The 144,179-nt window shown below is 43.8% G+C and overlaps 3 protein-coding genes across 5 annotated transcripts in view; 2 read left to right on the plus strand and 1 right to left on the minus strand.

The window, feature by feature from the left end:
• Window positions 1–3,303: 3,303 nt before the first annotated feature.
• On the plus strand, window positions 3,304–76,332 carry LOC141100703 (acetylcholine receptor subunit gamma-like). Its single transcript, XM_073589340.1, has 11 exons — window positions 3,304–3,364; window positions 48,813–48,857; window positions 49,075–49,184; window positions 52,243–52,398; window positions 55,071–55,168; window positions 55,482–55,682; window positions 55,925–56,039; window positions 57,038–57,152; window positions 69,831–70,044; window positions 70,144–70,277; window positions 73,477–76,332. Exons 2-11 carry the CDS (start codon window positions 48,855–48,857, stop codon window positions 73,657–73,659), a joined length of 1,329 nt encoding a protein of 442 aa, XP_073445441.1. The 5' UTR covers window positions 3,304–3,364; window positions 48,813–48,854; the 3' UTR covers window positions 73,660–76,332.
• Window positions 76,333–82,655: 6,323 nt separating this feature from the next.
• On the plus strand, window positions 82,656–136,060 carry LOC141100704 (phospholipid scramblase family member 5-like). Its single transcript, XM_073589342.1, has 7 exons — window positions 82,656–83,289; window positions 105,617–105,691; window positions 128,465–128,657; window positions 128,846–128,957; window positions 131,195–131,294; window positions 134,773–134,831; window positions 135,371–136,060. The coding sequence occupies exons 1-7, from the start codon at window positions 82,860–82,862 to the stop codon at window positions 135,395–135,397; spliced, it is 996 nt and encodes a 331-aa protein (XP_073445443.1). The 5' UTR covers window positions 82,656–82,859; the 3' UTR covers window positions 135,398–136,060.
• A 169-nt stretch (window positions 136,061–136,229) lies between these two features.
• Window positions 136,230–144,179, minus strand: part of EIF4E2 (eukaryotic translation initiation factor 4E family member 2) — a 19,731-nt gene continuing 11,781 nt past the window's right edge. For all 3 annotated transcript variants that reach the window (XM_073589343.1, XM_073589344.1, XM_073589345.1), the window contains exon 7: window positions 136,230–136,886. In XM_073589343.1, the coding sequence (XP_073445444.1) occupies window positions 136,847–136,886 (40 nt within the window). In that variant the 3' untranslated portion in view covers window positions 136,230–136,846. The remainder of the gene's footprint in view (window positions 136,887–144,179) is intronic.

Genomic DNA, 144,179 nt, shown 5'->3' on the forward strand with positions numbered 1-144,179 from the left:
TGTAATCAGTGTTAGAAGTTTTCAGTTAATGAGATTCTTGTGCTTCGGGGCAGGAATGTAGGCAGAGTCTTATCTTGTTGCGCTAAGCAAGAGAAACCAAGGAAGAACTGACCACAGGCCGCCCCGAAGCACAAACAGTCTGCCTCTGTCTCTACGATGAGGAACATGTTAGTGCTTCAGGGTGGCCTGTGGGCAGGTCTTTCCTTGGTTTCTCTGGCTTAGAGCAACAAGACAAGACTCTGCCTACAGCCCCGCCCTGGAGCACGGGCATATCATTAGCTGGAAACTTCTAACACTGATTACAATAACACTGATCACAATATTGGGACTTGCTCAACGATTTAAGAAAAAATTCTCCTATTAGGCTGCTACTTAAAGGGAACCTGTCACCACAAAAAATGCTACAATTGTGGCCAAAAGTATTGACACCCCTGCAATTCTGTCAGATAATACTCAGTTTCTTCCTGATAATGATTGCAAACACAAATTCTTTGGTATTATTATCTTCATTTAATTTGTCTTAAATGAAAAAACATAAAAGGAATTGTCCTAAAGCCAAATTGGATATAATTCCACACCAAACATAAAAAAGAGGGTGGACAAAAGTATTGGCACTGTTCGAAAAATCATGTGATGCTTCTCTAATTTGTGTAATTAACAGCACCTGTAACTTACCTGTGGCACCTAACAGGTGTTGGCAATAGCTAAATCACACTTGCAGCCAGTTGACATGGATTAAAGTTGACTCAACCTCTGTCCTGTGTCCTTGTGTGTAACACATTGAGCATGGAGCAAAGAAAGAAGACCGTGCGCAGTGTCATCAAGAAGTTTAAAGCCCATGGCACTGTGGCTAACCTCCCTAGATGTGGACGGAAAAGAAAAATTGACAAGAGATTTCAACAAAAGATTGTGCAGATGTTGGATAAAGAACCTCGACTAACATCCAAACAAGTTCAAGCTGCTCTGCAGTCTGAGGGTACAACAGTGTCAACCTGTACTATCCGTCGGCGTCTGAATGAAAAGGGACTGTATGGTAGGAGACCCAGGAAGACCCCACTTCTTACCCCGAGACATAAAAAAGCCAGGCTGGAGTTTGCCAAAACTTACCTGAAAATGCCTAAAACGTTTTGGAAGAATGTTCTCTGGTCAGATGAGACAAAAGTAGAGCTTTTCGGGCAAAGGCATCAACATAGAGTTTACAGGAGAAAAAAAGAGGCATTCAAAGAAAAGAACACGGTCCCTACAGTCAAACATGGCGTAGGTTCCCTGATGTTTTGGGGTTGCTTTGCTGCCTCTGGCACTGGACTGCTTGACCGTGTGCATGGCATTATGATGTCAGAAGACTACCAACAAATTTTGCAGCATAATGTAGGGCCCAGTGTGAGAAAGCTGGGTCTCCCTCAGAGGTCATGGGTCTTCCAGCAGGACAATGACCCAAAAAACACTTCAAAAAGCACTAGAAAATGGTTTGAGAGAAAGCACTGGAGGAGACTTCTAAGGTGGCCAGCATTGAGTCCAGACCTGAATCCCATAGAACACCTGTGGAGAGATCTAAAAATGGCAGTTTGGAGAAGGCACCCTTCAAATATCAGGGACCTGGAGCAGTTTGCCAAAGAAGAATGGTCTAAAATTCCAGCAGAGCATTGTAAGAAACTCATTGATGGTTACCGGAAGCGGTTGGTCGCAGTTATTTTGGCTAAAGGTTGTGCAGCCAAGTATTAGGCTGAGGGTGCCAATACTTTTGTCTGGCCCATTTTTGGAGTTTTGTGTGAAAAGATCAATGTTTTACTTTTTGCTTCATTCTCTTTTGTGTTTTTTCGTTTAAGGCCGGGGTCACACTGGCGAGGAATACGGCCGAGTGAGAGGCGCTAAAAGCACACATTAGACACGGACAAATGATTCTCTATGGGGTCACTCGCACCAGGCGTATATTTCTTATCCGTATCCTACGCTCCGTGGTACGTCTATGGGAGCGTACATGCTGGTTTCCAAGGTAAGCGTCGGGTATCCAGGAGTCGTGCGGCTCCTGGATACCCGACGTTTACATTAGAAACCAGCGTCCAGCGTCGCTGGTCTTGATCACTGGGGCTGTCTAACGATGTCCCAGCGATCCCATCATGTCGGATGGTTGGTGGGATCGCTGGGACATCGTTTACTGTGACGGGGCCTTAACTGCTTCCCTTGTTTTGTGGAGCGCTGGTTACTAAGGAAATATATATAACATACATGAATGTGTAATCTTCATTTTAATCTTAGCATTCTGTAGCTCAAGAGCGAGATTTGATTTTGTTTTATATATATATATATATATAAGTGTTGACTTGTGTATTTACTTGAATAAAAAATATTTTAAGACAAATAAAATGATTAAAAAACTTTTCCTGGACTATTTACCTACATCAGATTCCAATTGGCGCTTTATGTATATAGATAATGTGCTTTTTCCGTGTGGAGACTGTAATACAAGGTGTGTGAACGAGGTCTAACACCGATGTGATCCTAGATGGTTGTAACTGTGTGAGCCTCATCAGAGGCATAGTGGCCATAAGTCTACAGATTTGCTACTGATTTTGTGGCATGACAAAAAATGTACTGTAATTGATGGCAAGTTGTTTAAAACCCACAACAATCACTTTATGATTGTATTACTCTGCACTGAGATCGTCACTTCATTGTAACGTGTTGTCATCTTCTTTGTTTCCCCAGTTTGTTTTTTTGTTTCAGTGGAAATCCTATAACTTCATACTTATAGAAAGCCGTGAGTTCCTGTGTGACCACCCATGTACAGATACGAGGTACGTGACCGAGGTGAGCTGTGGAACTAGGTAGATACCACATACCTATGTATCTTCTGTGTTTTACTAGAATCTAGGATGTGTCTCATGTTTCTCAAAGAATTTGTTTGATCTTTAAAGTTTTTTGTGTTTTTTAAACCATCCCGGAGACTGATAAACCTGTGTTTTAGATTACTCACCCTCTAATAATGAGATGACTCTGCCCCTTGTTTCCCAATCTGTATAGCAAAGTTTAGCAGATTGTTTTCTGAACCTGTCTCTGCTCATTGTCGGCGCAAAAGTGTGAAAAGGCTTAATTCTGAGGATAATCACATAGGAACATTATGATTTGGAATATAAATGAGATTTTAATGGTATTTTCTGAAGTTACTTTTCCTTTAAAAAGACTCTGCTAGAAATAGAAGTCAATTCCTTGAAGTTTTAGTGTTGAGCCGGTTGACTGGAAATGGATGTCTAAGACCATCATAAAGCAAGTTAACGCTGTGAATATTTGTGTCACTCTAGGAAACCGTCTCCTCTGGCAATTATCCTCCGGGCTGAAAACTTTACACGTGTATATTAAGTTTCAGGTAGGTGTGGAAAAAATGCTGCAAAGAAAGGAGCTTTCAAGAATAAGAGTGTTAAAAGTAAACTATTATCAAGTGAATGAACAAAAGGGAAATCTAAATCAAATCAATATTTGGGGTGACCGACCTTTTGCCTTCAAACAGCATCAATTCCAGAGACAGTTGTTGACTATATTTGTGCAGTAAAAATGCATCTTTAGACAAGACCATTTTAAAATGTGCCCAATTTATCGCAGTGGTTCATCCTGTTTGGTAAATTTGTCAAATTTTGACAATCAGTCTGGGATGGTCTAAAGTCTATATCTGGGCATAGTCAGACTGTCTCCAGGATGGTTGTAGATAAAGAGGGGCTTAATGAACTTAATCTATTCTTTAACAGATTTAATCACACACTGGCTGCTCCTGCCCCTGCATACCATTCTGTTCAATATGAGCCTGAGAATAGGTATAGTACCACAACTATGGAAATTATCGTGTGTGGTACCAGTTCCAAAAAAACCTTATCCGAAAGACCTTAATGACTATAGACCTGTAGCATTGACATCACATCTGATGAAGGTACTAGAGAGATTGGTTCTCACACGTCTCCATCCTCTAGTGAGCTCGGATATGGACCCTCTTCAGTTTGCCTACAGGCCGGGCATTGGTGTGGATGATGCCATTATCCACCTTCTAGATAGGACTCTCTCTCACCTGGAGAAACCTGGGAACACTGTGAGAATAATGTTCTTCGATTTCTCTAGTGCTTTTAATACCATACAGCCAGGTCTACTGAGAGACAAGCTGGGCCTTGTTGGCGTGGACCTCCAACTCTCCACCTGGATCCTTAACTACCTCACGAACCGACCTCAGTTTGTAAAGGTTCGGGACAGTGTGTCAGACACGGTGATCTGCAATACAGGGGCACCTCAAGGTACAGTTCTTGCCCCTTTTCTCTTAACACTGTACACTGCGGATTTTAAGTGCAACTCATCTAGCTGCTACTTGCAGAAGTATTCTGATGACTCTGCTATAGTAGGCCTCATCACAGGAGAAGATGAAAGAGAGTACAGAGATACTAACCAAGCTTTTGTGGAGTGGTGTCAGAGGAACCACCTTAGGATTAATTCCAGGAAGACCAAGGAATTGGTGGTGGACTTTCGCAAGGGAAAAAATCCACCAGTAGTGGTGAACATTCAGGGAAATGACATTGAGATAGTCGACACTTAGAAGTACCTTGGTGTGATCCTCAATAATAAGCTTGACTGGGCCCATCACTTGGATGCAGTGTACAGGAAGGGCCACAGTAGGCTTTATCTGCTCAGAAGGCTGAGAGCCTTCGGAGTTAGGGGGGCACTCCTTGCATCCTTCTTCAACTCTGTTGTGGCATCAGTCATCTTCTTTGGTGTGGCGTGCTGGGGTAGTGGCATATCAACCAGGGACAGGAATAGGCTGGACAAACTGATTAGAAGGGCCAGCTCTGTCCTGGGATACCCCCTTGATCCAGATCAGGAAGTAGGTGACAGGAGGATACTGGCCAAGGTGAGCTACATAGTGCAGAATGATTCCCATCCCATGCATGAGACCGTGACAAAGATGTGCAGTACTGTCAGTGACTGGCTACTTCATCCTAAATGTGAGAGGGAGCGCTATCGAAAGTCCTTCCTTCCTGCTGCAGTTAGGCTGTATAACAAGCACTGTCCAAAACTTGAGAACGACCCAAACAGTGAACTGATAGATCCCAAGTTGTGATAGTCCGGTTATATCTTTTTTTTTTTTTTTGTATATGTACCTACCTACTGTCAATGTAATGCCTTTATGCATCTGTATCTGTACTTATTCCTGCCTTGCTGCTGTAATGCTCTGAATTTCCCCATGGTGGGATGATTAAAGGATTATCTTATCTTAAATACCCTGTGGTAAGCATATAAGTATTAGTACATGCAAATAACATAGGGGACTTAATTAACATTGTTTTGATTAAAAAGCATAAAAGCCATCCCACCATGACAAGGTGTACACAATCGGGATGGTACCTGGCTATTGTAATTCACCTCACTATGTGTCAGCAGACTTAAAAATTAGATAAGGGCAGAGTAGGACCTGGGTCCAGATTGTTCAGACACCTGCCTATGGAAATCTATTTAAACAAATTGAACAGCCCTAAAAAGGGGATCCACGCCTCTTGTTTGTACAAAGTACAAAAAACAACTTATACCAATATATCCTCTGGCTCAATTTTGTTGATTTAATTTTTTGTAAAAACAAGAGGCATGGCTCCCCCTTTTTTGGGCGGGGCTGTTCATTTTGTTTATATAGATTTCCACAGACAGGTGTCTGAACAGCCTTGTACCCAGCTCCTACTCTTCCCGCAACTTTTTTTGCGTCTTCGGACACAATGCGTTGAACTATTAGGTACCGTCCTCCTTGGGGCACAAACTGTCGTGAAGGGATGGCTTTTACTTTTTTTTGTTGACTAAGTACCCTATATTATTTATATGTACTTTTTTTTTTTTACCTACTACAGGGTATTTGCTCATTTTGTTTTTATCTTGGGTTCTGTTTCTTAAATTACCACAGTGTGAATGCGCACTTATGCATTGCACTTGCACCAACATATGCTCTAGCTCAATTTTTTTGGCTTTGATAAAGATCTAATCTGTTTACCACCTATTATAGTTGACTTACTTTATGCCAGAAATCTGCGCCACAATTCTGGAACATTGTGTTGCATGTTAAGCCATCCACCTTTTTTTAGTACAAATTATCTTGATAAATCTTCCTCAAATGGATTATTGGGCCACTGAGCTCATTGTACAGCGCTGGTGTGATTCATTGAGATGAGGTTAAAGGTCCTGTGCTATAGTACATTCATCATTACTATAAGGCCAGGTTCACATTGCGTTTAACCAGCCCGTTCAACGCATAGTGTTGATGGGCTAGTTAAACGGTTTAGTATAATGCGATCGCGTTATGCTATACCTGCTAGCGCAGATGTGTCATCTGCACTAGCGGTGACGGAGCCTCAGATGCTGCAGCCCGCATCCGAGGCTCCATCACTGAATGAGGGCACATCGCGAACGCGTGCCACTTTACGGCATGGGTCGTGATGCGCCCGACAGTGGAGGGCAATGGCAGCGTTAACGGACTGTGTTACACCGCATTATGCCGCGGTGTATTGCAGTCCGTCTAACGGACTGTCTAAACGTAATGAGAGCCCAGCCTAAGGCCGGAGTCACACTACCGTTTAATACGAAGGGGTGGTATGCGAGAAAACATTGCATAGCACTCGGACCAGTGTTAATCTATGGCGCTGCTCACATCAACGTATTTTTTCTCGGGCGTATTCTGCGGGCATGTAAAATCACAGTATGCTGTAATTTTATGCGTATGTCGGTCGAGTCTCGCCAATGCAAGCCTATGGATGCGAGAAAAAATTGGACACCACACAGACCATGCGAGTGCTGTACGATGTTTACACACCGGTGTCCTTTGAAAAGCTGGCAATTCATCTGCGGTGTACGGAAAAATCACAGACCGGTTAGAATAGAATAGATATATGCATATAGAATACATAGATGTCAGTGACACACACAAATATATATATATATATATATATATATATATATATATATATATATGTGTATGTATTTATATTGCATAGATACAAGAAAAGCCGGCAAATCATCTGTTGCGTACAGTATAACATATAGCATATAGAATACATAGATATATAGATGTCAGTGACACACACAAATATATATATGTATTTATATTGCATAGATACAAGAAAAGCCGGCAAATCATCTGTTGTGTACATTATAATAATAGTGTGACAAATTAGAATAGATATATACACATAGAATAGATGTATACATAATATGTGTATTTATATGGCATAGAGAGATAGAAGAAAAGTCGATAATTCATCTGCTGTGTTCTGTAAAATCACTGCAGGAGCCGACAGGATAGATGAAATGGATTACATACAGTAAATACAAATAGAATAGATAGATATATAGATGTCAGTGAAAAATACAATTAGTACAGTGTGTGTGCAAATTACTGTATGTGTTTATTTAATAAGATTATTTTTTGGAAAAAAATGGCGTGAGCTCCCGCGCAATTTTCATAACCAACAGACGGAAAGCTGACGACTGGGGGCAGATGTTTATAGCCTGGGAAGGGGGTAATACCCATGGAGCTTCCCAGGCTATTAATATCAGCTCACAATTGTATACTTAGCCTTTAAGGGCTATTAAAATGGGGGACCCCCCAAGAAAATGACGTGGGGTCCCCCTATAATAACCAGCAAAGGCTATGCAGAAAGCTGCAGGCTGATATTAATAGCCTAGGAAGGGACCATGGATACTGGCCCCCCTGGTTAAAAACATCAGCTCTCAGCCGCCCCAGAAATGCTTCATTCATCATGCATCCGGCATCTCTGATATCGCTATTGTGTATTGGTATTTTACCATTTTCTTCATTGGGTAGGTGATTTTTAATATTGGATTATTAAAGTCTAATTTTAAGGAAATATAAGTTCACTTCTTGAGCTAATATTAATAGCCTGGGAAGCTCCATGGGTATTGCCCCCTTCCCAGGCTATAAACATCTGGCCCCAGTCGTCGGCTTTCCCTCTGCTGGTTACGAAAATTGCACGGGAGCCCACACCATGTTTTTCTGAAAAATAATTTTTTACTAAATACATGTGCAGTAATTTGCACTGTACTAATTGTATTTGTCACTGACATCCAACAAATTTTACCACTATCATGATGTACAATATGTCATGAAAAAAAGTCTTAGTGGGATCCGTTGAAGCGTTCCAGAGTTATTACCACATAAAGTGACATTGGTCAGAATTGTAATATTTTGCCTGACCAGAAAGGTGGAAACGGTCTTGGGGGTTTGAATGGGTTAAAGGAATTATGCCACAAATCAATCAGTAGTGTAGCCAGAATATTGCATTTCTGCCATAAAAGAATTATAAAGGGATGAAATTCAGCCCAGGAAGTGTTTTTTTTTTATTTTTTATTTCCAACTTGGCCAGAGCAAAACTGCTAAAAAATTAAATGAAAAGCAAAAGAATGAGATGCAATGAATTTTATGTAGGCTAGCGCTGGATGAACTGCCCTTCATATTAACACTAGCCTGATTAATGGGAATGAAGCCTGATAAATGTTTTTGAATCAGTTAAGATAAAGAACTTGAACTAAAGGTGCTGTCACACTTAGCGATGTACCAGCGATCCCGACCAGCGATATGACGCGGTCAGGATCGCTGGTGCATCGCTAAGTGGTCGCTAGTGAGCTGCCACACAGGCAGATCTCACTAGCGACATCGCTGGGGACGGGGGTCGCTACTTACCTGTCACACCAGGCGATCCTGCGTCCTCCCGCCCGGCTCCACGCGTCGCTCGTCTTCACAGCAGGAAGCGCCACAGGAAGCTGACGACGAGGAACGGTCCTGAACGTTCTCGCGCGATCAGCGATAACCAGCGGGGGAGCCGGTCGGAGGTAAGTATCAGACATAGCGATATCGCTAGCAATATCGCTATAACGTCACTAGTTATAGCGATATTGCTAGCGATATCTCTTAGTGTGACATGCCCTTAAGATTTTAGCTAGAAGCTTTATATCTATATTAAGGAAGAAAATTGGACTGTAGTTGTTATTCCTAAACCCAACAAGAAACCTCTTCATGTCCATAACTATGTAGCTAATAGAGATGATGTAAGGCTTTGGGAGCCTGATCTTGTAACTTTATACAAGTTGGCGATGTGAGAAGGCAAAATATCAGATTTTTTTTGAATAGCATATGCAAAAGCCTTTCAGTTGTGGAGTTGTTGACATTTTGCGAGAAATAATAGCCCAGGCAACTTCCATTAGAAGCATGTCTTCTTCTGTAAGGGTCCCGTTTCACATAGCAACGCACCAGCGATCCCGACAACGATACGACCAGGTAAGGATCGCTGGTGCGTCGCTACATGTTCGCTACATGGCCGTCAAACAGGTAGACTTACCCAATGACGCAGCAACAATCCAGCGATCCTTATAATGACCTCAGCGGTCGTTGGGACCTTGTTACACAGCAGCGATTCTGACGACTCCCGCCTGCGTCCATGATTTCTGAGTCGCTAACGAGGTCGCTCGTCGGTGTCAAACACAGCGGTGCATGCTGGCCAGCGGGACATCAGCGATCAAAAAATGGCCCAGGACTTTCGAGCACGATCAGCGACATCGCAGCCGGGGCCTGGTCACTGCTACGTGTCACACGTAGCGAGATCGCTGGCGAGTTCGCTGTTGCGTCAAAAAATCAGTGACGCTTCAGCAATCTCGCTATGTGAGATGGGGCCTTTAAGACTTATGTTTGATTGTTGTCTTTGGGAGGGAGAGACTATCTGCGAGAGAGTTGGCGTGATTAGGAGAAAAGCTATTAGACTTGGCGTAAAGTGACACTAGTTAAGACAGAAAGAAGTGCTCTATATTTTTAGGCTTAAGCCCCCGTCACACTAAGCGAGATCGCTAGCGAGATCGCTGCTGAGTCACAAGTTTTGTGAGGCAACAGCGACCTCAGCAGCGATCTCGCTACGTTTGCCAGGTAGCAGCAACCAGGCCCCTGCTGTGAGATCGCTGGTCGAGTTGGAATCAGCTGGACATTTTTTGGATTATTGAGGTCCCGCTGGGTAGCATGCATCGGTATATTTGACACCTTACCAACGACCTCGTTAGCGACTCAGAAGCGAGACACATAGGCGTGGATTTGCGTTGATTCGAGGTCTGAATCGTCAGAGTAGCTGCTATGTGACAGGGTCCCAACGACCAATGACATCGTTCGAAAGGTCGCTACGGTTCGCCGTTTCGTTGCTGCGTCGTTGGGAAGATCTGACTGTTTGGCATCTCACCAGCGACCACATAGCGAGTTTATGGGCTAAGAGTGAACCAGATTTTTTTTATCCCAAGCACAGAATTTTCTTTTACATCAACAAGTCAGTTTTATCCATTTGGTCTGTTAACTATAATTATTTAAGTCCGCTCTTTCATAACTTAGTGCTGTGTGTTGGTTATTGTTGCTGTGAGACAGTCTCTGGGGGGTGGTGTGGACCATAGGTTTGTGGGCTTTGCCCAGCAGCGGTGGGGCTGTGGGTTACTTTAGTCGATCTCCATGCTGGTGCAGTATCATGGCATGAATGGTTGCTGCCTCTACACGTCACCTAATGGGTTAAATATCCTCAAAGAGGTTCATGATGACATAGCAGAGGGCTTGTACATTTTGATCAAAACTATACCTAAGAACCTTGAATGAAGTTTGGAAAATGTACTTGTTTACAGTAGATTAATGTATAATATTTGGATGGGTAGACTGTCTTTTTCAATACAACTTCAGCATAATTTGAGATTCATTTACAATAGCGGGGTCTATTTTCCAAGTCTCCTCTAAAGGTACTGTCATACTTAGCGAAGTACCAGCGATCCCGACAAGCGATATCACGCGGTCAGGATCGCTGGTACATCGCTAAGTGGTCGCTAGTGAGCTGCCACACAGGCAGATCTCACCAGCGACATCGCTGGGGACAGGGGTCGCTACTTACCTGTCAGATGGGGCGATCCTGCGTCCTCCCGCCCGGCTCCACGCGTCGCTCGTCGTCACAGCAGGAAGCGCCGCAGGAAGCTGACGACGAGAAACAGTCCTGGACGTTCTTGCGCGATCAGCGATAACCAGCGGGGGAGCCGGTCGTAGGTAAGTATCAGACACAGCGATATCGCTAGCAATATCGCTATAACGTCACAAGTTATAGCGATATTGCTAGCGATATCTCTTAGTGTGACAGGCCCTTTAGGCACCTAAATTTGCAGTTAGGTTTGAAAATATTCAAAAGTCACTGTGGACATCCCAGAGGGTAACCTGAGTAGTGGAGAGACAGAGGAAAAAATTTAAATCAAGATAATATTGTAATTCAGCCTGAATTTGTGTGAAAGTGTCTGAAGAAGTGAAAAAAGAATCATTCAAGCAGCAATTCTTTTGTGTTTTGCTTGGGATTAGTGAATGGCAGATAAGAATGACTATGATCAGACCAAGAGCAACAACCAATATTTAGAGAGGTTTTCAATGGGAGATAAGATTTAGAGGTAAATGTATGATTGATCCTGCAGAATGAATCATTTAGGGACACCTCGGGCATATGTTCGAACCACCCACCCCTCAAAACTGGATTTGGATGTATGTGCCAACGAAGCCACAGACTGTAATGGTGCAGGCAGAGAAAACTTGCTTTCTAGCATGCATCATTTTCTGGCATGTACGCTGGAGGCGGACACCCAGATGCAGTCTACTAGGCATGAGTGTTCGCCTCCAGTAGGTGTACACTCACGCAAATGGTCCATGTCAGAGTGCACATTCGCTCTGCCAGCTCATACGTCCAAATCCCAATTTGCGGGGGGTTAGGACCTATGCCCCGATGGGACCACAGAGCGTGTCCCTAAGCGCAATATAAAAGCACCCTAAAAGAAGTCTTGTACCTTCCAGGTATCCACCAGGTCAAAGACCTGCAAGAGAGATCTGAAATTTACTTAAATGGAAACTGTCGCCCCCCCAGGCATTTTTAAGTAAGAGCCACCTTGTGCAGCACTAATGCTGCATTCTGTCAAGGTGGCTAATTTACTTAGCGTCCCTTCCACCGCAGAAATAATAGTTTTTAAAATTGTTCAAAAATACCTGAATTTTCACAGGGGGCAGGTCTTTCCCCCTCTGACAGACTGGGAATCTTGGGCATGAGAGCTGCAGAGAACTACTGCGCATGCCCAAGATTCCCAGCCCCGCAGTGTGACTAAATCATAAGCGACTGCGGGGCGGGATCTATGACCGTGCGATATGAAGGCCAGGATGTGATCTGAGAGCATGGGCACGTCGGGCAGCGCTAACTGCGCATGCCCACGAAACTATAGTACAGCGCAGGCGCCAGCATTTCAAAAGAACACTGAGGAGGCGGCGCCAAATGTAAAATGACTGATGGATCCGAGACGTCTGTCAGAGGGGGAAAGACCTGCCCCCCTGTCAAAAATCAGGTATTTTTGAACAATTTTAAAAACGATTATTTCTGCGGTGGAAGGGACGCTAAGTAAAAGAGCCACCTAGACAGAATGCAGTATTAGTGCTGCACAAGGTGGCTCTTTTACTTAAAAACTTCTGGGGGGGTGACTGGTTTCCTTTAAATACACGAGAATTTAGCCCACAAAATAAAAAAGCCACACAAACATTGTAGTGATACCTGCGTGCCAGCTCATATCTGTGTGCTCAAACTCTTGCCAGTTTACGGCTGTTTTATTTTTAGGGGCTGCCTGTCACTTTGCTTTAAATACACGAGAATTTAGCCCAGAAAATAAAAAAGGCCACACATTCATTGTAGTGGTCTCTCCGTGCCAGCTACTATCTGTGCGTGCTCAAACTTTGGGCAGTTTATGGCTGTTTGATTTTTCGCCTGCCTGTCACTGTTGTTATATCCAGCAGTCTTTTGTATCCAAAAAAAAGATGAATAAGGAATACAGTCTGTTATCTCAGGCAGAGGCCTGGTGTATCTGTGGTGGAAAAATCTTAACTTTCCAGGCCTACAGTACTTACCACATCCAATTGTTCTCTAAAGACATCCATTTGTAGGCAGCTTTTTACCTCTTTCATTACTCAATTTAAAATGGGCAAGGCAAGGGACGGGGAAGAGGACATGATGCTAATGGTGCATGCAGAGGACGAGGCCGTGGCAAAGCTTACAGTGGGCCAAAGCAAAGACCCACATCTTCGCGATCGAAATTCCTGTCTCAGTTTCTAGGGGACCGCACCACAACACTATTGAAGCCAGAGCAGTGTGAAACGGTTGTTGGTTGGATAGCGGATAATGCTTCAAGTCACTTAGCCACCAACACCACCATGTCTTCCACACGGTTAAGTCTGAGTAGCCATGAGTGTGGACTGGATATTACTCACCCTGCTCCTCCTTCCTCCCACCATGCCGAGTGCCCTGAGACAACTGATGCCACACTCGGACACTCAGAAGAGCTGTTCAGTCATCCATTTGTAGATTCGTGCCTCTAGCCCGCTCCACTTGAAGCGGGGCAAGATGATATTCCATGTAGCAATTCACAAATCTTTGAGCAGCCACGGTCACCTGAGGTGGATGATGAAACACAATTGCCAGAAACTCAGGAGGAGGAGCAGGGTGCGGATGTGGAAGACGAGGTGGTGGATGACATAGTGACTGACCCAACCTGGCAGGAGGACATGCAGAGCGAGCAAGGCAGCACACATGGGGAAGGAGGCATATCACCCCAACAGGCAGGAAGATGCAGTGTGGTGGCCGCAGACAGAAGGCGTGCATCCGTTCCCCGTCACACCAACAGGCCGGAAGTTGCCATTCAAAGTGTTAGATCTTCCAGAATCCGGTTATTTTTTAAGGGCTCTGCCGATAACCCCGAACAGGCCATTTGCAGCAATTGCCATGCCCGCATCAGCAGGGGTAGTAAAACTACTAGCCTGACCACTACTAGCATGATTAAGCACATGGTAGCAAAGCACCCGACTTTGTGGGCAGATCCACAGTCTCCAGGAACACTGTCTGCAGGTGACAACACTTCTTCTTTCACTGTTTTGCATACATGCCAATCCCCAGTTCCACTTGCCTGTGAAGATGCCTCGAGCCCTGCACCTGTTCTTGCCCACAGTCAAGCAGCACCGTCATCAAGCCTGTCCATGTCCTTGTCCCAGCCCAGCCTTCAGTTGTCTATAACCCAGTCATTGAACGCAAGCGGAAATACCCAGCCAATGCACCACAGGCCACAGTACTTAATTCGCACATCTCTCGTCTGCTTGTGCTCAAAATGTTGCCTTTTAGATGGAAGCTTTCCGCAACTTAATGGCAGCGGCTGTCCCAAGGTACTCGGTCCTCAGTCGCCACTATTTCTCCCGTTGTGCCATACCGGCCTTACACCAGCATGTGTCCCACAACATTACCCGTGCCCTCAACAATGCTGTTACTGGTAAAGTCCACCCAATCACGGACACGTGGACAAGTGCCAGTGGGCAGGGACGGTACATCTCACTGACGGCACACTGGGTTAATATAGTAGAAGCCGGCACCCTGTCGGACCTTGGGATGGAACACCTCCTTCCCACGCCGAGGATTGCTGGCCCTACGTCAGTCAGGGTTGCTCCCACAGTCTCCTGCTCCTGCACCTCCTCCTCCTTCTGCTCTTCAGCCTCCATCTCTGAAATGAACACATCAGTCAGAAGCTGGAAGCACTGCAGCACTGCCTCAGCCAAGCGGCAACAGGCTGTGCTGAAGCTAATCTGCATAGATGACAAACCACACAATGCAGAAGAGTTGTGGACAGTGCTGAAGGAGCAGTCAGATATTTGGCTGATACCGCTGAACCTACAGCCAGGCATCGTCGTGTGTAACAATGGCCGGAACCTGGTGGCGGCTCTAAGGCAAGGTTAGCTCACACACGTACCTTGCCCGGCCCTCTCCACATCTCCTAGTGTACTGGTCTGTCTCCGGGTAGCACCTCCAGTCTCTGAACACTACGCTGACAGACACAGCAAACCTTGCCACAGTTCACATTGATCTGCCATCCTGGGTGAGCTGCGCTACCTGAGCCATTTGTGTGGCTTGTAGAGTCCGTCTCATGCTACCACGAGTGTGAAAACAAAACCAACATTCAAAAGTGACCAAAACATCAGCCAGAAAGCATTGGCACTGAGATGTGGTCTGTGGTCCCCACCTGCAGAACCACTCCTTTACTGAGGGTGTCTTGATAATTGCCAATAATTTCCATCTGTTTTCTATTCCATTTGCACAACAGCATGTGAAATTTATTGTCAAACAGTGTTGCTTCCTAAGTGGACAGATTAATTTCACAGAAGTTTGATTTACTTGGCGTTATATTGTGGTGTTTAAGTGTTCCCTTTATTTTTTTGAGCAGTGTATATTCTAATGTCTGCAAATTTGGGATTCAGTATCATTATAACTGGGAACATGTGGGTGAGGGAATATATTTCAAAACAGAAATGGAGGTCACAGTTGAATTCTTGCTAGCCATGCGGTTGGAAGGTGCACCAGGCATAGTCACCCAGCATTAGTTGTTATTTCCCAAATGCCCAGTTCGCACCATAGAACATTTCATAGCAATAGGTGCATTAGAGTTGTCCACTCTCCCTCCCTATGTTGTTATTAATCTATATTCTGGATATAAGGTATTGCATTAAAAAATAGTGGTAATAATGAAGAGATTTAGTGCAATATGTTGTTATCCGTTTTGTATGGTCATGTTATTCATTCGTTTGCGTTGTATATTTTGGTAGTGTTGTCAAAAGTCATGGCTGACGATATGTGAGCAATGTTTTCTTTGTAAAGTGGCAAATCTATCCACAGTTTAGAGGGGGATGATGGTGCCAGTCTAACGGTCTAGTTAGGACGACTATGTGAGGGTATAATGCCATAGACAAAAGGCTCACAGTAAACGATCCCTGAGTATCGGGAACATCCATAGCCTTATTTCTGGCCGGGCACATCCATAGCCTTATTACTGCCCCTTGACACATAATAACTCTCTATGGAGAATCGTTGAAAAAAAAATTAAGAAAAAATGGACTAAAAACATTTTAATTGATCAATGTCCTCAAATATAAATATAAAACTATTAGGTATTTTATATAATAATAATAATAACATCATAATGTAACTATTGCATGGTATTTCACAATTCAGAGGCTACAGGTACAATGTCAGACATCACAAAGTAACCCATAGTTCAATTCCTACAAGAGGAGGTGATGACTCTGCTCAAACATTTACAACCCATAAGTAAAATGTTGGACACAAAAGGTAATAAGTGTTTTTAGTATAAGGTGCGGCCACCTTTACAATAAATTAGGATATACATATAAGGCTGCATGAACCGGCCACCGGCCTGTATCTGTATGTACTGAATTTTATCAGATAACAAAATACATAGCTAAGTTTGATAAATGTGAAAAAAAATTTCAATAAACCAAAGGTTTTTTTTTTTTATTTTAGTTAATAATGAGTGATTGCGCGCCCTTCGGGAGTGCGCTGAGATTACGAACCATGCAATGGGGTGTAACCACGCATCAGACTGACCTCGCAATGGGGTGTAACCACGCACCAGACTGGCGTATGTGCAGACTAACAGCAAAAATAACTACCTGGTGTACCTCTCCTTGTGTATGAAAAAGCTGTGTCGTTAATACTGTTCAGGTAGAGCTATTCGATAGCGCTATCCATTTAGAAAGTGCACGGGTAGAGCTATCCCATAGCTCTGTTCCTAAAGGAAATGAACGGGTAGAGCTATCCGATAGCGCTAGCCCTCAATGTTCCTGAGCGTAAGCTATTTCACATGGTTGAGCGCACTTGGGATCTGCCCCCAAGGCCCTGCCCATGCCCAATGTTTGGTCCGTAGACCGCGGCTAGGAGTTAGTCCCGCTTCTAAACAGGTCCAGCAAGGATGGTCCAGCAGTGATGGTGGATCTGCTGGACTTCAGGGCGCTGGATGCTTAGGTTTTTCAGATGGTTCTAGGGCAGCAGTAACAACAAGCAAATACTTGCGCTGCCCTGGATAATCCCCGCCGGAAAGATGATGAGATCCGGCGGAAGATGGAACCTATGAGAAGAGAAGTACATATAATGTGAGTGATTGGGGCTCCATATGACATTATATCACTGTGCGGTCACTGTGGCCGGACGGCAGAGGAATACTATCACACAGAGGGCAGGATCATTGTCAGCCATCATATATGTGATAATCCCATCACTGACATATGACATCTGCTCCCCACGAATGATTCTTACTGACATCACACAACATGGAGCTGATTCTCACACTTACCTAGTCTCTTTTTCCCCTTTTCTCTAGTTTCTGATTTTTCTTCTTTAAACAAATTTATTGCTGATATTCTTTCCATCTGAGCTGGAAATTCTGATTAGAAAGTAAAAAAAAAAAAACCCCTCAGTAATGACATATCCTAATGGGATCTGCTTTGTCTCCTGTATATAGTAGGATTGTTCTAGTCCTGTCTCCTATAGTCCTGATAATCTGGTATTATATCATAATAGGACAGAATAAGTCCTATATAATATACATAATCCCATCTGAGGGGCATTAGATGTGTCACTGATATAGAGCAGTAAGCGCCCTGTGTGCCACCATGTGGTGCATCACTGATGAGCAATATTCTATTATAGGAGATAATGTCTTCTTACGATGATGTAGGTCATTGGACGCTGCAACGTATCTCACAGAATCCATGAAAACAATTGTACAAAATTAGTGAAATAGGGATTCAGTATGGGCCCATGGGCAACATAATTGTGATCCATGAATCATGAATAACATAGGAGACCTATTACAGAAAAACCATGTGGAAATATTTGAGCCTTGAAGTCAACATTCCCATTGTTGGTGCTGCAGACATGAACATACCTGATGATAGTGAGGACGAGGATGGTAGGATGCTAATAGCGTCGTCTCTATCAGGTACGGGGACAGATTCTTTCTGCCTGTTTGGAAGAAGAAAAACACGTAAATCACAAGGCATCAGTATAAAAGGGGTTGTCAAACTATAAGAACACTAATTATGCTATAAGGCCTAATATGACTTATGACTTCCATAGTGGAGAAGGTTTAATGCTCTAAACTAACTTTTATAGAGCAGAGAGGAAAACAACTACCAATTATGTCAGGTATGTAATACTACATCTCTCCTACAGTGTGGGGGCAGCACTATAGATGCATGACTGGCCTCGATCATGGGCTGCTATCACCAGCACTTTCTAAGGACAAAAGTACAATGACCGCTAACCATGGGGCGGTGGATGTTGCATTTGATATTATGGTATTCCTGTCCTTTATTTGGTGTTGTGCACATATATCAGCCTGGAGCTCCCAGTAATGACCCCATAATCTACTCACATTTCTGAGATATTTGTGCTGGATTTTGGTGCACACTCTGGAGATGACTTGCGATCCTCCTCATCCTCTGAGACCAGATGTGTGTCTATATCAGAGTGATCTACAAGACATAGGTAATGAAGTGTTATTACAGGTTGTCAATATAACACAGTCAACATTTATACATGAAACATGGAAAACATAAAAACCACGTGGATATATTTGAGCCTTGAAGTCAACATTCCCATTGTTGGTTCTGCAGACAAGGACATACCTGACATTTGGGACAAGGATGGCAAGATAATAGCGTTGTCTCTATCAGATACGGGGACAGATTCTATCTGCCTGTTTGGAAGAAGAAAAACATGTAAATCACAAGGAAACACAGTATAAAAGGGGTTGTCTCACTATAAGAATACCGACTATAAGGTTTAATAGGACATATGACTGCCATAGTGGGGAAGGTCTAATGCTCAAAACTAACTTTTAAGGGCCTGTCACACTAAGCGATATTGCTAGCAATATCGCTATAACGTCACTGATTTTGTGACGTTATAGCGATATTGCTAGTGATATCGCTATGTCTGATACTTACCTCCGACCGGCTCCCCCGCTGATAATCGCTGATCGCGCGAGAACATCCTGGGCCGTTTCTCGTCGTCAGCTTCCTGTGGTGCCGATGAGCAACGCGTGGACGCGGGCGGGAGGACGTCAGGATCGCCTCGTCTGACAGGTAAGTAGCGACCCCCGACCCCTGCTATGTCGCTGGTGAGATCTGCCTGTGTGGCAGCTCACTAGCGACCACTTAGCGATGCACCAGCGATCCTGACTGCGTCATTTCGCTGGTGCATTGCTAAGTGTGACAGTGCCTTTATAGAGCGGAGTGGAAAACAACTACCAAGAATTTCTGGCATGTAATACTACATCTTTCCTACAGTGTGGACATTACTAAAAATGCATGACTGGCCACAATCATGGGCTGTTATCACCAGCGGTTTCTGAAGCCAAAATGACATTCAAATAAGATGACGGTCATCCTGGTCAGTGGAGAGTCGTTTTCGCCCTCTGGCGGTCTGTAGCATTGTTGTCCCCAATGTCTGCTGCTTGGCCTTGCTGTAATGGACTGCCGTCTTAGAAATTTTAAGGATGGAGGCCATTTGTCCTCAAAAGAGATGACTGAATATTTCAAAGTTCGGTTCGGATTATGATCGCCAAATTTGCAATATTCGCCGATTTATTCATCGAATATTCATCAAACGCCATTCAAGTCAATGGGAGGCAAAAAGAAACACATACACAACACCTTCAAACGGGCCCAAAAGCTGCCAAAACACATCAAAATAGGGGCAGACACCAGGAAATTGGCCTCAATTCAACCACAGTACAAATTTTATAATAGCACAGCAGCAAGCAGCCATGCATGAGGTATCAGGGTCTGGGCCAGCATTTACAGGTTAAAATTGAATTTCAAATTAAGTACAAAAAAATACTGGCAGACACCAGAAAAGTGGCATTAATTGCACCACAGTAGAAATAGTATAACAGGGACTGACACCCCTTACACTACAGCCAACCCGACAGATGGACACCAAACCAGGAGTGTTCACATTTCCAAATATTAATGGCAGACACCACCAAAGTGGCATGAATTTCACAAGAGTAGAAATAGTATAATAGAGACAGACACATCTTCCACTACAGCCAACCCAGGAGATGGACACTCATCCAGGAGTGTATACATTTCCAAAAATTAATGGCAGACGCCACCAAAGTGGCATCAATTTCACCACAGTAGAAGTAGTATAATAAGGAGCGACATCTCTTACACTACAGCCAATGCAGCAGATGGACACCCAACCAGGAGAGTTCATATTTCCAAATATTAGTGGCAGACACCACCAAAGTGGCATGAATTTCACGAGAGTAGAAATAGTGTAATAGGGACCGACACATCTTCCACTACACCCAACCCAGCAGATGAATACCCAATCACTAGTATTCAAATTTCAAAAAATGAATAAAGTTAAATTTGCACCCTGGAGTAGGCTCCCATTATCTGTGGCTGGACGCATTAACCTGATTATAATAATACTACTCCCTAAATTTAGCTACTCCCTTCAGCACAGTGCGGTACCGGTGCCCAGGTCCTTTTTTGTAAGTCTCAATTCCCTGGTCACGTCCTTTATATGGGGGAAAACTAGGCCCAAACTTAAATTGTCCACTTTACAAAGACCAAAGAAAGGAGGTGGGGCGACGTTGCCAGATTTTTTCCTATACTACTTAACTGGGCAGGCTAAAGCTTTAAGTAAATGGATGCCGGGTAATTGCCTCCCCAATTCTGAAAGTCACTTGCTTCACGCTGCACAAGCGGATTGCCCGTTAGTGTTCCTTGAGTTGGAGAAAACTAATGTCCCACGTCTGCTACCCATGCTCCGGCTGGCACGATTAATATGGAGACAAATCAAGAACGTAATTGGGTTTAAAGATTTTATAGCTTCAATGCCCCTGTGGAATAATAACTATTTTCCGGGGTTGTTGAATCGCCCATCCACTGTTTTTTGGATTCAGTGTGGCGTCTCTTCACTGGGAGACTTGTATGACTGAGGGATCTTAAAGTCTTTTGAACAATTACAGGTCACACATGATTTTCCGAGATCTCAGTTTTTTCGTTATTTGCAGCTGAGATCGGCTCTTCAATCACATATGAGGGGTAGGGGTGTGGGCCGTACTATTTCATCTTTACCTCTGATAGGAATCCTCAATTCGCAGGGTCCCCAGGGTCTCATATCCTCTTTGTATACATACGTGCTGTCAGTAGGGGCAGAATCGACCATAAGCTCCATTAAGAGGAGGTGGGAAAGACTCATCCCTAATGCGCAAAGAGAGGAGTGGGAGGAGATTCTGGAATCTCCGATTGGAGTATCACCATCTACTAACAATAGAATGATACAATTATATATAATTAATCAATGATATTTGACTCCGATGCAACTTTTTAGGATGGGTCGGCTCCAATCATCAGAATGTTTGCGATGTCACTTGCCAGATGCGGATTTTATTCATATGGTGTGGCAATGTCCCACTATCCTACATTACTGGAAATAGGTGACTACACTACTGACATCACTGGTACAAACCCCTGTCCCTCTAGAGCCATTGGTCTGCTTGTCTGGGGTATGGGAGGAGGAGATTTGGGATAGCTATACTGGGGTCTTCCTGCGAGAGATGCTGTTTATGGCACGGAAAGGTGCTGGCATTGCGGTGGATGGGGGGTTCATGTCCTTCCCTTAGATTTTGGATCGAGTTGGTAAATTCGATTATTCCATATGAGCGCACGTTATACCAAAATAGGGGATGCCCGGGCAAATTTGAAAAGATTTGGGAGAGGTGGAATTCCTCTCATCTTACTTTGCAAGGCTGAGACATCACATGCGACATAATTTGATATAGGAGACCAGGCTGCGGAAATAGGAGATACTAGTTGATGTAGTGGTAGTTTGTAGTTTAGGAATTTTCTGAATGATACGACAAGGCTTGTGGAATTGGATTGATACACATGCTGGAAAATGTATAGCCAATTATCCTTTAGGTATGTTTGGAAGGATATGTACATTTGGCCTTGTTTATCTATAAGAGTGTGCAATCTCTTTGCATTGTATTTTACATTGGACGGAAACATGTGTGCTATGTATAATGCTTGTTATCATAAGCTATTATGTATGTTGTACATTATTTGTGTCCTGAGGTTCAATAAACGAATTAAAAAAAAAAAAAAATTTCAAAAAATGAGGGCCTGACACCACTGAAGTGGCATCAATTTCACGAGAGTAGAAATAGTATAATAGGGACCAACACAACTTCTACTACAGCCAACCCAGCAGATGGAGACCAACCATGACTGTTCATATTTCCACAAATTTGTGTTAACATCTGCAGCAGGCACAGAAGCCACACTAAAGACATCACAGAGGGCAATTACGCAAGATCAAAGCAGCACACTAAAAACTTCAACATAGCCTAGTCTGTACTGTCTGCCATTGGGATGCAAAGTCCTTGGATCTTGTTCATCTTAATGAAAGTTAGGCGGGCTACACTTTCAGGGGACAACCGGCTGTGCTTATCGTCAGGACACCACCAGCAGCGCTGAAAACATGTTCTGAGAGAATGCTGGATGCCGGGCATGATAAAACCTCCAAGGTGTAAGGGGTGAGTTCAGGCCACTCATCCATTTTGGAAGACCAAAATGTGAAAGGGTCCAAACCCTCCCTGATGCTATTGATATTCAGTTCTAGATACCCCTGCACCATCCTTTCCATTTGTTCACCACGAGTCAGATTTGGACTGGTGCACGAACTGGTCTAAAACAAAGTGTCAAAGGACTCATAGAAATTGCTTCTGCAACTTACACTACAACTGCTGCTGCTAATGTTTTGGCATTGACGATTTGACGTGCCGGAGTTTGGAAGTCTAGAGCTGCGATGCACACTGTGTGCCTCACTGCTGTCATTGGGAAAACCTCTCTTAAGGTTGTTTAAATGCATGTTTTCAAACTGCAGCATTCGCGGGTCCCTTTCTAGGGCGGGAATCATCTGGCAAAATTTTGTCTTATAATGTGGATCTAACAGAGTGGCAACCGAGTAGTCCCAACTGTTTCGAATCATAACTATACGGGGATCATGTTGGAGATAGTGCAGCAAGAAGGCACTCATATGTCAGGCTCTTCCATGAGGTCCAAGCCCATGTTGTGTTGGTGGCTGGGTAACACTGATATTTGTTTCCCCACTTCCGCCAACCACGAACAACAGAGAGGGGATGGTTATCAGAGTGGAATTTCAAAGTGTCAGCACATCACATATCAACTTGTTAACTGGCATGGACAAAGATTTCTGTGTTGATGCAAGTCGATGACCTGATGGGTGTGAACGGAGGAAGGGAGCACCCAACTTCCATGCTTTCTGCAGCAACTCACCCAGGCCAGGATACTGTCAGAGAAAACACTGTGCCACCAGGTTGAGGATATGAACCATGCAAGGCACGTGTGTGGGCTTGCCTTGGCATAGGGCATCCACTAAGTTCACACTGTTTTCGGATATGGCCTTCCATGGATGCCGATTCAGCGGAGACAGCCATTGATTAAACTCAGCCTGGAGAGCTGTCCACAACTCTTCAGCTGTATGACTGCGATCTCAATTTTAACACTACCTGATTGCTGTGAGCTGCGCAGTATGGAGGTGGTGGCGATTCGTTCTCCACTGTTGGAACGCATGTCCCATTAAGGCAGAGGTTGAGGGTGCAGTTGAAGGCCCTAGACGAGGTAGAGGAGGAGTCAGTTGCATTGGAGGAAGTGTGAAATATAGAGGTTTGTCCTGCAAGGCGTGGGGATTCCAAGACTTGTGGAGCAGCACCTTCCCTGCCTGTCCCCCACAACCACCAGAGTCACCCAGTGCCCAGTCAGTGAGATGTAACACTCTCTTGGTCATGCTTACTCGTCCAAGTGTCTGTGGTGAAATGCAGACATAGATTTCGTCAAGGAGTGGGTGATGTCTGCAACATGCTTGTGTAGCACAGGCACAGCTTTCTAATAAAAGTAATGGTGGCTGAGCAACTGGTACTGGGAGACTGCGATGGCCATCAGCTTTCGGAAACCATGTGTATCTACCAGGCGGAAAGACAGCATTTCCATGGCCAACAGATTGGAGATGGTGGAGTTCAACCTCTTAGCTTTATCACGTGAAGGAGGAAACAATCTTTTACGTGACCACAACTGCGGTAACGTCGGCTGGCTGAGAGAGGGAGGTGTACGGTGAACTGGACAAACTGCTGGACCATGAGGGAAGTGCAGGAGGAGATGTGGATTGAAAAAGCTGTGAGCAAGCTGACAGGCTCTCACTCAGCCTGACTGGAGCAGGTAAAGAAGCCGAGGTTCTGCGGTCGGAGACCTGCATCACAATGCTTAGCACAGTAACAGAGGAGGAAGAAGCAGCAGATGCGATTGATGGGGTGGCTGTTGGTTTTTGAGGTCTGCTGGTCCGCATTTTAGAGCAGTGGGATTCCCAGAGTAACGAATGTTGACTGTGAAGGTGCATACCTGTAGCAGTCAAATAATTGCACTTTTTCCCTCTACTCAGTTTTTTCAAAGTTGGCAGATTACGTGGGGGGCGTGGCCAGCCTGTGACCTGAGTGGATGCAGCAGCTCTGAGCTCCTGTTCCAGGGCAACCTACCAAGCGATAACGTAAGCGAGTTGGAGGCCAGGATTGACACAGATCGCATAGGAATACCCCTAGAACATACCGCTGGGGTCAAAGGATGGATTCCCGCAGTAAAGCAGCTGAAAAGCTAAAGAAAAACAAGGGCTCTCCCTCAGCACTGAAAATCCAAGATGGCGCCCGGCTCTCTCCATGCAGCCCCAGGCCGGTGAGTGTAAAACCAGTGCAAGCATCCCAGCGCCTAAAACATACAGCCTTTAAGGCTGGAAGCAAGTCTGGCCCCAGCGCTGCAAAAACCACCGCTTTAGAGAGCCCAGGGAGTGCTTTAAAAGACTCCATTAGCACTACACAGCAAAAGCGCTTGAAATCTCGCGATAGCGGCCATGACACTTGTGAGACTTCTCAGCAGATACGCAATTTGCGCAACTTACGCCAAATTCCTAACTACAAAGGATCTCAGCGCTTATCTACTATGCAGACTGCTCTAAATTTAGAAATGAGTACTTTAAAAGAATCCTCATCCTGCCCAGATATCTCCAACATATCAGACCTGCCACTCACCCCCATAGTAAAAAAAAGGGCACACACAATACAAGAAAAAGACGATATGAGCAGCACTTCATCAGAAATTCAACAAGACTCCCCAATACAGGAATTTATTTCCTCATCACCAAAAAGCCCAGCTGCAGACCATACGTTACAAACGATGTTACAAGTTGAAGCCTCAGAAAATAATGCATCTGAACTTTTTATTAAAAGCATGATCTGCTTACTCGCAAAAAATGTGCAGACACAATTTGATAAATATAATGCAACTCTTCAAAATAACATTGACAGCCTGGGTCAAAGAGTGAATTTCCTAGAGAACAAAATGGAGGAAATGGTAGTGTCCCATAACCAATTAATCGATGAACATTATTCACTAGAGGAGGAGGTGGCCTTTTTAAAAGCTAAACTAACCGAGCAGGAGGACAGAAGTAGGAGGAATAACCTTAAATTTAGAGGCATCCTTGAGAATATCAAGGATAGAGACTTAGACTCCTATACCCAAAGGATGCTTCACACACTACTTCCTGAGGCCCCTAAGGGCAACTTACTCATTGAACGCATTCACAGATTGCCCAAATCCAAATATGCTCCAGAAAAGGCCCCTCGGGATGTGATTGCATTTTTTCACTATTACCTAACTAAAGAGGATGTTCTCAGAATCAGCAAACAAAAAGCTCGACTCCCAAAGCCATATGAAGATATAAAGATCTTCGCTGACTTCTCCAAGGCCACACTTCAAAGAAGAAGAGAATACCTTCCCATTACAGAACATCTGAGGAAGAACAAAGTGTTATACAGATGGGATTTCCCCACAAAATTGTTGGTGATAAACAACAATGTTACGTATGCTTTGTCTAACTTAGATAATTCTGTTAGAGTTTTTCAAGATTTAGGTCTCCCGCAGATGGAGGATCCGAGCAGCATACAGAATAACAACGTTTCCTCACGCCATCCGAATCATCTTCCAACTACCTGGTCCATCCAAAAGAAAAGATGAGAACGCGGGTAGGTTACAGCCCGAGTCTATGGCCTAATCTTTACCCCCAAATACTAACTGAGTAGACCTCATTTAGTAACTTCTTTTTAGAAGTTGGACTCGAGTTTTCTCAAGTTTTTGTAATCCTTTTTTTTCCTTATGTTCAGGTATCAGTTGATCATTAAGTGTCTTTTTACAGGTGTTACAAATGAAAGTCATCTATTGTTTTTGCAATGTTGGGTTTACACACATTAAAATATATATGATCCTTGTTGTATGGTGAGGTTGAGGGTCTCATGGGGGACCTTGAGCCTCCAGATAACAATATGTCAACTTTCTTTTAGTTTGTTATGGATTTAAAAATCTTGTCTTTTAACGTAAATGGACTAAACAGCCCATTCAAGAGGTTTGCTCTCTGGGGAGAGGCAGTTAATTCAAAGGCAGATATAGTCTTAATTCAAGAGACTCATCTGCTAGAGATTGATAATCAGAGATTTAAACACAAAAATATCCCCAAATTTTTTTCTCGAATGAGAAAAAAAAGCAGGAGTGGCTATTGCCTTTCATAAAGATCTGTCATTTGTGCTCATTGATACACTTAAAGACAAAGGTGGGAGACAACTGGCGGTCAATTGCACCTTAGAGGGTGTGGCATACACAATAGTCAATGCATATACCCCAAATACTAGACAGTTTAGGTTCCTCAACAATCTTAGGAAAAAATTGTGCAATTTTAGCAACGGACATATTATCTGGGGGGGAGACTTTAATTGCATTACAGATCCATCTATTGATTGCTCCTCTCCCTCAGTATACTATAGAAATGTCAATCTGACTAATTGGTTACATTCCTCCAATTTGCATGATAGTTGTAGGATTTTAAATTCAACATCGAGAGAATACACTCATTACTGCCCACACAATAAAACATTCACCAGGATAGATCATATTTTGACCAGCTTCTCTATGCTGGATTCATATGAAAAGTTTTGCACTGGCCCTATAACTTGGTCAGATCATGCCCCCATTTTATTGACCCTGCGTACCTCTCAATTAAATAATAAATACCACAATTGGAGATATAATAAATTCATTGTGGAGAATCCAGAAAACCTTGAATTGGTGGGTCAGTCTCTGTCTAATTATTTTAAAGAGAATAATTCTTCTGAAGTTACTCCAGAGATATTGTGGCAAGCTCATAAATGTGTAATAAGAGGTCAGTTAATTCAACTGGCCTCCAGATTGAAAAAAGTAAGAGAAGCTAAACTCAAGGATTTAACAGAAAAAATTGCTGAGCTAGAGAGACTGGCTCAGAATGATAGAGCCTTTAATAGACATAGTGAACTCAATACATGCCGTATAGAGTTAAGAAAAATGTTAATCCAAACACACGAGAAGAGATCGCTTTTTTACAGGGCAGGTTTCTATACAAACAACAACAAAACTTCAAAAATAATGGCCAACAAACATAAACCTATCAATAAAAAAAAAACCATAAAAAAAATCACTACACAATCTCAAAACCTAGAGAAACCCAAAGATATAGCTACCGCCTTTAAAGAGTATTACACTAAATTGTATAATCTCAGACAAGAAGAAAACTTCAAACCTCCCTCAAAGAAAGATATAGAAAAATTCTTGAATAAAGTTAGATTGAATAACCTCACAACAGAACAAAGTGAATTTCTAGACTTACCTTTTAGTAAGGGAGAAGTCTCTTTCACTATCAAAAACCTTAAAGACAACAAAGCCCCTGGCCCAGATGGCTTCTCCATAGAATACTATAAACAATTTCAAGAGTTTTTACTACCCCATTTGACAGAAACCCTAAATTTTATTAAAACTAAGGGGAGCTGCAGTACAGACCTATTAAATGCAACTATAGTGGTCATTCCAAAACCAGATAAAGACCCTACTAAAATAGAAAACTATAGGCCAATTTCATTATTAAGTGTAGATGCCAAAATATATGCAAAAATCCTGGCTGACAGACTACAGGAAATTTTACCCCATCTTGTCCACCCTAATCAAATCGGGTTTGTGAGGAATCGGCAGACATGTGACAGCACTAGATATGTGCTGCACCTAATGTCTCTATGCAAAGAAAAACAGATTCCCAGTACCTTTGTAGCATTGGATGCTGAGAAGGCGTTTGACCGATTAAATTGGGACTTCGCCTTCCTAGTTCTAGAAAAAATGGGCTTTGGTAGAGATCTCATTAATAGTATCAAGACCTTGTATTCTAACCCTTCTGCCTCAGTGCTGGTTAATAACACTATGTCTGATAAATTCATTATCACAAACGGTACGAGACAGGGTTGTCCTCTGTCTCCGATTATCTTTATCCTGAGCCTAGAACCTTTGGCTCAGATGATCAGAGGAGCGGAGGAAGTGAAGGGAATTAAGCTGAGGAATGTAGAACACAAAATCAGCATGTATGCAGACGACTCATTCTTACTCTGACTGATCCAGTCGGTTCACTAGAGCAAATCTGGGACTTCATTGAATCATTCGGTTCTGTTTCCTTTTATAAGTTAAATATAAAAAAAACCAACGTCCTATCATTCTTTATCCCACTCCCAACTAGACAATACTTAAAAAACAAATATCCCTTTAATTGGGATTGTAAAGAAATGCCCTACCTTGGGATATGGTTGACCACCAGGCTACATGAGATCAGTGAAGTAAATTCAAACCACCTTCTCCAAGATTTAGAGAAGAGACTCAAAGACTTATCAAAGACCCCTGCCACATGGTTAGGCAGAATACTTCTATACAAGATGTTCTGCCTTCCTAAAATATTATTTTTATATAGAAATGTCCCCATGCCTCTATCTCTACAGCTCATAAAAAAATTCACCATCCAAATGAATAAATTCATATGGCATGGAGGTAAACCCAGGGTGAAAAAATATATATTGCTTAAATCAGGTGACAATGGAGGTGTGTCATTGCCAGATCTTGAAGCCTATTACTTCGCTACCATAGTGGAACTCACAAAATTATGGTTCAATAATCAGGAAAACCTGGAGTGGCCTAGAATGGAATTAGACCTGATGCCCGATAGGGAAACATTACTCTACATTTGTTACTTTCTCAGAAACAAACAAAGGATAAAAGATATTACAAATCCAATAATTCGTACCTCTATCACCTGCTGGTCCCATTTTCATAAAAAGAAATGTAATAAGTTTGCATACTCAACCAGTTTTCTAAAAATCCCATATTTGCTACCGATCAGACCCTCACTACGACCTTACTTTGATAATTGGTCTAAAACAACAATCACTCACACGGAGGACCTCTTTGTGGGTAATAAATTAATGTCTTTTCAAATGGTTAAGACCAAATTTAATATTCCGAACACTGAATATATGGCATATCTCCTCCTCAAAGAGGAATATAATAAGAAAAAAAAAGCACTTTCTTCAAATATTTTGTTTAATAATACCATATGTAATTTTTTTAGGAATCCCCCACCCAGACACAAAAGCTACCTACAAGCTCTATATTCTATTTTAACAAATAAATATGTATTCTCGAACAGAGACTGTTTCGAAAGGTGGGAGAATAATCTACAAACACAAATCTATGACACAATGGACTGCTTCCTTTAAAGTAGCTCACAAAGCTACTTAAGTGTATGAACATTTTGGAAACTCATTTTAAAATTATACACAGATATTATCTTACTCCAGCTAGACTCAGACATTTTACAAGTGACAACCTGGGTCTGTGCTGGAGAAATTGTGGTAACTTAGCTGATATTAAGCACATTTTTTGGGATTGCCCCTGTCTGAAAACATACTGGGTTTTCGGGTTAATTTCATTACTGTGCAGACGCTCTATTCGCCCCTGTCCAGTATTGGCTCTACTGCTGATTGACCTTAAACAATATAAAAAAAACAGATTCCTATTGGCTCATGTTTTGATGTCAGCATCATATCTTATAGCGAAGGGTTGGAACAGTATACGACCCCCTGACGTCAAGACATTGATAATGCTAGTGGAACAACATTGTACATATGAAAACATTTTTTTACATGAACAATCTTACACTGGAGCTATACAAAGACAGGTGGGGCACATGGATAGAGCAAAAATCTAAAATCGATGACTTTTTCTCATTATAGAATGTCAACTCTTTAGAACTATATTGATGACTACTTCTGATACCTACATTACTTGATCTAATGTATTATAAATATGTTATATTTGTTATTATGCACAAGTTGTGTTGTGCTAAACCTGTTCTGTTATAAAAATGACTGTTTATAGAGACATATGTTGTCTCACTTACTGTATGAAATATAATTTTCAATTATGGAAAAACTTCAATAAAAACATTGTTTAAGAAAAAGTTGGCAGATTACGTGAGATGACTCATCCTTTGCGGTGTCAAAAAAGGCCCAGGCTAGGCAGACCTTGCCACCCATGCAAGCTGCAGACCCATAAACTCTGCTGGCCAAGTTGTGGCTGTGGAAATTGCTTGTCATGGCTACATCACTATGTGCGCCGTACTGCGCAACGTAAACGCATCGTCTTCATCCTCCTCCACCGTCTCAGATGACCTACTCAGCTGTGTGCCTTTGTGTTTACGTCAACTGGGATTTATCCCCTATTCCACGTCCTTAGTTACCTTCCTCCACTTCCTGCCCTGACAGCACAGTACAGTCCAAGTGAGCCTAGATATCTGAGTCTCATCAGGATCACCCCTTCCCCCTGGGGGTTAACGTCTGGTAACGAGGTTCAGGGTGCTGCTCGGACCCTACTTCATCCTCCCCCCAGATCCAAGGTAAAAAATTTTGGACATTTTCAATTGGAATGTGTAAATAATCCACAAACAATGAATGATTCTGCATATAACTTTGAAATTGTGCTCCCTGGTAAGCCTCACCCATAATACATGATAGTTTTTTTACTTTTGCTAGTATTTTTTTTTTTTTTAAAAAGTAATAATTGTAGCAGAAGTGGTCATCAGAGGTTGTTACCTGACCAATCAGAGAGGGGAGGTACTACGTTAGGGGTCCTGTTACCATAGTCTGCTGGGGGGCACCATTGGCTCTATCTGCCTAAGGCACCAAAATAACTTGTTCTGACCCTAATCATGATACCTATAAAAATACTGAAAAACATGTCTGTATATGAGAAGAATCTAACCAAAAGCAATATAGATGTTTTATCATTTTTTAATGCAATAAAGTTGTTAATAATTTGCAATAATGATAAAAGACAGTGTATAAGTACTGTCACTTTTTGTAGAAAGGAGCAGATGATGATGATTCTGCTCCACGGGCCTTGGTTTGCACTTGTGCCGTTTTTGGACATCCATGTCTGGATCACACATGACAGAGAGGAGAAGAGCTGGAATGTGTGATGTGATCTGAGTAGTTGGAGTTTTCCTGGATTCCTGCAGCATCGCGATTAACCATATGGCCTTCTGTCTGACCATGGGCAGGAAGGTGAAGGAGCAGCCGCTTCCTTCCATCTGTCCATGGCCTTGTAGGTGAAGGAACAGCCGCTTCCTTCTGTCTGTACATGGCCAAGTAGGAGAAGGAGCAGCCGCTTCCTTCTGTCTGTACATGGCCAAGTAGGAGAAGGAGCATCCGCTTCCTTCTTTCCGTAAATATCTGGTAGGTGAAGGAGCAGCCGCTGCCTTCTGTCTGTCCATATCTGGTAGTCTTCTCCTTACCACCACATTGTAGATGAGTCATCCAGATGGTGACATAGCAAGCATAGCTAAAAGAAGGCCTTCAATTTCAGCCTTTAATTACTTGCTATGTTGATCCAGAGGAAGGCGAAAAATAACCCTGAGGACTTGTTGTTGGATTATCCTCATATCACGGGAAAAAAATTCCTTCCTGAACCCAAGTATGGCGATCGGAATAAATCCCTGGATGTTTGGTGCTCAAATCTACGTGGATGTTCTGTGGTGGAAGCTCGGTAGGTTTGTCACAGTCCGGTAAATTAGAAAGTCCAGTTTCGTTGTCTCATCTGATTAATTGTAAATCTTCATTCCTGGATGTTACTGGAATGGGGCTGATTGTTATCAGCCTAATAGTCCTGCTGTTAGAAGAGAAATATACACGTCTGAGAATCAGCTCCTCACATTCAGTATATACAGTGTACTGAGAGATATAACAATAAGGGATATAGTGGGTAAGTGCGTTTCTGGGTAGTGATAACATTATGGATGTCTGTATGTGTTATACTTACATAGCAATATGGGAATGGTGGGTCGGATCTGCCGCACTCCACATCGCTCCAGTCTATGGAGTGGAAGAACGGGTGGGACCTGATGGATGACTTTATGGCCAATCGGGCAGATGGAGTTTTGCAGAGAAGCTAAAAAACTAAAGAGACCATTAGTCATTAGATTATATATTATTACTGATAAGTTATTACACAATGTCTATGGACTGTCCACATCTTATCTTCTATCTATTCTTGTAATCCACTGCCATCTTTATCCATCTGATACTACTCACCTTTTTTATGATGTCAATGGTATTAGTGCACATCCCTGGTGGAAAATAAGGGATGTGCTCACGTAGAGACTGGTGGTATTCATCCGTTGAGCCTTTGCTGTAAAATGGCCAGTCCCCTACGCTCATCATATATAGGATGACTCCAAAGGAAAAGGAGTCTGCCAGATGGTTGTATCCTTCTTCATCCATTATCTGTGGGAACATGAGATTGGAGAGAAGCTGAATATACCGGGATGGGGAATTGCACACATACTATGAGGACCGGTCTGTGATTTGATGTGAGTAGGATGCATTGGGATCAGATTATCCCTCAATCCTACTATCGGGACCAGTCACATGTTCCTTACCTCAGGCGCCATGTAACCCTTAGTGCCAACAACGTACTCCATTATGTCACCCTCAGACACATTTGTGACTGATACGCCAAAGTCGCAGATTTTGATGTGTCCGGTGTCTTGGATGAGGATGTTATCTGGCTTCAGGTCACTGCAGGGAGAAGGAGCAGACAGTGATTGTGAGGATAATTCATGATAGAACTTTCTACAATAGATATGTAAGGAGAGAACAGAGAGTCACAGGTGACAGATTTATGGAGGTGAAATGATTACCTATGTATGACGCCGTGTTCATGCAGGAATTGGAGTCCGCACACCATCTCTGCCGCAAAGAGTCTGTGGAGTAGAAAGTAAAGGGTGGATCAGTGGTTACATACACAATCATACGGAGGACATGAGGAGATCACACACGTGTGTCCTTTTCACCGCATTATTTGCTCTTGTTGTCATTCTCCATTGCTCTAGGACTACAATGTGCGGGCAGCAGATTATCTAGATTCAGTATAAGACATTTTACCTTATTGTCTTTGTGTTAAACAGCATTGAATCTTTCATGTGGTGCATCAGGTCTCCTCCGGCCATATAGTCCATGGCTATTGCACACTCCGTAGGTGTCTCCATAAACGCCCTCATAGACATTAGGTAGGGGCACCCGGCAGCCATTCTCATGACTTCTACCTCTGTAGAGATTATGTATGTTATGTCCTCACAAGATCTCTTGTCCATGATCTTAATGGCCAGAAGTCCTTCATTGACTGGATCTGATGCCAAGCTGACCTGGAGAAAAATCACAACAGATCACACCAAACTCCCATCTGTTACTGGGTAATATGTCACTAGTTTATCCCAAGTATCATTACATATGAACATCCTGTAATGAATAAGTCCATCCCTCCTGTGTATCTGTGCAGGATACATTGAGGAACACGGACAAATATAAATTGACACTTACTTTTCCATAGTTTCCTTTTCCAAGATCTTTCAGGAGCTCAAGACTGAAAAGGTCCATAGGTTGGTCTGTGTGGACCAGTCCTCTTTGTGGAGAAATCTGTACACTGGCATCTCCAAGGTCTTGTGCCGGCATGTCTATTGTGTCGTGGGACATCTTATCCATTCCATCTGCTGGGATGATACAAGATTTATTAACCCTTTAGCGAATTCATAATGTAAATGGTTGTCATGTTGTGCAGCAAATGTATGGAGCGGACTCAGGAACTGAGCATGCGTCATACCAATGCCTGCTGTATTACATAGCATCCACCTGCCTATAACTGCAGCCACCAGAGCGTTCTCCGATTACTGCTGTTTAACCATTTCAAAGCTGACAGTGGTATTTAAATGAAGTCAGTGCTGATTTGTGTGCCACCAGCAGCCATTACCCCTCCCCCCAGGACACAGCTGCAGGGGGTCAATTGTTTGAAATGACTACATGGGCCTGCTGAAAGCCCCTGTCTTTCATATTCCTCCTTCTGATAAGACCAGCCTGGCTTAATTTCATATGAGAACATTAATTTAGCTATATACAGTTCTATCACAGTATATAGTACAAGCGATCAAGAAATCACAGGTTCAAGTCCCCTAAGGAGACTAAAGAAAAGAATTAAAAAAATATATTAGCCGCCTCATTAATAACAATAATAAAAATAATATTAATTGGCATATCTAGTATCACCCCATCTGTATAAATCCGATGTACAAAAATATAACATTAATTAACCCAAACAGTAAACACTGAAGTGAGAAAAAGAAAATTGAAACATCAGGATTGTGGGGTTTTTTTAGGGCGCTGTGTTCACCTAAAAAAATGCAATTTAAAGATATCACAATGTCCGGTCTACCCAGGAAAGGTATCAATAATAGCTAGAACTCGACACGCAAAACTCAAGTCCTCGCACAGCACCATCGAGCTATCAAAAACATACAATGTCTCGCCATATGGGGACACTATACATTTTTGTTCTAAAATTCCTTTCACCACTTAATTAAAAAAAAAAAAAAGCGATACATGTTCATTATTGCCATAGTTGTGACTGACTTCGAGAAACATTTTGGAAGGCCATTTTTACCACTCAATAAACCAAAAACAATGGCTGAATAACTTTTTCCACAATTTTACCGCATTTTGAATCATTTTCCAGAACATTGAATAGTGTACAAAACTACAGCTCTGTCCACTAAAAAACACAAGTCCACATACAGCTAAATTGGCCGAATAGTTAAGCAATAAATAGTTATGGGTTTTCAAAGGAGGGAGGAAAAACAACCAAAGGTTACCCTGTCAAGAAGGGGTTATCAAATATAGCTCCAGAGCAAATATTTGAATTTTACACAGCTTTATGTAAATAAGCCGGAAATGTCTAATATTTGGGCTCTCATTTATCAAAACTGTCCAATAGCAAAAGTGTTCCTGTTGCCGATAGCAACAAATCACAGCACAGATTCCATTTCTTAACATTCTATAGAACAATGAAGCCGCATTGTGATTGGTTGCTATGGACAAGAAGGACAGTTCTTCTGCAATTTTGATAAGTGAGGCCTGTACATAATATTAGGAGTATAATCCCCCTCACCCCAGTCTTATTATACAGAGCAGTTTCCATCATACCTGGCTCTTCTTTATCCGGTGAGGTGTGTGGTGGAGAATCACTCAGCTGTTTGTTCTCTGGGATGGAGATGTTCTCAGATGATGTCCTGGACCTCCGTAATGCACCATTCCCATTTATAATGGGTTTGGCATAGATGAGACGTCTCCTACATTGGACAACCCAATCTCTGCTGTTCCTGATCCTCTTCTGGGCTGCCGCTCTTTGTAGGTTCCGTGCCTCCAGACTTTCAGATCTGGAGACTGTGACGTGTCTTGGTGGTTCTTGGAGAACCTCTTCCTGCTCTAACTCTGCGCTGATGTTTCCCGGCTTATTGAGGATGTCATCTTTGTTCATCTTCCATATTTCAGGGACCAGATCTCCGATTTTTTTCAGGGAGATAAGAAAGGCCCTCTGAAGCTCAGCAGAGTCTGCAGAGTGAGACTCCATGAGGGTCTCCATATACCTTCTCTCTGTTAGGATCTCATGTCTTTTGGTCTTTCTCATTTTCTCCAGATTTTGTCGTTTGGACGCCATTTCTGGGCTGTCAGTGTCCATGTCTGGTAGTATAGAGTCTTTTCGCCCTAAAGCGAACAATGGTACCTGCTCTTCTTTAATTCCTCTCTTCTCTCTCAGAACCTGATCTCTTTGGGCTCTTGTTCTGTCTTTATCCATTTTAGAATAAATTTGTGCTTCGTTTATCATGAAAAACATAAGGGGCTGCCTCACCCCTGGGAGTCTGTAAGGCAGTGATTTCCCTTTGGCCGCAGCAATGGAATATAGAATGTGTAGAATGTGATGATGTCATCACATCACTTGTGACATCGGCTTTATTGTGATGTCACTGTGAGAGATGGTAGATAGATAAGTAGATAGATAGAGACTTTAGATTGATAAGTAGATAGATAGATAATACTGTAGATAGGTGGATAGGTATGTAGATAGCAAATTTGAAGGATGGTGAACCAAACTTTTGCTGATGTTTATATATAATGTGCACAATTTGTATTTCTGATTATTTGTTTTATTTTTGAAAAATTACAGTGCTGTTAATCAACCCAAAAGGTTAATAAACCTCAGCCCTGACTATTTAGGAATATAAAAGTGAGGTTTTGTCTTTCTTAGGCCGGCGTCACACTTGCCGTATGAAAAATCGGTCCGATTTTCTTGGCCGAGAATCGCAGGAGTGTTCTCAGTCACCACTGATTAGCTGCAGTGCTGTCAATGTGATGGACGTGCTGCAGACAAAGAGAGACCTTTTGAGGTTAAAGGGGTATTCCCATCTCCAAAATCCTATCCCAATATATAGTAGGGATAATAATAATATTAGCAAATATCTCCAATTAGGAATGTAGTGTAGTTCTTCTGATTCACTATGTCGCTTAGTGCATTGCAGTAGCTTAGGTTTCCATGGTTACAACCACTAGCACAAACAATCTGTCACATCCACTCATATAGTAACTACTACATTTCTAATTGGAGGTATTTGCTATTATTATTATTATACATATTGGGGTGGGGTCTTAGTGATGGGGAATACCCTTTTAAGTTCCCACTATGAGGTTTTGATGCTGCAACTTACTTTTCCAACAAAGTGGATGAAATAGAAATCTCATGCCCATTGTAGTTTTTGTTTTTTTTTAACGATCTGTAGCCTGATGTGCGGTGCGTGTTTCAAATCTGGAACATGTCATTTTCTCTTGTGACATGGAGTTTCAGGGCTCGCTCACACCGTTGTCGATTCTCTCATGCGAGCCATATGCATATGACACTTGGATCAAACTCTGATCCAAGTGTGATCTGATTGTCTCTTGTGAGAGAATCTTGTCACAAGTGTGGAGAAGATAAGAACGTAATTTCTCCATCTCCTCCATTGCTGGCATCTGCGGTAATCAGACTGCACTCGGATGTCATCTGAGTGCAGTCTGAGGTTTCTCACACACAGACTTGAGTGGGGGTGCATGGTCATCGGATGTACCTGAATTAGCATGAGTATATATTCACAGACCTGCACTGCCCCATAGTATAACACTGGGCCGCGTGCTCTCCGCTAAAACATCACACAACGCTTGGCCGTGTCATACAGAGGCCTGAGTAACACTTGTTCTGTATTGCTACAGTAGTCTATGATAGAAGGGTTTCTTAAAGAGGACAGTCCCTTTAAATGCATGATGAATTTATTACCAGTTTGAAAAATAACACATTGTAGACATTTACCATCTGTTTACTGAACTTTTACCTAAATATTTGGTCCCAGCAGGATGTTACTGAATATCTGACCAAATATTTGGGAGAGCCGGGTGTTTATATTGATGTAGCAGAGATGTGTTTGTACACCGTGGGAAAATCATTCTACGTGGGGGGACATGTACAGTATTCTCCTGTATCATTCATCTCTTAAAGCCTTGTGGCATTTGTTGTGTTCTGTGCATTTTGGATCATGCGCATACAATATTTATTCCGCAGAAAATGTCAATACGTTTCTCTCATTGATTGATGGGCATTTTTCTTTTCAATGTACAGATGTGTTAGAAGCTCCAGAGGGCACCGCCAAGATCCCTCCTTGCCACCTTAGGTAAGTGCCCGCCGCTCCATCTCTACAAGCACGAGCATTTGTATTCCGGCTGCCCGCACCATCTGTTGGATATCCCTGGTCATTGCTATCGCTACTGTCAGCGATATATTGCGCAGGATTGCCATCACAGACCCCTGAGCAGTTCATGCGTAGCGCTGCATAAAGCCACATCAGGGCATCGAGCTACAGGAAATGACTGTGTTACAGCTCGTCTTTATGATTTTACAATATTCTATCCTTCCCGCATTAGGATGGGAATAACCGTCCCGAGCAGGGGTCCGTAACTGTGGAGGGGGCTCACAAATGTCTGAGAGAAGAACTTCCCAATGCTGGAAACGAAATAATCAGTAGTTGTAGGAGTGAGAGCGGTTTCCAAATCTTGTCACACTCCAACTATTTCCAAAAGAAATAACATTTGTTCTTGTATTCGGTATCCTTATAGACACGGCTTATGTCAGTGCTTATTAATAAGTCTCCTCTCTTCTGGAATCCTCATAGAACGTTTTCATCGTAAAATCTGTAATTATTTTGGAGATTTTTAAATTATAAGTTGTAAAGTAATTTTTAAACAATATATTGGCATAAACATGAATGGGCTCTTCAATGTGCCCCTTTTTGAAGCACAGGGACCGCTAAGTCCTGCATTATAGGGACCCTGCAAAAAGCAACATACAGTGGCGTGCTAAAGTATTCACCCCCTCTGCATTTTTTGGGTTTTGCTTCTTCACATTCTGGAATTTCTCTTTTTTTTTGAGGGTTTGCTTTTGTCTATGTAAAGAACATGTCTACAACTGTGAACATTTGTTTTTCTTTTTTATTGTGAAGTAAACAGGACAAAATAACTGAAAACTTCACTGTGCATAACTATTCACACCCTAAAGTCAGTACTTTGTAGAACCTCCTTTTGCAGTAAGTACAACTGCATTTTGCTTTGGATAATTCTCTATAAGCTTTCTACACCTTTCCACAGGGATTTTTGCCCATTCCTCGAGGCAAAACCTCTCCAGCTCCTTCAAGTTAGGCCCCTTCACACATTAGTGTCTCCAGCACGTGTGGTGTCAGTTTCCACACGTACTGGAGACACTTGCACACATAGACGTATTCAAATCTATGGGTCTGCGCACATGTCAGTGAGTTTCAACGGATCGTGTGCAAAACACGTTGACATGCCAGTTTTTTGCCAGCAGCACGGTCTGCAATATGTCCTACACACTGTCACATGGATGATATCCATGTGTCATAAGTGTGACATGTACTGGAGTCTGGGAAAAGCTTTACAGGTGGCGCTTTTCTAGGCGCTTAGTGCTGAATACAGATCTCTTCATTGTTGTCTGGTCTCCCTGCGATCATTGATACCAGGCAACGCTGATGACAATTGTAGTCTGCGCATATCAAATAAATCATTTTAATGAAAATCGTTACTTTTCCTAACCAGCTGTGGGAAAACAGACAGCTGGGGGCTGTTGTTATTTTGGGAAGGGGCCAGTAGCTATAAAGGTTTCAAGCCTATTAAAAATGATTACAGCTGTCTGCTTAGCTTTTAGTGGTTAGTAAAAAGGGAGAACCCAAAAATAAAATGTCGGGTTTTCCCTATTTTTACTAACCAGCAAAGGCGATACAGACAGCTGTGGGCTGAGATTAATAGGCTGGCAAAAGACCATGGCTATTGACCCTCAGCCGTCCCAGAAATGGAGCATTCATTAGAATTTTGGCCCTTAGCCTTGGCTCTTTCCACTTGCCGTTGGCCAGTGGGGTAACAGTTTTGAGGTTTTTTGTCAGCTGTTTTTTGCTCCCGGGCTTGAAGCCCAGGGGTTGGTAATGGAGAGTCATCTGTCAGACACCTCCATTACTAACCCCATAGTCCAAATTAATAAAGATGCACACAGAGAAAAGTCCTTTAATTGTACAAATTACTCCCCGGCAATCGCCCTCGTTTACCCATTTAATAACCTAAAAATAAAAAAATCAAAGTAATTCTCACCTGTCTGCCGTTAATCCATAATGATGTCCCATGACGATTCCCATCTCTGCTTCATCTGAATGGTTTGGTGAGCGGTGACATCAGTAATGTGACCACTCGCCCTCGAAGGAGGGAAGTAGAGCAGAGCTGTGTGACAAACATCCCTTGCAGCTTTCATCTCTTGGTACTGTTAGCTCTACTCTAACTGCCATTAGATGAGAGCTGCATATGCTGAGGTGCTTGTAATAACACATAGCTCTGCTCTACTTCCCCAACTGTGATCACAGTAGGTATAGGCAGTGAGATTAGGAGGACAGCAGAGCTGTGTTTGTTTCTTTAAACATCTTTCCATATTACACAAAGAAAGCCAGGTCTAATATCTGGGGGCAGGTGATTTTTTTTTTTCTCCTGCATATAATTGGGCAACATCATGCAAGGATAAAAAGATCAATTTCTCCAGAGAAGAGTCTGTTAGCATCCCATTGGCTTAGTGGAAATTAGCACATAAACCTTATTAGCTAATATCTCTGCAATGGAGATAAGAAATTGAAAACTACCTTTTTATTCAGCTCTGCAGCGATTACTCCATGATGTGGACGGTTTAACATGCTAAAACTGGTGAAGAGTCCTCTTCGAGCACTTGCGCCACAGCTGCCTGCAATACCCAGATCTACTGCTTTCCTTTACTGTTTGACTTTGGATCTGCCATACATGCCTGTCATGAGACAATCTCTTTAAACAGCTGATCTGCCCTCACTGAAATATTAGTATATAACATAAGAGAAATCTGCTGAGGAAAAACCTAATTCCCCACAAATGTGGGTTGTTCACTACAGTTTTTCTTTCAGTGATCTTTCCTATGTCATACATTGTTATTGGCTCCCAGATCTTTATCCAAGAAGTGTCATTTCTCCTTGCGGAGAATGACATGCTAAGCATGTCAAGGTGAGTAGACTTAAAGCCGCAATGCTCCTCTGGGAAATATGCTAATTATGCAAATTCTCTTCAGAGAGGAAGAGGACTAGAACTCTAGTGCCACCTATTGGAAGTAGCAATCCTAGATGTCAATGTTTACCCTTTAACGAGCCTTGTTACATGACTTAGGATAAAAGGCAAGCTCAAGTGTCTACAAATTGAGATTCTGGCTTGGCTTTTATCCTAAGACATGTAACAAGGCTCGTTAAAGCGTAAACATTGACATCTAGGATTGCTACTTCCAGTAGGTGGCACTAGAGTTCTAGTCCTCTTTCTCTCTGGAGACAATTTGCATAATAATTAGCATATTTTCCAGAGGAGCATTGCGGCTTTAAGTCTCCTCACCTTGACATGCTTAGCATGTCATTCTCCACAAGGAGGAATAATACTTCTTGCATATCGGTCAGACGCCTCTCACACAGCCAAACCAGATCTCACACTTTGCACTGATGAGGGTAGACAGTAATGTAAACCTTTTGATAGAACTGATAACTATGCATCTGTAAGGTCAATCCTTTAAATCGGGGTTCCCCAACTCCAGTCCTCAAGGCCCACCAACAGATCATGTTTTCAGGATTTCCTTAGTATTGCTCAGGTGATAATTGCTTCACCTGTGCAATACTATGGAAATCCTGAAAACATGATCGGTTGGTTGGGCCTTGAGGACTGGAGTTGGGGAACCCTGCCTTAAATTAATAACATTAATCCCAACTGTAAGGTTCTCCAGGACAGAAGCTAGTGCGAAAGAAGCTAGTGCGAAACGTGCGTTGGTGTGGAGGAGGCCGCACCATTCACAGTCACCAGTTATCGGTTACCAGTGTCCTCACAGGTATAATCAGTTCGAGTTTCTTTAGGTTTATTCCTCTGGCGTTATGTAGTAATTTTCTAGTAACTCTCCAAGTTCTGATATACACTCACTGGCCACTTTATTAGGTACACCATGCTAGTAAGGGGTTGGACCCCCTTTTGCCTTCAGAACTGCCTCAATTCTTCGTGGCAGAGATTCAAGAAGGTGCTGGAAGCATTCCTCAGAGATTTTGGACCATATTGACATGATGGCATCACACAGTTGGCGCAGATTTGTCGGCTGCACATCCCTGATGCGAATCTCCCGTTCCACCACATCCCAAAGATGCTCTATTGGATTGAGATCTGGTGACTGAGGAGGCCATTTGAGTACAGTAAACTCATTGTCATGTTCAAGAAACCAATCTGAGATGATTCGAGCTTTATGACATGGCGCATTATCCTGCTGAAAGTAGCCATCAGATGTTGGGTACATTGTGGTCATAAAGGGATGGACATGGTCAGCAACAATACTCAGGTAGGCTGTGGCGTTGCAACGATGCTCAATTGGTACCAAGGGGCCCAAAGAGTGCCCAGAAAAAATTCCCCACACCATGACACCACCACCACCAGCCTGAACCGTTGATACAAGGCAGGATGGATCCATGCTTTCATGTTGTTTACGCCAAATTCTGACCCTACCATCCGAATGTCGCAGCAGAAATCGAGACTCATCAGACCAGGCAACGTTTTTCCAATCTTCTACTGTCCAATTTCGATGAGCTTGTGCAAATTGTAGCCTCAGTTTCCTGTTCTTAGCTGAGAGGAGTGGTACCCAGTGTGGTCTTCTGCTGCTGTAGCCCATCTGCCTCAAAGTTCGACGCACTGTGCGTTCAGAGATGCTCTTCTGCCTACCTTGGTTGTAACGGGTGGCAATTTGAGTCACTGCTAGTAAGGGGTTGGACCCCCTTTTGCCTTCAGAACTGCCTCAATTCTTCGTGGCAGAGATTCAAGAAGGTGCTGGAAGCATTCCTCAGAGATTTTGGACCATATTGACATGATGGCATCACACAGTTGGCGCAGATTTGTCGGCTGCACATCCCTGATGCGAATCTCCCGTTCCACCACATCCCAAAGATGCTCTATTGGATTGAGATCTGGTGACTGAGGAGGCCATTTGAGTACAGTAAACTCATTGTCATGTTCAAGAAACCAATCTGAGATGATTCGAGCTTTATGACATGGCGCATTATCCTGCTGAAAGTAGCCATCAGATGTTGGGTACATTGTGGTCATAAAAGGATGGACATGGTCAGCAACAATACTCAGGTAGGCTGTGGCGTTGCAACGATGCTCAATTGGTACCAAGGGGCCCAAAGAGTGCCAAGAAAAAATTCCCCACACCATGACACCACCACCACCAGCCTGAACCGTTGATACAAGGCAGGATGGATCCATGCTTTCATGTTGTTTACGCCAAATTCTGACCCTACCATCCGAATGTCGCAGCAGAAATCGAGACTCATCAGACCAGGCAACGTTTTTCCAATCTTCTACTGTCCAATTTCGATGAGCTTGTGCAAATTGTAGCCTCAGTTTCCTGTTCTTAGCTGAGAGGAGTGGTACCCAGTGTGGTCTTCTGCTGCTGTAGCCCATCTGCCTCAAAGTTCGACGCACTGTGCGTTCAGAGATGCTCTTCTGCCTACCTTGGTTGTAACGGGTGGCAATTTGAGTCACTGTTGCCTTTCTATCAGCTCGAACCAGTCTGCCCATTCTCCTCTGACCTCTGGCATCAACATGGCATTTCCGGCCACAGAACTGCCGCTCACTGGATTTTTTTTCTTTTTCGGACCATTCTCTGTAAACCCTAGAGATGGTTGTGCGTGAAAATCCCAGTAGATCAGCAGTTTCTGAAATTCTCAGACCAGCCCTTCTGGCACCAACAATCATGCCACGTTCAAAGGCACTCAAATCACCTTTCTTCCCCATACTGATGCTCGGTTTGAACTGCAGGAGATTGTCTTGACCATGTCTACATGCCTAAATGCACTGAGTTGCCGCCATGTGATTGGCTGATTAGAAATTAAGTCTTAACACACAGTTGGACAGGTGTACCTAATAAAGTGGCCAGTGAGTGTATATGATTTTTTACAGACAGTGAGGTCATTTATTCAAGTTGTATATACCTGGTTGGATTACCTTTATCTTGCCACATCCCGTTTTGGATATCTAGTGGTATTTACCTTTGTGTTAGAGTTAAATTTTGCTACATTATTTGTGTGACTATACTGTTTCATTCATTGGTGTTTTGAGCGCCGCCTGCTGGGCATTTCTGTTATTTTAAATGTAATTTTAACACCTTCCTGACATCCGACGTACTATCCCGTCCATGGGACCCGGGCCCCTATGCCCATGGATGGGATAGCACGTCTACCGCGATCAGCGGCGCCCACGTGGTGAGCGCCGCTGATCGCGGCCGGGTGTCAGCTGATTATCACAGCTGACACCCGGCACAATGTGTCAGGGGCGGTCACGGACCGCCCCCGACACGTTAACCCGTTGCACACCGCGATCAAACATGTTCGTGGTGTACCGGGGGTTAAAAGGAAGCATCGGCAGGGAGGGGGCTCCCTCTGTGCTTCCCTGAGCCCCCCACGGCAGCGAAATGTGCAGCGCTGCTGCGGGGGGCTCCTTTCCTGCAGGCCCCCGAATCCAAGATGGCGACGGGGGCCTGCAGGAAGCTGGCTTCCTCAGTGCCTGCAAAGCGCAGGCATGAGGAAGCCTTCTGCACTGCCTATGACAGATTGCTGATCTGTCACAGTAATCTGTGATGTGACAGATCAGCGATCTGTCACAGGACAGTGATGTCCCACCTGGGACTATGTAATAAAGGTAAAAAAAAAATAAAAAAAAGTGTTAAAATAATTTTGAAAAAAATCGCCAAATAAATTAGAAAAAAAAAAAAATATTCCCCCAATAAATCCATTTTTTGGAAATAAAAAAAAAAAAAACAAAAAACAATAAAAGTACACATATTAGATATTGCCACGTCCGTAACGACCCACCCTATAAAACTATCCCATTAGTTAACCCCTTTAGCGAACCCCTTAAAAAATAAAAATAAAAAACGAAGCAAAAAATAATGATTTATTATCATACCGCCAAACAAAAAGTGTAATAACGCGCGATCAAAAAGACGCATATAAATATCCATTGTACCTCTGAAAACGTCATCTTGTCCCGCAAAAAACGAGCCACCATACAGCATCATCAGCGAAAAAATAAAAAAGTTATAGCTCGCAGAATAAAGCGATGCAAAAATAATTATTTTTTATATAAAATAGTTTTCATTGCATAAAACCGGCAAAACATAAAAAAACGACCTAAATGAGGTATCGCTTTATCAATTTTACCGCCCGCGGAACGGTGTAAACGCACCCCCCCAAAAGAAATTCATGAAGCGCTGGTTTTTGTTCATTCTGCGTCCCAAAAATCGGAATAAAAAGCGATCAAAAAATGTCACGTGCCTGAAAATGGTACAAATAAAAACGTCAACTCGTCCCGCAAAAAATAAGACCTCACATGACTCGGGTCAAAATACGGAAAAATTATAGCTCTCAATATGTGGTGATGCAAAAACTATTTTTACAATAAAAAGCGTCTTTTAGCGTGCGACAGCTGCCAAACATAAAAACCGCCATAAATAGTAAATCAAACCCCCCGTTATCACCCCCTTAGTTAGGGAAAAATAATAAAATTAAAAGAAAATGTATTTATTTCCATTTTTCCATTAGGGTTAGGGCTAGGGTTAGGGCTGAGATTAGGGTTAGGGGTGTGTTGGGGTTCGGGTTGGAGTTAGAATTGGGGGTTTCCACTGTTTGGGCACATCAGGGGCTCTCCAAATGCAACATGGCGTCTGATCTCAATTCCAGCCAATTCTGAGTTGAAAAAGTCAAATGGTGCTCCTTCCCTTCCAAGCTCTGCCATGCGCCCAAACAGTGTTTTACCCCCACATGTAGGGTATCAGCCTACTCAGGACAAATTGCAAAACAATTTTTGGGGTCCAATTTCTCCTGTTACCCTTAGGAAAATAAAAAATTGAGGGCAAAAATATCATTTTTGTGGAAAAAAATGATTTTTTTTATTTTCACGTCCGAGCGTTATAAACTTCTGTGAAGCCCTTGGGGGTTCAAAGTGCTCACCACACATCTAGATAAGTTCCTTAGGGGGTCTCGTTTCCAAAATGGGGTCATTTGTGGGGGGTTTCTACTGTTTAGGTACATTAGGGGCTCTCCAAAGGCAACATGACACCCGCAGAACATTCCCTCAAAGTCTGCATTCCAAAACATCACTACTTCCCTTCCGAGCCCCGACGTGTGTCCATACAGTAGTTTTTTCCCACATATGGGGTGTCAGCGTACTCAGGACAAATTGGACAACAACTTTTGGGGTCCAATTTCTCCTGTTACCCTTGGGAAAATGAAAAAATTGGGGACTAATTGACCATGTTTGTGGAAAAAATACGATTTTTTTATTTTCATGCCCGGGCATTATAAACTTCTGTGAAGCCCTTGGGGGTTCAAAGTGCTCACCACACATCTAGATAAGTTCCTTAGGGGTCTAATTTCCAAAATGGGGTCATTTGTGGGGGTTTCCACTGTTTAAGTACATTAGGGGCTCTTCAAAGGCAACATGACACCCGCAGACCATTCCATCAAAGTCTGCATTCCAAAACGTCACTACTTCCCTTCCGAGCCCTGACGTGTGTCCATACAGTAGTTTTCTCCCACATATGGGGTGTCAGCGTACTCAGGACAAATTGGACAACAACTTTTGGGGTGGTTACTGGAGGTAATGGAGCTGATCTAATTGACAGAGGCCTGCCACCTGATGATGAGGAGGATGACTGGAGATCTGGAGTTTCTGACTGGATTTAGGACAGCCGACTCCCTCTATCCCGGCTGGTGATTTTTTCCTGCCTCCTGAGGTCTTAGTTTCCAGCTCAGTCCCTGCATGTTCAGCTAAGTGTTCTTTTGCTATTGTTCACATTTGATCTGGTTTTGTCTATTTCAGTTTTGTGTGTCAGCCAGCTCCAGCTGGGGCTGTGCTGAATTTCCATACTTATGTTACTGCTTGTGCCAGTTTGTTTTTGTCCCTTATTAGATTGGCCTCTTTTTGCTCTGCTTTCAGAATATGCCAGAGTGCTGATATAGTGGGCAAAGTCTAGTGACTTCAGTATTTCTTTATCAGACGTGTTGTGCATTTTTTGCAGGTTTTTTGCGTGATTGCAGACAGAGTCTTTCCTTTCCTGTCCTGTCTAGTTAGTGTGGGCCACATCGTTTGCTCAGTCTATTTTCCTACCTGCGTTTGTCTGGATAGGATCAGCGGTCTGAAGTCTGCTTAGTTACCAACCTCTCTGGTTTTCTGTGGATTTGCTTGGTCTTGCTTTCCTCCTCGGTGACCCAATCATAACAGCTCCCTATTTCTCCAGAATGTCTCCATTGCCCCATAATGTCCCCCATAGTGCTCCTCATTGACCCATAATGTTGCAAATTGCCCCATAATGTTCCCTGTAGTGCCCCCATTGCCTGATAATGGTCCCCATTGCTCCATAATGTCACTCTTTGCTTCATAATATCCCTAATTGCTCCATAAGGTTCCCTATTGCCTCATAAGGTCCCCTATAATGGCCTACAGTGTTCCCCATTGCTCCATAATGTCCTTCATTGCACCATAATGTTCCTCATTTCCTCATAGTGTTCCCCATAATGGCTCCCATTGCTCCAATATGGATCCCTGAAAGTAACACCAAGTACCAAACAAAAATTTCATCTTCGGCTCCTGGAGCACTTACTGGTGCCTGCCGCGTCCTTTGCACCTCTGTGCCAGCAGCAGTGTGATGATGTCAGTGGTGTGCTGACCTCATCAAGCCGCTGCACGTCGCGGCTAGGACAGACAAGCGCTGCTCTACCCTAGTCCTGATGCCGCAGTTTTCAAATGTATTTGTGGGCTTTGCGGGCCGCAAAACATACTTTGGTGGGCAGTATGTGGCCCACAGGCAGTAAGTTGTGCAGGCCTGTCTTAGAGGGTGATGCATTAAGATGTTTATGCAAGAATTATGGCATAAAACACCTTTATAAGTTGTAGTATTTTTGGACAACTAGGAAGTTGTGCAGAAATATTGTACCTCTGACATTTATATCTCATTCCCCACCAGCTACGCCAATGTGGGTGTTGCATGGGCAGGGCATAGGTGGGACGGGGCTTAGCTTTACCAGCCCATTAAATTCATGATTAATTACGCCGCTTTAGTAAGTTACTAAACTTACTCCAGTTAACTCCAGTTGCAGCCAAATACAAAGTCAAAGTTCCTTACACTTGCCAGTCCTACTCTAACATGAAAACCTCAAAAAGAGGAAAAAATCCTCCAAAAAATTCAAATACAAACCAGACAGGCCTAAATGCACCTGCACTAACACAGGGTGCAGCGGACCCAAGTAAAATGGCAGCTGCACAGGTGCATAAATACCAAATGAAACAGCCAGCCTACAATCAGGGATTGGCCGTGTGGTACACCAGTGCACCAGTAAGTTCCTTACACTTGCCAGCCCTACTCTAACATGCACTGGGCAGCCCCCCTATATGGTGTTACTAAGAGGTTGTGAACCAGAAGCCCTGCATTCCCTGTGTGAACACTGTCACATGCGGATTATTTCTTCTGCACTGGTGTACCACACGGCCAATCCCTGATTGTAGGCTGGCTGTTTCATTTGGTATTTATGCACCTGTACAGCTGCCATTTTACTTGGGTCCGCTGCACCCTGTATTAGTGCAGATGCATTTAGGCCTGTCTGGTTTGTATCTGAATTTTTTGAGAAATACAAAGTCAAAGACTGGAGAATGTTTCTGCCAGTAGTACACCACGGTTAACCTTGGCACTTATTCATTAAGCAGTGTGCAACAGCTAATGAATTAGGCATATTGTTAAGACTAGCATGCACAATGCCAGTCTTAATGACTCAGCCACATAGTCTTCTTACATTTATTTTCATCTTTTTTTTATTTAATTCCCATTGCAGAATGAAAAAAGGGAAGCTTTGACCACCAATGTCTGGGTAGAAATGGTAAGTATGTAATATAATGATGCATTGTAAAAAGATTTATCCTTTGTACCTTTTTGACAAATCTATTCGTGGTTGTTAGTCATTGACTACAGTGACTTGTTATCCACTTTCATGTACTGGGATGTTGAATACTAACTGTGTGTTCACATTAACCTTTATAACCATATATTATCCTTCACGTATGATCCTAATGATCTTCCATTTTACTTTTTTTTAGCAATGGATAGATTATCGTCTGAGCTGGGAGCCTGAAGAACATAGTGGCATTGAAATTACACGTATTCCCTCCACCATGGTGTGGCTTCCAGATATTGGCCTGGAAAACAAGTTAGTAACATCCAAGATCAATCGGAAGCATAAAAACTGATGTGGATTGCTTTTCTGGATGTTTTGATTGATCCTTTTCATTCATCATAGCACAGTAACCATTATGATTTAGAGTATAGTTAATGAACTTTAACACACAAAATGTTAGAAACACATTCTCTTTAGATTTGCAACTCCTATAGCAGGGATAGTGGACTAATTAATTTTAGGGAGTTATTGAAATGACCTGAAACAATGGGAAACTTTAAAGCCAGGTTATAAGTAGAGCTAGTCAGGTACACCTAATCATAACCTGTAGTGTTAGGATTTAACCTTAGTCTACCTGGTTTTGCTATATACCACCCCCCTCTGTCTAAAGCCAGGGCTGGGCACCATCTGCCAACACACAGAGTTTACAGAGCTTTAAATTGACCTTAAAGTGAGGGTCATGCTTGATGACACAAGGGTATTCTAGTAACTCCAAGAACCTATCCTTATTTTTGGGTACCGATTTTCAGCTGTTCTAATTTTGGGAAGGCGGCAAAGTTTCTGCCACTTTGACACCTGCAATGTTGGCTTCTGACCAGGCCAACAAGCAAGGGGTTTTGAGTATGCCCCTATCCTTTGAGAGTTTTAATATGTTGCCATAATATATAGGAAAGGGCTTACTTTTCATTGGTAAGTGTACTTTATAGTTGACCTCACCTTTTCCAGTATCCTATAAGGTCCCTGCCACTGGGTAAAAGGTTTAAATTGTCTTACATGTTCCAACCAATTATACCCTCTGTATTTTTCCTCTTGGGCCTTGAGGAGGCATTCTTTTACCTATCCCTTCACCTTAGTCCCACAATCATTAGGTCTGGTCAATTTTGGGAAATGACAATTAGCTCCTGACTCTGGGGGAACACCATTTAACACACTTGTATTTTCTAGAGTACCTTCTACTGTTGGGTCCTAGAGACTTATTCTCAGATTATATGAGAATAAACATTATAATAGGAGTATATTGGGGAATGGCACACAGTTGACATTATTACTTTTTGAGGGAATACTCAGTGGGCATCATTGTGTTTTAACGGTGGAGCATTAATAAATTCCATAGGGGCATTATTTATTTTAAATGGGCACTCAGGTTCTGAAAACCTATGCTACGCCACTGAAGCCTCTGCAAAGAAACCATGATGCAATATGGGACTGCAGTAAAGAGCAATGGAGGGCTAAAACATCAATGATGCTGTTTATTCTCTCTGTAACAATCAGCTTTGAGAAATACCATCAGCTAGAATTTATCTATGATTGACACTGTTTTGGGACAGTTTTGTTCAGGAACTGATGACTGTAGGTCTGCTTAGGAGCCCTGAGTAAATATTTTTCTCTAAGGATCTAAGTGGTAAGGTTTCACCTTGTGGAGAGTGACTGTAACGACCAACGTGTGACTGGACACAGCGCCTCCAGCAGGGCGAATTTATGGCACACGTAACCCTGGATACACCGCCTCCAGCCAGGCGAATTTAAATAATAATGGGACGTGCAGCCAGATACACCGCCTCCAGTTGGTGAATTTTAGAAGTACACGTAAAACTGGATACCCCGCCTCCAGCTGGCGAATTTAAATAAAAAGGGTAAACACCAGGGAACAATTACAGTGGTGGGCCCTGCACTAGGGAATGGGGACGCGGAGACCTCCTGCACTCCCCTGAGCTAGTGACCCTGCACTCCTCAACAGTCCCTATGCCGGTTCCGCACCGGGCGCCGATCGGGAACCTAGAAACCCCGACTCGCCCTGCACCTAGTCCCTCACTAGGGAATTGGTCGGTGCAGAAACTAATCCCACCACTGTTCTAACACACATAAGGAAAGTCACAAACAGGGATAAAGAACACTTAGCTCTCTCTGTGCTAATGCTCCAGCACAGAGTCCAGCAACCGAATGGAGCCTTCCACCTGAATAGATGCCACCAAGTTCTGACAGAGCAGCAAGGAAATCCCTTCTGTGACTCCTTCCACAACAGTGTAAAGAACTCTCTCCAGCTCCTTCCTCCACCAAGGTTGGTTGCAAAAGAACAACTATCACCAACACTAATTGCAACACCTGACACTCTTTTATAGCAGAGCCAGAGCAATCACACCTGCTTTATTAATCATGTGCACTTTAACTAAAGTGTAATACCACTAACCACCACCGGGGTAACTTAGACCAAACGACAACACGTGTAATGACCCTAATGGCCACCGGGGGCAAAAACTCCCGTTGGCACACAGCCAAGGAAAAAAGTTCACTATATACATTAACTCTGTCAGATCAAACTCAGATCATGACAGTGACAAGCTGGATCTGGTATGCCAATACGAGGAGACTTAAATGCCTTGCATTCTCCTCTGGGAAATTAAATATGCAAATTGTCTCTTCAGAGAGGAAGAGTACATGAACTCTAGTGCCACCTATTGAAAGTAGTAATCCTTGAAGTCAACATCGACCCTTTAACGAGTCTTGCAATTAGGATAAAAACCAAACCAGAATCCCAATTTGCTGACACGGTGTTTTGGGGTATTGCCCCTCATCAGTGCAAAGTATGAGATCTAATTTAGCTAGGTAATAGGTTAAGACTGGGATCTAAAGAGTAAGGTTTCTCCTTGTAGAGAGTGACAAGCCAGGTTTGGCATGCCAGTATGATGAGACTTAAACACCATGCATACTCCTCCCTGTCTCAACCTCTCACCTAGCCAAATCAGATCTCATACTTTGCACTGAGGAGCGATAATATTCCGAAACACCGTGTATGCAAAAAGGTTCTGGTTTGACTTTTATCCTAAGTCAAATGTTTGTTAAAGGGTCAATATTGACTTGTAGGATTGCTGCTTCTAATAGGTGGCACTAGAATTCAAGTCTTCCTCTCTGAAGAGACAATTTGAATATTTATCTTTCTCTAAGATAGTCTTTACTCACATCTGCAAGTGTACAGTGAATCTCTAATCAAAGTGCAAAAGATGAAAACCGATAAATACCGTATATAAAAAAATGTATGGTTGGAGATTTGCAGAATTAACTTGATTAACAGTAACTTCTTTTACATTTTTAGTGTAGATGGCATCTTTAACATTGCCCTATATACCAACACTTTGGTTTCTTATGATGGTTCCATGTACTGGCTGCCTCCTGCTATCTATCAAAGCAGTTGTCCTGTTGTTGTCACATATTTCCCCTTTGATTGGCAAAACTGCTCCATGGTGTTTCAGTAAGTATATGGATATCTAACTCTAATATCAATTTTTAAAAATGCTGTTGAATTTATGAAATTGTAGATTATTTACCCAGTGTGAGGGTAAAGTATATTTTGTCATTTTATATAAGAAACCTATAGTATGAGACAAAAACTATCATTTAAATAAACTAATAAGGTGCTTAGTGTCCTCCATAATGCATACAGTAGTTACCAACATCCATGCTCGAATCTAAGGGTTACATTTGCACCACCCAATTTTGTGGCTATAAACCACTGTATAGACCACTGGTTGGTGGTCATTTAATAGCTTGTTTAAAAGGGCACACCACACTTTAGATGCAAACTGTCATAGATAATTTTTTTCTGCATAGACTGCCATTGTTCTTGTTTAGACAGGATAATGTGCTGCCGAGAACTATCATGTCTTGTGCAGCACAAAAGATCATGTCAAATGACGATCAAGTGCATTTTGGGTGATGTGCAGCTGATTTAGACTACACAATTATTCTGAAGCATGTGTTCCTAGGAACGTTTGTTCACTATAATCTTCCAGTGTAATTGGACCTCTAGGTCCTCACCTAGAACCCCTAATTTGCGGGTGTAGTTTGCATAAACCCAGACATTTTTTGGATCTGAGACGTTAGTAAATTTTTATAATAAACTATATTATAGGACATGAGTATGGAGAAGAATGTGACATCATTACTCCCCAATATATGGGACAAGTGGAAAAGTTTTAAATACAAGAGTTAGGACTGTCCCACAAGGGTTGCCGTGACGTGGCGGGATGGCTTCTACATTATTTTGATCAAAATTATGTTAACTAAATACCCTTATTATTACTATTATTACTACCTTCATGCAATTTTTGCAATATATTTTTTTACTTTTTTATTCCAGGATATTTGTTTTGTGTTTTGCTTTTGGTTTTCTCTGTGTAAAGGTCATGTGTTCATATGCAATTACATTTTGCATGCACATTAATTTACTTTTTCTGCTCAGACCCAGTTTCTCATTTGTTTCATTGTGCATTCTGTGCATATAAGGGTGTGACCGCCCTGTTTCTGAGTTGGAAAATCCATCCTGTCTGGCCTATTCTATTACTGGTGGTTCAGTCCCTCTGTCCTTGTTCACATTTACGTCACTTGACAAGTGGAAAAGTTTTAAATACAAGAGTTAGGACTGTCCCACAAGGGTTGCCGTGACGTGGCGGGATGGCTTCTACATTATTTTGATCAAAATTATGTTAACTAAATACCCTTATTATTACTACCTTCATGCAATTTTTGCAATATATTTTTTTACTTTTTTATTCCAGGATATTTGTTTTGTGTTTTGCTTTTGGTTTTCTCTGTGTAAAGGTCATGTGTTCATATGCAATTACATTTTGCATGCACATTAATTTACTTTTTCTGCTCAGACCCAGTTTCTCATTTGTTTCATTGTGCATTCTGTGCATATAAGGGTGTGACCGCCCTGTTTCTGAGTTGGAAAATCCATCCTGTCTGGCCTATTCTATTACTGGTGGTTCAGTCCCTCTGTCCTTGTTCACATTTACGTCACTTGACAAGTGGAAAAGTTTTAAATACAAGAGTTAGGACTGTCCCACAAGGGTTGCCGTGACGTGGCGGGATGGCTTCTACATTATTTTGATCAAAATTATGTTAACTAAATACCCTTATTATTACTACCTTCATGCAATTTTTGCAATATATTTTTTTACTTTTTTATTCCAGGATATTTGTTTTGTGTTTTGCTTTTGGTTTTCTCTGTGTAAAGGTCATGTGTTCATATGCAATTACATTTTGCATGCACATTAATTTACTTTTTCTGCTCAGACCCAGTTTCTCATTTGTTTCATTGTGCATTCTGTGCATATAAGGGTGTGACCGCCCTGTTTCTGAGTTGGAAAATCCATCCTGTCTGGCCTATTCTATTACTGGTGGTTCAGTCCCTCTGTCCTTGTTCACATTTACGTCACTTGACAAGTGGAAAAGTTTTAAATACAAGAGTTAGGACTGTCCCACAAGGGTTGCCGTGACGTGGCGGGATGGCTTCTACATTATTTTGATCAAAATTATGTTAACTAAATACCCTTATTATTACTATTATTACTACCTTCATGCAATTTTTGCAATATATTTTTTTACTTTTTTATTCCAGGATATTTGTTTTGTGTTTTGCTTTTGGTTTTCTCTGTGTAAAGGTCATGTGTTCATATGCAATTACATTTTGCATGCACATTAATTTACTTTTTCTGCTCAGACCCAGTTTCTCATTTGTTTCATTGTGCATTCTGTGCATATAAGGGTGTGACCGCCCTGTTTCTGAGTTGGAAAATCCATCCTGTCTGGCCTATTCTATTACTGGTGGTTCAGTCCCTCTGTCCCTGTTCACATTTACGTCACTTGACAAGTGGAAAAGTTTTAAATACAAGAGTTAGGACTGTCCCACAAGGGTTGCCGTGACGTGGCGGGATGGCTTCTACATTATTTTGATCAAAATTATGTTAACTAAATACCCTTATTATTACTATTATTACTACCTTCATGCAATTTTTGCAATATATTTTTTTACTTTTTTATTCCAGGATATTTGTTTTGTGTTTTGCTTTTGGTTTTCCCCAATATATGTAATTGTATGCCATAAGATATTCCACTTGTTAAATATTACTCTTTACCCAGGTCGCAGACATACAACGCAAATGAGATTGAATTGCTCCTAACAGTGACAAAAGGGGAGACCATAGAATGGATTGAAATAGACCCACAAGCATTTACAGGTACAAAGAAATTTGAGTAATGAGGATGATTGAATATATGATCGACTCCAATGGTTTCCTCCTTCTAGGGATTATTACTATCAGAGGTTCCCTTTTATAAGAATTGATGAGTGGTTGAGCAGCTTTGTGTATCTGGTCAGAGTTTCCTGTCTATGTGGCCTGTCTGGGATGTTGTTCAATCTGTACAGAACTTGTAGCGATTACATTGAATTTCAGTAATAATGAACTGCTGCGATTGATAGAAAAACTTTGATCCCTTAGACTTCTTAAATTTTGCTTCTTGTATAAATTTTGCTGAAATTCCTATCTTTAGAAAACGGGGAATGGGCAATAAAACATATGCCAGCCAAGAAGATCATAGACCATCGGCATACCCCAGATGACATCAATTACCAGGCGATCGTCTTCTATCTCATCATTCAGAGGAAGCCCCTCTTCTATATCATCAACATAATAGTCCCCTGTGTTCTCATTTCATTCGTTAGTGTTCTGGTTTACTTCCTCCCGGCCAAAGGTATCAATCAATTTATTCTACTATCATGAGCAGTGTGACTATTTTAATTTAAGTTGTTTTTTTTTAAACTTGTACTAGAGTTATATGAGACGTACAGCGAAGAAAAAAAAGAAAAAACAAGTTAACTAATGAAATATAAAAAAAAGTGAAAGAATTGTGACTGCTTATAAGGGAAAAGAAAATTAAAATCAAAGAACAAACAACTTAATTATCTCCCATGTAATAACTGTTTTATTTTTTAGCGGGAGGTCAGAAATGTACAGTATCCATTAATATCTTACTGGCTCAGACCGTATTTCTCTTCCTGATAGCCAAAAAAATTCCAGAAACCTCCACAGCCGTGCTACTTATAGTAAAGTAAGTGTAACCCCTTGTACAGTATGTTTTATTTAAGTATATTTAGATGAAGTAGTCATTAGTGTAGTAGTACCATTAGACAAATTTCTCCTCTAACTACCAAATTATTCCTCCTTCTGTTAACATGTACATGTAGCCTTGAGTACTTGTGTAAATAGGCAAATGGTTATTTTGCTTTCGTTTTTTGATACTTTTTAATTTATTTTACATATATTCATAGATTTCCATCCTCTTCACCATTTGAGTTGAATGTACCTTCAGATTATAAGATTGTACCCCAAATTAACAAAAGTGCATATTGGTGTGGATACATTTATTGTTTATCCTAAATCTTAAAAGCAGGAATCCAATTTCTAGAACTTTGGGATAACAGGGTCTATATTTTTTATCCATATATGAAAATTTTGAAATATTTAATTATGAGTATTCCAAAGGTTCCCACACTGACCACTAAAGCACAAATAAGAAGCTAACATTTCCTATTTTTTGCAACTTGCTTGTCAGCTTTGCTATTTAGACTGGGGTAGATGAGCAGAGTCATCTCTTTGTACATAAGTATGACAGCAACACTACGTATGCAGCTTCCCTGACACTCCCTGGTCTCGATGTGAAGAGTGTATTCTATAACTTCTTGAATTTAATAATTTATTACATTTCTCTGCCATTGATCCCAATTACCAATTATTTTCAACTGCCATAAAGCACACATTCAGCTGTACTGTCTATACAATCAATACAGAAAGAAAGTGTGTGTCTTCAAATTGACTGCTCCCAGTAAATATATGAAAATAAAAAACAATATCTACAATGGTTAAAAGAATACTAAACACATTATTTCTCTTCTACACACGTATGATCCAATTAATGAAACTAAAATTAGGTTAAAACATTCATGGTTAAAGTTTATTTGGAATATTATGATGCAAATCTTTAGGTTTTAAAACATTTATATCCAATGATAACTACTGCTTAGTAAGTGTAATTTCTCTCTTTTCTAGGTATATAACATTTCTTATAGTGGTCACTATCACCATCGTACTTAATGCTGTTGTTGTTTTGAATATTTCTCTCCGCACCCCAAACACTCATAAGATGTCAAGCGGTGTAAGAGAGGTATGAGGCGGCACTTCTGCTATTACTAGGGTGCATGATATTCTGTTCTAGAAGTAGCTTCATGATCAAAAATAGTTGATACAGTGCAGAGTACGTGAGCGCTTTAGACTAGAGATGAGCGACTTTGCCTTTTTTCGGGTCGAGTCGGGTTTCACGAAACCCGACTTTCGCAAAAGTCGGGTCTAACGAAGTCAGCCGATTATTGTGAAAAGTCGAAGTCCGACTGAAACACGAAACCCAATGTAAGTCAATGGGGAAGAAAAGTCGGCAGTGAGTGGAGGACAGGAAACACACCTACAGTGCCCATTTTAATGCCAAAAACATCAATTCTTATTCCTTAAGCTTGTCAACCTTAATTTACTTTATAATAATAGTTAGGCATTGAAAACTGGGGGTTATTTGGCTAAAGTTGTGGGGGGGTAGGGCTGGCTCCAGATTTTCGTGGGCCCAGGGCCAAAGAGTGTCACTGGGCTCCTTTAACACATTACACAATTCATGATCCTTTGATACGGCAGAGAAATAACTGTACAGTACAATGAAAAATACTTCAATTCTTACATCACATGACTGATATCCATTTTAAATTCTCCAATAGCTCCAAAAACAGACAGTATATTCCTCCATACAGTATTATGGCCACCGGATAGTGCGCCATACAGAGTAATGAGGCCCATATATTTCTCCATACAGAATCATTGGTCCCATATAATGTTCCATACAGTATATGATGAGCTCCACATAATGTTACAGTATATGTTGTTCACCATGGATGAAGCTCCAGTGTCTTATGGGCCCAAATAATGATCCATATATAATGGGCCCTATTTCTAATGCTCCAGTGTATAATGGGCCCTGTAAATGCTGCTCCAGTGACTGATGTCCACCTTTGGAATGCTCCAGTGTATGGTGGGCCCCAGATATCATTCTCCAGAGTATCATGCTCCCCAAAAATTGCTCCCAACCTTTAAAACAATTAAATAAGTCTTCTCGCTAGGGAATCCCTGTACTCTGGACTCCTCGTCGTTCCCATCTTCCATCTCTCTGCACTTGGACTGTTTAGGCAGAGGGCGTACAGACGTGATGTCATCGCGCTCTTTGACCAGAATGTCACTGTCAGGAAAAGTGTTTGGTTTCCGGGGGCAGTATGGTTGAAAAGCTGAACCTTAAGGGAATGTCCAGAAGGGCACCACCAGGAGTGGAGCCTGCATCTTAATTGGACTCAACACGGGCAACCTCAACCATGCCATTCACAAAAAAGCTGCACAGATTGCAAGCTTAATTCCGTTAACTAATGAGACTCAGTCATGCCCCCGCGGTCCGCGTCCAGCTTACTAGAGGGACACGCGAGGCTCTGGCATGCGAGATTGGCCAATAACAGGTCTGTCATGCCCTTACATGTCCGGGGCTGCACGCGTGCTACAATGAAAGGACCAGCGTGTATCGCTTACAGGTGCGGATAACACGCTGAGCCCCGTTAGTGATGGGGATCAAGGATTACAATTCTTCCCCATGAACAAGCATTTCCCAGTAAGTGCAGGTCAACCGTAATTCCTGAATTAGGCCTAAACGGCATTCCAGAAAGAATGTGAAAAAATTAAGTGTCCAAACCACAGGTGCTGTAGCTTGCTTAACAGCTGGGCTCCTCTACTGAGTAGCACACAGTTCTTACATAAACAGGCGGAATAGCTTGGTTCATAGGTGGCCAACTCTGCTGAGTAGCATACACAGTTGCTAGACCCAAAGTATTAAGTGGTGTAAATGCAGTCAAAAACTGTTTCTTTCTTAAACAGGCGGCATAGCTTGGTTGACGGGTGGGCTCCTCTTCTGAGTAGCAGACACAGTTACTAGGCCCAAAAGGATTTTCAGGACAATATGCGGTAAAAAAATTATTAGAAACACACACGGTGTAGCTCCTTCACAGGAGTACTACACTGCTGGCTACCAGACACCGCTACTATGCCCTAAAACTGTCTATTATCATTAAAAACCATTATTAACGTGAAAAAAAGATACGCTTTTGTTTAACGAAACGTTCTCGAACGGAAACTCGAACAGCCGAATTTTAATCAAAGTGTTGTAGTTCGGCGAACGGATCTAACACCACCCAAAACAGCTAGAATTTGAACTTGGCCAACAGTTCCACTCAAACACCACTCATCTGTAATCAGGAGGCAGACTCAGACGGTCTCAGGCACAGTATGGATTCGACAAGATTGCAGAAAGTTGAGAAAGGGTACAGTATCACCGGATAACAGGTATATATAGCATAGTTTAAACATTTAAAATCTCTGTTTATTTCCGGAGTACGACAAAGACACTCACAGCCTCAGTATGGATTAGACAACAATCTAAAAAGTATAAAAAAGGAAATGTTTTTGAAACGTACACCAGTATACACTCTTGGGGTATTTTTAAATCTTCATATATATTTCTGTCTCGGTAAGAGATGTAGGAGAGATTTGAGTAATCCATCAAATCTCTCCTACAGCGAGGGGTTGGCTCTCGAGGGGCTTGAAAAGAATGCGAAAATAATCATCAAGGCCTCAGATAAGGGCGGCAATCTGGTGCTCATGGACCATGAAAAATACGGGGCAATGTGTTATGCGCTTTTGAATCATGAGGACACATATGAGGTCTTGCGGGATAATCCAACATCTGTGTATAAGAATGAATTATCTATTTTGAATGAGGCAAAGGAGAACAGGGTGATTTCAGATAATGAGTTTCGTTTTTTATTCCTGACTGCTCCTGTGATAGCAACCTTCTATGCATTACCGAAGGTGCATAAGGGGCTTGAACCATTGAAGGGTCGCCCCATTGTCTCTGGTATAGATTCATTGACCCAGAATAGTGGAGTTTATCTGGATAAGGTCTTGAGACCATTTGTTACTGCATTGCCGTCCCATATGCATGACACATCGCATCTGTTGAATTTGCTTGAGGGGGTTACTCTGGAGGGGAATACCCTGCTTGCATCCATTGATGAGGAGGCCTTGTATAGTTGCATCCCACATGAGTGGGGGTTGGTGGCAGTGACCCATTATTTACGAACAAGAGCAGTTGAATGTCAAACACATAACCTTTTTGTTAAAAAATTATTCAGCTTCGTCCTCACCAGAAATTACTTCCTCTTTGACTCTAAGTACTTCCACCAGCTCAGGGAGACTGCGATGGGGAGCCCCTGTGCTCCCACTTATGCAAATATCTTCCTGGGCTGGTGGGAGGAAACTCATATTTTCAGGGAGGAAGAAGAGTGGTGGATTCCGTTTATCAACCTCTGGGCCAGATATATCGATGACATTCCGATATTTTGGTCTGAGGTGGATTTCCTCCGTTTTATTGAATGTATTAATAAGAACGTGGTGGGATTGAGATTTACATCAGAGTGTCATACTGCAAGTATCAATTTTCTTGATTTGACGATCTCCAAGAAGGCTGATGAAAGGATCAGCACATGTACCTATAGGAAACCTACTGCAACTAATAGTTTGCTAAGATGGACGAGCCATCACCCTGGACCCCTGAGGAGGGGGATACCTAAGGGGCAGTTCCTTAGGATCTGGAGGAACTGCTCTGATTTGAATGTCTATAGGAAGCAGGCTAATGATCTGTACAACAGATTTAGGACGAGAGGCTACCCCTCATGCACCCTGGATGGACCAAGACATGAAGCCTTGACAGCAGATATGTCTTCTCTCCTCCAAAAAAGGAGAATACATCTAATACTGTTGTTAGGCTTATTGGCACTTATGATGGCCAATCAGACAGGGTGTATCAGGTTTTAAAAAAACATTGGGGTATCTTGCTAGCTGACCCCAATTTGAGGGGGATTATATCGTCCAAACCTACCGTTACTTACAGAAAAGGGAGATCTATAGGGGATCGGCTTGTGCACAGCCTCTATCAGAGACCAAGGGGGGTGGGTACATGGCTTGATAGAAAGCCTTTAGGCTTCTTTAAATGTGGAGATTGTACCAGATGTAAATATATGTTGCAATGTAAATCCTTTACGAGCTCACACAATGGTAAAACCTTTTATATTAGGGATTTCGGAAACTGTAGATCGACAGGCCTGGTCTATAAGGCTACATGTACCTGCCCTTTGGACTATGTGGGAAAAGCTACCAGGGAATTGAGGGTGAGAGTGGGTGAACATCTGGGGGATATCAGGAACAAGCGTGATACCCCTGTCGCCAGACACATTAATGCGGTGCATCAGGGCCGGTTGAGCGACATCACCTTCAATATGATTGAGCTGGTTAAACCAAGAACAAGGGGAGGAAATCTGGATAATTTGATTCTGAGACGGGAATGTGAGTGGATGTTTAGATTACAATCCGTCTCTCCGGATGGGATGAATGAGTACATGTCATACGCCTGTTTTATATAATTTCCTGGTTGGTGGAGTGTGTTTCCCTGGTGGGTGGTGGGGGTTTTTATATGTCTGGCATATTGGAGGATGCCTGTATGGCATAGTCCACATTGTTTGGCGGAATGGATTTATTAGACACTAATTTTTTACTGATATATCTATATTGCTAGTGTTATTAGTGCCCAAATATGTGTGTTTGAAGTTGTGCCTTGATATGAATTATTGTGGCTTTCAGGATTGGGGGATGGGGGTGATATTTGGCCCGGTACCTATCTTGGAATTATGGTACTATTGTGGGACTCTATTATTTATTCCTAATATTGAGTGTTCTGTCCTGCTCCTGACCCTTCTTTTATTTATTATTCTTAAGATATCTTTTGATGCGGCGTGAGTGGCAGCATATATCAGAACGCGCTTTGTTTGGTGCGCGTTTTGATTATCCGGCAAGCGTCTAGGATGCTCCATGGCGACAGCTAGAAGCGGATGTGACATCACGTGACCGAGAGTTCCGGCACCATTTTGGGTGCGCTCCATTGTTGAGCGCGTGTAAATGATTCCCCGCTGCTTTGTCTATTTAATATAGTTCGGGATGATCGGGTAATATGTATGGCCCGATGTGGATGTGATATCACATGACCGGAAGTTCCGGCGCCATCTTGGATGCGCTCCATTGTGGAGTGCAAGCTAATGATTACTTGCCGGTTTACATCTCTAGTACAGCGGCTGAACGCCGGATGATCAGGTACATGTTTTCTTTGGATTGCACACCTGGGCTTTAATCATCCACGCCTTTCCACTGATTAAGCCACCAGATGGTGGGTGGCGCCTAAGTACAATCAAGGTGGTTATTTAAATCCACTCGGTTTGACCTCTGATGCCTCCATCATCGTGATATCAGACATGGAGCAGCAACAATATCGGTGAAAGCATTGGTTATACCTCCTGATGAACCGCCACGGCGGGGAAACGCGTTGAGGGTTCTCCATAGACATGATAAGTGACCGATTTTTACAGCATATCTGATTGCTTATATCCCCCTGAGTGAGGGTTCTCCATGGGCATGATAAGTTACCAATTTTTACAGTATATCTGATCACTTATATCCCCGTGAGTGGGAGTAACCATGTACCTTACCATGTGAGGATATTTTGTTTCACATGATATGGGTATATGTATTTTTATCATGAGGGTTCTCCATAGATATAAGTGACCAATTTTTGTAGTATATTTGATTGCCTATATCCCCCCTGAGTGGGAGTAACTATGTACCTTGCCATGTGAGGATATTTATGTCACATGATATCATGATATGGGTATATGTATTTTTATCATTATACTTTGGTCTGCACTACTCCTAGGGCATTCTTTTTTTTTCATCTCTGCACTATTTGGAAATTGTTTTCCTTCCTGCGATATCAGGGACTATTAGGGAAGTGAGGGATAGTCCTCGTTGAGTGGGGGCGCCAATATCATACTGCTAGGGTGCCAACCTCCACGGCTAGAAAGGTATCAGTTAGGCCTTGGTATAGGGCTGTGCAGCACTTTAGACCAGGTCTTTTTTCTATTTTGGCATTCGCCAGTTTTTTGCAGTGGGAACGTGTTTTTTAACAAATTATTGTAATAAATTGTATGCCTTTTAAGGGGATTTGCATGTTCACCCTCGGTAAGACAGTCCAGACTCTCCGCAAGAGGAAATGAGATGGATAGAAGTACAGACATAAAGTCGAGTGATTGCAGAAATTTAGGAATTACTAATCATGGGAAAAACTCCCAGGAGAATTCTCAGAGGCGATGCTGACCCTCAATTACTTTGTGTGTGGATACAGCAAAAACAGTTCTTTGTGAAGAAAGGGTTGCTGTATTGCAGTACCGTTGATCCCATCACCGTTACTCATCTCCATCAAATTTTGATCACAGGGAGAGATGTAGACATGGTCCTCACTGCCTATCATGATCTGTCAGGTAACTTTGGAGTGCAAAAGACAGAAGCCACAGGCTGTAGGCGATTCTATTGGATTGGCATGAGAGGGCACATTTGAAAATGTGGGCAGGAATGTCACACGTCTGTGAGTAGGAAAACTGTGAAAACTGATGATAAACCACCACTGCATCTCATTGTGAGTAGACGTCCATAAGAAATGGAAGCCATTGATCATCTGAAGCTAGAGCCCGGCCAGCAGGACAGGGCATAGCTGCGTCTTAACCATCATCTATCAGTTCACCAAATTTGTTGTGGCAGTCCCAGGGAAGGATTTGACAGCCCAGACTACACAGCAGAGGAGCAGGGAGAGGTAAATATTGCAAATGCTGGGGCCCTGCCCAAGCAAGGGGGCCCACTCGTGGGCGTCGGTACTGGCACTGGGCCCCTCAGTACGCCGGTGTGTCTGACGGCGGGTGTGCACCCCCACCATCAGAGACACTTGATTGCACTATGAGGGACCCTGTGCCAGTGCCGGCACCCAAGAGTCGGCCCACCCACCTGTCCAGGGCAATGGCACTCGCATGGTTGCATGCGCTAGGTGGTGAAACCGGCCATGGGGGGGCAGCCCACTTAGGGAGGTTTAAAAAATGGCATATGTTGATGTTGGACATTCAGCAGCTGCAAATGGAGGAATTGGAGAAGTCCGAGGAAGAGGAGGACAAAAGCGAGCCATTTTTCTGGCAACCTATGTGTCATCAGGGGAAGGTGGGACAAAATCCTTTGAAACCCATGCATGGTTCATTTTAATAAAGGTTAGATCATCAACATTTTGGGTCGACAGACGGGTCCTTTTTTCTGTCAGGATTGAGCCAGCAGCACTGAAGACTTTCCGATAGCATACTAGCAGCAGGGCAAGCGAGCTCCTGTAAGGCATATTGTGCCAATTCAGGCCAGGCGTCCAGTTTAAAGGCCCAATAGTCAAAGGGGAATGACCTGTGAGGGAGAACATCGATATGGGACGAGAAGTAGTTTGTAACCATAGTTGACAATTGCTGTCTCCTGTCACTTTCAATCGATGCAGTATTACCAGTCGTGTGAGCGGGACTTGATAGATCAGTCCACAACATGGTCATGAAACCCCTGTCTCCAATGTCACTTCTGATGTGTGCACCACGAACACCTCTTCCATGTTGCCCCCTACCGCTCGTTGGAGAACCATCACTGCTGCTGTGTGCTGGGAATGCCTCAAACGGTTTACCAGAGTTGCTTGTTTGTTAGCCAATATTAGTTCTAGGTTCTCCTGTGGCATGATGTTTTGGAATTTGCCTTTATAGCGTGGATCCAGGATGCTGGCCAACCAGTATTCGTCAATGTTCATCATTTTGGCAATGCGGGGGTCCCTTTTTAGGATCTGCAAGGCATAATCTGACATGTGGGCCAATGTTCCAGGTGTCAATGCTGCACTGCGAGTGCTGGGTGGAGGAGCACTTTCTGGCAAATCCACATCCCTCCAGTCACGCACAAGCCCTGTACCAGACGTTGCCACTCCAACATTTCCTCTTGCCCCACGAGAAGCATCCTCCTCCCCTAAATCATCATCCCCATCATCATCCTCTTCCTCTTCTTCCTCCACCTCGTCCAGGAGAGGTCCCGGAGCAGACAATGGCTGACTGTCATCAAGGCTTCCCTCCTCTTCCTCATTCTCCTCGGCTGCAGACGCCTGCTCCTTAATGTGCGTCAAAGTTTGCATGAGCAGACGCATAAGTGGGATGTTCATGATTATGATGGTGTCGTCTGCGCTTACCAGTCATGTGCATTCCTCAAAACACTGAAGGACTTTACAGAGGTCTTTCAGCTTCGACCAATGCACACCCGACAATTCCATGTCTGCCCTCAAAGTGCCTGGCCGTGTATCCTCCCACAAATGCATTACAGCCTGCTTCTGTTCACACAGCCTCTCAACCACGTGCAGGGTGGAGTTCCACTTTGTTGCAGCGTCGATAATTAGGCGGTGCTTGGGAAGTTGGAGCAATCGCTGCAGCTTCTGAATACGACTGGAGTGTACGGGCGACCAGCGGATGTGCGAGCACAGTCTTCGGACCTTCTGGAGCAGGGCTGTTAACTCCGGATAATTATTGAGGAAGCACTGCACCACCAGGTTCAAGGTGTGAGCCAGGCAAGGTATGTGTCGGAGTTTTGAAAGGGCTATGGCTGCCACAAAATTCCGGCCGTTATCACTAACTACCTTGCCTGCCTCAAGATGTAGACTGTCCAGCCATGACTTAGTTTGTCGCTGCAAGTAGTCGGCCAGTACCTCCACGGTGTGTCTGTTGTCGCCCAAACACATCAACTTCAACACAGCCTGCTGACACTTACCATTAGCTGTTCGATAGTGGGACACCGAGTGTGCAACACTGGCAGCTGCGGATGGAGTGCTCGTGCAACTGCGCTCTGTGGACAAGCTTTTGCTTCTGGAGGAGGAGGCGGGTCGAACGCCTACACCCAACTGTTTCCTATACCGTGGGCTAGGGAGCACTGTCCCACCGCCGCTGTCCCCTGTGGAGCCTGCATCCACCACATTAACCCAGTGCGCAGTGATGGACACGTAACGGCCCTGGCCATGCCTACTGGACCATGCATCTGTTGTGAGGTGCACCTTTCCACTCACTGATTGCTTGAGTGCATGGACAATGCGGTCTTTCACATGAAGGTGGAGGGCTGGGATGGCTTTGCGAAAAAAGAAGTGCCGACTGGGTAGGTCATAGCGTGGTACTGCGTAGGCCATGAGTTCGCGGAAAGCTTCGCTTTCAACCAACCGGTAGGGCATCATCTCTAACGAGATTAGTTTGGCAATGTGGGTGTTCAAACCCAGTGTACGCAGATGAAAGGATGAGTACTTTCTTGTCCTACGCATAGTCTCTGGTAGGGTGAGCTGGACTTGAGAGCTGCATATGGTGGAACTCGCGGTGGACATGGCGGACTGAAAGAGGGTTGATGATGGTGATGGAGTTGGTGTTCTTTCTGATGGCCTAGATTCAGACTTTCGTAGCAATAACATTGTGATTCCCTGATTGCTTTGGCCTTGCAACGACACCTCAACATTTGCTGCTGGTGGTGTGCTAACCGGTGGGCTTACAGTGGGGGAAACGATGTAGCTTTGCTGACTACCTTCATTGGGAGCAGTTGCGCATGTGGTACGTGAGGTTTGGTAGTCCGTCCATGCTTGCAAGTGCATGGTGGTTAAATATCTAAGCATGCAACTGGTATTCAAATTTCTCAGATGTTTTCCTCGGCTAAAGGTCATTGCGCACTTCTTACAGATAACCTTTGCCTGATCATTAGGATTTTGTTCAAAAAAGTGCCACACTGCACTCTTCCTACTATGGAAGACATTTTGAGGCCTTGCACGCTGTGCTAATTTGACCGTCTGGCCTAGCTGTCCTGCAACTCTTTTGGTTTGTGTAACCCGTTTTTGGACTTCTCCGGGCCTGCCAGATAACAGCTGTTGCGATGTCGATGCCTGCTGCAGATGCTCCTCCTCCTCTTCTGAGCTATTGGCAGCGGCACCCTCTTCCCCCAATAGATGCCAATCTGGGTCAACAACTGGGTCATCCATCACCTCCTCTTCAATGTCATATGCACCTTCCTCTGTGTCACCATGTAAGGTGGTATAGTATGTGGGAAGGGGCACCTGAGTTTCATCAGGGTTATATTCTGGCTCAGTACACTGCGAGGACAATGTAGTGCTCTGAGTGAATGTACCAGCAGATAAATCTAGCAGTGGCTGTGCATCAGTGCACTCCATGTCAGATTCTTCTTGGACTGGGTAATTCACGATTTGACTTGATAACCCAGGCATGGTATGTGAAAAGAGCTCCATAATCTGTGGTGTGGCCTGCTGCATCCTTTACTTTTGGTAGGGGTGAAGGACACAAGGAAAGGTGTGGTTCCTGATCATGAGCCTCCAATGATGACTCAGTGCCTTTATTTTTTGAAAGTTCAGAAGAGGAGGCGATACAGCTGGAGGCTGTGTCAGCAATGTAAGCCAAAACTTCTTCTTGAAGCTCCGGCTTTAAAAGCAGTTTACCTACTCCCAGAAAAGGGAGCCTTCGAGGCCTTGTGGAGCCAGATGATGACACAGGCTCAACACCTCCTGCATTAGGTGCTATTGTGCTTTTGCCACTACCAGCAGCTCCACCACCACCACCAACACCATCATTACCAGCTGGCAACCCCCGCCCACTTCCACGGCCTCTTCCAACACACTTCCTCATTTTTGGGAAAATGTACCCAAAATACCACCAGCAATATGGTACTGTAAAACAAGGTACAAGGTGTATATAGTATTGGGGAGAATTTGAACCTCCCTACAGACTTGAGGACACTGAACTATTACCTCAGGCCCAGTGTAGATTACACCTCAATATAACAGGCTGAAATTGGATGGTGTATAAAATGTCTATATAGGACTGGGGAGAATTTGAATCTCCCTACAGACTTGAGGACACTGAACTATTATCTCAGGCCCAGTGTAGATTACACCTCAATATAACAGGCTGAAATTGGATGGTGTGTAAAATGTCTATATAGGACTGGGGAGAATTTGAATCTCCCTAGAGATTTTAACAAGCTGACAATGATGATCTCAGTCCCAAGTATGGCAGCAGGCAGCCTAATAAGCAGGACTGCTGCACACAAAAGTGTGGAAAAATGAACGCTTGGTAACTGGGCAAAAAAAGAGGATGAAAAGTATTTTTGCTTTTAAAAAAGCAGTTTGCACAGCAGTGTGAAAGCAGCAAAACAGCTATCAGGGAGCCTTATAAGGCAGCCTAATAACCAACAGAGCTGATGCACCAAAATATAGCCTCCCCTTGCACTGCACACTAACTGGTGTGTTGTACAGGCAAAATCGCTAGCAGCAGAAGCAGGTTTTTGTATCTTCTTCCCTGCCTAACGCTCTCCCTACAGAATCAGCAGCAGCAGCTCTCCCTATTCTGAGATCAGCAGAAGTAAGATAGCGGTCGGCGTGCACGCCCTTTTATAGCCCCTATGGCGCCACACAAAGCAAGCCAATCACTTGCATGCCCTTCTCAAAGATGGTGGTGACCGCTGCCTATGTCATCTCGTTGCCCACAGTGTGCGTCCTCCATCATTGGCTGAAAAAGGGCGCTGAAGTATCATTTGAAACGCGACTTTGGCGCCATGGTCGCCGACCTCATGGCTGACCTCACGCTATGGTCAGGTTTCGTTTCATGAAACCCGACTTTTGCGAAAGTTGGCGACTTTTGAAATTGACCGACCCGTTTCGCTCAACTCTACTTTTGACCATTGGATGCATTTTAAGGAATCAGTCCCATTAAAATTTGTATGGGCTAAACCTAAGTGTATGTATATGTAGTGTAGTGTGGGTGCACTCATTTACTCACTGTTTGCCATCTTTCTCCGTAACTAGAGCCGCTGGGATTCTCTTCTGGGTCACACTGTGCTCTATGTGAGAGCCAGAAGTCATTTTTTACAATGACGCTCTATAGAATTATGGTACATTGTAAAAGCAGCCTCCGGTTCACACATAGACTGTAGTATGATCCAGAGAGTTGGACTCAAAAGAGGACCCCATCAGTGCTGAACGTCGTAGAAGACAGCAATCAATGAGAATATTAATACACCTACACAACATATACATTCACACAAGTTTAGCCCATAAAAATTTTATGGGAGTGTTTCTTTAAGTACAATTTGCATCTATGAAGAGGGTTTTTTTTTAATTAAAAATTATATTATAGAGCTGTCTAATATAATGCTATGCCAATAAAAATGCCTAATATAATGTTATTATTGGAACTTCTTACTTTTCAAGAACCAGTGTTCTGTTGCGGTTAAACATCCCTTGGTGTCGTTTAGATGAACATATTTTACCAAATTGGGATTGTTCTCATTCCACAATAACAATCAAACTCTTCAAAGTTCGAAAGAAGATCTCTAAAGTCCCTATACACATGAAATTAAAGCTGTCCAAACCCACTGATTTTGACAGAACTGACTCCCCATGTAACATATATAGGGGCCTCATGGTTGAGTAAAACTGTCAGGGGTCCACATCCTGAAAAATGCAATTAAATGAAGGTATGACACACCAACATTTTTTCACCTTTTTTGTACTAAAAAGTTTAGATCATCAATTAAAACAGTTCTTTATTTAGGACACCCCTCACTAGAGGCTATCCTTACAGAGCATCCAGATTATTTATGCATGACTTGCATCGGCTATCACTTAGTACGTAATTTGCCACAAGAAAATGTTTATAGAATATACAGTATATGTCTTTACTGGGTCCTAGCTCTATAACTGATTGCATTCTATTTCTTCTCATGTTTTTGTACTCAGCTCTTCCTGAGAAAACTTCCACGACTCCTTAAAATGCACCTCCCTCAAAGTGACTTAGCCCCAGAGCCTGCCCCGCTCATGCGTCATCGCAGCAGTTCACTCGGGCTTATAAAAAAGGCTGATGAATACATGATGAGGAAGCCGATGAGCGAACTTATGTTTGAGAAGCAGAAGCAGAGAGATGGAGTCATGAAGATCGTGTTAGAAAAAATTGGTACGTTTCTCTCAATTCAGCTACAAAATTATAATTATGAATCAAAGAATTAGATCATATCATAAATGCCGATTTTTTTTTTTTGTCTTTTAAATTAAGGCAAAGGATTAGGGAACGGCACTCTCCAAGACCTGATTCACAGCTTGAGTCAGGCTGCTCCAGAGATACGAGACATGGTGGAAAATTGTAACCACATCGCAAGGACCACCAGGGAAAAGAATGAGTTTAAAAGTGTAAGTCTTCCAAATGTCCTGAAAAAGTACATATTCTTATGAAGGGATCTTTTAATGCCTTGTGTTTTTGATTGACATGTATCTATTCAACTTGAAGCTCCCCTTTTGGATCTACTGGTGGACACAGACTGAAAATGGCCTCTGTGCAAGAACAGCATATGGGCCCTTTGTAACTTAATAGCTCATCATAGTGCAAAATTCACCTGCATTGGAGGTGGAAGTGTGCCCCCTTACCTCTTGGGCTCCTGTTTGGCTACACAGTCTGTGCCAATAATATATACGACCCTGATCCATTTTGGAGACACTCATTTTTATAGTCATCCAATAATGACCTGGTTTGTTACATGGATCATGAATTATTCTGTGTGGTAGCACTGTACTGCACAGGACTTCATTTGGTACAGAAAGTGCCAAGCTGATTAGGATCTTCCAGCATTTATCCCGCTAATCCTGTTCTACCAGGTACTTGAGAATCCATAACACTTTGCCATCAATGACATCAAGAACAGTCCAATTTTTTATTAGTAAATGGCTGCATGTTATGGCTATTAAAGAAGATTTAAACCTAAAACATTCAATTGACCAGATATAGTAAACCCCAAAAGACTACCTCTCAGAGAATACCACCAGCAGCTATCTACTGTGTGTTAAAGTTCCACCATATATTATAGTAGCAATCTTCGTTGAGAAGACCATCCCCCTGGAAGACAACATTTTAGTACAGTTTTGGATTGTCACCTCTAAGATTGTCACTGTACTCACTGATGCTGTTAGTTGACCAACAAAACTATTTTCTGTTTTGTGGAACCAACCATTTTTACAACAGTTACAACCGGAGGTGCCGCCATATTGGCTTTCACTTTTGAATTATGTTCTCAACAACTGATTGTAGAATTAAGGATAAAATTACATTTTTACCATCTGTGAAGCTATTTAAAAAGTGACAAATGACTGGCTGCATGTCCACTACAGACATATGTAAAAGGAACTCCTGAGCGCTCTGGACATGTCTGTTTAGTAAATGCTTGTATTCCACATCAAATAACAATTCTGGAGCCTTTCGTCTTAGAACTCTGTAATACTATTGCCAATAGCTGGAAGGCATCTTGTATATAAGTATATAAGGCACCCTTCCCAATAAGGAGGTGCCAAGCAACACAGTAAATCATTAGGTAGCGTAATAGTCTACTAGTCAAGTTGTTAGGTCCGCTGATCTTGATGTGACCAGAGTCCTGAACCCGAATTCCCTGGTCCTTGTGAGTCCTGTCCTGAACCCGAAGTCTCTGGTTCTTGTGTGTTCAGTCCTGAACCCAAAGTTCCTGGACTTGGTGCTGCCAGTCCGGAACCCAAAGTCCCTGATCCTTGTGCGGCCAGTCATGAACCCGAAGTCCTCCCGTCGGTGTGTGGCCAGTCCTTAAATCAGAATCCAAGACCTATGTGTCTAAACGTGTACCTATCCGAATACCCACTATATCTGGACTTCTACAACCAGTCTCCAAATTTAGTAACCGTTCTGCAGAGGATCTGAACCTAGTAGTCTAAAAGAGCCTGTGTCCGTGTCAGTAACCATTCTACAGAGGATCCAGAACTTAGTAGTCTGAACAGAGTCCAAGCCCTTTCCATGTTTGCGTGCCTGACCAACTGGGGTCAGCAGCTGCAGTACCGGGGACTGCCTAGGAGTGGTACCTGACTGCTACCTGCCGCCAAGCCTGACTCCACCTTCAGGAGGTCAGGCGAACACCTGGTAGCTGCTTAGCTGCGCCCCACCTAGGTAGGCTCAGCCCCATGGCACAGTGGGTCTACGAACCACGTGCGTCACCTGCGTGCGTGACATGTCTATGTACTGACATTTATCTGCTATTCCTCCTCTAGGAAATTGACAACTGTGTATTATCATTCACCCAGTCAAAGGGTGTATTCTTACACAGTCTAATAATGTCATCACTCATCATTGTAATGCTGATGGGTGTGGATCCACTGTGACACAGGCTTGGCTTACCCTAGAAGGGTGTGACTAAGTGTCCACCAGGTCTTCACTAGGGCCTCTGATGGTGAGGATAGGCTGGGCTGCTAGACACCGGGCTCCAATCTAGGGCAGTCTCTTTGACTGCATCACCTGACTGGAGGGTTGGAGGCGCAGCTATAAGGTACAGGAGGGCAAGATAGAGTCATAGTCAGACAGTCTGAGGTCAGGGCAGGCAGCAAAGGAACAGAGTACAAAGACGATGTCAGTTGTAGAGAGGTCAGGCAGGGTGGGTATACAAGCCAGGTTGATAACAGGAGAATTGATACAAACAAGCGAATAAACAGGACATTAGCAGAAGAACTAACTAAGAACCAAGTTCTGGCAATGAGTAGTCAGAGGAGCTCCCTAATATAGACCCTGCTGGCACAAGATAGTGAAGGGAACCTAATCTCTGCAGGACACAGCAGGGTTAAATTCCAGCAGAGACCAGACACGCCCCCCCAAAGCCAAATGGAAACCACTTGTAGAAGCAGCATGCAAGGCAGTGCTGCAGAAGGTAAACTCAGTGAGACGGTCAGACACGAGGAGATGCTGCGCAGTGACCATGGTGAGTAGGGCAGCACTGAGGAGGCATGCCAGTTACTGCTGTGACAAACTGATTGGTCAATATCCATGTTTATGGAAACAAATTCTACTGATATCACTGATTTATCAAGTAAGTTATATTTTTTAGAAGGAATAACATAGAAACGGCCACAGCTTTCTTAGTCCTAAGAAAAGATGCTCTGGATTTGTTACTATATTGGGAGTATAATCAGAGATGAGTGGATCATTTTGTGCAACCTCGATCCAGGTCAGTATTTTGTGGCAGCGTACAGAAGTTGTGCAAATATCCATACCTTCCTAGATTCCTGACTAGGTATACAAGTAGCCAGGTTAGCAAGACGTTACCTGTGCACCGTATGCTGTACAAATGATGTCATGCAAGGCCGGCAAATCAATCAACACATTGGGGAATCCAGAAGCTCACGAAATTTAAGCTGCTCCTGTCAACAGCCAGAATGGACTGGGGATGCACAAAGTGATCCGCTCATCTCTAAATATAAGCATTTTCTAGGACAGACAGGACATGAAAGCTACAAGGTCTCCTTTATGAAATAAAGTCTTTAGCAAGATTACTTTTCCTGTTATAACAATTGGTCATTGATAACTGTGTTTGTTTAATGTTTGTAGGAGAATGAGGAGTGGATTTTAATTGGTCGAGTAATAGACAGAGTCTGTTTCTTGATCATGTTCTCACTGTTTATCCTGGGGTCCATTGGTACCTTCTTGGCTGGTCACTACAATCAAGCACCATCGCAACCTTTCCCTGGGGATCCTAAACTGTATCTGCCACTATCGGAAGGATCTACTTGAAAACATTACTATAGAATTGGAAGACATCTGCTCGTAAGCCTTGCTAGGAGTCGAACTCCAGGACTTGCAGTTCTGTACCTGCTATAGTCTCTGAACCTTTCGACCTATTGATAGGTAGGGTTATCCCTCCAAGTGGTTAGGAGATGCCTTGGCTGCATGTTCTTGATGTGTCACAGAGACTATGCATCTGTTTGTACTGGAAAAAAGGATAATGGCCTAAATTACTAGGGGCTGAAAGTTTTATCTGGACCTGGTGGTCCTCATACTCGGAGAATGTAAAACATCTAAAATAAGCTTTTATATTCATGTTGTTCTGTGGGTTTATGGTTCATTACTATGATTAATTTTGAATGGAAAAAGGATGGTTAGAAATGCATGAAAAAAATCACAATGACACCTTTACATTGAGTTTGTGACTAGTAGGAGTGTCCTATTTAATACCATGTAATATGTTTGCCATGATAATGATAGTGAGTTATCTTTATGAAATTGAGAAGAAAATTATGTTTTTTTAATTTCTTGCTTTTTGTGTGTGTGTTTCTGAGTAAGGCCGGAGTCACACTACAGCGAGATACGGCCGAGTCTCGCAGGTTAAAAACCAAGCTCTGGCACCGGCACTCCGGAGCGGAGCGTGCAGCTCCATGTATTGCTGTGCGGCTGCACGCTCCGGAGTGCCGGCGCCAGAGCTTGGTTTTAACCTGCAAGACTCGGCCGTAACTCGCTGTGTGTGATCCCGGCCTTATACTACAAAACCGATTGTTTGCTCAGTAAAAAGAGATTTAAGTGGCAAGTTACAACTTCCCCAATGGCAGATCAGCTACATTTGTAGCAAGCAGTGCTATTCTTTTCTTTCTAAGTAAAAGCAGAATGGATCCTGATACATCCCATTGTCAAGGCCCCATACACATTAACTATTGACTGAATCCGCCCATATCGAAAGGTTCAGCCAACGGTCTAATGTGTATGGGTGTAATTTGCAGGTGCTGGGATGCAGTAACACAAATTCGGCAAAGCAGGGGTTAACTATATTTAATTAGTCAAAAGTAGGGAACTCCGCGCAGGGAGATAACAGGGTAAAGGGGTACAAAACTAAACTGAATAAATGGTTGTTTAAACAGTCTCTGGTTAACAGTTTCATGGCTCCTGTCCCGTGGGTAGCAGAATGCTGGCGGTGGTCGTTATGGTGTCTGCTGGTGTTTTAGCCCAGCACTCGGTCCTACTTCTGGCAGCTGCGGGCGGTCTCCGGTTTTGCCTGCTGAGCCCCTAGTCCATATATCCACGGAGCAAAAGAATAGAGCTCTCCGCAGGATTCCTCTTGGTGCGTGCCTCTGAAGGGCTGCACTGTAATGCTCTGGCCGGCGTGCGCTTCTCTCAATATCAACCAACACCCGGACGTTCATACTGCAATGCTTCGTCGATCGCACGCTCCTCTGCGCACCCGCCGGTTTCTGTGAGCCTCTCACTATGACGCCCCTTCTCTTCACGCCGCTGCCTGTCACTCCTTTCACAGCGGTTGCGGTCTGCACTTCATCAGTGTTCTGGCGGGAAGATGGCTTCAGTTGCCGCGCAACCCATTTTACCTCACACTGACTGGCCACACCCCCTTCATCCTGGTTACTGGCTCGCTCCAGCCACAATCTCGTTCCCTCTAGGAACAGGATGTTCGGCCCAAGCAGTTCCAGACCGGACGCTTCAGCAGCTGTAGCAGCCCGGTCCTCCCTTCTACATGGGGGCACCCCAACATTCCTCCGCCAGATGATGTCAGCAAAGATAATGATCTCATATGTCTGATTTCTGACTGTCAAATCTTTTGCTCTCTAAGAGATAAGTCCCCATAGAGGAGACTGGCAACTGATCTCTCATAGAGAAAAGAGAACACTCGCCAGAGCACGAGGAGTTGGGTGGGAGAGCTGCTGGCCGGCTGCTGGCCGACCCATCATTTGTCCAACAGCTATCTAAAGTGTATAGGGGCTTTAATCATTGGGGTGCGTCGGCTTTATTGGGATTCATTGTACAATTGATGCATCTCAGCATTATGGCTTTTGTAAACGTGGATAAAACCTAAGAAAATGAAAACTGTCAACTTATTGATGTTAAGGCCCACCACATTATCTATATGTTGGACTAATTTTCGGTAAATGTGCTTCATTCTTTATACTTGAACTGCTGTTTATCTTAGAAACCCACATACATGCGCTAAATATGTATATATGATACAATAGTGGGAAAGGCATTTGAGCTGTTCTGAACGATCCATGGCTATGGTAAGGATTAATGATTTATGAGCAATGTCTGAGATGTGATACAGCTGGATTGGACATATTTTATTATATTTACTTTTTTCAAATATGTCTTGTAATATGAATGGAAAGTTACTGTATGCATTGATTAGGGGCCACCGTGCAAGGCTTGCCCTGTAGCTGCTCCATGTTCAGGATTCATGAGAGTTAGAGGTCAGACACCCACTGATCACAAAGTGATGCCATATTCTAGCTGTTTCAGATGACAAAACCTTTTAAAGAATAGATATAAACTAAACTCAGACTTTCTCATAATCTGAACCATTAACTATTCACAGCTTCTGAAGCTTTTCTTGAGTGTGTCAGCTTTATTCCCACATTGTAAAACCTCTTGACTGTAACGTATATTTCAATAAATATTATAGCTGGTGTACCATATCTATAACTGTCTATCATTGGTGCGGCGTGACCTCCTGCTCGGGTCCACAAGGTCCCTTTTTGCGCTGGCTAAAACCTTGTATTCACTCTGATGCAACTGTTTATTAAAGAGCGCCAAAGTACGAGGAAGACTGCTCTGCAGGCGGTGTACTACAGTGAAGACAAATGTAATTTTACTGTCCAACTGGTCCCAGGTGACAAACTACAGATAGGGACCATACAAGAGTGCTATGAGCTCCAAGGCAAATTTTATACATGGGCTAATAAATACTGGTCTGCAGGGTTGCGAATACTCTACTTTGAGGAAAAGCATAGAACATTTTATATAGAAACTCATAGCCCTTTATTGTAGATCGCATGGTACTTCTTGAAAAAGACCTATGACAGATCGAAACATTGTATTTTTTTTATATCAGAATAAAGATGTTCTGACTTTTTCATCACCTACTATTGGACGCTGTCGCTGTCTACTATTTTTGGTGTTCATAGTACTGTTGTGTCTGTTGTGTCATGGTTTCTATAATAAAAGAGGTATAGCCCATTTATATTGTCAAATGGCAGAAGTACAGTGCATGGTTTTTATGGAGACCCCGTCACATACTATATGACTTCATCACAGTCATGGGTCTCCTGTATGACAATAGTGCACATGAAGACACTGGTACAGGGGTAAGAAAATTCCAGATGACGCCATTTAGGTGATTGTCAAGAACACTATTATGTTAACACTGTATGATCGTTGTATGGTGCTATAAAAGCAGCTATGGACATATCACTGGTCCAGCTGCACCGGGGCCCAAAGGGAGACCCGCCAACACCAGCAACTATTTCAGCTGGATGTGCATCCCTGGGTGTGTGTCCCTTATTACTGTGCTGCAATACACTCCTCCGGCCAATCAGAGGCATCACTGACACTGGTGTGCTCATGACTAGGGGTGGATTACAGTGATGTCTTGCGCCATGGTACGCACATCAAAGTCAGCTGCCGGCTCCGGCTGTAGAAGAGGATGCCGCACCGTGTGGGTGCTTGGGGAAGGTGAGTAGTGTTGTTTTATTATATATATACAGAAATGGGCACATTATACCAGGAAGGGACCAAGGTGGGGCATATTACACCTAAAAATTGACCACGATGGGGTACATAATCCCAATGTCATGATCACGTGTGTCTGGACGCAGATGTTTCCGCAAGGCGAACCCATGTGACATACGTGACCCTGGATACACCGCCTCCAGTGGGGCGCATTTAAATAATAAAACGTGCAGGTGGATACGCCGCCTCCACCTGGCGAATTTGGGAATTACACGTTATACATAAAATCTGGAAACCCCGCCTCCAGTAAGGCGCATTTAAATAATAAAGGGGAAACTTTAACAATGGTGGGCCCTGCGATAGGGAATGGGGGACATGGAGACCTCCTAAGCTCCCCTGAGCCAGTGTCCCTGCACTCCTGACATTCCCTATACAGGCTCCGAACCTGTCGCCGCACGCGTACCTTAACGCCCTTGCTCACCCTGACCCTAAACCCTCACTAGGGAATGGGTCGGTGCGGAGACTAATCCCACCACTGCACTAATAACACACATGAGGAAAGAGACAATACAGGGGAAACACCACTTAGCTTTGCTCTGTTGCGTGCGCTGCCAGCAACAGAGCCCTCCACCTGAGTGCATCTTCTCCTCCACCTGGATCCATCACCATAACAGGATCCTTCACCTTAGTGCAGCCTTGGAGCAGAGTCCACCACCAGTTGCAGCTGCTTAGAACCAGAGTCCCAAGGATGAGTTCAGCTGCTGACACGAAGTCGAGCATGCTTGAGTCCAGCTCAGCGGCCAAGTCCCACATGGTGAGTGCCACTCTCCATAGTCGCCACTCCACCAGCCCATACAGACACTTCCCGCTGACACCATCACTGCGACTCCACCACGCCATGCCAGCCCTTCGTCCAGACACCATAGCTGAAACACATCCCCCCTGGCTAAGCTGCGCAGGACTCCTCACCAGCTCCATCCTTCATCCAGGCTCTCCCAAAAACAGAGTGAACACACTCTCACAATATCACAGGCAGTGATTGCACACCTCTAGCACACCTTTATAGGGTGTCACACCTGATACCTAATTAAGTGCAACCTAACCTAAACCTAAGGTGCGATACCGCTAACCACCACGGGGACAGTCAAAACACCTTTGAACTTAACCAAAGTAAAAAAAGTTCACTTTGTGCTTTTAATACCGCCAGATCCAACACTGGATCATGACAGTACCCCCTCCTTAATGAGGGGCCTCTGGACCCTCAAGACCACCCCTCATTAGGGAAACACCTACAGCGAGGACGCCCAGATCCTGAGTTCACCCCACCATTACCTGACACTTCAGGTCCATGACAAACACCGCTGGTATTGGCAATACATGTTCATTTTGGAGGCACCACTCATCTCCACAGCGCCAACCTGGGGAACGAGATTATGTATGTGTATGTATGCTAAGAGCTGATCAGACTCCACAACACATTTCCAAGATGTTTTTTGGTGGCACCCATACATGCTCGTTCACACACAGGTCCGGACCTGCACGTTTATTGCACACATACATTTGTCATAACTTGGTGAACTCACTCTGGACTTGACAACAGAGGCGTCCCCCTGTGTCACCACACTCACCCCCCCACTATTCACCAAGGGACACACCCTCCAACCCTTTCACCATGAGGACTGCGCCTCCTAGGGTTGGTTAATGGCGAGGGTAGATATTTGTCCCTACTCCCCCGCAGCACACCTGCTGCACACACCAGGAGGAGAAGGGGACCAGGAAATGGAGGAAATATACTCTCGCTGGTCACCTCCATACGACCAGGAGGGGCGGCTTCTTCGATGGTATAGAAGATTTGGCGTAAACCCCGTGGACTATCACACCAGTCAGCTCATCACAGGGGCGTACCCCTTCACCTCGGGGAATACCAGGCAGCTCCGTGGGGCACCATTCCTCCCACCTGCCTGGGTGCGCCCGCATGCATGAACCAGTCCTGCTCCCCAGCAGCGACTCTAGGGGGCTTTTAGCCAGACAGCAGCCGCCATTTTTTTTTATTTTTTTTTTTTATTTTCTGGTTAGCTGAGCAGAAGCCCCAGACCCTGATAACTGCTGCTGCAGCGGCACTAACACACCTTGCCGCTCCCCACACCTCAGTGAGGCCCGGCAGCAGATACCATAGGTCTCCACATGGCCAAGGCTCACCAGAAAAAAAAAACTGTAGGGCCTGTGATAATGTCATGGTCACGTGTGTCAGGACGCAGATGTTTCCGCAAGGCGGACCCATAACACACGTGACCCTGGATACACCGCCTCCAGTGGGGCGCATTTAAATAATAAAGCGTGCAGGTGGATACGCCGCCTCCACCTGGCGAATTTAGGTATTACACGTTATACATACAATATCTGGAAACACCGCCTCCAGTAAGGCGCATTTAAATAATAAAGGGGGGAACCTGGGTAACTTTAACAATGGTGGGCCCTGCAATAGGGAAAAGGGAATTGGAGACCTCCTGAGCTCCCCTGAGCCAGTGTCCCTGCACTCCTAACGTTCCCTATGCCGGTTTCGCACCGGGCGCCGCACGCGTACCTCAAGGCCCTAGCTCGCCCTGACCCTAAACCCTCACTAGGGAATAGGTCGGTGCGGAAACTAATCCCACCACTGCACTAATAACACACATGAGGAAAGAGACAATACAGGGGAAACACCACTTAGCTTTGCTCTGTTGCGTGCGCTCCTAGCAACAGAGCCCTCCACCTGAGTGCATCTTCTCCTCCACCCGGATCCATCACCATAACAGGATCCTTCACCTTAGTGCAGTCTTGGAGCAGAGTCCACCACCAGTTGCAGCTGCTTAGAACCAGAGTCCCAAGGATGAGTTCAGCTGCTGACACGAAGTCGAGCATGCTTGAGTCCAGCTCAGCGGCCAAGTCCCACATGGTGAGTGCCACTCTCCATAGTCGCCACTCCACCAGCCCATGCAGACACTTCCCGCTGACACCATCACTGCGACTCCACCAGGCCATGCCAGCCCTTCGTCCAGACACCATAGCTGAAACACATCCCCCCTGGCTAAGCTGCGCAGGACTCCTCACCAGCTCCATCCTTCATCCAGGCTCTCCCAAAAACAGAGTGAACACAATATCACAGGCAGTGATTGCACACCTCTAGCACACCTTTATAGGGTGTCACACCTGATACCTAATTAAGTGCAACCTAACCTAAACCTAAGGTGCGATACCGCTAACCACCACCGGGGACAGTCAAAACACCTTTGAACTTAACCAAAGTAAAAAAAGTTCACTTTGTGCTTTTAATACCGCCAGATCCAACACTGGATCATGACACCCAGGAAGGGGACCAGGATGGGGCATATCATCCCAGGAAAGGAACCAGAATAGGGTACATTATCCCAGAAGGGAAACCAGGATGAGGTACATTATCCCAGGAAGGGGAACAGAATGGGGCAAATTTTCCCATGAAGGGGACCAGGATGAGGTACAATATTTCAGAAAGGGAACCAGGATAGGGCATATTATGCCAAGGGGGGACCAGGATAGGGCACATTATACCAGGATGGGGTTCATTATACCAGAAAGGGGACCAGGATGAGGCATATTATAGCAAGAAGGGGACCAGGATAGGGCACATTATACCATAATGGGGACATGGGGATTAGTAAGGGGTACATTATATCAGGAAGGGGACCAGGATGGGGAACGTTATACAGGAAGGGAACCAGGATGAGGCACATTATACCAGGAATTGGACGTTATACCAGCAAGGGGACCAGGATGGGGGATATTATACCAAGAATGGTCAAAGTATAGGGGACATTATTACTGGAAAGCTGGAAGGAGCATCTCTTATTATGTACCATACTCTCTAGTTATGTATGGGGCGGCCCTTATTACCTAGTGTCCTCTGTTGTTATGTACAATGCTGTCACATTATTACTTAGACTGATCTCTTGTCTTGTCGAGCAGTGTCTCCTACATACTGTATTCTCATCATTTTTGTTAATCACATCTCCCTATATTTATTGAATAACCCTCTCTTGATAGATATAAATTGACTGCTGATGGAGCAGCACCTGACCAGAAGACCAGTCTAGTGGCTTCCTCCATCAGAAAAGAAGCTTTCCCATGCTCCATCAGCAATCATTTCAGTTTATATCTAAGGAGAGAGGACAGTATGTAATAAAGAACAGGGTGCTATAAATAACAAGAGAATCCAATATGTTAGGGGCTGTGGTATACATAACAAGGGAGGGCATTAATAAGAGGCAGGAATATTCATAATGAGAGACTATGTAATGTAGATATATACATGGATCTGTAGGTTGGTTGACACAAAAGGAGAGGGGCCAAACAGATTTCTTGCACAGGGGCCCCGAATTATCCGTGTCCGCCTCTGTATAAAAGTATATATAGAAGTAGGTGTTGGTGTGTTTTGAGTGTGACTAGTTGGTTGTAGTGTGTGAAAAAAAGGAAGGCTGCGAAATGTCAAAGGATCCATATCTGAGGTCCTAAAAAAGATTTGCTCTGTATCTCGGACACCCTTACCTGACCCTGTCTGGCATCACTGATGAAATTCAATTTTCCAGTCCTATTGTGAAAGACACTAGTCCTTGAACAAACATGTGGCCCATGTGGATGTGTCATGCTGTCAGATGGTAAAGAGAATCTTTCTTGGTGTGGGATCCAGAGTAAACACTGCAATCAATCCTCTTTCTCTTGTCTGTCTGTGAAGTTAGAAGTAGACGGCAGCCAACAACTGCCTCATTTCCCAGAACTGCTCTTGTAATGTACTCAATATGAGCATTGTGCTTCATTCACAGCATAGGCTCAACTCTAGCAAGCCAAATGACGTAATGTGATTAATCAGAGAACTTACTACAATCTGTCCCTCTGATCGCGAATCTACAGATTCTTTATATTTATTACACCAACAACTGCATTTCAATGATACCTTTATTGTATGCTTGGATAAAAACATAGAGAAGCCAGACATTTGTCTAATTTCTAATTAAACCCTATGAGTAATGATTCCTTAAAGCCTGTGTTTTTTCAAATCTTTGGATTTATATCTCAAGGAGGGCAGTAAATGTCTGTGAGGGTATCATGACGCTATGAAAAAGTGGACTTGGAATATATGCGGTTCTTGGCCTAGGAAACTGATTGACAGTTGTCCTGAGTAAAGAATGTCCACAGTCTCTTTTCTTGCTCATAATCCCAGTAAGAATTTAGTTGACTTTCGTAACCTTTTCATGGTAACCCATCTGTTTGGATGACAGACCGGACAGCCCCCTGCAGAGAATTATGCAGCATCCGGTTGGTTGGGTTGGAAACATGAATAGGCAGAGTGGATTGAGATAAATAAAGGAGATAACTCCGGAAACTAGGGAGGATTGATGTCAGACAACTTGAAGAAGCAGGAAAAATAACAGTGACTTATTACCTGGAATCTTACTAAGTATAGAAAGAGTTTTGACATGTCGATTGTACAGTGTCAGCCATCACCCTTTGGATATCTCCAGAGAGAGAAACATATTGAGCATCATGCTAAGGGCCCTAAAGAGAAGAAGGTGTGCAGATGTACGGAAGTTTCCCACAGACAAGCTTCTAATCAGAAAGATGATAATCGCAGACATTCATACAGAACAAAGGCAAATAGTCTAGAAAATGGAATAAAAGAAACAGAAAAGTGTTCTGATCCAAGGAGTGTAAGATCTTCAAGGGAAGGAGTCGCTCCCGTCACCTCTGTGTCTTCTTCATCTTCTCACAGCAGTTCCACAGACAGGGAGCTGAGGGTTCAAAGATCTCTTACCATAGTGGAAGAATTAGATGAATCAGTTTGTTCAGGACTTCAGATTTTAGCAAGCGCTCAGCAATTCTGTATAACATCCAAAGCCAAACCACAAGGTAAGGTGTTTTCCAGAATACTTCTTTATTATAAATCACTTACATGTTAAACTTGGCTTTCATGTGAATGTTTCTGACTGTAAAAGGTAACATTTCCTTTACTGCCAACAATTAAAATAATACAATTATCTATGAATTTTCCTATTAACATGTTTTCCTAGATGCTAGATAAAAATGCTGATTTCTAGTGCAAGTCATGCAGCAAAATCAAACGTCTGATTTTGTACAAAAGAGAAAAAAAAAAAAGTGATGGCACTCACCGTTCTGTCGTGAAAATTCTTTATTAATTAAAAGGCATTGGCACGGGAGGAAAGTACAGAGAGTGGACAATGGCCGTTTCACGCACTTGCGCTTCAACGGACCCGAGTGCCATCACTTTTTTTTTTCTCTTTTGTACAAAATCAGATTATATGTTTGCTTTTCTGGATTGAGCACCCGTTCTGACGATATTTTGGCGGTCGGTCCAGGTGTGTGATTTTCGACTCGAATAGCAGTCATGGAACTGCTTTGGAGTTAAGGAGCAGTGCCGAATCTTCTATCTCTCTTAAAAATCAAACGTCTGTTTCATTTCTTTGGGTCTAAGACTGAATGCCACTTATCAAAATTTGGTTGGAAAATGTGACTTTTATGTTATTGAATATTAACAAATATACAAGAAACACTCTTATAAAATATAACAGAAAAAATTTAACTCCTGCTGAACAGGACTGGATTTTCCTTCTCTTTTTCAACAGAAATTATAGTGCATACAAAAGAAAAATGTACAGTACATGGTCGACATGACAGCACTAAGCAGTCTTACTCATGACTCATCACTGCTTAGTGCAGTCGAAACGCGTCGACTGGGTCATGTCGGCCATGTACATTTTTCTTTTGTATCATTTCTTTTGAAAAAGAAAAGGAAAATCCAGTCCTGTTGAGCAGGACTCCAATGTTTTCTATTATCCTTGATGTGAGGCCAGGGCGAGGACGGTGTCTGAGCCCCAGGTGGATGAGCATAGAGCAATTGGTTGAGCTGGAATTAATTTTTCATAATTCTTATAAAATATACTTAAAGGGGTTTTCCCATATCCAAGATCCTATCCCAATATGTAGTAGGTGTAATAATAATAATAGTAGCAAGTACCTCCAATTAGAAATGTAGTATATGTTTTCTGATTCACTATATCTCTTTCCTCATGTGCTGGTATTGCAGGACCTTAGTTATCCATGGTTACGACCACTAGCAACTAACTGTTACTATATCCGTGGTCTTAACCATGGATACCTAAGGTCCTGCAATGCCTGCACATGAGGAAAGAAACTTAGCGAATCAGAAAAACTATACTACATTTCTAATTTGAATTACTTGCTAATATTACATACTAGCTGAAGAGCCCGGCGCTGCCCGGGCATAGTAACTAACTATGGTTAGTGATAACAAATTATAATGATTATATCTATATATATAAAGCTGAGTGTAGAGCCCCACCCACTCCGCATAGCCACATTCACTATAATATCCCACATCATCTCGTCAGCCAGAGCTACCAGACTACTACCCCTAATATCCCACATCGTCCCGTCAGCCAGTGCCACCGGACTACTACCCCATATATCCCACATAATCCCGTCAAAGCCACTGGACTACTACCCTTAATATCCCACATCATCCTGTCAGCTAGAGCCACTGGACAATTACCACTTATATCCCACATCATCCCGTCACAGCCGCCGGACTACTACCCCTAATATCCCACATCATCCCGTCAGCCAGAGCCACCAGACAACTGCCACTAATATCCCACATCATCCCGTCACAGATGCCGGACTACTACCCATAATATCCCACATCATCCCGTCCGCCAGAACCACCAGACTACTACCACTAATATCCCACATCATCCCGTCAGCCAGAGCCACCGGACTACTCCCCCTAATATCCCATCAGCCAGAGCCACCGGACTACTACCCCTAATATCCCACATCATCCCGTCGGTCTGTTGTCAGAACCAGAGCGCTGAGTGGAACGGTCCTAACTTCCATACCGAGGATCCCTTTAAGAGAGGCCTGGGGTCTGTACCAAAGCGCAGAGTGGATTTGCCCTCACTTCCATACTGGGGATCCCTATAAGAAAGGCCTGGTGTCAGTACCAAAGCACAGAGTGGATTTGCCCTCACTTCCATATTGGGGATCCCTTTAAGAGGGGACTTGGGTCAGAACCAGAGCGCTGAGTGGATGTGCCCCAACTTCCATACCGGGGATCCCTTTAAGAGAGCCTGGGATCAGAGCGCTGAGTGGATTTGCCCTTACTTGCATACCAATGATCCCTTTAATAGAACTCTGGGGTCAGAATCAGAGTGCTGAGGGATTTGCCCTATTTTCCATACAGGAGATCCCTTTAAGAGAGCCTGGGGTCAGTACCAGAGCATTTGAAGGCAATTGCCCTGACTTCCATACCGGGGATCCCTTTAAGAGAGGCCTTGGGTCAGAACCAAATCGCTGGATGGATTTGCCCTGACTTCCATACCGGAGATCCCTTTAAGAAAGGCCTGGGGTCAGTACCAAAACGTTGAGTGGATTTGCCCTTCCATACCAATGATCCCTTTAAGAGACCATGGGGGACTCTCTCTCTCCCCTTTTCCAGAGTTCTGTTCCTTTAAATTTCATACACTGGCTGCTGCGACGGATTCATCCAAAAACCGTATCCGGTGCATCAGTTTTTTGCAAATCTGCAACGGATCCGTTTTTTCACACTTTGACGGTTTGGCATCGAGGATGTGTGATGAGTATATAGGCACGGGAGGGGGATTCATTTCTGTCATGTGCTCGCTGCTCCTTTCTGGAGGGTAGACAATAGCTGGGAGTTTATGTTCCCAGGGATGCTGGATTTCTCCCACCATGTCAGTGTCTGCCGAGGTGTTGTCAAGTGGGAAAACTTGCTCATAGCAACCAATCACAGCTCAGCTTCTTTTAATCAGCTCTGGTGAAATGAGAGATTCTTAGTAATTGGTTGCAAGGAAAACTGTTGGTCATAGCAACCAATCATAGCTCAGCTTCTTTTGAACAGCTCTGGTGAAATGAAAGATGCTTCATGATTGGTTGGTGATACACACATACATACATTAAGTTTTATATATATAGATTGAGATAGGATATTGGAGATGGGAATACCCTTTTAACGCTCACAACAAAGAATGTTGCATATTCATCTCTTAATCTTAAATGGGTAATCTGACTTCAGACATATTTGGTATCTGCACAGGATATCTGATAAATGTCTTTTAGCAAGTCATCCCCACTTATCAAAAGAATAGTCTTCTCTTGTTGTTGCAGGCACTCACTTAAAGGTGAGTTGAGGTGGGTACACAAGTTATCATCCACCTCTCTTGATTGACAGTGCCTTAGAATCCGTCCTCCCTGCTGCTGCTGCTGAAATCTCACACTGATCAGTACAAGCTGGAGCTGTCAGGTGATGTTGGGAGGAGTTTTAATTTTGAAAAAGGATTATACAGCCATTCTGACACCAGACTTATGAGGGTCCAATAGATCTGTTTAATAATGTTTGCAGTTTGCATTATAAAATCTGGTGACAGATCCACTTTAAGGCCACGTTCACACTTTCAGTATTTGGTCAGTATATTTACCTCAGTATCTGTAAGACAAAACCAGGAGTGGAACAATCAGAGGAAAAGTATAATAGAAACACGTCACCACTTCTGCATTTATCACCCACTCCTGGTTTTAGCTTACAGATACTGAGGTAAAAAACTGACCATACACCGAATGTGTGAACATGGCCTAAGAACCCTATACTATGGATGAAAATTGATTTTGGCAGCAAGTCAATAAAATATAGTCATCCTACTGCTGTCTGTAAGAATGCAATATGTGGTGTGATGCAAATACCATTTTTAGATGTCGATATATATCTTAAAAAAAAGGTTCCTTATAATAATTATGCCCTGTGTGCCTCCTAATAATAGTAATATCAACCTGTGCCTCTATATTGTAATAATACCCCCCATTATACCGCCTTATAATAATGCCCCCTTGTGCATCCTTCTAATTCTTCTCATTGTGCTGCATAATAATTATGCCCTCCATTGTATTTCCTTATAATAATGAGATCCCTACTTTTTACCTCTTTGAAATAATCCTCGTCCCTCCCATTGTGCCTTATAATAATGCTGTACATTGTGCCCCCTAATAATAATGCCTGGAAAAGAATGAAAAAAGTGTGAAATTAAACCAGTGCCTACTTCACCCCACTCCCATGCCAGGTGGTAATGCGCTCCTCCTCACTGCAGGATCTGGGCTAGCATAGGTGGAGTGACATCACTGCGCTGCCCGGTGTGCCCTCTCTTACAGGTTGCAGAAACAGCCAGCGACCTAAGTATGTGGTGAAGTAGGAATCTGAGTCCTTGCCGGGCCAGCCCATCTGGCTTTTACAAGAATTGCCAGATGGCCAGCCTTCCCCTCGTGAGTGGGGTTGTACACCGTACAGTGTAGACCTACAAACACCTTTATTTTTCTGTTAGTTTAAACATCATGACTATTTGACAGATCCTAAATAGGGATGAGCGAATAGCTTCGGATAACTCCTTATCCAAATAGCTATAGCGCTTACCGAATGCATCGGGAACCCGGATACCTGGAGCGCTCCCGATAATCATTGGGGGCACTGCAGGTATCCGGGTTCACGATGCAGCTATTCTATAAGCACTATAATTTGCCGAATAAGGACTTATTCGAAGCTATTCGATCATCCCTATTCCTAAACCTTCCTCCCCTTGGCCACAACTTCATTCTAACAGATGTCTATGTATGTTAGTAAGAAAAGAAGATGGCATCAAGGATATTTCATGGAGCTATCAGCCGCCACCTGCTACAATATGGAAACCATACCGTAATTAGCGTAGAGCTGACTTCTCACAGTTGACCAGTCATTACTGACAGATCAGGGGCGGTGATCAGCGGTCAGAAGGGAGCTGGAGGTCTCTGATATCAGTATGTAACATTTCGGTGGTAAGACTTAGAGCACATTTTAGGACTTGGTGAAAGTTTTAACTTGATGGACCTTAAGCATTTTCCTCTCAGTGACAGCACAACTGTGTAATGGACTGAGCCGGCTCATGTCATATTGCACAATTTTGGTCTGATCATGATCATAGTTCCCCGCACCTGTCTTCTGCTGACGGTAAAGCTCAGATTTCACACCGCTTAAAGGCTAGGAAAGGCGTCTTCAATAAAACACACTCACCAGCTATGAGACATCCATTAATAATAAATCACAGGTGCTGGGATCTTGTCTGTCTCCTGGTGCTTTCTAGCTACAAGAGACACATCAGATGTCAGGGCGTAGCAGTATAGCAGCTTAGCTGCAATAATTCTCCATAACCTTACAGGTCAATAATAATAATCTTTATTTTTATATAGCACTAACATATTCCGCAGCGCTTTACAGTTTTGCACACATTATCATCACTGTCCCCGATGGGGCTCACAATCTAAATTCCCTATCAGTATGTCTTTGGAGTGTGGGAGGAAACCGGAGTGCCCGGAGGAAACCCACGCAAACACGGGGAGCACATACAAACTCCTTGCAGATGCTGTCCTTGGTGGGATTCGAACCCAGGACCCCAGCGCTGCAAGGCTGCAGCGCTAGCCACTGAGCCTCCGTGCTGCCCCCTGTCAATACAATACAACAGAGCGCACGTGAAAAAGGCAAAAAAGAAAACCGCTTCGCACTACCAACTTCCTCCCGTAAATGCTCCATGATGAATAACGCTCGTTGCTAACTGCCATAAAAATCAGTCATAATATAAATGTCCCATGATGATGACGGCACTCACCACGTCGTCTCTTTATACTTTCATAGCAAACAATCAGGTGGGGAGAGTACGGGCAAACGACGGAGGTGTCGGTAGACACAAAATGGCCCCGTAGCTTCGGCAAAAAGCAACCTAGAAGATGCCAAAAAGGCTTTTCAGGAAAAACACCACCACTGGTTTCCTCCAGGGTCTTCTGCGTGTAAGCTTCAGTGGGGATGCCGGCGTCTACAAGACATTGTGTGTACATGCCTCTAACACATGCCAGCTTGTTTTGCATGATTTTGATGGAAAGGTTATAATTTGGTGTCACAAGAAAGAGAATGACTACTTCTGTACAGAGCTGCCATCAGAAATATCTACACCCCATATATTTTGTACCCTAAGGTGTCATTTCTTTCAGTGTTTTACTGTAGCTTTTTTCCCCCATTAAGATCAAAATGGCTTTAACATCAAAAAGCACAAAAATGGTCAAAATAGCATGTGTTTTTCATGCAGAAAAAAATGCATCCAAAAAGCTAAGTGTAAATTAATCATAATTAAAGGTTTTTGCTGCCCCAACTTAGAGTAGCATGTTGTAGGGAAAGAGACCCCAATTCCAGTAATGTATCATTTACGGGGCTACTAGCTGCAGTTTTGATAAAAATCACAATTTTATCAGCTGCAGATCTACTAGCTCTCTAAATGATGAGGTCTGTATAACCCCGCCAACACCAATGATTGGCAACTGTCTGCGTACACTGTGCATAGGCAGAAAGCAGGCAATTAGTGTATTTTTGCCCTGAGGTTGTTGTTTGTTCTCTGCGGTTGTTCTTCACTTTCATTTTCCTTTTCTTCTTCATTTGGTCAAGATCACCATGACCACTTCTTCCATCGCTACAGGATGGAAGGCACCAAAAGCTCATTGCTTTTCCAGCCCAGGCCACATAATGCCTTACCCAACGGATGTGCCCAGGTGGTAATATTTCCCACCTCCCCCCACACACATATAGTGAACATTTTGTGCTTTCACCCAGTAATATGGGACCTTGGACCTTCTAAAATAGTGCCCCTCACAGTGATTATCCACCGTAGTAATCGTGACACATCAATAGTAATAGTGCTCCCTCTATATAAATAGTGCCCCTCAATAGCAATCTTGCCCTCTAAATGGTATTGTGCCCGCATACAGTAGTGCCCACTATGCAATACTAATATTGCACCCACATTATTACTGTTTCTATTCACAATTTCACCTCACTTTACTCAGCTTCCATGACGAGCAGTGATACACCATCTCCTCTCCTCAGGTGCGCCGATCCGCCATCAGGCCTTAGTCCTAAAGTAGCAGCTTGTGGTATGCAGGAGCTGATGGTGGAGCAGGGAGCTGATGGTTCTCAGCTTCACCTGTAAGGAGGTGAAAGACTTATGTAGCTGAATGCATGGTCGAGCCTAAATAAATGAACACCGCCATCTAGTGACAGGAGAGTGTAAGAACAGAAAAAAATAAGCAATCAAAAACTAGAAAATGTGTGTGTGTTGCCAGGTAGGAAGCAGAAACAAGAGGCACAAGGTCATGTGAAAATGTAAAAGGCCCCTGAGGCCACAGAAAAGGAAAAGTCATCGCCTGAACTTGTGTCAGGTCAGACATGCAGTGCTAGTTGGACTAGCTTCAAGCCACATGTAAGAGAGCTGAGAACAGCAGGACTCTGACCCAGGCCAAGAAGTCGCCCAGGAGGCCTTTTTAAAAGGTACAGACGGTCGTGTGTGTAGCGGGAAGTGCAGAATGCCTTCTTAAAGGGACGGTCATGGGAGCGTAAAACGCAGGAAGGCTTTTTAAAGGGAAATGAACAGTCCAGTAAGCAATTAAATGGATACAGACAATCGAGTGAGCGATTGAAGATTCAGACAACCTGGTGAGCTGAAACACAGACACTTGGGCGATGATACGGAGAGGCCCCAAGCTATGCCCTAGGAGACAGAGGCAGCTGGAAAGGCATGTTGGCGGCCTGACTAGTCAGTGGACTACGGCAATAGACTTGCAGCCTAAGAGACATAGAGCAGACTCCCGTTGAGGCCTGTTACAGTGACTACCACAACAGACTCAGTGTTTAGGTGATGATGGTGACAACTACAACATAGAGGTACCAGTATATATAAATATAATAAGGGCAGAGACACACTGGCGTATTTCTCGTCCGAGAATCGGATGGTAAAACTTGCCCTGGCCGGCACCACTCCTGACCTGAGCCTGAGAGCTGCATAGTGATCCATCACGCTGTCATGCTCAGGTCAGGAGAGGTGCCGGCCAGTCCGTGCAGGGCGATGCGATTCTCGCAGGAGAAATTCGGCAGTGTGACTCCAGCCTAACCCCCGCATTGTGAGCTACAGTATTTAATGTTTCTTGTAAATCACTAAACCTTTAGGCATTTCATTTCTGTTCACCTAATCTGTAGTAAATAATCAATTGGTTCTAGTTACCAGTGAGTCTTCTTCTGTGCCACTGTACATGTTTATATACCATACATCATTTGTTTGGGAGATTTGTCATCTCCGCTAGGAATCCGGAGGGTCTCTCCTAGTTCACAAATGTTTCAGGAGAGTTGGCAAGTATGAATTATATTAACAGTCCATTAAAGGGGTATTTCCATCTCCAAGATCCTATCCCAACATGTAGTAGACGTAATAAAAATATTAGCAAATACCTCCAATTAGAAATGTAGTATAGTTCTCCTGATTCACCATGTCACTTACCATACATGCAAGGCATTGCGGTAGCTTAGGTATCCAAGGTTACGACCACCATAACTGTCACTATGTAAGTGGTTGTAACCATGGATACCTAAACTACTGCAATGTGCTTCATATGGGCTAAGTGTCATAGTGAATCAGAAGAACTATACTACATTTCTAATTGGAGGTTTTTGCTAATATTATTATTGCACCTACTACATATTGGGATAAGATATTGGAGATGGGAATACCCCTTTATCCTACTGGTATGTCTTTGTAGAGTGGTAAAAAATGCAATAGAAGAAAACTCACAGAAACAGGGAGAACATACAAACTCCAAGCAGATTTGTACTTGGTCGTGGTCAGACTAAAAGCCAGGCCCTCAGCGCTACATGTCATAACCAATAAGCCCCTGGGCTGCTGAACATTTCACTGATGAGGCGCTGTCGTAGCAACCTGACCTCTCCAACCAATCACAGGCCAGAGAGATGAACAATGATGTCATCACTTCCAGTGACAGTGCAGACTGCAGAGCAGCCTGTGCTGGATCCATGCTGTGACAGCAAGTGAGTAAGAGAATCCAAGTCCCCAGACAGCATTTTATTTAGCATGGACAATCCCTTTAATCTTAGTATTTAAACCTAGAGAGATTGTGGAGACATTTCTGTTTTGTAGAAAACTTTCATCCAAACTTACTCATCAAATACTGTGGAAATGGCAATATGGCGCCACCTAGTGACCATCAAAAGTAATTGTACAATTAATTTACCTTTTAGTAAAATCCTTGAACTAAAAAAGATTCCTATTTATGCCAGGTTCCTAATAATGTGACAACATCCTACAAAGGAAAAGGTCCTCCAGCAACTTCAAGAGTTAAAACGAATACATTGTTTTGAGAAAAATATAAAAATGTGTAAAATCCAGAAATGCCAAATTCCCTGATAAAAAAATAAAACACTTAAACAAAACGTGTCCGGGATAAAGATTCAATGATAAATCATAAATCGTTGCACAAGAAAATTGGGGTCATGCTGGGTGTCCCAGGAACAGGTGCTCCTTCCCTGTCCCTAACTCTAGGGGCGCCCTAGCTCGTCCTTTTCCCCAGATTACTTCTGATCGTGAAGATGTCTGGGCCGCGTACCTTGCCTTAGCTCTTGAATCCACCCTCAGTCTGTACCCTTCCCCCACCCAGGGAACAGGGGAGTAGTAGTGTACCATAATATACTAACCAGACTAACACGATAATAAGAACAGGGAAAAAGGAAAATAACAATCATACAAATATATACACATAAACAACAGAGGTAAACAATGGGGAATGGAGGATGGGGTTAAACGTAAGAATGAGAAGAAGGGAATTATCACACACTAAAAACCTAGCAACAGTCACAGATAAATCCGCCAAACGCCTCTTCAAAATAACAGCCACCAACAACCTCCAGCCATGCAGCATAAGCTATCTCTGACAGTGAGTGCTGGACAGGGCCCAGGTTATATAGGAGATCGGCTAACAGTGCATATCTGAGAGCCTTAATGCAGGAAAGCTTCCAGGAGCTCTGATCTAAGCAGATTAACCACTGAACTGCTAAAAGAAACTTACACTGTTTTTTTATGAAGGTGAAGTACTTCTAATCAGTGCAGGAGTAGGAGAAATCAGATGCTTTGGTCTTCTGGCACCTCTCTGTTGCTGTGACAATTGGGCTGCTGATGTGACTCAACGTTCAAGTTAATAAAACAATATATCTCTGTACTATCCAATCATGGGAATTATCTATAGCTACCCTTTGTCGGGGTAGGTAGTTCTATTACAATGTAGACCCTAATCTGGACTTGATAGAGTAAGATGTAACGATAAATGAAACAGGGGTGAAACATGGCATAAAGGCCTCTAAAAAATTTGAATTCCTTGAGCAGAGAGTCAGTTGTAAAGTGAAATGTGCAACAGAGCAATAAATCACTACAAAAGGTAAATGCTATTTATCCCAGTTTCCTAGTAATGTGATATATGCTTACAAAACAATTAAGGGGAATCTGTCACCATGTTTTTGCTACTCCATCTGAGAGCAGCATAACGCAGGGACAGAGATTCTGATTCCAGTGATTTGTCACTTATTGGGCTGCTTGCTGTCATTTTGATCACTGTTGCATCTGCTGCAGATCCATCAGTTTGCTCTGTGTAAATCCGCCCACACCACTGATTGTGTATACTGTGCATAGGCAGAAAGCCGTCAGACAGCTGCCAATCAGTGGTGAGGCGGGGTTATACAGTGCTCATGAATATGGTGCACTACATGGCAGCAGGTGTACTAGTCCTCTAGTTATAATCTCCTGCTGATAAATCAGTGATTTTATCTAAAATACGCTATGCAGCCCAGTAAGAGATATATTGCTGGAATCAGGATCTCTGTCTCTCCATTATGTTGTCCTCAAATTAGTTGGCAAAACCTGGTGACAGATTCCTTTGAGATATATATCTCCTTGAAGGGCACGTGCCTTGTCAGGGCTCTGACAAAGAACGCCATGTGCATTTGAAATGCGTTGCCGCCATGCTGTCCTTTAACTGATTTTTGTACACATTTTTGCACCTTCTCCCATCAAATAAAATATATTTCTGGCAAAAAATTCTGGAAGCCGGATCCATCCCTTCTTTCATCCACATGTGACTGCATCTTGTCCAATGGATCTCGTGCCTCCTGGTATTTCTTTATCATATCTTTTGCGCAGGAATTATCGCCTACGATTATTTTTGGGAAATCTACAGCAGTAAGATATAAAATGGAGATAGTAACATTTAGCCCACATCCTGTCCATTAAAAGAGACATATAGCCAGCTGAGCATGCATGATTATGGTGAAGTCAGAAAACCAGCTGTGAGCCGAGCAGCAGCTGTCCTGACATGCCTGTTTTAGCAAATAATAGTGATAATTGAACGTGCTCAGCGATTCTCTGATATCACTCGGGTATCTGGTGCTCGGCAATCGACGAGTATTGTCTGGTGCTCAGATTTGAAGCTGGATCTCCGCTCCACATTTTTGCAGCCTGTTATACAGCCAATAAGCATGCGGGGATTGCCTGCCAGTCACTGTAATGCCGCAGCCATCTTGGTAGTGGCATTACTGTGATTGGCTGGCTGCATTACTTCATCAGAGATTATAAAAGGACAGGCGCCGGCGCGCCGCCATGCTGGGCTCACTGACGCCATTGCACAGCTCAGGGACCGCTGGAATTGGAGAGAGAGTAGTTGTCCAGGCCTCTGTGTGCACAGTTTTAGGAACCAGAGTCCTCTAGTTGCTCAACCATCATACTAAAAGTCCATCTTAGGCTATATTCACACGTTTTTGCTGCGTTTTTTCTCTCTCGGCAGTAAAGAAACTGCTAACAAAAAGCATGTTTTGCTCCGTTCTCCAGGATCCCAAAGTTCAGCATTGCTTCCACCACAGAAGCATGAACACAGGTCAGCAATACAAGACTCATGTGAAACCAGAAAACCATTTTCTTTGGAAGAATTGCAATTTGATCATATTATTTAGTGGAAAAAGATTTTTATGCCTGAAAAAATAATGACTATTCTGAACCAAAAAGTTTACATAAGTTCATGAAAAAATGTACAACTACAAATGTAATAGTGGGGGAAGGTGAACTGGTCCGGAATAGTTTATCTAAGGCTGGCTTGTTCAGGAGGGCTGCGGATGGCTGCTGACCTTCCCTCCTTTCTTCGAGGTGTATAGTCCCGGTTGTACCCACCTTTGTCTCTGTATCTGTGCTATGGCCTTATGGTTTTATATTTCATTATATATTTTCAATAAAGTGTACTATTGTTATATGGCTGTGTGTAAAGAATTTTTTGTGTGTATTTTTAAAATTTGCATTAAAAAACGCAGCAAAAACCCAATGTGTGAAAATAGCCTTAGAGCTAATCTTATGCTTTGCTGTCTCTATGAGACAAATTCTGTATGTAGCCTAGGGACGGCTGGAGCAGGGAGAGTGGCTGAATACTGCCTTTAGGCAGGACTTTGCAGTGGGTTGCATACAGTCTAATGTGCTTTGTGTGAAATTACAGTGGTTTGAAGCTTAAAAACAAATGCTTGACCTGCTACAAGTCTTATTAAAAATGTTTTGTTTCAATTAATCAAGGAAACTTGGTTTCCAGAGATCTAGCAATTAGAAAATGCGTAATGCGTGCAGTAAGAAACGTGGAAGTGCTGATGATGGTGCACTCAGGGTAAGTGCACACGGAGTTTTTGGTGGTGTGGATTTTGTAGTAAAATCCGCAGATAAATCCGTTTATCTGTGGATTTGCCTGCGGTTTTGCCCTGCGGTTTTACACCTCATAATGGATGAGGTGTGAAACCGCAGCGGTTCTGCTCAAAAGAATTGACATGCTGCGGATTGTAAACCGCAGAAAAATCCGCAGCATGTGCTCAGCGTTTTCCAGTTTACCATTGAAAACAATGGTACTGTACAACACACCTAAATCTGCTGCGGACCCGCAGCTCCAGAAACGCTGCGGATCCGCAGCAGAATCTGCACCGTGTGCACATACCCTTAGACGGCGAGGACGTGGGTCAGGTGCAATGTGCCTGTTGCTGGAGCACAAGAAACAGGTCCATCCACGACACATAGCTTCCTGTCTCACTGTACAGGGAAGCACAGGGCACCACTTCCGAAGGCCACATCTGTGTGAACAGATGGTCGGTTGGATAGCAGATAATTCTGTGAGCATGCTTGCCAGTACCACACAGTCTTCCACATGATTCAGTCTCACCACCCAAGAGTCTGCATCACTTAATCCTCAACCTGATCCTCCTTCCTACCACCATGTTGAGTCACAGGAAATCAGTGATCCCACATTAGGACACTCCAAGGAGATTTTTACAACATAATTTCTTGATCGTGGCCTCTCACTCTGCATTTTCCAAAAGGGACAGGAGAAGATGCTGTTTAGTGATGCACATAACTTAGAGCAGCCAAGGTCACAAGATGACAGTAGGGAAGGCCAAATTTTGTCTAAGAAGGTAGATGATGATGAGGCACAGTTGCCGATAAGTCAGATAAGACAGGGTGTGGCGGTGGAAGACAAGGTGGTGGATGACGAAGCCATTGAACCAACCTGGGAAACTAGCATGCACAGCAAGGTCAGCAAGGCTGAGGGGGAGGGACCGGCAGCACCGAAACAGGCAGGAAGAAGCAGTGGAGTGACCAGAGGAAGAAAGCGGGAAACTTTTAGGCAGAGCACCGTCACACGTGAATTTTTCTGTGAAAGAGTTAGGTATTCCCCAGTTTCTGACTTTTTAAAGGGAGTTCAGAGACAAAAATAATGGTCATTTGCAACCTGTGCCCTGCCTGGATCGGCAGGGGCCTGACCACTAAGAGCCTAACCACCACCGACATGATCAGGCACATGTTATCTAAGCATCATACCCAGTTAGCCGAACGCCAGGTTCCACGATTGGTGCCTGCGGGTGACACCACTGCCTCTTTCCCTGCGCTAGGTGCTTGCCAATCTTCTGTCCATGACACTGCTGGCGCAGATGCCTCCCACCTTGCAACTGTCCTTGCACATTCTGTGACACAATCATCAGGCACTTCCATAATCTTTGAAAATTCTTGGAGAACAGGAGAAGTCCCAGAAGACTGGAGAAGAGCAAATGTTGTTCCTATCTTCAAAAAAGGGGAAGAAGGTGGACCCAGGAAACTATAGGCCAGTGAATTTGACTTCTACACCAGGAAAGATCTTTGAACAAATAATTAAACAACCTGTATGTAAGTACTGTACCTGGACAAGAATGAAATGATTAAACAGAGTCAGCATGGTTTTGTAACTAATAAGTCATGTCAGACTAACTTAATTTCCTTCTATGACAGAATCACTGATTGGGTGGATCAGGGAAATGCTGTACATATAGTATATCTTGACTTCAGCAAAGCATTTGACAAAGTATCTCACACAATCCTTATTGAAAAAATGGCTAAGTATGGAATGGACAAGGCAACTGTTAGGTGGATTCATAACTGGCTTAGTGATCGGACCCAAAGAGTGGTCGTAAATGGCTGCACATCCAGTTGGAAGAATGTCTCAAGTGGGGTACCACAGGGCTCTGTCCTGGGCCCTGTATTATTCAACATCTTTATCAATGATTTAGATGAAGGAATTGAGGGTATACTGATTAAATTTGCTGATGACACAAAGCTAGGAGGGATAGCTAATACTAGAGAAGAGAGAGAGAGGATTCCAAAAGATATAAATAAACTGGAGCAGTGGGCAGCAACTAACAGAATGGTTTTTAACAGGGAAAAATGCAAAGTACTACATCTTGGCAATAAAAATGAAAAAAGCATATACAAAATGGGAGGAATAGGGCTAAGCAACAGCACATGTGAAAAAGACTTGGGTATACTAATTGATCACAGACTGAATATGAGTCAACAGTGTGATGCAGCAGCAAAAAAGGCAAATGCAATTCTAGGATTTATAAACAGAAGCATATAGTCTAGATCACGTGAAGTCATTATTGCCCTCTACTCCTCTTTGGTAAGACCTCATCTGGAATACTTAGCAAAGAGGCAGCCGACAGCACAGCAGAGGAGTAGATGCAGGTTCAAAGGTTCATGGACACGAATGAACAATAGTCCTAATAAGGAAAAGGAACAGCATCCGATCCAGGTGAAAAATCGTGTCAAACATTTATTCTGCCAGTATAAAATACGTTTCGGCCATATTGTGGCCTTTTTCAAGTACTTGAATACTTGAAAAAGGCCACAATATGGCCGAAACGTTGTATTTTATACTGGCAGAATACATTTTTTATACGATTTTACACCTGGATCGGATGCTGTTCCTTTTCCTTACTCATCTGGAATACTGTGTCCAGTTTTGGGCGCCACATTTTAAAAAAGACATCAACAAACTGGAGCAAGTTCAGAAAAGAGCGACCAGAATGGTGACCGGTCTGCAAACCCTGTCTTATGAAGAAAGCTTGCAGGATTTGGGAATGTTTAGCTTGCAGAAGAGAAGACTGAGAGGAAACTTAATAGCTGTCTACAAATATCTCAAGGGCTGTCACATTGTAGAAGGATCATCTTTATTCTCATTTGCACAAGGAAAGACTGGAAGCAATGGGATGAAACTGAATGGGAGGAGACACAGATTGGATATTAGAAAAAACTTTTTGACAGTTAGAATGATCAATGAGTGGAACAGGCTGCCACGAGAGGTGGTGAGATCTCCTTCAATAGAAGACTTCAAACAGAGGCTGGACAGACATATGTCTGGGATGATTTAGTGAATCCTGCTTTAAGCAGGGGGTTGGACCAGATGGCCCAGGAGGTCCCTTCCAACTCTTTGATTCTATGATTCAATGTCCCAACAGAGCATTAAGCCACCCACCCCCAAGCCCAAACACTAAATGGGCACATTTCCATTCTGCTTGCCATGGAAATGTTGTGTCTTAGGCTTGTAGACATGGAGGATTTCATGGCAGTAGCCGTCTCTTGGTACTTGGTCTCCAGCCGCTACTATTTATCCCAGTGTGGAATCCCTGCCTTGAATATCACCCATGCCCTTACCAACGCACTTTCTGCGATTGTACACTTAATGACTGACACATGGACAAGCGTTTGTGGCCAGGGACGTTACATTTCCTTGACTGCACACTGGGTGAACATTGTGAAGGCCAGGTCAGAGTCCCAACCTGACACGGCACATGTGCTGCCAATGCCGAGGATTGCTGGCCCTACTTCTATCAGGATTTACTCCACATCCTACAAAAGTTCCTGCACCCCCTTCCGCTCCTCATCTTTCTCCATCTCTGATGTGCTATCGCAGAGCATGATGTCCGCATCAGCCAGAATCTAGAAGCTCTGCAGCACTGCCTCAGCATAGCGGCAACAAGCTCTGCTGAAGCTAATTTGTCTAGGAGACAAACTGCACACTGCGTCAGAGTTATTGGAAGGAATAACACATCAGACAGATCTGTGGCTCTTGCCATTGAACCTACAACCAGGCATGGTCGTATGTGATAATGGTCGTAACCTGGTGGCGGCTCTGATGCTGGGCAAGAAAACACAAGTAACATGCTTGGCCCACGCGCTTAACTTAGTAGTTCAGCGGTTTCCGAAAACCTACCCAGATTTGCCAGAGCTTATGGTCAAGGTACGCCATGTTGGCGCCCGTTTTCACAAGTCGGCTACAGTTGGCGCCACTCTGGCAGTGCTGCAGCAGTGCATGTAAGTTCCAGCTCACTGACTGGTGTGTGACATGACCACGTGCACTGGATCTCCACCCTTCACATACTAGTAAGGCTTTTTGAGCAGCAGAGGCCAGTTGTTGAATACCACTTCCAACACGCCCATAGGTATTCTGATCAGTTTTCAAACGTAACATGGCTGGACATGGCTATCTGATGTTTGTGCAGTTCTTCAAAACTTTCAGGATTCCACAAAGATGATGAGCAGCGATGAAGCCATAATCAGTACAACGATCCTGCTTCTGTGCCTACTTAAATAGTCGATGTTCACAATTAAAGCTGAAGATTTGCATGGGGATCAGATGAAGATGCAGGAAAACATGAGAAACGGAGATACTACCCAGCTATCATCTTCTCAGCGTGGATTGGGTAACAATAAGAAGGTGGAGGTTGAGGAGGAACAGGAGCTGGTTGCTAGCACAACACAGGCTAGAACCCACACAAGCTTCATCTCATCTCTCCTACTTGGATGGGCTGAGGAGGGGAATGGGGAGGAAGAGAGGGAGGAGGAAGAGATGTAGAGTCATCATCATGGTGGAGACAGAGAAGTGTTGGCTGTATGGAGCTTGGCACATATGACCAACTTTATGTACTGCTGCCTTTCCCATGACCCTCATGTTATATTCATCTTTGCCCAAAACAGAGTACTGGTTGTTCACCCCGCTAGACTCACGTTAAAAAGAAAACCTTGCATCTCTCCTTAATGAGGTGGAGATTTCTACTAAAATGGTGCTATACAGGAAAGCTATTGTGGAAAATATGTTGAGAAAATTCTGATCAGACAATGCTAACAGCAGGGGGCAAGCTTCCTTGCCCAACTAAGGAGGAGAGGTGAGGGAGGCACATACCAAGTTTAGCAGAGGCAGGTGTACACTGTCAAAGACCTGGGCCAATTTTATGACATCCTCTCAGCGTCCAGGCCCTGATGACTGGGTATTTTTGAGGAGGAAAAAATTTTTAAAAATGGTCAAGCAAGACCTGGCTGACAAAATCAGTGTACTCCCTAATTCCTCTGCAATCTTCAACTATTGGACACCTAGCATCAGCTGTACCTCTATGCCTTGGAGGTGTGTGTTGTACTGCCCTGCTGCTAGCATCTTGTCTGAGCGGGTTTTTAGTGTCAACGGGGTAAGGAGGGGGTCATAACAGACAGGCGCTTTTGCCTGTCAACAGAAAATGACAAGCTCACTTTGATAATGAACAAAGTCCAGATTAGCCCGAACTTTTCCATACCATCAGATGTTAGAAGCACATAAAGTGTTTTTAGTCTTCAATATTTGAATGAGGCCCTCCAGTTGTTGCCTTCAAGGGTGTATGGATGACCCTCCTTATAATTTCTTTGCACTGTATGCAGAGCCTTTATGAGGGTAGAAGTACCACAACTACACTTTCTTATTTTTTTGTGAGGCACCCCTTTGGTGCCTTCAACGGTGTATGGATGACCTTGCTTGTAGTTTTTGGCAGGATTTGTACTTAGTGCATAGCCTTTATGAGTCTAGGAGCACCACCACAAGACAATTTCAACAGAATGTGTATGAGGCCCTCCTTTATACAGTTGTGGCCAAAAGTATTGACACCCCTGCAATTCTGTCAGATAATACTCAGTTTCTTCCTGAAAATGACTGCAAACACAAATTCTTTGGTATTATTATCTTCATTTAATTTGTCTTAAATGAAAAAACACAAAAAGAATTGTCCTAAAGCCAAATTGGATATAATTCCACACCAAACATAAAAAAAGAGGGTGGACAAAAGTATTGGCACTTTTTGAAAAATCATGTGATGCTTCTCTAATTTGTGTAATTAACAGCACCTGTAACTTACCTGTGGCACCTAACAGGTGTTGGCAATAACTAAATCACACTTGCAGCCAGTTGACATGGATTAAAGTTGACTCAACCTCTGTCCTGTGTGCTTGTGTGTACCACATTGAGCATGGAGAAAAGAAAGAAGACCAAATAACTGTCTGAGGACTTGAGAAACCAAATTGTGAGGAAGCATGAGCAATCTCAAGGCTACAAGTCCATCTCCAAAGACCTGAATGTTCCTGTGTCTACCGTGCGCAGTGTCAAGAAGTTTAAAGCCCATGGCACTGTGGCTAACCTCCCTAGATGTGGACGGAAAAGAAAAATTGACAAGAGATTTCAACGCAAGATTGTGCGGATGTTGGATAAAGAACCTCGACTAACACCCAAACAAGTTCAAGCTGCCCTGCAGTCCGAGGGTACAACAGTGTCAACCTGTACTATCCGTCGGCATCTGAATGAAAAGGGACTGTATGGTAGGAGACCCATGAAGACCCCACTTCTTACCCCGAGACATAAAAAAGCCAGGCTGGAGTTTGCCAAAACTTATCTGAAAAAGCCTAAAACGTTTTGGAAGAATGTTCTCTGGTCAGATGAGACAAAAGTAGAGCTTTTTGGGCAAAGGCATCAACATAGAGTTTACAGGAGAAAAAAAGAGGCATTCAAAGAAAAGAACATGGTCCCTACAGTCAAACATGGCGGAGGTTCCCTGATGTTTTGGGGTTGCTTTGCTGCCTCTGGCACTGGACTGCTTGACCATGTGCATGGCATTATGAAGTCAGAAGACTGCCAACAAATTTTGCAGCATAATGTAGGGCCCAGTGTGAGAAAGCTGGGTCTCCCTCAGAGGTCATGGGTCTTCCAGCAGGACAATGACCCAAATCACACTTCAAAAAGCACTAGAAAATGGTTTGAGAGAAAGCACTGGAGACTTCTAAGGTGGCCAGCAATGAGTCCAGACCTGAATCCCATAGAACACCTGTGGAGAGATCTAAAAATGGCAATATGGAGAAGGCACCCTTCAAATATCAGGGACCTGGAGCAGTTTGACAAAGAAGAATGGTCTAAAATTCCAGCAGAGCATTGTAAGAAACTCATTGATGGTTACCGGAAGAGGTTGGTCGCAGTTATTTTGGCTAAAGGTTGTGCAGCCAAGTATTAGGCTGATGGTGCAAATACTTTTGTCTGGGCCATTTTTGGAGTTTTGTGTGAAATGATCAATGTTTTGCTTTTTGCTTCATTCTCTTTTGTGTTTTTTCATTTAAGACAAATTAAATGAAGTTAATAATACCAAAGAATTTGTGTTTGCAATCATTTTCAGGAAGAAACTGAGTATTATCTGACAGAATTGCAGGGGTGTCAATACTTTTGGCCACAACTCTAGTTACTACATGGAATATCAAAATCCCTCATCCATCACATTTTTTGCAGTTTTTGCTTCCTTCATAAATTACACTGAAATTTAAATTTTTTAAATAAAAATCTCAATTTTGGTTTATATAAATTATTGGTTTTTTTCAAATCATTTGTAAATTTTGCCATTTATAGAAGTTATTATATAGGAAAGAGTGTTTCTTAACATTTTTTTTCCTGTAATCTGTAATTTCTCTTCGCTTTTGAACATTTTATTTTGAGTACTTAAAGTGGAGTAAAAGTGTGACACTATTCTTATGAGCAGCGATCTGGGAGTCAGAGTTGCTTCCAGGGGTCTTCCCCTTGCTATTCTCCTTCCATTCTGCACTTTTTTCATCCATTTCAACATTTTCATTGCCCCCAGACCTCCTTGTAGGGTCTGCCGGAAAAATGCACGGATTTCCCATTCTACTCGTTACTAGAAACTAGCATCTGAGTATTAGGAATTGCTTGGTTCGAGTAATGAGCATCAGAGCATTTTAGTGCTGGCTCATCTCTAGTAAATAATTGTATCACTGTGAAATAAAAGTTGCAGAGCTTCGCCTCATGTAACTCAGTGTTTTAACATTCCTCTGTTATTCCTCTTAGGAATTTTTAAAAAAATTAATAACTGGGTGTTACCAGTCGTCTCTGCACAGTATCACTATGTCCAATCACTGCTCGCTGTGTAGGGACACAGTCCTGAGAAAAAGGGAATGGTAAAATCCATTTTTTTTTTAATAAATTCCTATGAGGAATAACAGAGGGACAGAATAACACAGATTACAAAGAAGATATGCTTCAAAAACACTGTTTTATGAAATGTACAAATATCTACAAACATTATTATTATTTTTATTTATATAGCACCATTGATTCCATGGTGCTGTACATGAGAAGGGGTTACATACAAATTACAGATATCACTTACAGTAAACAAACTAACAATGACAGACTGATACACAGTGGAGAGAGGACCCTGCCCTTTCGGGCTTACATGCTACAGGATGGTGGGGAAGGAGACAGTAGGTTGGTGGGTTGCAGTAGTTCCGGTGTTGGTTGAGGTGATATCACCGGTAGTGGTGAGAGAGCAGGAGGTAGCGGGGTTATTGCAGGCTGTAGGCTTTCTTGAAGAGGTGGGTTTTCAGGTTCCGTCTGAAGGATCCAAATGTGGTTGATAGTCGGACTTGTTGGGGCAAAGAATTCCAGAGAATAGGGGCTATTCGGGAGAAGTTTTGGAGGCGGTTGGGTGAGGAGCGAATAAGTGTGGAGGAGAGAAGGAGGTCTTGGGAGAACCGGAGGTTACATAGAAGAGTAAGGAGAGATTTACAGTCTAGTATTACAGCAACCCTAAGTATGGTGATGGGCAGCACAGGTGCAAAATACTGATGAAACAAGTGCCCACAAGCCTACCATTCATAGAGGGGGTGGCTGCCTAGTATTAAAAATGCAAACAGATGAAGCCTGCATTGGGCGCCAGTCACACAGGTATGTGTGATGCACAGCGTCCGGCTTACAGCCTACTGATGATGCCATACTATTAAATCAGATGGACTGCCCAGCACTATATAAGTACACCCCACAAGGCCAGGAACCCCAATTCTCCAAGCCAACACTAAAGGGCCTGGCTGCGTCCTGCCTAAAAATGGAAAAATGCAATAAAAAGGTGAAAATTGACCAAGATGCTATGGCTCACAGGGTAATAATGCAGAGCAGCCTATAGACATGTCCCCCGCAGAATAGTGTAAGCCATGTCCCCTTTCTAAAAAGCATACAAGTTAGAATTTCATAAAAAGTCTCATATCTGGAACCGCATGGTGGATGTAAAAAAGATATAAATAAATAAAAACCCAGAACAATACGAGGAGCAGCAGGAATAAGATAAAAGCAAAAATTGGCTTCTTTTGACCCGGTGACGAGCAAATAAAATAATCTCCACCACTCAGTGATCCAATACATTTGCAGCTGTCTACGGCTCCTTTTCCTTCCATAGGCACCAGTCTATGTGGCCGTTCTGAAACGGACATCGGAGCAGATCCTGCTGCTATAAATGCACTTAACTGAAAGCAACAATTTTGACACTAATGTAAGAAAAGATGTTCTGCATAATGTTATATGCACAAATAGATAATGATGTGTCCCCTAAAACGAGCATAAACCTAAATTATACACGGCGCTGATGTTAATGAGTGCATATTGTAATTCACATTGGGTGCGCAATGTTTGTTCTGAATATTCATACAGTCAACGACTTAATACATTCCACATTCATTACACAAGAGCACAATTTCACATCCATAATGATTACTGGTTCTATGGATTTTATTACTGGAAGGGATGTAATCATTGCTTTCTGTTTCAGGAAGGAGCTGCCAGTCAAAGAGATTATACATTATTTCCAGTCGCACAGCCAAGCAATTACTTGTGGCTACTGAAGGTAACCATGTTATTATGGGAACACAGCAATCTGCAGAAATCTATCTGTAGAGGGACAAGTTCGGGAGCCCAGATTGTGTTTGTTAGGAACAGTGCTATACGTATACAGCTGTGCTCAAAAGTTTACATACCCCGGCAGAATTTTTGGCCTTTTTTTCCAGAGTATATGAATGAAAGCACCAAAACTTTTTCTCCACTCGTGGTTAGTGGTTGGATGAAGCCATTTATTGTCAAACTACTGTGTTTTCTCCTCTCTCTTCAGAGGAAATCCGAGATGCTCCATCTCTACCTGCTCACTCACTCTCTGTTGCTGGGCAGCTTAACTTTTCATCTACAGTCATATGTAAAAGTTTGGGCACCCCTATTAATGTTATCCTTTTTTCTTTATAACAATTTTGGTTTTTGCAACAGCTATTTCAGTTTCATATATCTAATAACTGATGGACTCAGTGCAATAAACCTCATTTGAATCCAGAAATATAACTAACAGAAAATGTGCAATCTGCATTTTAACAAAATTTGACCGGTGCAAAAGTATGGGCACCTCAAGATAAAAGTGACATTAATATTTCGTAGATCCTCCTTTTGCAAAAATAGCAGCCTCTAGTCGCTTCCTGTAGCTATTAATGAGTTCTTGGATCCTGGATGAAGGTATTTGTGACCATTCCTGTTTACAAAACAATTCCAGTTCAGTTAAGTTTGATGGTCGCCGAGCATGGACAGCCCGCTTCAAGTCATCGCACAGATGTTCAATGATATTCAGGTCTGGGGACTGGGATGGCCATTCCAGAACATTGTAATTGTTCCTCTGCATGAATGCCTGAGTAGATTTGGAGCGGGGTTTTGGATCATTGTCTTGCTGAAATATCCATCCCCTGCGTAACTTCAACTTTGTCACTGATTCTTGCACATTATTGTCAAGAATCTTCTGATACTGAGTTGAATCCATGCGACCCACATCTTTAACAAGATTCCCGGTGCCGGCATTGGCCACACAGCCCCAAAGCATGATGGAACCTCCACCAAATTTTACTGTGGGTAGCAAGTGTTTTTCTTGGAATGCTGTGTTTTTTAGCCTCCATGCATAACGCCTTTTTGTATGACCAAACAACTCAATCTTTGTTTCATCAGTCCACAGGACCTTCTTCCAAAATGTAACTGGCTTGTCCAAATGTGCTTTTGCATACCTCAGGCGACTCTGTTTGTGGCGTGCTTGCAGAAACGGCTTCTTTCGCATCACTCTCCCATACAGCTTCTCCTTGTGCAAAGTGCGCTGTATTGTTGACCGATGCACAGTGACACCATCTGCAGCAAGATGATGCTGCAGGTCTTTGGACGTGGTCTGTGGATTGTCCTTGACTGTTCTCACCATTCTTATTCTCTGCGTTTCTGATATTTTTCTTGGCCTGCCACTTCTGGGCTTAACAAGAACTGTACCTGTGTTCTTCCATTTCCTTACTATGTTCCTCACAGTGGAAACTGACAGGATAAATCTCTGAGACAACTTTTTGTATCCTTCCCCTGAAAAGCTATGTTGAATAATCTGTTTTCAGATCATTTGAGAGTTGTTTTGAGGAGCCCATGATGCCACTCTTCATAGGAGAATCAAATAGGAGAACTACTTGCAAGTGGCCACCTTAAATACCTTTTCTCATGATTTGATACACCTGGCTATGAAGTTCAAAGCTCAATGAGGTTACAAAACCAATTTAGTGCTTCAGGAAGTCAGTAAAAAGTAGTTAGGAGTGTTCAAATCAAGTAAATAAGGGTGCCCATACTTTTGCACCGGTCAAATTTTGTTTAAATGCAGATTGCACATTTTCTGTTAGTACAATAAACCTCATTTGAATCCAGAAATATATCTGAGTCCATCAGTTATTAGATATATGAAACTGAAATAGCTGTTGCAAAAACCAAAATTGTTATAAAGAAAAAAGGTTAACATTAATAGGGGTGCCCAAACTTTTACATATGACTGTACATTCTAACATCACTACTATCTGTAACCTAAGCATTAAGCTGTGTGTTATACTTCCCCATCCCTTAGCTGAGTGTACAGATGTACCTTAGGCATTACCAATACGGTACCCACACAGCAGGGTCAGTACTTATAACATGCTATGCATTTTACATTATATCATAAAAACACAATACTACCGCAGATTTGTCTTCACTCTACAATTATCGTCTTAAGGGGAGTGGTATATGACCGTCCCTGTAACACTCTTACACCAACATAGCATCAAGCAACTTATACCACACTACATTTTCCACAAAAACATTTATGCTGATTTACTGTAAGCCCCAAGTATGGTAATTTTCCCCATTTTAACTATATAAAAGATAATAATACCAACGTAACACCAGACAGGTAAATTCAGTACTGAATTAATAATCAGAACTGAACAATGACTAACAGGTATGTAACTTGTAATTGCTATTGTTATCATTTCTGTTTTTCCCCCATCAGGTCCAGACTGTCATGAAGGAATTTTACAACTCAGACGCACATATGTAGAGTTTTCAGATCAGGTTCTGAGATTTTACACATCAACTATCCTTCACAGCAACAAATTGCCCACATACCATCTCTAATTCCAGTCAGTATGCCCCCAGTACAACTGATGCCACTGGTATGAGCCACAATGCCCTGTGACAACCACAAACCCATCTGCCAGTCCTTTGCCCTTCAGTCACAATCATAATGCCCTTCATATCAGCCAATGTACCTAGACATACAGGCTTTTGACCAAGTGACACCAGTGGTAGTTTTGGTATATTTTTATTGGGCTCCTGATTTTCATATTCACCTAGCAATATAGGGACAAGGTAAAGTAGCTATATACAGTAGAACCAGCTTTATCCAGCCAGGAGCTGTATACAAATTCCAGGTTATGCGCATTGTGTCACTATTTGGTTAATAATGGATGAGTAAGATGATCAAATCCTTGGAAATTTGAATTTGCCAGGTTCAGCAAATTTGTTCTCAAAATTTTATTTGTAGCAAATGTATTGCTGTGACTCCAATTGCCCTGAAAAGATGTGTAGAACACTCTGAAGTCTCCTAGGACTGTATCCAACCTTTTACGTCTTTTTAACATAAACACAGCTTTAAAAAATGTCAACGTGACCTCACCATTAAAATGAATGGTAACTAACAGCCCACTTAACACGTGACACTGACAGATTTTTCATGATTTTAAAAATTAAACAAACCTGCAAAAAATATCCCTTAGTCATTTGTGATTAGCAATATGATCTGTGTAGAACACTGACTCAAACTGACGGTGTCGCTGTCAAAGGTTACATTATCCCGGAGTGACTGAAACAAGAGCTACACCATATATTCCATAATGCCTTCTACTTCCTCACTACTATTATACTTGCTGGAGGCAAAAGAGGCCAATTGTGGCCTGGCATTCCTTTCCACTAAGCCGTTCATTGCAATTTTTTTTTATTTTTGTAGAACACTATAATTAACTTTTGACAATCTTTTAGAATTCAATTATTCAACCCTGGCCAAAAAGAACATAATAAGGATTGATAGGTATGTTAGTTAGGTACATGTACATAAAGCAAAAAGTAGCAGCAGGCTCAAGTACACTGTAGGTGTCATGTACATGGTTGTCATAATAGTTTAGTAAAATAGATGTGCAAAAACAGACATGCATAAATAAATGTCTATATCTGTTTTACTGAATTAATTTTTGTCTACAAAATTAAACCCCTTTCCAAAAAATTAAGAAAAAAAGCTGAGTAAGGTACATGTCGAAAAGTCAGCATCTGCAGCAGGGCGCTGTACTGTGTGGGGTGTAGAGATATAAAATTTGATTAGTCAAAGATGTGCTAAAAAAAAACCATATTTAGAGACATGCAAACTTTGTGAGACAGACAGTCACAGTTATGTCTGGGTTTTAGTAAATGCTCTTTTTAAAAACAATTATTATCCCGTTCAAAAAATGTGATTGCACAAGAAAAGAAAAACTCAGCACAGTTGCTTGTAGCAAGCAAACAAACTGTCTGACATGGTGATCTCACTTTTTTCTGGAAAAACTATTGTGTTATCTTACTTCTGCTTTTTATTGTGAAACACAGTTAATTGAATGCAGCCCGGTCTTCTCCTTTACACCCCCATTCTTCATTAATTCGCCATTCCACGGGCGAGAGCTCCTTCACCAGACGTTCACATTTTTTCACTTCTTGAATGATTCATTGCCAAATGAATTTATCTTGCTCATAACGTGTAAGGGGCACTCCAGCCGTGGTTCGCTCGAATCGGCGTAATCCAGGTTGACTGATGGGAGGTAAAGAGCTACTTGGATATGATGAGTCCGCCGCGCCTGTAGCTTCAAGTATTGGCACTTCAGTGCTCACTTCCCTGGGGGCGGTAGACAGTGAACCGTTGAGGTCTAGGGGCGAGGCCAGGCCACTTCTTCGTCAAAGTCGAGCACTGAAGTGGGCGTCTTGATATCTTTTGGCAATTCTTCTCCATCCTCAGGACCTTTTGACAGGCAGGGCTGCAACATGCTATGGTGTACAACCTGGGTAGGCGCTCTTTCTGCCTATTCCTGCTGGACTTCATACACCGGCCCATCAGAACAGACTCGGCATGTCACTCAATGCGTGGTCCTCTCCCATTGGCTTTCCTCGGGGGCCGCTTGTTCTGGATCAACACCCGATCCCCTGATCTCAGAGCTGTCTCTTGAGTAGGCGCCGCTTCATGATGCTTGCGTTCTTGAAACTTCATCTGCACCAGCTGGTGGAGAGTCTGCAGTCGATGTCGGTGCTTTCGGCCCCAGGAAGACACCCCCGTCTGTGGGTAGTCCTCTTCTGAGTCCAAGCCGGTGATCTCTCTCCCTTTTCGCCTAAGTAGCAAGGTGTAAGGAGTGAACCCCGTCGTACTGTGCACTCGATTGTTGTATACCCACACTAACTCAGCCATGAACTCCGGCCATCGTATCTTCCGATCTTCCTCTAACGTTAGTAACATCTGGATCTGTGTCCGGTTGAAGCATTCACAGGCCCTATTCCCCTGAGGGTGGTAAGGACTAGTTATTGACTTCTCAATCCGGTATAAATGGTCCAACTCTTTCATCACTCAGCCTTGGAAACCATCGCCTTGGTCAGAGTGGATTCTCTTTGGGCAACCGTACACCCGGATGAAATCCCGGCAAATGGCCTGTGCAGTTGATTCAGCAATCTGGTGTTGTGAGCTCATTTTTGGGTTTGCCTCTGGCTTCTGGTGAGGGTTATGGAGCTGGCTGTGCTGACAGAGGAGTAGTGAGTTCCCTATCTGGACTCCCTCTGTTGGTGAAGGGAGGTAATGAAGCTGATCTAAATGGCAGAGACCACCTACCTGAGGAAGAGGACTGCGATTGGACATCAGGAGTTTCTGATTGGATTTAAGGCAGCCGACTCCCTAGTTTCTTGCTGGTGATTTTTCCTGACTGTGGCTTCTGGTTTCCAGTTTGGTTCCTGCCTTCCTAAAGCTAAGTTTTCTCTGCTATTGTTCATATGAGTTTTTGTCTGGTTTACTTAGTTTTTGTGTTCAGCCAGCCCTGGCTGGGACTGGGCTGAATCCCCATTTTGTCTCTGATCAGTTGATCTCTTTTGCTCTGTCTTCAGAATATACCTGAGTGCTGATATAGTGATTTGAAGTTTAGCGACTTCAGGGCCTTTTTCTATCAGACATGTTGGACATTTTTTTTGGCAGGGTTTTTTGCGTGATTGCAGACAGCAGCTTTTCTTTCCTGTCCTTTCTAGTTAGTGAAGGCCCCATCGTTTGCTCAGCCTATCTTTCTATCTGTGTCTGTGTTTTCATCTTGTTTCACCGACAATACATGTTGGGGGCTGTCTATTGCTTTGGGGTCTGCTCTGGGGCAGTTTAGATTACCCCTTTCTTTCTTTAGGCTTATTTAGTTCTCCGGCCGAGACGAGGCATCTAGGACCACCGTAGGCACGCTCCACGGCTACTGCTAGTTGTTGTGGATAGGATCAAGGGGTCTGCAATCCGCTAGTTACCAACCTCTCCGGGTTTCTGGGCTTAGCTTGCTTTTTGTTTTTTCCTCCTCGGTGACTCACTCATAACATAATCACTAGCCATACCGCAGATTCTAGAGTACTCGAAAGCAGGAGAGAATTGTAAAAAAAAAAAAAAAAAAAAAAGTGTCAGAATTTTTTTTTTTTTTGTACGTATATTTTCTCTTTTCTGGGGCCGTAGGAGGATTCTTTTTTTTTTTTTTCTTCTTGATGGAGATTAAGCAATTGTCTGATCGTGTGGAGCAGCTCGCTGCTGAAGTGCGGGGAATTTCTGCCTATCTCACTCATTCACATGCTGTTGATCCAAGGATTCCTGCTCCTGATGTGTGTTCTGGGGATCGGTCTAAATTTTTGAATTTTAAGAATAATTGTAAATTATTTCTTGCCTTGAAGCCTAACTCATCGGGGAGGTCTGCGCAGCAGGTTAAAATTGTCATCTCCTTGCTGCGCGGCGATCCCAAGGATTGGGCGTTTTCTTTGACACCTGAAGATCCTGTTTTGACTAATGTGGATGCATTTTTTCAAGCCTTGGGGTTGTTATATGATGAACCTAATGCTATTGATCAAGCTGAGAGAACCCTATTGGCATTGAACCAGGGTCAGGATCCTGCAGTTATACTGACAGAAATTCCGGCAGTCCTTACTGCATGGAATGATAGTGCAATGGCAGCTCTCTTTCGGAAGGGTTTGTCTGAGTCTTTAAAAGATACTATGGTGGGATTTCCTGTTCCCTCTGGTCTTGACGATTCTATGTCATTGGCCATTCAAGTTGATCGGCGTTTACGTGAACGCAAGACTACACGGGAGGCGCTGCCACATTTTGAACAAATATCTGGACCTATGCAATGTGATGGAGTTTTGTCTAGGGCGCAACGTCAGGAGTTTAGAAGGCGTAATAAGCTGTGTTTTTTTCTGTGGAGATGCCTCTCATGTTATTTCTGTCTGCCCTAAACGAGAGAAACGTTTTGCACACACATTTGCTGTGGGTGGTGTACAACCTAAGTTTCTTTTGGCAATTACTCTGATCTGCTTCTTATCCACATTTTCGGCGAAGGCTTTTGTGGATTCAGGAGCGGCCTTGAATCTGATGGACTTGGATTTTGCTAAACGTTGTGGTTTTCCTATGACACCTCTGCAGACGCCAATTCCTTTCAGGGGTATTGGTGCTACTCCTTTGGCGAAAAATAAACCTCAGTTTTGGACCCAGGTGATAATGCTGGTCGCCCCAGACCACCAAGAAAATGTCAGATTTTTGGTGTTGCATAATTTACATGATACCATTGTTCTGGGTTTTCCCTGGTTGCAAATCCATAATCCGGTTTTGGATTGGAAATCTGTGTCTGTGGTGAGTTGGGGTTGTCGGTGTGCTCTTGGCGACACTCCTGTTTTCTCCACCTCTCCCCAGTCGCATGATGTTCCTGACTATTTGGCTGATTTTTAAGATGTATTTAGTGAGAGCAAGTCTGCGTCTTTGCCTCCTCATAGGAGTTATGACTGTGCAATTGAGTTGAGACCTGGGTGTAAATTTCCCAAGGGTTGACTTTTCAATTTATCTGTACCCGAACACGAGGCTATGCGATCTTATATTAAGGAGTCGTTGGAGAAGGGTCATATTAGACCATCCTCTTCGCCCTTAGGTGCTGGGGTTTTTTTCGTGGCCAAGAAAGATGGTTCATTAAGGCCTTGTATTGACTATCGTTCCCTCAACAAAATTACGGTTAAATTTCAGTATCCGTTACCCCTGATTTCTGATTTATTCTCCAGAGTTAAAGGTGCTTGCTGGTTTACTAAGCTTGACCTCAGGGGGGCGTATAATCTTATTCGCATCAAGCATGGGGATGAATGGAAGACGGCGTTTAATACTCCGGAGGGACATTTTGAGTACCTGGTGATGCCTTTTGGGCTCACTAATGCCCCTTCTGTCTTCCAATCCTTCATGAATGATATTTTCCGGGACTTTGTGGATAAGTTTTTGATCATTTATCTGGATGATATTTTGATCTTTTCAAGGGATTGGGATTCTCATGTGGAACATGTTAGGACTGTGTTCCGGATTTTGAGGGAGAATTCCTTGTATGTTAAGGGATCAAAGTGCCTTTTTGGTGTACAGAGGATTTCATTTTTGGGATTTATTTTGTCTCCATCAACTATTGAAATGGACCCGACCAAGGTATAGGTTTTGCCAATTTTTATCGTAAATTTATAGCTAATTTTTCTGGTATTGCTAAACCACTGACTGATTTAACTAAGAAGGGTGCTGATGTGCTGAATTGGTCTTCAGAGGCTGTTTCGGCCTTTCAGGAGCTGAAGCGGAGGTTCATTTCTGCTCCGGTTTTGCGGCAACCTGATGTCTCACTTCCTTTTCAGGTGGAGGTAAACGCTTCAGAGATTGGTGCAGGAGCTGTTTTGTCCCAAAAAGATCCGGTGACGTCTAAAATGAATCCCTGTGCCTTCTTTTCCCGAAAGTTCTCCCCATCTGAACGCAACTATGATGTGGGGAATCGGGAATTGTTATCCATGAAATGGGCATTTGAGGAGTGGAGACATTGGTTGGAGGGAGCTAGACATCAAGTTGTGGTCCTCACTGACCACAAGAATTTGATTTACCTTGAGTCGGCCAAACGCTTGAATCCTAGACAGGCTAGGTGGGCCTTGGTTTTTACGCGTTTTGATTTTGTGGTCTCCTTTCTTCCGGGCACTAAGAATGTTAAGGCAGATGCCCTTTCTAGGAGTTTCTTTGCTGATTCTCCTACTGTGACCAAGCCTACTACCATCCTAGGTGAGGGGGTAGTCCTTTCTGCCATCTCGCCCGATTTGAGACGTGCTCTGGAAGAATTCCAGGAGGACAAACCTGAGCGTTGTCCTATGGGAAAGTATTAAGTTACGTACCGGTAACGGTATTTTTCGGAAGCCCATGACAGCACCACGAGAGAGGGGATCCGCCCTTCGGGAACAGGAAACCTACAGATACAAAAGGGCGGCACCTCTCCCACGCATCAGTTGGATTACAGAGCTTGAGAGGCTACCATGGTTAGTACACCGCATATACACAATATATACAACCTATCTATCCTATTTACAATTCTTTATACCATCTCCCACATAAGGTAAATTCGTGAAACAATCTTCTAAAGGGGTGCACCCCTATACGTGAACAAGGGAGGGAACTAAGGGTGCTGTCATGGGCTTTCGAAAAATACAGTTACCGGTACGTAACTTAATACTTTATTCGAACTCCCATGACAGCACCACGAGAGAATTACAGAGATGTAAACTAATTTAGGGAGGGACTACAGCCTGCAGCACCCTTAGCCCGAAGGTGAGATCTGAGGAGGCACCCATGTCTAACCGATAGTGGTTAAAAAAGGTGGAAGGAGATGACCAGGTGGCCGCCTTACATATCTGGTCAATTGATACTCCCGATCTCTCTGCCCAGGATGATGCCATGGCACGAGTAGAATGCGCCCTCAGGTTCTGTGGAGCCGGACCGCCACCTGCTGTGTAGGCAAGAGAGATAGCCTCCCTAATCCACCTTGCTAACGTGCGCATTGACACTCTATACCCTTTCCTGGGACCTTGGAAGGATAAAAATAATGCGTTCTCCTTCCTCCAAGGATCTGTGGTTACTAAATATTTAAGTAGGCATCTCTTAACATCTAGAGCCTGAAGTTTTTGTTCTTTAGGATTGGTTGGATTAGGGAGGAAGGAAGGCAGAACTATCTCTTGTGTCCTATGAAAATGAGATGCTACCTTGGGAAGGTATGCCGGGTCTGGCCTTAGGATTACTCTATCCTGTAAGAATTCTGTGTAAGGGGGCAATCTGGAAAGTGCCTGTATGTCGCTTATTCTACGTGCAGATGTTATTGCTACCAAAAAGGCTGTCTTAAGTGATATCAATTTTAGTGAAGCAGAATCCAGAGGTTCAAACGGTTTCTCTGTCATGGCTGTCAGGACTAAATTTAAGTCCCAAGGCATACACCTATCTTTGAGTATGGGTCTTGATCTGGTAACTGCCTTAATGAATCTCGCTACCCAATGGTTACCGGCAATGTTGCATGGAAATAGGGCCCCTAAAGCTGAAACTTGCACTTTCAATGTGCTAGTGGAAAGGCCCAACTCGAGACCCCTCTGGAGGAATTCTAGGATCTGTTTTACAGGTATTCCATCCCTGATATTAAACTCACAGGTGGACAGGAATCGCCTCCAGGTTCTAGCATATATACCTGTGGTGGTTTGTTTCCTACTTTTTAGGAGTGTATCGATTACATTTTCTGAGAACCCTCTATCCCTCAATAGTGTCCTCTCAAACACCATGCCGTCAAACGGAGTCCCGCTACTTGTGGGTGGTTGACTGGCCCCTGGTAGAGGAAATCTGGAAGGTTCGGCAGTACCCAAGGATCGTCTACTCACATGGTCCTCAACCATGCAAACCAGGTCCTTCTGGGCCAGAAGGGGGCAATCAATATGACTCTTGCCCTGTCTTCCCTGATCTTCCTCACTACCAGAGGTAAAAGGTTCAAAGGCGGTAAGGCGTAAGCCAGCGAGAAGTCCCATTTTATTAGGAGGGCGTCCACTGCCAGTGGATTTTCCCTGGGATTTAGGGAACAGAAAGTTTTTTCCTTCCTGTTTTCCTTGGTGGCAAAGAGGTCCACCTCCGGTTGACCCCATTTGCGGACAATCTGATTGTAGATGTCTGAGTTTACGGCCCATTCTCCCTGCCTTAGGGCCCTGCGGCTTAGAAAGTCTGCCTTCATGTTGTCTTTTCCGCTGATGTGGAGCACGGTTAAAGATAGAAAATTTTTCTCTGCTATCTGAAGGAGACGTTCCGTTATCCGCATCAGGGCGTTGGAGCGGGTTCCCCCTTGGTGGTTGACATAGGCTACCGCTACCTGGTTGTCCGAGAGTATCCTCACATGATGGCCCTGTAGATACATAATGAGTTTTTTAATGGCCAATTCAATCGCCAGCCGCTCCCTCTGGTTAGATGAGATCTCAGCATCGGAGTCCCACTATGTCCCCGATATGGGCCCCCCAACCCCAAGGACTAGCGTCTGTGGTTATTACGCGGGTTATCTGTATCACCCAGGGCACCCCCGAGGCTAAATTTCCGACATCGAGCCACCACCTAAGAGATGTAATAGTTGAGGGGCTTAGCAATACCTGACCCTGCAAGAAGCCCTCTAAGGTTCTGCTATTAACCAGGACGTCATTCTGAAGGGCCTTAGTCTGGAATTGTGCCCACTTGACCGCTGGGATACATGAGGTTAGGGAGCCTAACAGGGACATGGCCTGCCTGAGGGTCATGGAGGGTCTATCGATTGCCCGAAGAACCTGCTGCTGTATCTGCTGTAATTTATCTACGGGTAACAGACACTGCTGGGTTTCTGAATTTAACAGCAAGCCTAGAAACTTCTGGACCTTTAAGGGCTGAAATCGGGACTTTTCGTAATTTATAATCCATCCGAGGTTCTCTAATCTGGACTTAGCTTTTTTAATCTGAGATAGACAATGGTCCACTGAATTTCCCACAATCAAAAAATCATCCAAGTATGGGATAACTAAGATGTCAACTTCCCGTAAATGAGCCATAACCTCGGCCACTATTTTTGTAAATACCCGGGGCGCTGCTGAGAGACCAAAGGGAAGGGCTCTATACTGATAATGACGGATTATACCGTCTATTGATAGCGCCACTCTCAAGAACTGCTGGAAATCTGCGTGGATGGGCACATGATAGTATGCGTCTTTTAAGTCCACTACCGCCATAAAACACCCTTCAAACAGCATCTTTATTGTAGAACTAATGGATTCCATTTTAAAGGTGCGTTTAACCAAAAATTCATTAAGGAAACGTAAATTAATAATCGTTCTGAATGTTTTATCTGGATTAGGAATAAGGGAGAGTAGAATCCTCTTCCTCTCTCAGACTCTGGAACCTCTATCAGAACGTTTTTTAGACACAGGTTCATGACCCCTGCTTCTAAAGCCGCTTGCTCGAAGGTTGAAGACCTTAAGGGTGGGTGTTGGTTTAAAGGTATCCCGTGGGACTTGAGTGAACTCCGACCAGAGTCCGGTGGATATCACATTCCGCACCCAGTCACTATTGGTGACCTGTAGCCTTGCTGGGAGGAAGGATGACAGTCTACCCCCCACGGGAATTGCTAGTCATTGGTTTTGTCTTTTTCGCTCTCTCGACGAGCGTCTGAACATGAAGCCCGTACCTCTTCTCCTTCTATCCTCCCATCTGGGACCGTCTCTATTAGGTGAAGGGTTACGCCTTCTCCCTTGGCTGAATCTCCTCCTATTAAACGGACGACGGTAAGATGCGGACCAAAGGTTTGGGAATTTCTTTTTATCATCCCCGGCCTTCTCCAGTAATTCGTCCAGGACTGCACCGAATAAATATTCCCCCTCACACGGGATAGTACAGAGTTTCGCCCTGGACTGAATATCTCCCGGCCAGCACTTCAGCCACAGGGCTCTCCGAGCCGCATTAGAGAGTCCTGCTGCCCTGGCAGCCATTCTGACTGCATCAGCCGAAGCATCCGCTAGGAAGGCTGCGCCATCCTGGATTATTGGTAGGGCCCCAAGGATTGCCTGTCTAGATGTTCCTTGTTTTAACTGTGACTCTAACTGGTCCAACCAGACCATCATGGACCTGGCCGTGCAAGTCCATGCTACTGCTGGTCTCAAGGAACCGGCTGCCATTTCCCAGGTATTTTTAAGGAAGGTATCTGCCTTCCTGTCTAGAGGATCTTTAAGGGACCCCATGTCCTCAAAGGGTAGCGAGGATCTTTTCGATGCTTTCGCAATAGCTGCGTCTAATTTGGGGGCCTTGTCCCCAAGTATTCATTGCTGAATCGTCAAAGGGATATCTCCGCTTGAGGGCTGGTGGTAGCGACCCTCTTTTATCTGGCTTTTTCCACTCTCTACGGATGATATCCTGGATCTTTTAGTTTAGTGGGAAGACCCCACGCTTCCTCTGCTCCAGCCCCCCGAACATCACATCCTGCATGGATAATTGCAGCTTCGGCTCCTCCACCTCCATTGTTCCTCTGATCGCTTTTACCAATTTATCTACTCGGTCGAGCGGCAGGCAAAACCGACCAGAGTCCTCTTCTTCTGAGGAGGACGAGGGAGATGAAATATGGGAGCCCTTACATCTCCTCCACTCAGTCGAGGAATCGGACTCCACCAGGTCCTCACCCCTTACACTCTCTGGTTGGGACAGGGATTTTAGGGTTTCCTTCATCTCTGCCCTTACTATATCCCTTAAACACGCCGCTACTGCGGGTGACTCCTCCGCCACTGTCTGCTGGATACAGGGGGGACATAACTTTTTGGGGCATGAATCTGGTAACGGGCATGCACAGAGTGCGCATTCCCTGTGTCTGGTTTTACTCGTAGCTTTCTTCCCCTAGAATAAAGCACAGAAGGAGGCCCCGTCACTGAGTGAACATTCACGAAGATCACTTACCAGTGCCACAATCAAGTACCGGAGAATGAGGGGGATTTTTCTCAGTCGCTGCTCCTGTCCGCCTAGAGGAGCTTTTATGACTGGACTGGTCACTTCGTCCCGGACGCTCCATTACTGGCTTGCAATAATGTGGCCAAGGCAAGGCACCCATCTAGGGTCCTGCCTATATACCGCTCCTCTGGACAGCAGACTTCCCTCTTGCTGCGCCCTCCCCCCTAATAGGGCCCCCCTCCCCCAGCTGGCGCCGCTTTGGGCAGGGGAACCGACGCTTACCGGCGTCCTCTCGATGGGCGCCGCCATCTTGGGTCCCCGCGCCTGCGCAGTAGCGCCGCCGACCCGGAAGCGCCCTGAGGCTCCGCCCCCTGATGTCACCGCGACTCCGACGTGACCGGAAGTCACGCAAGACGCCTGGGCGCTCTACCATGGAGCGCTCCCCGGCCCCAGCGCCCCGCAGCTGCGCCGGCCCCCCTCACCACCGCGATCGCGCCGCCGGAGCTGGGAGCCCCCGGGGGGCATACTTACCGGCAGCGGCGCATATCTGGAGACGGACCTCCTCCGGATGCCGCTCCCTGCTGTATCCACCACCGCCGTGCCACCCATCCTGGGCCACCGTGGCGTCCTCAGGAGCTCCGCACCAGGCCGAGGTAGGAGACCCCCTCGCTACCTGTACCGGCCGGCCGGCCTGGGATCCGGTCTTCTGTAGGATACCGTCCCCTCAGGAACAGGAAACCAACTGATGCGTGGGAGAGGTGCCGCCCTTTTGTATCTGTAGGTTTCCTGTTCCCGAAGGGCGGATCCCCTCTCTCGTGGTGCTGTCATGGGAGTCCGAATAAAATTGTATGTTCCTGACCAGTGGAGGAAGAGAGTGATGTCTGAAGTTCATTGCTCCGCATTGGCTGGTCATCCAGGTATTTTTGGTACCAGAGATTTGGCGAGTCGGTCTTTTTGGTGGCCCGCCTTATCTCGTGATGTCAGGAATTTTGTGCAGTCCTGTGGGACTTGTTCCCGGTCTAAACCCTGTTCTCGCTCTAGTGGGTTGTTGATGCCCTTGCCGGTGCCTAAAAGGCCATGGACCCATATTTCAATGGATTTTATTTCTGATCTTCCTGTCTCTCAGAGAATGACTGTTATCTGGGTGATTTGTGATAGATTCTCTAAGATGGTCCATCTTGTACCACTCCCAAAGTTGCCATCTTCCTCAGAGTTGGGACCCTTGTTTTTGCAGCAGGTGGTTCGGTTGCATGGGATTCCTGAGAACACTGTATCGGACAGAGGAGTTCAGTTTGTTTCCAGATTCTGGAAAGCCTTTTGTTCCAAGCTGGGAATTCAGTTGTCCTTCTCCTCTGCGTTTCACCCTCAGACCAATTGGCAGACGGAGAGAACAAACCAGACTTTGGAGTCCTATTTGAGATGTTTTATATCTGCTGATCAGGATGATTGGGTTTCATTTTTGCCCTTGGCCGAATTTGCTTTAAATAATAGAGCTAGTTCTGCCACCTTGATGTCGCCCTTTTTCTGTAACTTTGGGTTTCATCCTCGATTTTCTTCAGGGCATGTGGAATCTTCAGCCTGCCCAGGTGTTGACACTGTGGTAGAGAGAATGCAGCAGATTTGGGACCAAGTAGTGGATAAGTTGTCTCTCTCCCAGAAAAAGGCCCAGCGGTTTTCTAACCGGCATAGGACCATTGGTCCCCGGTTTAAAGTGGGTGATATGGTTTGGTTGTCATCAAAAAATATCTCTATGAAGGTGGCTTCTCCAAAGTTCAAGCCAAGATTTATTGGACCTTACAAGATTTTGGAGATTCTTAATCTGATTTCTTTTCGATTGGCTCTTCCTGTTACGTTTAAGATCCATAACGTGTTTCATAAGTTGCTGTTGAAGAGATATGTTGAGCCAGTAGTTCCTATGGCTGCACCTCCTGACCCTGTGTTGGTTGAAGGTAATGTGGAATATGAGGTAGAGAAAATACTGGATTCTCGTCTGGCTAGATGGAGACTCCAGTATTTGGTCAAGTGGAAGGGTTATGGCCAGGAGGATAATTCTTGGGTCTCTGCCTCTGATATTCATGCCGATAGATTGGTTTGTGCTTTTCATCGGGCCCATCCTGATCGGCCCGGTGGTGTGGATGAGGGTTCGGTGACCCCTCCTCAAGGGGGGGTACTGTGGTGAGCTCATTTTCGGGTTTGCCTCTGGCTTCTGGTGAGGGTTATGGAGCTGGCTGTGCTGACAGAGGAGTAGTGAGTTCTCTATCTGGACTCCCTCTGTTGGTGAAGGGAGGTAATGAAGCTGATCTAAATGGCAGAGACCGGCCACCTGAGAAAGAGGACTGCGATTGGACATCAGGAGTTTCTGATTGGATTTAAGGCAGCTGACTCCCTAGTTTCTTGCTGGTGATTTTTCCTGACTGTGGCTTCTGGTTTCCAGTTTGGTTCCTGCCTTCCTAAAGCTAAGTTTTCTCTGCTATTGTTCATATGAGTTTTTGTCTGGTTTACTTAGTTTTTGTGTTCAGCCAGCCCTGGCTGGGACTGGGCTGAATCCCCATTTTGTCTCTGATCAGTTGATCTCTTTTGCGCTGTCTTCAGAGTATACCTGAGTGCTGATATAGTGATTTGAAGTTTAGCGACTTCAGGGCCTTTTTCTATCAGACACGTTGGACATTTTTTTGGCAGGGTTTTTTGCATGATTGCAGACAGCAGCTTTTCTTTCCTGTCCTTTCTAGTTAGTGAGGGCCCCATCGTTTGCTCAGCCTATCTTTCTATCTGTGTCTGTGTTTTCATCTGTTTTTCACCGACAATACATGTTGAGGGCTGTCTATTGCTTTGGGGTCTGCTCTGGGGCAGTTTAGATTTTCCCTTTCTTTCTTTAGGCTTATTTAGTTCTCCGGCCGTGACGAGGCGTCTAGGACCACCGTAGGCACGCTCCACGGCTACTGCTAGTTGTTGTGGATAGGATCAGGGGTCTGCAATCCGCTAGTTACCGACCTCTCCGGTTTTCGGGGCTTAGCTTGCTTTTTGTTTTTTCCTCCTCGGTGACTCACTCATAACATCTGGTCTCAGGTCGGAGTCACTACAGCAAACTTCGTTAAATGGTCGGTCATCACCAAACAATGTTCATACCCGAGATGCACCTGGCCTACAGTTAAGTAATCGATCATCAGTACCTCCAAGAGGGCAGAAGTCACGATGGTCTGTATCGGGACCTTCTGTTCTGAGGGGTTTAGCTAGCTTACAGCTCCGACATTTTTGGCAGGCCTCCTCCACAGCAGGCCTCAATCGTAGGTGATACACTAGCTTCTGCAACCACTGAAACGTCTTCTTCGAACCAAAGTGAGCCCCTCTCTTGTGGGGTCTGTAGCCACTACGCTGATCAACTTTTCCAGGAGCACTACTTGCCAACTGACCCCCAATTCTCGTAGTAGCTGTACTCTACGGATAGCAACCCATATTTCAACTGGAGCCTCTCCCACTGCCTCAGAATCCACAGAGTTCCTGGAGACAGAGCTTCCCTCTCTCACCAGCTGGGAAGTTGCTTCAGGGCCACCCACTGTTGCAGCTGGGTAATTTCATTATCTGTCGATTTCCTTATCTGTCTGTTGAAGTCGCACGAGTCATCCTGGGGCCATTTCAGCACCTGTTCTCCAGACGCTTCTTTGATCTGTCCCTGCATCGCCACCAATGATTTGGTACAGTCCCAGAAACCAGGAATCTCTTCCACCTCCAGCTCTTCATCTCTGTCACGTTCGGGTCGTTCATGAGTCACACTCGAGAGCGCATCAGCATGGGTGTTCTCAGCCCTGTCCTGGTAGGCGATCTTGTACCGATACTTTGGCATATGGATCACCCATCGTTGTTCTAAGGCCCCCAACTTTGCATTTTCCAGGTGGACCAGGGGGTTATCTGTCCGCACCAGGACTTTTGACCCAGACAAGTAATCTATGAACTTCTCAGTCATCGCCCACACCAACTTGAAGGAGCTATACTTGTCCAGGTTCCACTCTGAGTCGTTAAGAGACTGGCTTGCTATCGTTCCTTTCCGCCCTGCATTTGTGATGGAAGCCTACATGGTCTGGGGGCAGTTCTATCAGTGTGGAGGAATAATGGCTGTGAGAAATCTGCATAGGCGTGAATTGGGGCTTCTGTCAAGGCCATTTTCAAGGTTCTGAAGGCTTCTTCTTGACTGCTTCCCCATTGAATAGTTTGGTTCTTCGAGCCAGCCGGTACTCCTTTTAGCAGTTCTAATAAGGGATTGGCAAGGCAGGTGAAATCTTTTACGGATCTTCGGTAGTACCCAATAAGCCCCAAGAAGGCCCGAACGTCTTTCAGTGTTGTTGGGGTGGGCCACTCTTGTACAGCCGCTACTTTCTCAAGCGCAGGCCTCACTCCTTCACCGGATACAACATGCCCCAGATACTCAATTTGCTTGCGGAAGGTGTGACATTTTTGTGGCTTCACCATCAGGCCATGGCTCTGCAGTTGACTTAGCACTTTTTCCAGCGGCTGAAGGTGCTCTTCAAAAGTGGCCACATAGGCGATGATGTCATCGAGGTAGATAAGTGTTGCTTCAAAATTCCCCCAGGCATCTTTCCATCAAGCGTGAAACGTCCCGGGGGTGTTGGTCAGGCCTAAGGGCATCTGGTTAAACTCAAACAGTCCCATGGGCAATATGAACGCCGCCTTTGGTCGGTTGTGTTCAGCCATGGGCACCTACTAATACCCGCTAGCCAGATCGAGGGGCAAAAAGTACTTCACCTTTCCCAAGGCACATAGGGACTCCTCAATTCTGGGCAATGGATAGGAGTCCCGCACTGTACAAGCACTCAGCCATCTGTAATCAATGCGGAAATGCAAGGTTCTGTCTTTTTTTACTCCACGCTGCAACATGTGAGCTAGCATCTCATTCACTTCTTTATACATCTGAGGAGGTATCTGCTGATACCTTTCCCGAACTGGTGCAACACATCCCGTAGGAATCTCATGGGCGATGGCTGAGTGCAATCAAAGTCATCTTCATGGTGGGCGAAGACCTCCTGTTAACGCTCTAACATAGCCTCCACTTGTAGCACTTTGAGGTGAAAGTCCCGTCAATTCAGCCCACATCTTCTCTAGGATCCGATGATTCCCCTTCGTGCTTCCAGATGAGTGTTCCGGTGCTATTGTGACGGCTAGGGTCCAGGGATCTCCTCGCATAGCTGCCAATTGCATTGCCTCAGATTGCACCAATTTTTCTGGCATTCCCAGGACCTGGGCCACTTCACTTTTAGGTGAAATGGTGAGACTGTCTTCTCCCAGGTTGACACAACGCACTACAACATTACCGCCATGGACTGTGGATAGTGTCTGGGCTATGAGGAGTCCAGGGGGTACCTGATCGTCTGACCGTGCGGTAGAGGAAGTTTAGCAGCTGCAGGAACCATCACTTTCCCCAGGTCTTTTCCTTCACTCAACGTTTCCTGAGACTGGGCAGCTCGAAACAGTTGCTGGAACACCTTTCGTTGGGGGTTTGCGAGCTCCACTGATCCAAAAAGACATCTTGTGGCTCACTGATCAGGAGGTATCCAATCTCTTTCAGTACATTCATTCTGAGAGTCCTTTTCAGCCTTCATCCCTCCCGCACACTCTGATCTCCATCTAGACCACCCCCTAATTACCGGCTCCCACTCTGGCTGCAGCACTTCTGGGAAATGTGGTCTAAACTAAGCTTCTGGCATGGTGATCACTTTTGACCCTGTATCAATTAAGCAGTGAACAGCTCATGCATTTACTTCAGCCCAGATGGTAGGGCTTGTGGAAATTATACCTCCGGGACTCTCGCTCTCTTCCTCGGTCTTTTGGGCTCCAGGCTGCGTCCCCCAGCTACGGAGCCCACTAGTTTAATGGCTGCCGTGTTAGGGACCAACCTCGTCTTGCACAGCCTAGTAGTGTCCAGTGTTTCCACACCTGTAGCTTGTCGGGTCCCATTTTTCACTGGGCTGTCTCCTTCCCTGGCGAGGCTCCACCGACAAGCAGGACTCTGAATCACTCTTATCTCTTGATGAGGCGGCCACTCTCGATGTATCTTGGGCCAGAGAGGGGACTCTTCTAAAGCTGGACCACTCTTCCTGCATTTCTCTCCGGATTTCCCGGGCCCACGCCAGCTCAGCTGCAGGCAGGATGGGAACCTCATTGACCCTAACTGCTAGGGCAGCCACCCATTGTTCTTGCTCTCTCACGTGTCTCTGCCCCTATTTCTAAGAAAGTCACATGTTCTCGCCAAGCCAGTTTGAGTGGCATGTCCCTGAGACCCGACACAAACTGATCTCTCAGTATCACATCAGGGGTCCCCACTCCTATGGCCTCCACATCATCCTGCTTAATGATATGCGCATTCACCTTCTGCATTATCAACACCTCTCCATTATTAACCAGGCTTAATGTCACCTTACAATAGCAGCATTAACCCCTTATTACTCCATATGCCACCCACTACAGGGCAATGGGAAGAGAGAGGCTAAGTGACGGAATAGGCGCATCTTACAGATGCGCCTTTTCAGGGGTGGCAGATGTTTTTAGCTGGGGGGGGCAATAACCATGGTCCCTCTCTAGGCTATTAATATCTGCTCTCAGTCACTGGCTTTCCCTCTCTGGAGAAAATTGCGCGGGCTCCCACGCCAGTTTTTTCTGTGAATTAATACTTTAACACCTACAGCTCCAAAATTTTACACACACACACTAATAACATTATTAGTGAGGGACATATATAAATCTAACGGATATCTAATGGTTTGCTGTATGTAAACCATGTCTCATATCCTGTCGGGTTCTCTAATGATAATACAGATGCCGACAATTGAATTATCACCTATTCAGCTATCTATATCTCTATGAAATATATATATGTGTCAATGACATTTTATATATATATATATATATATATATATATATATATATATATATATATATATAAAACTATACTATGCGTATACATTTATTTTATCCAGTCTATTTTAGCCTGTCAGTGTGATTTACAGTATAGCACACTGAACTGAAATGCCAGCTTTTCTAAAGGACACCGGTGCGCATTTCTCACAAGTCACATGCATGGTCCGTGTGTAATCCGTTTTTTTCTTGCACCCATAGACTTGCATTGGCGAGTCTCGGGCGTAATACGGTGCAAATCACAGCATGCTGCGATTTCTCTCCCACGTATAATACCGGCGAGAATAAAAACAGATGATGGGAGCTGCCCCATAGGGTTACATTGGTCCGAGTGCTAAGCCATTTTTTAGCGCATAGCACTCGTCTGTATTTCTCTCTAGTGTGACTCCGGCCTAATAGTCCTTCCTGTTTCACTGTGCTGTACCATGTGATGTGAAATCTAGAAGGCATTTTGTGAAATCTCGAGCAGCTGCACCTGACGTCATTAGCCCCCTCTCTGATTCTTTCCCAGTGTGTGAAATGGCGCTGGGCATTTTTTTCTCTCGATCCTTGTGGATCAAATCACACCTGAGGTCATGTCATCCTTCTTTAGCTGATGCAATCTGTAAAAAATACGACAAGGATTTTTTTGATGATTCACACAAATCGAATATCAAATTCTTCCAATTCACCCGGTCCAGTAAGTTTAATAAAATTTGACTCAAATTCAATTGACATCAAATTGATTTGATCTTTATGCTACAATCACTGGTGTACAGTCATGGCCAAAAGTTTTGAGAATGACACAAATATTATATTTTCACATGATCTGCTGCCCTCTGGTTTTTATGTGTGTTTGTCAGATGTTTTTATCACATACAGAAATATAATTGCAATCATATTATGAGTAACAAAAGGTTATATTGACAGTTAGAATGAGTTAATGCAGCAAGTCAATATTTGCAGTGTTGACCCTTCTTCTTCAGGACCTCAGCAATTCTCCCTGGGATGCTCTCAATCAACTTCTGGATCAAATCCTGACTGATAGCAGTCCATTCTTGCAAAATCAATGCTTTTATTTTGTCTGAATTTGAAGGTTTTTGTTTGTCCACCCGTCTCTTGATGATTGACCACAAGTTCTCAATGGGATTAAGATCTGGGGAGTTTAGAGGCCATTGTCCCAAAATCTCTATGTTTTGTTCCCTGAGCCATTTAGTTATCACCTTTGCTTTATGGCAAGGTGCTCCATCATGTTGAAAAAGGCATTGTTGATCGCCAAACTGCTCTTGGACGGTTGGGAGAAGTTGCTCTTGGAGGACATTCTGGTACCATTCTTTATTCATGGCTGTGTTTTTAGGCAAGACTGAGAGAGAGCCCATTCCCTTGGCTGAGAAGCAACCCCACACATGAATGGTTTCAGGATGCTTGACAGTTGGCATGAGACAAGACTGGTGGTAGCGCTCACCTGGTCTTCTCCGAATAAGCCGTTTTCCAGATGTCCCAAACAATTGAAAAGGGGATTCATCAGAGAAAATGACTTTACCCCAGTCCTCAGCAGTCCACTCCCTGTACCTCTTGCAGAATATCAGTCTGTACATGATGTTTTTTCTGGAGAGAAGTGGCTTCTTTTCTGCCCTCCTTGAGACCAGGCCTTGCTCCAAGAGTCTCCGCCTCACAGTGCGTGCAGATGCACTCACACCTGCCTGCTGCCATTCCTGAGCAAGCTCTGCACTGCTGGTAGCCCGATCCCGCAGCCGAAACACTTTTAAGAGACGGTCCTGGCGCTTGCTGGTCTTTCTTGGGCGCCCTGGAGCCTTTTTGGCAACAAGGGAACCTCTCTCCTTGAAGTTCTTGATGATGTGATAGATTGTTGACTGAGGTGCAATCTTTCTAGCAGCGATACTCTTCCCTGTTAGGCCATTTTTGTGCAGTGCAATGATGACTGCACGTGTTTCTTTAGAGATAACCATGGTTAACAGAAGAGAAACAATGATGCCAAGCACCAGCCTCCTTTTAAAGTGTCCAGTGGTGTCATTCTTACTTAATCATGACAGATTGATCTCCAGCCCTGTCCTCATCAACACCCACACCTGTGTTAATGGAGCAATCACTGAAACGATGTTAGCTGGTCCTTTTAAGGCAGGGCTGCAATGATGTTGAAATGTGTTTTGGGGGATAAAGTTAATTTTCTAGGCAAATATTGACTTTGAAAGTAATTGCTGTTAAGCTGATCACTCTTTATAACATTCTGGAGTATATGCAAATTGCCATTAGAAAAAATGAAGCAGTAGACTTTGTAAAAATTAATATTTGTGTCATTCTCAAAACTTTTGGCCATGACTGTACTTTAATTTGTTATTGTAGATTCCAGTTGCTTGTGTTACCAGTTGTGTGGCCCTGCTCGATCTTCCTGCCTCCGACTGTGTGACCAGAGCAGAGAGGAAGTTCTAAGGTTCTGTAGACCCTACCGGGTGGATGTGTGCTGCTTGTTCTGCTGCCTCATGGTCATCAGAGTATTCTCTTCATCTAATGCTCTCCTAGGCTTTGTTCAGCAGAGGTCAGTATACAGTTCTATAAGCTGTCCAATAATATCTCCCAATTCACAGTGGCAGAAAACATAGCTCTGGCACGTGGTTATCACAAGGTTGGCAATTTTTTGCCATAGTAAATCCTACAAATGAAAATTTGAGGTTAATAACTGGACCAAACATAGCTCAATGCTGCCTCTATCCTTTTCTGATTCAGATGGAGCTTGTTTAGTCCAATTCTCTCAGTGCATGACTCGGAGGGACGGAGAAGAATGGACATTCGCGGCCCCTGGAGTGCGGCCCGCTGTCACTCTGACCAGGAATTCCAGGTATCACTATGTATTGATGGACTCATTTTTCCCTGTATGGAAAACTGCACAATCAAGAAATGGCAACTGTTTTGGTTCTCAGTATTGTAAGATTTACCTTGGTGCTAAATTTTCCCTTTTAACACCAGTTTGTGTTCATTTAAGCAAATACGGTTTTGTTTTGGAAAAAAGATGGGATTTATTTGTGAATTATTTCAAGGCAACGGTCATAGGAACGTTCTCTCATGCGAAAGAATTGATCAGATTATGCGAATCACACTCTGATCGGATTTTCTTGGATGTGGAGGATTTTTTTTAAAAAAGAACCTCCATTTTCTCTAATCAGTGTGTCCATGAAAACATGAGAGCAGTCTGATGTTTTCCCATAGACATGAATGGACTAGTACCATTCAATATCAGGTCATACAGGGTCCCAGGAAAAAAAAATCAGACGTGCACAGCCCTATAGAATAACATGGGGATGAGTGCTGTCCGTCAAAATTACAGATAGCACTTGTCCGATTATTACGATCATGTGCACGAGGCCTTAGTGCTCATTCACAAAAAAATGCTACCTATGTCATCAGTGTTTTGGATTAGTTTTTGATCCGTGTGTTCTTTTTCACCCTCAGTATTTTTCACAGATGAATAAATACATTACAAAGCTTCCCCTATCCTTTGCAGTGTTAAACACAGACAGTAAACAGACCGTACACTGAGGCATCAACACTAAGTAGTCTATGTTGGTATAGGGAGAAACATATAGGCATAATATAAATGTATGGGTTTAAATATCTAAGAATTAGCATGTGCATATGTATTCACCCCTTTTGCGATGAAGCGTCTAAAAATTTCTGGTGCAAGCAATTTCCTTCATAAGTCACATGTTTAGTGAAAGGATGTCCACCACTGTGCAATCTAAGTGTCACATGGTCTGTCAGTATACACACAGCTTTTCTGAAAGGCCACAGAGGCTGCAACACCATTAACTAAAATGAACCAGTAACCAAACATCATGGAGACCAAGGAGATCTCCAGACAAGTCAGGGACAAAGTTGCTGAGAAGCACGTCAGGGTTGGGTTATTAAAAAAAATATCACAATCTGTGATCCCCCAGAGCACCATCAAATCCATGATCATCAAATGGAAAGAACATGGTACCACAACAAACCAGCCAAGAGAAGGCTGACCATCAACACTCTCAGCCCAAGCAAGGAGGGCATTAATCAAAGAGGCAGCACAGAGACCAAAGGTAACCCTGTAGGAGCTGCAAAATTCCTAAGCAGAGACTGGAGTATCTGTCCATATGAGCACAATAAGCCGTACACTTCATAGGAGGTGGCCTTTATGGAAGAGTGAGCAATAAAAAAAAAAGCCTTTACTTACACACAAAAATTGTAAGGCTTGCTTTGAGTTTGCCAAAAGACTCTCCAAATGTATGGAGGAAGGTGCTGCGGACAGATGAGACCAAAAATGAGTTTTTTGGCCACCAAAGTAAATGCTATATGTGGCGCCAAACCAATGCAGCACATCACCCCAAGAACACCCTCCCCACAGTGAAACATGGTGGTAGCAACATCATGCTGTGGGGATGTTTTTCTGCAGCATGGAGAGGGAAAATGGTCCTAGACGAGGGGAAGATGGATGGAGTGACATACAGGGATATTCTTGAGCAAAACCTGTTTCAGTTCATCAGCGATTTGAGACTGGAAGAGGTTCACCTTCCAACAAGACAATGACCCAAATCATACTACTAAAGCAACACTCGAGTAGTTTAAGGGGAAACATGTAAATGTTTTGGAGTCTCCGAGTCAATGCCCAATTGAGAATCTGTGGTCAGACTTGAAGATTGGTGTTCACCAGAGGAAACTAACTTGAGGGAGCTGGAGCAGTTTTGCCTTGAGGAAAGGGCAAAAATCCCAGTAGCAAGATGTTGAAACCTCAGAGAATTATGCAAAGCGACTTGCAGCTGTAATTGCTGTAAAATGAAGCTCTACAAAGTACTGACTTTTTAAAAGAAAAAAAAAGTGAAATTCCAGGTTGTGAGGTAGCAAAACACGAAGAAATACTAAGGGGCAGCAATAGTTTCACAAGTCACTGTAATAATTACAAATAAGGGCAAATATAAATCAATCTGCTTTTTTACATTTTAATTTAAAGTTAAATTTTAGTGACCTGTTAGAGAGGGGTTAATAAATGGGGCTTTGCTCTATTAGTTCTGAATGCAACAGAAACCCAATTTGCCATTGTGAATGCAGGTGACATCAGTGGAAGGTCAGGAGATTGCCATCATATGGAAGAGATGGCCGGGTTTTAATGAAGAGTATAACATGGATCATGACTTCTTTGGCCTTGACAGTAAGTAAATTTACTAACTTGATAAGTCAAACGATGCTTATTGTTCAGTCAGGAGTATATAATAAGGCAAATATTGTCTAACAATCATAACACAGGTCAACGAAAAAAATTTTTTTTTCTGGTGTCCAAAATATTTTAATGAATTTGGGGTATTTTTGGGGTGCTGATTCTGAATATGTCATCAGTTTTGCCAGATTGGCTCAAGTTTTTGAGATTTTTGGTATCTTATTTATAGCACTTGTTGGTAAATGCGACGCATCATCTCATTAATTTCTTTGGATTAGTACTTGAACTGAGCAGTTCTCAATATAGTTTTGTGTTAATTAGTGTTCTAAAAGTTTGTTCATAGCTTGATTTTTGCACTAACTTTATGTTGTTGTCTGTTTTCCAGTGAAAAGCATGAACTCATCATGAAGAAGTTGTCTTAACGATCCAGACTCATTCTGTTACATTTGTGGTGAATATACACTGCCAAAACATAGAAGAAACATAACAGACTTCGTAAAAAAAGTGTATTTTGCCTATTTTGGGGTTATGCTTGGGGACCAAGACAAGTTTTGGGCACCACACATAGTGTGCAAAGCATGTATCGAATTATTACGAAAATGGAGCAAAGGACAAAGAAAAAGCTTCAAATTTGGTGTTCCAATGGTGTGGAGAGAGCCAAAAAATCATCATGATGACTGTTATTTCTGTGCAGTGCAAGTGCAAGGATTCAATAAGCATAAGAAACGAAAATGGGAGTAACATGGAATCTGCAAGAAGGCCTGTCCCTCATTGTGAAGATGTGCCTGTACCTGTGTTTACCATAAATAACAGTCATCATGATGATTTTTTGGCTCTCTCCACACCATTGGAACACCAAATTTGAAGCTTTTTCTTTGTCCTTTGCTCCATTTTCGTAATAATTCGATACATGCTTTGCACACTATGTGTGGTGCCCAAAACTTGTCTTGGTCCCCAAGCATAACCCCAAAATAGGCAAAATACACTTTTTTTACGAAGTCTGTTATGTTTCTTCTATGTTTTGGCAGTGTGTATTCACCACAAATGTAACAGAATGAGTCTGGATCGTTAAGACAACTTCTTCATGATGAGTTCATGCTTTTCACTGGAAAACAGACAACAACATAAAGTTAGTGCAAAAATCAAGCTATGAACAAACTTTTAGAACACTAATTAACACAAAACTATATTGAGAACTGCTCAGTTCAAGTACTAATCCAAAGAAATTAATGAGATGATGCGTCGCATTTACCAACAAGTGCTATAAATAAGATACCAAAAATCTCAAAAACTTGAGCCAATCTGGCAAAACTGATGACATATTCAGAATCAGCACCCCAAAAATACCCTAAATTCGATGAAATATCTTTGGCACCAAAAATGCTGTTGACCAGTGTAATATATTGTATACTTTATTTCACTGCTTGGCAACTTCAAGATCTATGCTTACGATCGGCACAAAATATAAAATGTCTAAAGCCAGTACCTTGCATCAGCATTTGTGAGCAGAGAACAGGAAAAAATATACAATGTAAACTACCTGTTCTGCCTTGTGGATCAAGTTCTGGTTTTGGCTTATAGTGATGCAAAATACTGAACTACACGAGCCCCTGCGAGATCTCCGTTCATTGTTCTTGAAGTGTGTCACAGATCTTATATGACAATCGCAGTCCCAGGCCGTGGGTAGGCTGGGTTTTCAAGCTCAAGGTAAATGATCTGGAATTCTAGTTCAATTTGGGCCAAAAACAAAACGGCAAGAACATGCCCTGAAGAAAATTGTTGCTCCATTTTTTTTTCCGTGAGCATGGCTTAGTAACAGAGGTGTATTCAAATATGACGTGCCAAAACGTTGGTGAAAAATATCGCAATGAAAAAAGCCAACCAACACGTGGTATGAAGCTAGACAAGTGTTTAAAAGATTCCCTAATTTTATCATCAAGCATAGTTCACTGTGATAACTTTTACAGTTTCAGACTGGCTAGTATACAAGTATGCCATCTAAATATTAGACAGGATTACTAAATCTGCCTCATGGGAACGAGATCATTCAGAGAGAACAGTTCTGAGAAAATTAAGCTTAAAGTGGTACTCTCAGGCGCTAAAATGGATTGCGATCTACATTCTGAAACTATGAAAGCTTATATCCTACTTCCTACTGTACATGTAAGTTCTTGTGATGTTATTACATCTCTCTGTGACTCCACGTCACAGCACTTGCTACTAGGGGTGTTCCCCCTCTCCTCTGGGATGCTTGTGTATAGCTTGTGACCTGTTGCTTAGGCAGTTCCTCCCCCTGACCAAGGCTCACTCCCATTCTGCTCTGCCTGAGCCTTCACAGATTGTATATGACTGGACTAGAAATGTGGAAGCGAGAGTTGGAAAGCTGGGACAGGCAATTGACATGTCACATACAAGTTGTGATGGTGCAGGAAGAGCAGAACAAGAGTGACGGGGAAGAAGGACAACAAACCTGTCCACCGACTGTGAAAAGCCTTGGTCAGAGGGATGGCTTGCATAAGCAGTAGGACAGTCACAGCATGGTGATCTCTGACGTACTGTAGTGTTCCTGAAGACAAAAGGCGCAGCAGTTCTATGAAGCGAGATCATAGTGAGAAGAACTCAATTCAGTTACATAAAAGAATAGGAAGAGGCATAGGAGTCTTTACAGTTATAGACAGAATGAAGATGGAAATACATTTTCATCTCTCCAAGTTATCCCTTGAAGGTAAGGCCTGTTTCACACTTCAGCTTTTTCTGTCAGTCAAAATCCGCCAAAATAGCGGAAAACGGATCCGCAGGCGGACTGTATGGATCCGCTGATGGTAAAAATTTAAAGGAACCACGCCTTGCCATCGATCTCAGCGGACGGCAAAAATTTGGCGGATCCGCAAAAAAACGGATCCAACGAATGGCCATCCGTCAAGATCCGCCGGTAATGCAACTCAATGGGGAAAAAACCGGATCCGTCAAGCAAAATGGCGGATCCGTTTTTTTTGCAAAACAAACGGAAGTGTGAAACAGGCCTTACGGAAGAAGTTGTCCACTATTATCCAAACCTCTTTTCAATGTCCGTATTGTGTCAAGAAAAAAGAAAAGCAGCTTTACCTCCCGGACCTGCACATCTCTGCTCCTAGCCCTGCATCCATCTCATGACATTAGTTATATGTCACGTGAGGGCTGCAGCCTTTCAGAGGTCGCCGACAGGCTGCAGCGTTCACACGTCTGTCAAACGGAATTGTGAAGGAAACAGCCCATTAGCGGACACTGACAATCAATGACACAAGATTGCCCCTGGATGCAGCGCTCAGAGCGGCGACAGTCTGGATTAGATTTTAGTGTACGCATTAAGGCCAGTGCCCAGCTCCTTAAAAGTAGCATTGTAAAATTATTTTATCTTTACATAAAACAAGAAAATAAAACGCCTTACATCTTTGGCTCTAAAAACAAGCCCTAATTTACCTTTTCTCTACAGTTTCAGCGTCCATTAGTCCCACAGACAAGGCTCTCCTGTTGTCAGCAACATTTCTGCTGGTAAGGCACAAATATTTGATTGCTGGATTGACACAATGTTTTGCAGGTTTTTTTGTGCCTTTTCTTACAATCTTTCAGATTTTAAAATTTCATTAACTTTTTTTTTTTTTTTTTTAAACCCTGGCAGTTTAAGCCAAGGGCTTCGCTGTACGACATAAAGGGAACCTGTCACCAGGAATAACGCCATTAGCAAGCAGGTATGGGGTTAATCTGCAGGATAATAGTGTCCCCAACCTGTACGGCGCCTACACGTAACCAGGAGAATACAATCTATATTCCCCCCCACCAGCATTCGGTACACAGTCATAGTGGCAGGGGTGGCGCCAATTCTATCACCGCACTATTTCTGGTGACAGGTTCCCTTTAAACACCTGGAAAAAAAAGCATGTGACAAAATAAAGTCACAAAAAACAGCATAAATCAATGGTATTTTTTTTTGTAAACCATTTAAAAACATTGAAAAAAAAAATTGAATGTGAAGGACTGTTCTCTGTTTTGCTGAAGTGACAAAAATGTTTATTGTCTATATTTCATTTTAGAACTTCATGTTTTTTGAGATGAGCTGAAAAGAATGCAGAAGAATGGAAAAGGAGTTTCAACAGGGAATACACAAAATTGTAACAAGCCCGGACTACATCTAAACTATTCTGGATATACTTGGTGGTATATTAATAAACCATACTGTACTAATCTAGGATTACAGATAGCTGTAGCGTGGTCATGTTTGAAGACGTCATCCAGCCATACAAAAATAAAATCTGGAACAAGCTTAGAAGATTTAAAAAAAATAAATAAAAAAGTCAAGCCCAACTCGAGGATCTTTCCCACAGCCGATTCCTTGTGACCACTGCAGCTAATCACTAATTGGCTGCAGCATACATGTTGATAGTGAAGCACATGAGGGCAGTCACGCTGCTAAAACACACTCACCGGTAACTGCAGGCAAGTAGAGAAACTGAACTGGATCTGAGGCTATGGGGGATCGGTAAGGATGATACGAATTTTATTTTAGAACATTCTAAGATGCGTCGTTCATTTTTAAATGGCAGGAAAACCCTTTTTAACTGTATTCTGGAGAAAAAAAAAAAGTCTAAACATGTACCCTCTGGCAGAATTCGGGGGGGGGGCCCCCAAGTGTTGCATTACAGACAAGGAAATATATGGATAATACTGAATAAAGCTTTACTCGACTGGTAAAGTAAATTTTCATTGGGGGAAAAAAAAAAAAACAGATCTAATGACCTGATCCATTAAAACAGGAAATATTGCTTCCAAACCTCAGAGTCCACCTTCATTTACAACAAAACAAAAGATCCAAATTTGTCTCCTGTACTACAGCGATCTGTCAGAACAGCTAGTGAGTCCTCAAAAAGAGGGGAAAAGAAACAAAGGCAGGACGAAAGACCCAAAATTTTAATGGTGAGCTGCAGTGGAGTATTTGATATTCTGACATGTAGGCAGCAGAAATGAGGGGTAAACCGTGCACACCAGTGCGTATAACACCGTCCCAGTAATGGGTCTCGGACGGTGGTTATTACTATAATACACAGATCCTTTACGTAAAACATGAAAGGAAAGGAACAAAGTGCTCAAGAAACTTTACAAGGCAAATTTTGGGAGCAGGAAAAGAAAGCATTTCACGCCATCCACACGGAGTGGCAATAATCTACAATGAGAGTAAAAAAAAAAAACATTTCATGCCAGTCACCTGCTATCCCTAAAAAAAATAAAGTCGAAAAGAAACGTAACATTTTTGCGCTTTTCTTCCTCCACAATGAAGCGGCGGTTGTACGTCACATATGGTGTGAAGGCTGGCGGTGCGGAGTGACGGGAAGGCCATTCTCACCCACATACATGGCAGAGGGCCACATAACATTGCCCATCTATGGCACGGATTGCTAGGCTCTCCACCAACGAATGGGTTAATGAGGTCACAAAAACACAAGCAAAATACTGTCCAGAAATGGGAGTGATGAAGTTAGCAAAAAGTCAGCATGGAGGTTGACAACTTTCTTTCATAATGCAATTTTTGTGTTTCTGAAACTTGTCTTGTCCCTGTAATAGAAAAAAAGTCCGTAAGTAAGGGTTAAATTCCAGACAAGGGATAAAAGCAAAGCCGGTAAATCATATTTTTTCTATTATCTATAATCCAAACTTAAGGGCAAGAGCACATCCTACAGACTCTGCCCAAGACGCATCTCCCAAACCTGCTGCATGGGTAACATCTAACAAAACATGTGATTTTCCCCCCCTCATTTCTATGCTTAGGAGTCCAGTAGGCGGTCCGAATCAGTAACTGAAAGTCATACATATAAAACAATTGATCACCAAGACCACCCATTGGGCTCTTAGAAGTTAGGCCTCATTCACACATCAGTATTTGAAACACTTTTTGTTTTGCCATACAAACACAGAACAGGTGTTAAGCTTTCGATTAGACCATGCTCACACGTTGCATTTTTGCTGCGGTTTTTTTTTAATGCAAATTTTAAGCTGCATTTTACAGTGCCAGTAAAAACTATGAGATTTCAGAAATCTCATGCTCACACATTGATTTTTTCCCCCCGACTAATTAGGAAAACTGTTGCGTTTTTGAAAACTGCGGCATGTCACTTCTTTCTGCGTTTTTTCACCCATTGAAAGCAATGAGTAAGTGAAAAAAAAAAACGCAGTACGCATGAGGTTTTGGGTGCAAAAACCTAAGGAAGTTGCATCATTTTTTGGGGGGAGCGCTAAACTTTATCAACATGCACAAGAGACAATAAAAGCGCAGCAAAAACTAAAGCATAACCTGCTTTTTTAAAGCGGCGTGTTTACGCCAAAGAGAGCAGGCTTTGCCTGCGCAAAAAACTGCAGCAAAAATGTAACGTGTGAACATAGACTTATAGATTTCCTCTGACTGTTCCACGCCTGGTTTTAGCATACAAACACGGACCAAAAACTGAGGTGTGAATAAACCCTTACACTGAATCAATCTACTCTGTATCATGCGACCAGCAGATCTAACTACATGTTCAATGTGTAAGGTTCCTGGAAAATAAGAACCAGACAAACAAGTGGAGACAATTATACTTTACAGTAAACCTGGCTGAACCTTTATATGTAAGAAAAGAAAACATTTAAGGGTTCAAAGAAGAGGAACATTCAGACACCCTAGAAGAAATGTTCACATTCTGGCTGCATACCACAAGAAAGTAAAAAGCACTGACCCTAAACAGAACAGGTTATCCCCCATACATGAACCAGAGAGAGATATATTCACGCTACACGTCAGGAACAACTCTACATAGGGCTTCATATTCAGGGCAGAATGAATTACAAAACGAGGCAGTAGCCATAAGAAAGGACCTGGAAAATCAATGCTTACTACATAAGTCTAAGTAGCAAAATGTGCATCGCCACACATTATGGGATTCAGTGTATGGCACCAATGCTAGATCTATGCGTGCCAACTGGCCCACGGGTATTCCACAGGAAACAAATATATGTGTGTGAATTTCTGTGGTCTGTTTTATACCCAAACCACTGGGCCATTCTACCCCGAATTAAATTAATCAGGTATTCCAAAGTTTTCAGTCCAAGGTTCAGCTCTCTAGGACCCGCCCGCTCTCCACACATTTGTAAAACAATAATTACAAAATCAAATAATTGAAATCTATTCAAGAATGTAACATTTCTGCACACACACACCATGTGAGGCAATCAGTTTTTAACCCCACACAATCAGACCCATAATTCTACCAATAAGCCATAAGTTAGCATTACTTTTATTTCGTGTTGCTGACCACCCGGCCACACACTGGTATTACCTGTTGTCTCAACGTGCAGCTCACCAGTATGGGATTTCTGCCAATGGTTTTTCAGTACAGTTACCCATATCTTTGAGGTTCCTATCTAACCCCCCTTCCTTTCTCTTCAATATCATTGTCACTAGACTTTTTCATTATGCACATGGCCAACCTAAATGGGTTGTCTGGTCTTAAGCGACAAGTCACTTTCTGTGACTGCAGACTTGTGAATTCTCTGCTGCGGGCACCGGGAGCGTGACTGCAAGTGAGCAATTTGCATACATGCGGTTACGTGCTGACTACATGGGCACTGCCTCGCTCAATGCAAGTGTCATGAGTGAGTCTGGATACAGTCTAGTCTGATTGTGGCCAGAAGTATGCAAATCACACGTTTGCAGTCACACGACCACCGTCTCCAGGGTTGGAGAATCTTCATAGTGCACGGTGGCGAGAATTCACAAGTCTACAAGCACATATAGTGACTACAGGATGTATCTAAAGACCAACCACCTTACTGTATGAAACCTTTTACAGTTCTATTTCTCTCTATTGGTACCTGCCGTATGTGTACACACACTATGCATATCTACACACAGTGCTAAGCAAACATTTTAGGCAGGTGTTTAAAACATGCTGTAAAGTAAGAATACTTTCAAAAATAGAAGTATAAATGGTTTATTTTTATAAATTAAAGCAGAAATGGATGGAGCAAAAAAAATCAAATAAGTATTTGGTGTGACCACCCTTGCCTGCAAAAAAAAAAAAAAATCACAGCAGCAATTCTGTTAGGTACACTTGCACACAATTGTTGAAGGGATTTGGCAGTAAATTGAAGACCATATTTGTTTTCATAGCGCCATTACTTCTGCAGCACTTTGCACACATCATCACTGTCCACATTGGGGCTCACAATCTAAATTCCCTATGATTATGTCTTTGGAGTATGGGAGGAAACCAGAGAACCTGAAAGAAAACCAGGCAAACACAGCCATTCATTACTTCCAGGATTCCTTGTTCTTATTTATGTTGAAGACAGTTCTTAATGACTCTGGCTGTAATGACTGGGGTCATTGTCCTGCTTCAGAATAAATTTGGAGTCAGACACCCCTCTGATGGAATTGCATAATGGATAAGTATCTGCATTTAATTCGGCAATATTGAGGACCGAAGATACATTGTTCGCCAATGAAACCTAGTGCAGTAGATGAAAGATATAGCATGCTTCCTTCCCTAGGAAGATGGAAGATGCCCGGCAGTGGCATCAGTTCAGATCTGACAGCAATCAATGGCACCCAGCTTCACTTAACTACTGTTTGGAGGAGTTCGGCCAGATGTAGTCTTCATGTAAAAATTAGGGCCAAAAACCATTGCATTGTCATGGAATCCAGAACAGGTGACTTAACTATGCACAAAAACATGAACGCAGGTGCAGAAAAATGGCAGCATGAACTTTGGACTGACGAGACAAAATGTCAAATACATGGCTGTTCCAGAAAGCAGAGTGTCTTGCAGGCAAGAGTGAAGCACGCGGAGGTTGTTTGCAAGTTTGGCGCTGCATTTGAGTAAGTCGAGTTGGGAATTTGGGTGTCCTCAATACTGAGAAGGGCATATACCGTATATACTTGTGTATAAGCCGACCCCACTAATTTTGCCACAAAAAACTGGGAAAACTTATTGACTCTCGTTTAAGCCTAGGGTGGGAAATGCAGCAGCTACTGGCAAATTTCAAAAATAAAAATAGATACCAATAAAAGTCAAATTAATTGAGACATCAGTAGGTTAAATTATTATTATGCATTTATATAGCGCCATTTATTCCACGGCGCTTTACATGTCAAAAGGGGAATTATAGACAAATGTAATATGTAATATATACAAGAATAATAAACAAGTGTAAGACAAGAGACGCACAAGTACATAAGGAGAAGGGACCCTGCCCGCGAGGGCTCACAGTCTACAGGGTAAATGTTTTTGAATATCCATATTGAATCAGAAGCTCCATATAATGCTCCATACAGTTCATGATGGGCCCCATAAGATGCTCCATACAAAATACACCCCATATAATGCTGCACAAAGGTTAATAATGCCCCATAAGATGCCCCCATATGCTGCCCCACAGAATATGCCGCCCCCATATGCTGCCCCACAGAATATGCCGCCCCCATATGCTGCCCCACAGAATATGCCGCCCCCATATGCTGCCCCACAGAATATGCCGCCCCCATATGCTGCCCCACAGAATATGCCGCCCCCATATGCTGCCCCACAGAATATGCCGCCCCCATATGCTGCCCCACAGAATATGCCGCCCCCATATGCTGCCCCACAGAATATGCCGCCCCCATATGCTGCCCCACAGAATATGCCGCCCCCATATGCTGCCCCACAGAATATGCCGCCCCCATATGCTGCCCCACAGAATATGCCGCCCCCATATGCTGCCCCACAGAATATGCCGCCCCCATATGCTGCCCCACAGAATATGCCGCCCCCATATGCTGCCCCACAGAATATGCCGCCCCCATATGCTGCCCCACAGAATATGCCGCCCCCATATGCTGCCCCACAGAATATGCCGCCCCCATATGCTGCCCCACAGAATATGCCGCCCCCATATGCTGCCCCCATATGCTGCCCCACAGAATATGCCGCCCCCATATGCTGCCCCACAGAATATGCCGCCCCCATATGCTGCCCCACAGAATATGCCGCCCCCATATGCTGCCCCACAGAATATGCCGCCCCCATATGCTGCCCCACAGAATATGCCGCCCCCATATGCTGCCCCACAGAATATGCCGCCCCCATATGCTGCCCCACAGAATATGCCGCCCCCATATGCTGCCCCACAGAATATGCCGCCCCCATATGCTGCCCCACAGAATATGCCGCCCCCATATGCTGCCCCACAGAATATGCCGCCCCCATATGCTGCCCCACAGAATATGCCGCCCCCATATGCTGCCCCACAGAATATGCCGCCCCCATATGCTGCCCCACAGAATATGCCGCCCCCATATGCTGCCCCACAGAATATGCCGCCCCCATATGCTGCCCCACAGAATATGCCGCCCCCATATGCTGCCCCACAGAATATGCCGCCCCCATATGCTGCCCCACAGAATATGCCGCCCCCATATGCTGCCCCACAGAATATGCCGCCCCCATATGCTGCCCCACAGAATATGCCGCCCCCATATGCTGCCCCACAGAATATGCCGCCCCCATATGCTGCCCCACAGAATATGCCGCCCCCATATGCTGCCCCACAGAATATGCCGCCCCCATATGCTGCCCCACAGAATATGCCGCCCCCATATGCTGCCCCACAGAATATGCCGCCCCCATATGCTGCCCCACAGAATATGCCGCCCCCATATGCTGCCCCACAGAATATGCCGCCCCCATATGCTGCCCCACAGAATATGCCGCCCCACAGAATATGCCGCCCCCATATGCCGCCCCACAGAATATGCCGCCCCCATATGCCGCCCCACAGAATATGCCGCCCCCATATGCCGCCCCACAGAATATGCCGCCCCCATATGCCGCCCCACAGAATATGCCGCCCCCATATGCCGCCCCACAGAATATGCCGCCCCCATATGCTGCCCCACAGAATATGCCGCCCCCATATGCTGCCCCACAGAATATGCCGCCCCCATATGCTGCCCCACAGAATATGCCGCCCCCATATGCTGCCCCACAGAATATGCCGCCCCCATATGCTGCCCCACAGAATATGCCGCCCCCATATGCTGCCGCCCCCATATGCTGCCCCACAGAATATGCCGCCCCACAGAATATGCCGCCCCACAGAATATGCCGCCCCCATATGCTGCCCCACAGAATATGCCGCCCCCATATGCTGCCCCACAGAATATGCCGCCCCCCATATGCTGCCCCACAGAATATGCCGCCCCCATATGCTGCCCCACAGAATATGCCGCCCCACAGAATATGCCCCCATATGCCGCCCCACAGAATATGCCCCCATATGCTGCCCCACAGAATATGCCCCCATATGCTGCCCCACAGAATATGCCCCCATATGCTGCCCCACAGAATATGCCCCCATATGCTGCCCCACAGAATATGCCCCCATATGCTGCCCCCATAAGATGCTCCATATATTATGCCCCCATATGCTGCTCCATAGACTATGCCCCAATATGCTGCTCCATAGAATATGCCCCATATGCTGCCCCCATAAGATGCTCCATATATTATGCCCCCATATGCTGCTGCTACAAAAAAAAATGCCATACTCACCTCTCCAGCTCAGGACCCAGCACCTGAGATATTCACCTGTCCGGGGTCCATCGTTGCTCACCGCAGTCTGCCGCTTCCTGTGTCAGTGAGGGCGCGGCACGCACTAACCACGTCACCGCGCCCTCTGCTGGCTAAACGTCACTGACACAGGACGCAGCAGACAGCGGTGAGCAGCGATGGAACAGGCACAGGTGAATATTGGATATACTTACCACCTCCTGGCACGGTCTCTGCAGCCCCGCTTCTCAGACTCCCACGGTCTCCCGCAGCTCTTCCTTCCTTCAGCGGTCACGTGGTACCGCTCATCAAACTCATGAATATGCACATATTCATGAGTTTAATGAGCGGTACCACGTGACCGCTGAAGGCAGGGAGGGAGACCGTGGGAGAAGCAAAGGGGGGGCTGCAGAGACTGCGCCGGGGGGGTCAGTATGATCTGACACCCCGCTCCCCCTCCCCCACCGACCCCCAGGTATCTGATTCGTGTATAAACTGAGGGGGGGGACTTTCAGCCAAAAAAAATGGGCTGAAAATCTTGGCTTATACACGAGTATATACGGTACTTATTCTATCATGCAATACCATCAGGGAGGCATCTGATTGGCTACAAATGTACTCTGCAGAACAACAACCCTAAACATACAGCCAATGTCATTAACAAATATTTTTAGCGTAAAATAGAACATGGAGTCCTGGAAGTAATTTTATGGCCCTCACAAAGCTCTGATCGCAACATCATTTAAGGGAATCTGTCACCCCTTTTTTGAGATATCATATAATGATATCATTCAATTGTGTGTCACATAAGGATTCTCTTAGTACTTTTGCTTCCCCCTGACCCCGCACCTTTCATGCATAAATACCTTTTTATATCGGTTCAGATGTATGTTAACTGCCGCAGTCCGGTCCGATGGGCGGGGCTTATTCACCTGCTCCCCCCTCCCTGTCTTGCTCTACACAGGAAGAAATGCGTAGAGCAAGACAGGGGAGAGAATCCTTATGTGACACACGAATGATATCATTATATGATATCTCAAAAAAGGGGTGACAGATTCCCTTTAAGTCTGTCTGGGATTACATAAAGAGACAGAAGGGTTTTTGCACGCTTACATCCACAGATCTGTGGTTAGTTCTCCAAGATGTTTGGAACAACTTCCCTGCATTTTAAATTTTGTAAATAGATAGAAGACTATTAACACTTCAATTTTTAAAGCATTCTTTCTGACATGTTTTCCACAAAGGTAGTTATGAGAATACTAAATAGCTCTCCTCCACCCCTCCCCCA

The sequence above is a fragment of the Dendrobates tinctorius genome, unplaced genomic scaffold (genome assembly GCF_039654945.1).
Source record: "Dendrobates tinctorius isolate UK_male_01 unplaced genomic scaffold, ASM3965494v1 ptg000107l, whole genome shotgun sequence".
Classification (NCBI taxonomy): Eukaryota; Metazoa; Chordata; class Amphibia; order Anura; family Dendrobatidae; genus Dendrobates; species Dendrobates tinctorius.

Bases quoted from the DNA above. Each gene is read 5' to 3' on its own strand.
- LOC141100703 (XM_073589340.1), top strand. The intron at 52,399-55,070 runs GTAAGTATATGG...CTCTTTACCCAG, and splicing joins AACTGCTCCATGGTGTTTCA to GTCGCAGACATACAACGCAA. The intron at 70,045-70,143 runs GTACGTTTCTCT...TTTTAAATTAAG, and splicing joins GATCGTGTTAGAAAAAATTG to GCAAAGGATTAGGGAACGGC.
- LOC141100704 (XM_073589342.1), top strand. From the start codon at position 82,860: ATGTCGATTGTACAGTGTCAGCCATCACCCTTTGGATATCTCCAGAGA. The intron at 83,290-105,616 runs GTAAGGTGTTTT...TTTCTGTTTCAG, and splicing joins ATCCAAAGCCAAACCACAAG to GAAGGAGCTGCCAGTCAAAG. The intron at 131,295-134,772 runs GTAAGTAAATTT...TTTTCTCTACAG, and splicing joins TGACTTCTTTGGCCTTGACA to TTTCAGCGTCCATTAGTCCC.